Here is a 107,799-nt window from a genome sequence, read left to right as displayed (position 1 = left end):
ACAACTCGGAGATCTCCAGTCACTTAAGCCATATATTGCTTGCTTCTATATTGGGTTAATTTTCATTTCTGTTGGGGTTATAACTTCATAAATTAGAGAGGGAGATAGGATAAGATTTAGGCGTAGTAGGGAACCCAGAGGATTGCCGCATGAAAATCATTTGTTTTTTATGTACAGTAAGTACAGCCCTGTTAAATCAGCCATTTTTTGTGTGCCTTACATACCCAACGAGGAAATTTAAAACGAGTCAATTTCATTCATGTATATATACGATATAGATCTCTTTCTATTATTTTGCCTGTTATTAACAGAAGAGCAATAAAGATATTTTGATTAAAGCTGAAAGATTTTTGCCCCCAAATGACCTAGATTCATCTCCAGTTATTATGATTTTGACTACACAAAGAGTAAACGAGAAGGGTGGAGGTTGTCGATGTCTTGACCAAGCAACCGGTTATTTTGATATACAAATCCAAAAGCCTGACAGCTGTCAGTTAGTGTCCTTGAAAACCTAAGTCAAGCGATTTGGCTTGTTTTGGTCGGGAAATGAGTCACAGGCAACTCAATTAAAGAACATGCGCCTGAGGTTCACATTGCCCGGTAGCCACGAAAGCCAGGTGGATCATTTTGCTGCCAGAAGGGCAAGAGTCGGGAACAGAAGGGGAAGAAAAGCGTGAGCTCTCCTGATATCCAAGCGACTGCAGAGTAAGCAAACGCCGAGCCACTTTCCACTGCTCCGAGCCCCACAAAAAGCAAACCATTCCCTAAAACTCCAATACTGTTGGGAGGAAGAAAGCGCCAAGGCGAAAAGGAAGGACTTGAGGAAAACCAGAAAAGAAGCCAAGAAAAGTCTACACCGGAAGACGATTACGGTCTGGGGAAAGTAAAAAGCACAACCGCGACCACGTGCTTACGTTTTCACCACTCAAGAATCAAAATAAACCGCGTGGCCCCGCCCAGTGCCCGTCACATGACTTTCACGCGCGTGCCGCTTCCGGAAGAGCCCGGTAGCAGCCGCTGCGACTCTTGCGTGTGCTGCGGCTTCGGACCCCGGGTTTTGGCCTCTTTCTGACCCGGCTCCCGCTCCACTTCACTTTTGGTTTCGGGTGGAGCCCGTGTAGTGATCTCCATGGCAGCAGACTCCGGGGCGTTCACTAATGAGGACTCTGAATCTGGAGAGGAAGAAGGTAGGTGCTAGGCAGAACTCAGACCGTGAGTACAACGCTGTGCCAGCTGACTCTTGGCACCTCTCATGTGGCCGTTTGTCCCTTCGGCCCTGCAGTAAGCTATGAGGAAAACTATTTGCTTTCTACTGAAAGTGTCTTTTTTCAAATTGTAGCACCCAGATTTTTGATCATCGTATAGGTCCAGTATCCCCCCATCCTGCCAGTGCTGTTTCACACATGAGGGTGTTGTGACTGTTACAGTAGATTGAACCACCCTTGAGATAAGTGGAGATATCTGGGACTTTTGTGAACAGGAGTATGATTTCAGTGGAATCCTGCTTTAGAGAACGGATGAAGTTTGAAGGCCGGTGAGCCTGAGATCCCTGTTAGCATTTATTGAATGATTGCTCCGTGCCTGGCACTGTTCTGGGTACTGCCATGGGATCCAGAGACTTTTGATTGCATATAACAATGCCTTTTCCCGGTTGAGTAGAGGGGCCTGGAAAGGAAAAAGAATGACTAATGCCTGGTAACGTGAATACTATTAGTGCACACTGAAAAAGTCCTGGGCAAATTGATGACATTATAAAATGAAAATGGTCAACCTCTTGAGTATTCACTCAGTATGGGCCTGAGATCCTTCTGATCCTGTGTTTCTATAGTAACCTTACTTTCTTTCCCCAATGAGAATTCCCCCAACTCTTTATATCCTCTCTTCATCTCTTCCTCACTTCCAGCTGATGACTTTGCACGTCAGGTCAACTCTGCATCTAATCTACTTTTTTCCTCCTTCTCTATCACACCTTTGTCCACATCATCCACATTTCTCACCTAAACCACTACTGTATCTTCGGGCCATGTGTCCCCGTTTCCTTTCTTGTGCCCCTCCAATCCCTTCTCCATTCAGTGGCAAAAAGTGACACTCTCTTACTCAAAATTCTTCAGTGAAATCCATTGCACTAAGAACTTAGGTTAAAATCCAAACTGCTAACCACGGCCTACAAAAATCCTTGGTCTGGGTTCTGCTGATGTCTCCAGGAGCATCTCTTGTCACTCATCACCCCCTCTGCTCTTACCTGCTTTTCATATAACTGACTTCTTAGTCTTCAGATTTTAAGGTATGTCACCACCTGAGACCTTACCATATTAACCTATCTAAAACAGTCATCGTAGTTTTCCCCTGACCCTTACCCTACATGTTTTATAATACGGCATCCTGTTTCCTTCATTTCACTTATCACAATCTGTAATTACTTGTTTATTATCGTTTCTTCCCTTAGACCTTAAGTACCTTGAGGGCAGAACATATATCTGTGTCATTCACAGCGTTTGCCCAAGCAGCAAATACAATGTCAGGCTCCTAGGGGTCACTTAATACATATTTGTTGAGTGAATGAATAAGAGAACCCAGTGCCAAGTCCAGAGGCAGGAGGAGAAAGAGCATGGCATAGTCCAGGAACTGAAAGAAGTTGGTGTAAGGAATGTAAGAGACAGGGATCCTGAAGGGCACTTTATACCAAGTTAAGGAGTCTGACAGTGTGAAGCCTTTGAGGAGCTTTAGGTGGGGGAGTAATGGGGGAGTAACACAATAAGATTTGGTTTTAGGAAGATCACTGCGGCTGAAGGGTGGAGGATAGCTTGGAGGGAGAAAGACTGAAGGACAAGGTACTTAAACCCCCTTAGCCACAGCATCCTCCTCTCTAACGTGCATAACTATTGTGAAAATTAAAGATACTTGTAGATCATCTAGCATAAATGTCTGGCAGGAATTACATATTCAATAATGGTAACTATATTGTTAATAAAAAGTGCTGGCATTGGTGACTGACTGATGTTGAAACTGAGAGAAAAGAAATTGGAAATATCTCTGAAATTTTTCAGCCTGAGAAAACTACATGTAAATTAGGAACCTGAAGAAGAAGGAGGTGGTTGGGAGCACTGTTGAGTTTTAATGTGAATGCATAACATTTAGGTTTGGGAGGATGATGCAAAAGAAGATGTTAAGCATGTAGCCAGGGAAGAGGAGGTTTTTATTCTTTATTCAAATACCATAAATTCACCCTTTTAAAATGTTTTTTAGTATGTTCACAAAGTTGTGCAGCCATCACTACTATAATTCCAGAGCATTTTCATCACACCGAAAAGAAACCTGGTTCCCATTAGCAGTCACTCCCCATTCATCCTCTCTCCATCCCCTGGCAATCACTAATCTACTCTGTCTCTATGAATTTGCCTGTTCTGGGCATTTCATGTGAATGGAATCATACAATATGTGGCTTTTTGTGTCTGGCTTCTTTCACACAGCATCATGTTTTCAAGGTTCATCTATGTTGTAACATGTACCAGTACTTCATTACTTTCTGTGGCTGAATAATATTCTGTAGTATGGATATGCCATATTTTGTGTATCCATTCATCGGTGGGCATTGGGTTTCCACTTTGGGGCTGCTATGAAGAATGCTGTTCTGGACATTTGTTTACAAGTTTCTGTAGGAACATATGTATTCAGCTTCTCTTGGGCATATATCTAAGAGTGGAATTGTTGGGCTATGTGGTAATTCCATGTTTAACTTTTTGAGGAAACTGGTGATCCTTAATCTTGAAGTCCTAAGGAGAACTGATGAAAGTATGGATTTGCTCCCCTGAACAATATAGCATGTGTACACATTTTTGCAGGTGATTTCAAATTTTTGTATTAAAGGATTCTCCAAATCCTATCTGTGAACTTTCAACCCTATTTTAAACTGTGATTGTCCCCAGAAAAACCACTTTGGGGTGACTGCTTATTACCATTACAAAGTAAGTTAAATGGGCAAAATCCTACTGGAAGAGAAGACTGTGCTTTAAATTAGATAAGGCTTATGTGAATAAAGGGTAAGAAAAATACATACATCAAATAAATGCATGTGAAAGTTTCACTATGTTTAGTATAGTAATGAATATTGTGGGGGTCATAGAAAAGTTAATTTTTGAGCAAACTTATTACCACTCCATTATCAAAAAATATTTGAACGTACACTATGAACAGGAGACTCTTTTGTACAGTGAGGTTAAAGACAGTTCTTGCTCTAAAATACCCTATAAATATACTTTGGGGGAAAAGAACACAGATTAAAAGACTTATAGTATAATACATATTTGCACGGCAGGAGGCAGTTAGATGGGTTGTAAATATTACACACATTACATGCTTTGGGTGTGAGAGGAGAAAGAACGAATACAAATTGGATTGGTCTGTGCTTCTGCGAGTAATTTGTAGGTTTGGTGTACAGTCCTCACTCTGCACGCAGCCTCAGGTCCCACAGGCCCACTCTAAAGGACTTGAGCGCTCAAGAGTTATGGTATTCTCAGGGGTCCTAGAACCGATCCCCCTCGGATGCTGAGGGACAACTGTAGTTTGAATATGGAAATGAATGGAAGAAGTTGTTTCTGGCAAGGAGAGGCCAGGAGTGGAAGTGAGTGGAGAAAAGCCCAAGGGACATAGAGGGCAGAGGGTGGGGAAAAAAGCAAGGAGACAGACTGGTGCTACTGGAGTGGAATGTGCAGGGTACACAGCTGAAAGGAGGAAGATTATGTCCTTGGAGACCAGAGAGGAGCAGGGTGAACCAGAACGTTGAAGTGAAGAAGGAAGTCGTGGGTTTCACTTTTCTCAGAAGAACAGGGTAAGGCACCACCCTGAGTGAGGGAGTGGAGAGAGGTATTGGGGATTTGAGAGTGAAGAAGCTTTGTCAAGTTGCTGTTGGGACAGGGATGATTAGGAGTCAATTAGTGGCGAACAGTGTGATCGGGAGCTGGAGAGGGAACCAGTGGAGGTGAGCATGAAATCGTGGAACTGATCCCTTTGTTTTGAGACTGCTGTGAGCATGCTCAATAGTTCATTTTACAAAGGTGGAGAAAACAAATGGTTAATCTTAGTAAAGTTTTATGCATTGTTAAAAATGAGCTGTGAATTCAGAAAACATTTATTTGGTGTTAGTTTATGCCAAGCCCTATGCTAAGCTCTATGGATATCAAAGTAATGGGTTTGCTTCCAAGGATGTGATTTTTTTTTTAACTGAAATATAATTGACATACAGTATATTATTTTCACGTATATTACATAGTGATTTGACATTTGTGTGCATTATGAAATGATCACCACAATAAGACTAGTAAACATCTGCCCCATACAAAGTTATTGCAGTATTATTGACCATGTTCCTTATGCTGTATATTATATCGTTGTCATGGCTTATTTATTTCATAACTGGAGGTTTGTACCTCTTAATCTCTCCTTCACCTTTTTTCCCCCACTCACACCTTCCTCCCCTCTGGCAAAACCACCTGTTTGTGCTGTGTCTATGAGTCTGTTTTTGTTTTGTTTGCTTGTTTGTTTGTTTTGATTCCACATTAAGTAAAATCATATGGTATTTATCTTTCTCTGTCTGACTTGGCATAATACCCAATAGATCCATCCATGTTGTTGCAAATAGCAAAATTTCTCTTTTTTTTTAATGGCTGAATAAAATTCCATTGTATGTATATGTACCACAAGGATGTGTTATTTTTTTTGTCTGAAGTAACAGCTTGGAAATTATTAAAAACAAACATGAGTAAGCAGAGCACAGAGGATTTGGGGGACAGTGAAAGTACTTCGTAGGATATTGTAGTGGTGGATATATGTCATTATACTTTTCACATCCATAGACTGCACAACACCAAGCGTAAACCCTAAGATACTCTGTGAACATTGGGTGATTATGATGTGCCAGTTTAGATTCATCTTTGGTGAAAAATGTGCCATTCTGGTGAGTAATGTTGATAACGCGGAGGCCATGTGTGCTATGTATGAGGGGAGGGGGTATATGGGAACTTTCTGTACTTGCCCCTAATTTTGTTTTAAACCCAAAACTACTCTTAAAAAAATGGACTTAAACAAACATGAAACTACTTACTGTTAAGAATCAACTCGAGGGGCTTCCCTGGTGGCGCAGTGGATGAGAGTCCGCCTGCCGATGCAGGGGACACAGGTTCGTGCCCCGGTCCGCAAAGATCCCACATGCCGCGGAGCAACTGGGCCCGTGAGCCATGGCCGCTGAGCCTGTGCGTCCGGAGCCTGTGCTCCGCAACGGGAGAGACCACAACAGTGAGAGGCCCGCGTACTGCAAAAAAAAAAAAAAAAAAAAAGAATCAACTCGAATTCTGAATGTGAGATGTTACTTCTAGGATCATACATTGGTTGAAGCGTTTCAGTGAAATTAAAAATCAATACTTCGAATCTGTCTTTCAGACTGAGACTGTATTTGTTTCCATTGGGCTCTGATAGTTTAAATTTTTTTTCTGATTAATTTTTTAATTGAAGTATAGTTGATATATAATATTATATTAGTTTCAGGTGTACAACATGATTCAGCATTTTAACAGATTATACTCCATTAAAAGTTATTACAAGATAGAGGTTCCCTGGTGGCGCAGCGGTTAAGAATCCACCTGCCAATGCAGAGGACCAGGGGTTCGGGCCCTGGTCCAGGAAGATCCCACATTCTGCAGAGCAACTAAGCCCGTGTGCCACAACTACCGAGCCTGCATTCTAGAGCCCGCAAGCCAGAACTGCTGAGCCCACGTGCCACAACTACTGAAGCCCACGCCCCTAGAGCCGTGCTCCGCAACAAGAGAAGCCACTGCAGTGAGAAGCCCGTGCACCCCAATGAAGAGTAGTTCCCACTCACCGCAAGTAGAGAAAGCCTGCATGCAGCAATGAAGACACAATGCAGCCAAAAAGTAAATAAAATAAATAAATTTTTTTTAAATAAATAAATTTTTAAGTCAAAAATAAATAAAATAAATAAATTTTTTAAATAAATAAATTTTTAAAAAATTTTTCAGTAATTACTGAACAGAACTGTTCAGTATTTTTTAAATTGTGACCAAAAAAACCATAAAATTTATCATCTAACCATTTTTAAGAGTACTGTTCAGTAGTAAGTATATTCATATTAATGTGAAACAGATCTCCAGATCCTTTTTGTCTTGCACATCTGAAACTCTGTACCTAGGAAATAACTCCCCTTTTCTCTCTCTCCTCAGCCCAAGGTAATTGCCATTCTACTTTCTGTTTGAATTTGACTATTTTATTATCTCATGTAAGTAGAATAATACCATATTTGTCTTTCTGCAGCTGGCTTTTTACACGTAGCAAAATGTTCTCAAGTTTCATCCATGTTGTAGCATGTGACAGTATTTCCATCCATTTAAAGGCTGAATAATATTCCACTGCCTGTATAAACATTGTGTTTATCCCTTCATCTGTCAATGGATGTTTGGGTTGCTTCCACCTTTTAGCTATGATGAGTAGTGCTACTATGAATGTCAGTGTCCACATACCTCTTCAAGACTCTTCTGTTGAATATTTTTGATGAAAAGAGATGAAATACCCAGTTTATTCTGAATTATGGAAAATTTACTTAGTGGAGGCTGAAGAAATGGAAACATTTTGGTAGAAATTTTGAAGGTACTTTGAAGCATTTTAAAGAGCTCCAGTCTTTGAGGCACCAATCTTTCGAGTATTAACTTCACTTAAAATATAGATTTACTTATCTTGCTTTAGGTTTAGGAACTTACAAGCGCTGTGAGTCATTTTCTGGTTCATAAATGGATTAAAGTGAGGAGGAGAAGACAATTTTCTGGGTTAACTGGGCAAGAGTTACAAGTGTAAGAAGATGGGAAGAAGAGGATGGTAAATGTCCAGCATGTAACTGTCTCCGGTCCCCAGCCTGAATCTGGTTGGGTGTTCACTACCACACCGAGCATTGGTATTGGCAAGGTCATGTCAACACAGCCTCAACACTGTGGTTTCTTCGTCAGCACCACCTTCTAGATCTTGAAATTCAAAGGGTTTATGACAGTTCATCAGCAGCAGAATTTTCTTAGTTCATATTGACATTTTAAAATAGTGACTATAAAATTAAAATCATCTTTGGTGTAAGTTTTACCATTCGGTCTTCAGTCTGAACACAGTCATTTTGTTAAGTAGTACTTGCATAATTCCATCAGCGTTTTTCTGACCTGGTCTAAATGTTCATTATTTTTTACGCTGATATCTACCATTCCAGATGGTAGATGACCCTTGTGTGTATATACAGTAGTCATCAGATTGATGAAGGCCATCATAGGCTTACCTGTATATATTTAGAAATAAATTAGCTCCCAATGCTAGGACCCAATTTTTTGTTCATACTGTATCAATGTGGTGAGTCTCTGCATTGTAACTTGACGCTTACTCTGATGTCACCTTTTGAAAATTTTTTAATAAAATATAAAACTATTAAATTTAAAAGTTATTAAAATTATACCTGACATGAGAAGCGAGTTAATTTCAATTTCAGGTTCTTTGTCTTTGTTGTATTCTATCAATATTAGGAGCGTATTCTGGAAACTTGATATTTCTTGTCTTAAATTCTAAATCTCAGATACAAATCCAAGCCAGATGTTAATTGACTGAAGCCAGATTGCTAGCAAATTCAGAGAAATTAGGTTTCAAATTATCTTGTCCTTTGCACTAATTAAAGAAAAAATTAACTGAGAAAAAAGTAAATTGCTTTTTGATGGTGTTTCACCATCTCCAAAGAATTGTTACCAAAGCTGTAATCAATCATCTGAATAACATGCTACATTTAGAGGGAGAAGAGACTATTGTGCGACACCTAGATCACTAATCATTTTTTCCAGCAGTTTCTGTTAGAAATTGCTACTTGCTGCAAGTTTAGACCTAAATACATTTATTCTTTAAAGGTTTTTGAGGTTGCTTCAGAATTTTTATAGCTCTTTGCAAATATCCCTGGCATGGAATGACTGGGTACATCCCTAGGCTATTTAATTAATACAGTGTAGATTGTATTCTTCTTTAAAGAAAATTGTAACACTTAAATTTGTTAATAGCCCAGTTCATTGTTGATTAAACGATCAGAACCCAGATTACTTTTATCTCACAACCAGCTGATTGTTTTATTTCCCTGATAGACCTGAAATTCTTCAAATATGCGAATTTCCTATTATGGTGAGCATCGTACTGATCTACTCTGCATATGCTTTATAGCCCTTTTCATTCATTTAGCAAATGTTTGAGCATTTAATATATTCCAATCACTGGGCCTGGTACTTTCTCAGCAAACTTTAGTTTTTAGGGTCTCCTATTAAATAACCTTTGGGATGTTTGGCATTTTTTGATCAGATCATTAAATACTTTTTTAGAAAATTTAGTGTTATGTTAGAGGAAAAAATATTTATTTACTTCTTTGAAGCTCCTCTGTCAAAACACTACTCGTATTACTAATGCCCGCGTACTTAGGTGTACAGATATGAGAACTGTTTTGAAAACATTGAAAGCCATGTGATCTATTGGCTCTGATTTAAGATAAGCAGCATAAATAAATCGTCACCCCCAAAGGACTGGTGCTTCTGTTTTTCTCTGCCTTTTAAAGTTCTAGAAGCAAAATGTTCAAAGCTTGAACATTTTACAAACGTAGAACTGAAAGAATGTTACAGTGAGTCACGCCAGCCATGATTCATCCAGCCTAAGCCACAGAGCACTCTCTAGGGAGAATATGGTTGTCCTTGAAAACCATAGCCTCAGAAGGCAAGGTGCTATACCAGTTATGAACTAATAACAGAGTCCTGACTATGAGTTAATGTGTTTATATGAAAGCGTTCAGGGGATACAATTTTGCTGGCTTTGGTTCCGGGGCACAAAGATGGACATCTTTGCATTCTTTCAGCCGGTGTTTGCAATTTCCTGGGCCTTTCTTTTATCTGTTGAGATGGTTAAACATGATGTCTGTTTTCCAGGCAGGATATAGGAGAGGAGGATAAAGGGGAAAGGCTGACTCAGCAACTTCCAGATATATATCTGGCCACTCCTATCTGCAAAGGAATCTGGGAAATGTAATTTTTCAGCCGCCCCCATTGCCCAAAGTTCTGTTAGTGAGGAAGAAGGAAGCAGTAGTGGGTAAGGTAGGCAACTAGCAATCTCTACTATAGATATTAACTACTCCCCCCACCACATGTGTGGTGTGCAAACATGTGTGCAAACCAGAACATTCCTCTCTCCCCAACAGCACATGTGGATTTATTATCTATGGATCCATCTAAAGCTTCCCTGCACCAGCTTATCTTTTCGGGTTATACTGTCTCTCTGTTTTTAGTGCTAGTGTAAGTCCTACAGTTTTAATTCTCTGGAAGCAGGATTATGCAGTAGGAAGAGCATTGGACTTGGGATCAGGGAACCTGACCTATAGTCCTATCATCACTGGTGTTTTGACCTTTGACATCTGAACTTCCATTTCTTCATTTGGATAATGGAAATAAAATACCTTCTGTACCTGTGTTTTACAGGCTTCTTAGAGGATCCAATGAGCACTTTTATTTTAATGTATATAAAAGTGTGTGGCAAATAGTAGAGCCTTATACAAGTAAATATATGGTATTGTTATGATGATGATGATCAAAACCAAACTCTCATCTTCCTAACAGAAGGAGATGTCACTCCTAACTTTTCTTTCATGGCAAGTCACAAAGTCTGGAAACCTCAGTCCTCCTTACAGCTGCATCTGCCTCCTACCCCACATCTCTTCAGTCGTAATAGTCTTTGATGTTGTTCTCCTAGTATTTCTCCATCTCTACCATCTCTGCCTTCCTCACTGCCACCCTTTGTTGTTCAGGGCCTTATTACCACTCCTCTCACTTAGCTGTTGCAATAACTCTCTGAGTCAGTTCCAGTCCCTACAGCTCCACACATTGCTACAGAGCCCTCATTTTTATTGTTAATGAATTGAATGTACCAGGGGACTGTACTATGGGAGAAATATTTAGTAAATTATTTTTCTACTTTTGAGACATTTGGTGGTTTGTATTTTCGGGTTTTTTATTATAGTAATAGATATTTTATGCATATGTGTGTACATATATATAGTATAAATGAATATGTATGTGGCTTATGATTATTTTGTTAAAAGCAAATTCCTCTAACATGAGTTATTAGGTTAATGGGTGGCTCTTTGAGACTTTTGCTTCATTTTCCCAGTTGTTTCCCAAAGGTAGTACTAATTTATATGTCACAAGCAACAGGTATTATCATGAATGAATTGTAGCTTTTCATGGTCTAGCAAAACTTTAAAAATATATAATAAAAAATGTGGCTTGTCCATTTTCATACACAGGGAATCCAGGCACTCCAAGTCCAGGAAGACTTGGTACATTGCAATCTAGGTAACCCTGTGCTTACATTTATAGGCTGGCATGGGTTAAGACCTTTTTTAAACAATTCCTGGTTACAGCCTGTTTTCCTTAACAGGGCTCTTCAGTAGGTAAAGGTCACTTAAAGATAAACTTGGGCCTTCTTTTACATAGAGACCTAAGAGTGCCTTCTGTCTTCCCTACTCCACGTAGCCCCACCTCTGGCACCTGCCCATCCCCTGAAGCACCCACACTGATGTCCTCACATGAGAGCCCTGACTACCCAGAAGGGGCCACAGTGTTCTTAGATGTCAGCTCCTGAGGGCTTAGAGCCTGCTCGCTTTCACCACTGGTTTAGGAGAGGTTTCTGGGTTTTGTCCTTGTCTGAGAAAGGAGGGCCAAACTGACCTAAATTTTCATTTTCTTTAAAAACAAGCCTCACATTCAGACAACTACAAATTACTCAGGTTCTTCGATGAGTCCTTCTCCATCCCTCCTCCTTTTGTCAGAAAGTTTAGAAAAAGGTTGGTTGAAGGGGGAATTTGGATTATTCATGAGCTTTTCGCAATTTTTTGAGTAAGTGTAATTACAGATTAGGTAACTGAAATAGAGGGTTTAGCTGATTGTACTAGAGAATCATAAATTCATGTTTTGGGGATCAGAGTATGAAGCATTTTTCAACTTTCCCCCCAAACTTTCATCTTGAGATGTCTTTAAAGAGAAACTTACTTGTTCTTTAATTTTTTTTAAATATATATTTTTATAAATTTATTTATTTATTTTTGGCTGCGTTGGGTCTTCATTGCTGCGCGCAGGCTCTCTCTAGTTGCACCTAGAGGGGGTTACTCATCGTTCTGGTGCACGGGCTTCTCACCACAGTGGCTTCTCTTGTTTCAGAGCTCGGGCTCTAGGCGCGCAGGCTCAGTGGTTGTGGCGCACTACTGTGGGCTTAGTTGCTCCGTGGCATGTGGGATCTTCCCAGGCCAGGGCCCGAACCTGTACCCTCTGCATTGGCAGGCGGATTCTTAACCACTGCGCCACCAGGGAAGTCCCCACTTGTTCTTTTATTTAACAAATATTAATCTTTACCCTCCTATCCCGGATTAACATTCTATGATTGAAATTTATTGAAGTCCTCAGTAAGTCACAGTGTTAGTTTGTGCATATTCCCTTGTACAGTTTATAGATGCAGTCAGAATCAAGGATTAACACTGATATCCACCCTAGCACATATTTTATCTTTTTAAATCTTGCAATAAAATAATCCCCTCTCCCGCTCCCCATCCACTGCTGTGTGAATGCGGTAGTCTTTTTGGCATGAACATGTGCTATATCAAGTAGAATTGTTGCTGAGTCCAGCAACACTAGTTGTTCAAGAGTAGGTTCCATCAGCATTTCTTACATAATTCTCTATTTAGGAAATAATATTGTCAAAAAGTTGCATCTTTTAAATGTACATAAATACTTGGAAAGCCTTTTTTTTTTTTTTTTTTTTTTTGCGGTATGCGGGCCTCTCACTGTTGTGGCCTCTCCCGTTGTGGAGCACAGGCTCCGGACGCACAGGCTCAGCGGCCATGGCTCACGGGCCCAGCCACTCCGCGGCATGTGGGATCCTCCCAGACCGGGGCACGAACCCGCGTCCCCTGCATCGGCAGGCGGACTCTCAACCACTGCGCCACCAGGGAAGCCCCTGGAAAGCCTTTTTAAAAAAAACATTTTTGACATTGAAGATTGTAAATATTTTCCAACATTTACAATTTAATATTTGAGAAAAATCGTTGAAGAATTCTGGCTCTTTGAGGCCAAATATTTATGTGAACAGTAATAAATGAAGAGTAAATGAAGTGCAATTACACAGAAAGATTTGCCATAATAGAAATGATATTAGCTATTTATTCTTCATATTATATGAAATAACTTTTTAGTTATTTATTTCTCTCCCTAGGTAAACATGTCAAACCTTTTACACCAGAGAAAGCGAAAGAAATTATAATGTCTTTACAACAACCTGCAATCTTCTGTAACATGGTTTTTGATTGGCCAGCCCAACACTGGACTGCAAAACATCTTTCTGAGGTCCTTCAGGGCAAGCAGATACGATTCAGGATGGGAACGAAACGCACAGATACAGGTAGGACTACAAGGAATCATCATCATAATGTCTCTTCAGTAGCATTCCCACATTCTCAACCGTGGTTTCTTTATCTCTAGAGAATCCTTTATTTGAATCCTCTTTTGGACCATTTTCAGATAGGAAAACTTCATTAGAAATTTTAAAAGGACAATTTAAGATAATTTTTTTAGACTAAACAACCTATAATTTATAACCCCACATAAAATGTATTTGTTCATGTATCATGGTTCATTGATCATAGTAGACACTTAATAAATATTTGTTAATGTGCTATTATTTATGTGATTGAAAGAGACCAATACTAATCTAACAATCCCTTCTACTTTTGACGCATGTACAATGTTTCCTTTTATCTGTCGCCTCACCATTTATAGTGCTCAGTCTGGGTGTAATTTTACCTCTCTGCTTTATCAGCTGCCTGACCTCTGTTGCATTGCATAAATGTGAAACATACGTGAAGCTGTTTTTTCCATCCTCTTAAGCAGTTTGATTTTGCCAGCTCCCTCTTCTTCCCTGAAGACTTGTAACAGTTTGATTTTTTGCCTTAAGCCAGATAAAGCAATTACTGTTAATCTAAAGACAGTTAGTTTATAGGAAAGAAACAATTTACATTAGAAACTGTTTCTAATCTAAAGAAGTCCATGACCACTGTCTGGCTTCAGAATATGTGTTTAACTTCTATTTAAATATGGGTACATTTGATAGTCTAGAAATTCATAGTGTCTTAAGCATTGCTGTGAAGTGGCTCTAAGAATATCTGTTAATAACTCAGAAGGAACTAGAAAATTACCCAGTTTCTCTTCCAGCTTCTCCAGGCTTTGTTTTCTCATGTTGATCTTCTAGTATATCTCATATAATTATTGGGTTTTTGGTGTCTGGAACCCCTTTGTACTCCAGTGACAGGTAGAGCAGGATTAATAGACCCGAAACTCTTTGGCATCTCATTCTAGTCACAGACCAAAATGTTTATTGTATTTTTTAATTAAATGCTAGACCAGCAGCAGCTATGTAAAAATCAGCTTGTGCTCTTTTCTTCTTGATTTTATTTAGTCAGATAAATTTTCCCCTCATTGAAGTGTCTGTTAAACAATAATTTGAAGAAAAATAGAAATTGTAATTTTTTTCACCTCCTGGTTAGACTCCAAATACAATACTATTACTAAGAGCTATTGAGAACTATTGTGTCAGGCACTGTTCTGAGGGCTTTATACACATTAACTCTCTTAATCTTCTTCAAACCCACTTGGAGTGGTACTATTATTATCCTGTTTTATAGCGGAGATACAGTAATTTGACATTTTAAAGTTAGTACTGCAGCATAGAAGAAAAAGGGAAGTAGAAAGTCTCTGCAATTGAGAGAAACTGCTCTGAGTTTTTACTAAAGATAATTTGTTCTTTTTTAAAATTCAGACGATATTCACATAAAATTCACCATTTGAAAGTATACAATTCAGTGGTTTTAGCATCTCCACAATGTTGTGCAACCACACCACTATCTAATTCCAGAAGATTTTCGTCACACTGAAAAATCTGGTTCCCATTAGCAGTCACTCCCCATTCACCCCCTTCTCCAGCCCCTGGCAATCACTAATCTACTTTCAGTTTTTATAGATTGCCTATTCTGGATATATATAAATGGAATCATACAGTTGTGGCCTTTTGTGTCTAGCTTTTGTCACGTATCATGTTTTCAAGATTTACCCATGTTTTAGCATGTATCTATATTTTCTTTTTATTGCTGAATAATATTCCATCATATGGATAAACAAAATGTTTATCCATTCATCAGTTGATGGACGTTTGGGTTATTTCCACATTTTGGCTATTATGAATAATGCTACTGTGAACATTTAGATACACGTTTTTGTGTGGACATATGGTTTCACTTCTCTTGGGTTAAACCTAGAAGTGTAATTGCCGAGTCATGCAGCAACTATGTTTAACCTTTTGAGGAACTGCCAAACTGTTGCCCAAAACAGCTGAACCATTTCACGTTCCCACCCCAACGTGTGAGGGATCCAGTTTCTCTACATCTTTGCCGATACTTATTCCATTTTTTATTCTAGCCATCCTAGTGGGTGTGAAGTATTATCTCATTATAGTTTTGATGCATTTCCCGAATGACTAATGTTGTCAAGCATCTTTTTATGGACTTATTGACCATTTGTATATCTAATTTGGAGAAATGTCTATTCAAATCCTTTGCTTGTTTTCTAATTGAGATTTTTTTGTTTTTATGTGTGTTTTTTTGTGTGTTTTTTTGCCTTTTTGTTGTTGAGTGGTAAAAGAGATCTTCATATATTCTGGATACTAACTCTTATCAGATATATGATGAGCAAATATTTTCTCCCATTATGTGGGTTGTCTTAATAATTTGTTCTTTTTAAAGTTATTTCTTTGAGTATAAATACAGTACTTCCACAAGCAGTGTAGGGTAGTGATGTAAGAGAGCTGACTCAAGTCAGCTTGCCTGGGTTCAAAGTTTGGCTTACTCTGTGACTTTGAGCAAGTCACTTAACTTTTCTGTATCTTAGAAATGTTTTCAAGATTAGATGGGTTCATATTCATCAAACATTTAGAACAGTGCCTAGCACATAGTAAACGCTCAAAAAATATTATTTAAAAATAGAAATAATTTCAAAAATTAAAATATACCTTCTCATTTTAGAGAACACTGGAAAAATGGGAAGACCCAAAGAAATTTAAAAACACTTAGTCCTATTACCAAGAGGCAATCACTAATTACATTTTGATATATGTCCATGCAGGCCTTTCTGTATTTTAAAAATAAAATTGTGTTAATTTGAACAGCCTGCGTTTTCGCTTTTTTTTACTTAACATATTCTGAGCAGCTTCTCTTGACATTAAATATGACTTTTAAATGGCTACCTAATATTCCATTGTATGGTAGTACCATAATTTATTTTTAAAATTCTCCTATTTTGCTTAGATTGCTTAGCAGTTTTAAATTTATAAATAAGACTGTACTGAACATGTTTGAAAATAAATCTTGTGCAAGTTTCTGATTGTTTCCCTAGGATAGATTCCTAGGAGAATGATTGGGTCAAAGGGTGTGAACATTATCACCAGGAGCAGTACTATCCAAGAAGCTTCTTATGCCAGAAAGGTCTGAGTCATTCAGATGGCCTCTCTAAGTGGCGTCTGGTGACTTGGTGACTTACACCTGAAGTATCCAGCATCCACCTACTTCTCTGTCCGAGGCCATCCTCCAGTTGGGGTTACCCTGCTCTCTCACCTCCGTGGTTGGAGTAGCCTCATCCCTAGTCCCTGTGCACTCCCTGCCCTCCCGCCTCAGCCATTCTTCATACTGAAACCAGAGACAGTTTGTTTTTGTTTTGTTTTTGTGGTACGTGGGCCTCTCACTGTTGTGGCCTCTCCCGCTGCGGAGCGCAGGCTCAGCGGCCATGGCTTACAGGCCCAGCCGCTCCGCGGCATGTGGGAATCTTCCCGGACCAGGGCACGAACCCGTGTCCCCTGCATCGGCAGGCGGACTCTCAACCACTGCGCCACCAGGGAAGCCCTCCCTTACCTCTTTAGAACAGTTCCTCAGAGCATCTGAGAGGCCATCTCCCAGATTATAGTCCTCAGTAAGATACCCAAATAAAACATAACCTGCAACTTTTAGGTCATGTGTTTTTCTTTCTTTCTTTCAGTCAACAGGATTTTAAATGAAAATTCATGAAGTGCTATAAATTATGTAATTTGAAAAGAATCTGCCTTGTGACAATACTGTATCTTACTACATAAGAATGTGTAATCTTCACTTACCTAGTTTGTTTTACCTCAGTAAAAAGATTTGAGGGAAAAAAAAGATTTGGAGTTTTCATATAAGTCTACAAATTTCTTAAAATATTATACAATTTTTATAGCTGTCAGGAAATATTTTTGCCTCTTTTGTTTTTCAAACTGTGATTGATATACAAATAAAAGCCATTTATTTTTTGCATGTTTATTTTTTATCCAGCCAGTTAATAGTGTACCTAGTGTTTTAGTTTATTCTTGTGAGCTTTTTAGTAAGACAGGCATATGATCTTAGAAGCAATGATAACTTTGTTTCCTTTCTATTGAGCATGTTTATTTCTGTTTTAGGTCTTGGTTAGAATTTTTCTAGAATGCTTGAAATAATAGTATTAATAACTAGCATATTTGACTGTAATGTGTCTCTTAGTTTATTTCAGGAAGCAGATAATGACGTCACAGTAGCTCTTTGAAACATTTTGGATCAGATTCATTTGCCAACATATATTCTCAGTGACAACACTATACCTCAGCTGGCAGTGATCTGGCAAGCAGATGTAGAAATAAGCCTAAACATTTGTTGATAGGGAGTGGAGTAACAAGCAAAAGTCATAGTCGGTACCCACATTCCAAGTGTTTCTTGATTGTGAAGTGATGAAGTCTAACAAAATGGAGAAATGTTTGTTTCACTGCTGTGCAAAAAAATATTTTAGGACTCCCTTTTATGAGAGTCAAAAGCAAACTCAATTTATACACTATTTCCAAATCCTAAACTCAGCTGAGCTTCCTCTTACCTAACATTTTGACAGTAAGTAGGATGAAAGTTGCAGCTGCCTAGGCTACTTTAATGTTAAACGAAAGAACAATAATAATCAAGTTAGAAAGGAGTAATTCCATTGCATAGAATAAACTAAGAAAAACAACTGTACTACACAGAAAGAAATTGTCATGTTAACAGAATGAAAACAGTGCCTTTGGTGCCATTATTACCAGAAACGGGTGAAAAGATTCTATTTTGAAATCACTATGTAAATGAAAAAGTCTGTCATTTTCATTCATTCCATTAATTGTAATTTTCCCCTGACAGTAACAGTTCTCACGTGTAGTTTTTTGCATTTTTAGATTTTCATTCTTTTAAGTACAGAACTTGCTGTGATAGAAAATGAAGTCTTCTGATGAGGGTGCAGTACGGATGTGCCTGTGAAAATTGGTCATAACTGAAAAGTCCTCAGTCTACCCTAGGGGCAGGTGGCTCAAGCAATGGCTTTAGTATTCCGTTGGATCAGTTGGATTGAATTCTGTGAAGTGAAAACTTACAGGACAGTAGAATGTGTTCAGGCTCACATTGGAGCTTACTGAAATGATTTAGAAATGATTCCATCACCAAGCAGCTTTCTTGCTACATGGGTTTTTGTTTGTTAAAAAACCGTGTATTCCAATGCTGTTATGGTAAATTCTTGATGATGATGTTGATAATATTAAGAGCTTTTATATATTGATGGGTCAGTGTGTGCCAGCCACTATTCTAAATGCTTCTCAAAATTTTTCAAGTTTAAATAGTTCTTAAACCTGCAGGGTTTTATCTTTTAGATGAATGTAGCCTAGTAAAGTTTTCCTGCTTCTTAAAGTCAGGTGACAAGTTGATGAAATAAATGAAATAAGGGTAACACACACCCTCCCCTCCATTATTTCTCTGCCATTATATGGTTTTAGGATAAAGAAAGGAGGGAGAAACGTGATTGGGATAATCCTAAACAGTTTGAGCAGAAATGGATGGAAAAGATGTTTGAATATCCTTTTCTTCCTTCTACCAATTCAGCTAACTTTTAAAGTGCCCCAAGTAAATATATGAATGAATAATAAAAAGTACTAATAATAGTGTCTAACTTTTACTGAGCATCTGCTATGTGTCTAGCATTGTGCTGACTGATTTACATGTGTTAGATCTACATCTCCTCTTGAAAGGATTTCATGTTTTCCAAAATAGATCATAATCAGGTTTCTTGAATATTAACATCCCAATGTACATTTAAAGTATTCAACTAATTGCAAAAAAAATCTCATTTCATCACTATTTAGGAGAATAATTCTTGTATAAATGTGTTCTACCCATAATAACAAACCACTATGGACAGACAGTAGACTTTTCTTCAAGCTTTCCTGATCAGCCCTCATCTCCGGTGGTCTTTGCCTTTTCCTAGGTGTCTATGGCACAAAATTTGGGATCTAGTTATATGATGCCTCAAATTCCCTATTATTCTGGTTGAAGTTTTCTTTTTATCTAAATATAGTCTAAACTCAAGAGTATTATCTATTTCTTTTATGTTCCTGCAAGCCTGAGCACAATGCTAGTTACAAATTAGGTACTTAATAAATGATTCTGAAATAAATGGGCTAATGAATAATTGAACAGACTTTAAATAGCTGTTATCTACTTAATGATTGAGGAGCTCTGTATGATAAATGTGCAGTATAAAGTTGAAAATTTTCAAAAGACAGTTTTTTGTTGTTGCCTTTTTTTAATTTGAAGAAGTAGTTCTCAAACATTTTGGTCTCAGGATTCCTTTAGACTTAAAAACGATTGAGTACCCCAGTGAGTGAGCTTTTTTGTCAATGTGGGTTATATCTAGTGATACTTAGCATTATTAGAAATTAAAACCAAGACATGTCTACTTAAAGAAAAATGCTCAGTGTAAGAGCTGTGAGTTTAAGTTTTATTCAGGGTCTTAAAGGACTATAGCACAGGAGATAGCCTCTCAGGAGCTCTGAGAAAACTTCTCCGAAGGGTAGGGAAGAAGCCTGTATACATATGATTTTTGGCTAGGGAACGTGTGCAGTCAAGCAGACATCTTGGTAAAAGATTACTGCTAGTCACAAATAACAAATATCTACAGTTAATGATTTTAGTGCTTTTCTTTAGGAAGATGCAAGAATCTGGGGTCATTGAAGTTCTTCCCGAGATACACATCTCACTAAGAGGCTTGCTTGTCCAAAGCACAGAGCACGCTGTTATGGTCTTAATTTCCTCTATCTGAAGCACAGAGTGCTTCATCCTGTTATGTCTTAATTTCCTCTGAGAGTTCACTGGTTGGTCAGTGACTGCAGTGGGTTATGACTTAATCCTTGTAGAACTGTTTGGTGAGCAACGCTCTTTGTTCCTCTTTATTTACAGACATTTAAAACTATAAGAACATAAGCACATAGTCCACTAGCTGTCGGAGCAGTGACATCAACACAATTTGTGTAGCCCATGGAAAACACCATACTTTTGTGAGAGAATAAGTGTGAAAAGGGCAAATACTGTCATAGTATTATTATGAAAATAGTTTAGACCTCACAGACCCCTGAAAAGGTCTTGGAGAAGTGATAAACTAAAGTATTCCACTGGATTACTGCATCAGGCTATAGAAAGGGTAGTCTTTATTCTTAAGGTTAAAATTGTGTTTTTTACTTTTAAATTTAATCAAGAGTATTGTTAAGTGTTGTAAATGGTTCTAATTATTTAGCAAGTACATAATTAATTTCTAATTAATGTTAAATAATAGTTAATACTTCCTGGTTGAAATTATCCTCATTTAAGAAAACAACAATATTTGGAAACTGTGTTCAATGTACATTTAAAGTTGGGTTCTCTTACATTGCAGCTCCTCAGTTTGAAACCACATGTAGTTACGTAGAAGCTACACTTGAAGAGTTTCTGACCTGGAACTGTGACCGATCTAGTATTTCTGGACCATTTAGAGACTATGATCATTCCAAATTCTGGGCTTATGCTGACTATAAATATTTTGTCAGTTTATTTGAAGACAAGACAGATATTTTCCAGGTAAGTCAGTACATTTCTTTTAATCATAGTATAACTTGTTCTTGAGAAAAGATCACAAATTAGAATCTCCTTGGTACTTTTTTCCTCACTGTCTTTTTCTCTCAAAAGTAGTCACCGTGAGTCTTGACTATCCTATTTACTCAAGCCCAGAGATTTGCTCAAAGGAAGTATAATGTTTGGCCTACAAAGATGAGCAGCCTTCTTCTTATTTTCCTAGTCACCAGACTTCCTGCACACTCTCTCCTTTGCCTTTAAACAGCACCTGAGCTGATTTGGAGTATATCAGAAACATAGACTGTGTGTCCAACTTCCTTTCCTCCTGACCTACATCTAAGTCCTTGTTCTGTCAGTGAGGCAGATGGAGATACAAAGCTGATTACATGAAGAAGCATTCAAGCATTCCTAGAATCCTAGAAGCCTTCCGGGCTGCTGCTGCCGTCTCTCTCTGCTCTGGGGTGTTTAGTACAGGTTTATGGCCTGAAGCAGAGAGTGCTGGGCTCCCAGTGTTTGACTGTAGAAGTCCTGCAGAAGGATGGGGGTGCTTGCAGAAGTAAGAACGTGGAAGTTCTTTGCCACGCGTTGACATAACTGACGGCAGTTTGCAGACTCCCATATCCTCTTTTCAAAGTGTTTTCTACCTCAAACTGCCAGTTCAGTTTGTGGGGTGATTTTGGAAACTCCCTGCTCTGGTTTCTGTGTGTCTTAGGCATCGGCCAGCAATGGGAGTAGTCCCAGAAAGCTGTTTGAATGACTCTGCCTTGCCCAGCGTCAGATCAAGGTTCTAGAGTCCTTCATCCTGCCCCTACAGGATATATTTTGCCATCACAGGAGGCTGTTCACCCACCTGCTCTTCTCCTGCCGGTCACCACCACTCTCCCTCTGGACTTTCCTCTCATACAGGCTGATTGTCCTTGGACTCTTGAGTCATTTTCCATTCAGCTTATATTTTTTCTCTTTCACTTTGAGTGAAGGTTTGGATGCTGGTGCTTTCATAGTTATAATATTATCATACAGCTATCAATACTTTGTATCTTTCCTTTATTAAATTTTTTAATGTTTCACTTAAATTTTGGTTTTTGTAAAAAATAAGGAAAAACACATCACTTGCCCCATAATTGTTAGTTGAGGATACTTTTTTTTTCTCACAACAGTAAAAGAAATGCATTGGTTTTGAAAACATTCAGTAGATGTTTTCTGAATCCAAAGTCTATACCAAATCTATTATTTACTCATTTTCAAATGATAACTTTGAGGTAATTTTTTTAATAACCTTAATTGTGATTACTCTATGGATCTTTACTTTTTTTTTTTTTTTTTTTTGCGGTACGCGGGCCTCTCACTGTTGTGGCCTCTCCCGCTGCGGAGCACAGGCTCCGGACGCGCAGGCCCGGCGGCCATGGCCCACGGGCCCAGCCGCTCCGCGGCATGTGGGATTCTCCCCGACCGGGGCACGAACCCGCGTCCCCTGCATCGGCAGGCGGACTCTCAACCACTGCGCCACCAGGGAAGCCCCTACTCTATGGATCTTTAATCCTAGACCTTTTAGATATCATAGTTAACTTTTAGAGTATCTTATTAATATTTCTCATACCCTAACCAACCCTGTATATTAGACTAGTAGTTTATTACTCCATATTTCAGGTAAAACACTGTAATAGTAATATTTATCAAGTACTCATACTTGGTGCTTTTCTAAGTGCTTTACCTTTATAATCCCCACAGTAACCCTATGATTTAATAATTATCCCTATTTTAAGAAAAATGAGGGCTTCCCTGGTGGCACAGTGGTTAAGAATCCGCCTGCCAATGCATGGGACGCGGGTTTGAGCCCTGGTCTGGGAAGATCCCACATGCCACAGAGCAACTAAGCCCGTGCGCCACAACTACTGAGCCTGTGCTCTAGAGCCCTCGAGCCACAACGAGCCACAACTACTGAAGACCGTGTGCCTAGAGCCCGTGCTCCGCAACAAGCGAAGCCACCGCAATGAGAAGCCCATGCACTGCAACAAAGAGTAACCCCTGCTCGCAGCAACTAGAGAAAGCCTGCGGGCAGCAAAAAGACCCAACGCAGCCATAAATAAACAAACAAACAAATAAATAAATTTATAAAAAAAAAGAAAAGTGAGGCACCAAGAGATTAAGTTAAACCTTTTCTGAAATTATACAACTAAGAAAAGAATAAACTAAGCAGTATGCCTCCACAAGCTTTAACTACTGCACTATATGCCTGCAGGGGGTCTGGATACGTTCAGTCCTGTGAGGACTACCCAGCTGGGATGAAGGACTTCTGTCTGTGCTGGATCTAGGCTCACTCTGCCTTGGGTGAATCTCTAATCTGACCCCATCAGTTGTTCTGTTTCAGCCCAGGCATGGTAGCACTGTGCAGAAATGTGTCCCATTTATTAAGTGTGGGTATAAAAGGCAGCCTTTTGGTAATGTGCTGGAATTCTAATTGAGCCCTTATAAAATATGATATTTTTAGTTAATGAGTTTTCTTCAGCTCACATTACGGTGATTAATTCTCTAGATTAGAACAGGCAAATCTGCTGTGAACAATCAAGTCCATTAAGATTATATCCTTTTTTTATCTCAGGGTTTTCTGAGCATGAAGTGATCTTACATCAAAGGTGCCTAAGTTGTTTTACTTTTACCACTATAATTCATTCAGTCACTAAATCTTACTACTTATTGTTTCAAGCCTTCTTCCGTCTGTCATAAAACGGTGGGTAGTTAAACATTAAAACTGATAATTTTTTTAATGTTTATTTAGAATAAACTCATTGTATGTGAATTTAAGTGACATTTTTATGAAAGTAATTATATTCCAAATTTCTTTTTAATGTTATGAGAGTAGTGGCATTGTTTTACATTGTTGGCTCTTTAGTGTCTGGCTTAATAGAAGACAGCTTGTTTCTTCTGTCTGCTTCATTCAGTCTTGCGATTTTTGGTTTGTTTTAAGTATACGAAGAATATCTTGCTTTACACACATGTGCAGCTGAAAAAGAGAGGAGCATTTTGGCAACCTTTTTAGATAATTGTGGATTTTTTTGATACTCCACCAAATTTGGGTTGTTTCTACCACTAATGAGTAGTCTCTTAAACGTTCGTTTGTTGCAATCAAGAATCGGAACCCATGGGCTTCCCTGGTGGTGCAGTGGTTGAGAGTCCGCCTGCCGATGCAGGGGACACGGGTTCGTGCCCTGGTCTGGGAAGATCCCACATGCCGCGGAGCGGCTGGGCCCGTGAGCCATGGCCGCTGAGCCTGCGTGTCCGCAGCCTGTGCTCCGCAACGGGAGAGGCCACAACAGTGAGAGGCCCGCGTACCCCGCCCAAAAAAAAGAAAAAAAAAAGAATCTGAATCCATGATCAATGAACCCTTCCTAGTCTTACAGTAAAATCCATTGGTCTATCTTGCATGGAATGGATCTTTTGTAATACTTTTCTTTGGCCATTTGGAAAATACTGGTTTACTAAGCTATATAGATCTTCGAAATGTTGATGCCTCTTTGTATACTTTATTATACAAAAAGTGACATTTGTTAATAGCATCACCATTCTCATCAGAAAAGTCTTCTAAGTTTTAGGAAGCTTTCTAGCTGATGAGTTTCAAGATACAAGTTTCCAAGATAATTTTTATTCTATTCAAAATATTTTCTTGTGATTTCGCTTGCGATTTTTTCATTGACTTATGGTTTACTTAGAAGTATAATGTTTAGTTTGCACATATTTGGGGATTTTCGAGCTGTCTTTCTGTTATTGATTTCTAATTCTATTGTTTTCAGAGAACATACTTTGTATGATTTCAGTTCTTTTAAATTTATTGTTTTATAGCCCAGAATATAGTCAATCTTGATAGCTTGGGCACTTGAAAATAATGTGTATTCTGCTGTTTTTGTCTTTTATAAATGTCAATTAAGTTGATTGTTCATGTCCCCTGTATCCCTACTGATTTTACATATACTTGTTTTACCCATTATGTAGAGACGGGTATTAAAATTTCTCAACTATAATTGCATATTTATTTCTTTTTCAGTTTAGGTTGGTCAGTTTTTGTTTTGCAGCTAGTAGCAGTTTAGGGTCATACACATTTAGGATTATTATGTCCTCTTAATGGATTGATATTTTATCAAGATGTGATGAACCTCTCTTTCCTGAGTTCTTCCTTGTTCTGATGTCTACTTTGTCCAAAGTCTGCTTTGTTTAGTTTGCCTTTGGTTAGTGTTAGCATGAAGAAGGAGTACTTCCTATATGCTTCCATTTATATAAAATTGTAGAACTTGCAAACAAATGTATAGTGACAGAAAATAGATCAGTGGTTATGTAAGAATGAGGGGGTAGAGAGAGGTTACAAAAGGTTATGGGAAACCTTTTGGACATGATCAAAATGTCATCTTGATTGTAGTGATGGTTTCTCAGGTGTATACGTATGTAAAAAATTCATCAAACTGTACACTTTAAATATACACTGTTTATTGTACATCAGTTACGCCTCATAAGGCTGTTTAAAAAAAAAAAAGAATGCAATGCTATTAGTACACTTTGGTTCCACAGCTTGACAACAGCAGTTTTATTCACCATTGTTTTTGTGCCATCAGTGCAAATGTCAACACAGTGAAATAGGAAAATAACACCTTAGTAGTATTATGAAAATAGTTTCAGCCTCACAGATCCTCTGAAAGGGTCTCAGAGACCCCCCCCCCAAGAGGTCTGTGGACCACTTCGAGAACCTCTGGTCTACATCATCCTTTCTGAAATTACTCTCCTCTAGTCTGACTCCTCCTCTAATTATTTCCAAAACAGTTTCTTATGAAAATATTTAAATATGTTAATTATATTCACAGACATTTCATGCCTTTAAATTGTGTAAGGATAATAGCATTTAAGACTCTCCCCAGTATGACTGACATGACCTGTCTCCTCTGCATGTGTCCCTGAGTAGTCTCCTTGCAGAGTGCTGGACCACCGTGTTCTCTCGTCTTCTGGCCTTTGCTCATGCTCTTCTCAATTTCTGCCTGTTAAAATTCAACTTCTTAGGGCCCGGCTCAGATTGATCCGTGGCTATGAAGCCTTCTCAACCACTTGTACTTACATCCATCCATTCCTTGCCTTCATTCCTGTATGTTTTATTTGGATTGTTATTTAAATGGTGCGTGACATAGAATGCCTATGACTTGTTTCTCTAACAGCATCGTAACCTCTTTGGGAACAGGGACTATGTTGTATAATTTTTTATTCCCCCAAACTGCTAACATAGTGCTGAATCCATAATGGGTATTTCAATGATTACATAAGTGTATTTTTTTTCCCCTAGTCTTACCATTTCTTGTTTTGCTATTTGGTCTTTAGGGGCCCTTCAGAGGGTGTTTTAACTTAAACCCCACCTTCACCCTTGTCCAGTTTTCTGTGGCTTCTAGTTAATCAATTGTAGCATTTTTCAATCTTGACAAGAAATTCTTGGCTCTCTTCAGCCTTCTAACGAGTTTTATAAGTTTTTACTTACAGCTTCTACTTAAATTCATTCAGTGATAAATATGTAATATTTATATATACTGATAAATACACTGGTAAATATAGTGGTATTATTGGAAAATATCCTGTAGCCTTAAAGTTGGCCAAAAATTATGATTTTGACACTTAACTGACTTTCATATATGACAAATGAAATTGGCCTCGTTTAGCTATAGATCATATCATTGACTGATCTAAGTAAAGCATCTATTTGGAACATTTTATTCTCTACTTCGTGAGGAAGGTAGGGAATTTGTGACAGTACCATAAAATTTCTTTATCTCTGACTCGTTAGGTAAGAATGACAGGTGTTACATTTTATAATCATCTATAAGTATCATCGTAATTGAAGCTATTAAGAATCAACATATAGCAAAAGGGATTTGCCCCAAGAACATTTCCCAGGTAGATTCCATTTTATGTTGTGATTCAGATTGACTGCTGAGAGTCAGGGGCCTTGTTAAGTCACCAGGACACAGAATCTCAAAATGCAGCACATGGAAGATTAGTTCTAGCCTGTCCTGGGCTTTATAACATAGTTATGAGAGTATGTTGAAATTGAGCCAGGTGGTTTAGTGATGTTTAAAGGGGTTTGATGGCCCATGATGCTTTCTGACGAGGCAAATTGGAATGTAAGAATTTGGGTATTCATCCAAGCCTATCTGTGGGTAGAGTCAACTACCTCTTTTCTGTTTGTTACCTGAGGTAATTTTTTCAAGGGGAAAAGGGCCTTAAGTACTTGCTAATTTATAATGTTCATTTAAGGGGCTGTTTGAAGTATTTATCCTTTATAAGTTTTACATAGTAATTATAGTTAATTATACTGTTTTAAAGTTCCATTTTTGTTTGGGGTTTTTTTTCTTTTTTTATTCAGATGTAAGTTCATTATAGTATTATGTATATTCAGTTTTCCTATGTGTGTGATCTAGGCATGGAGACTAAATAGAATGAGACAACTTTTAACGTGATAGGTAGACTCCAATTAACCATGACCACAAGTCACCCAAACAGCCCGGTAAAAGAACAAATAGTTTTGAATTGGGGTGTTCTCAGAGCCTAGAGCTTATACTAGCTCACACCAAATCTAGGCTCTGAGAACACTCCAACTCAAAATGTACCATTTTTTAGTGGTAAACAACTTAAGAATGAATTATTTTCTGGTAATGGTAGGCTTAAAAAAAAGCCACTATTCTGTATTATCAGTATCTTACCAGTTTTTCTTAAGTTCTTTGGTTAAAACAGTAAAATTGGGCTTCCCTGGTGGCGCAGTGGTTAAGAATCCACCTGCCAATGCAGGGGACATGGGTTTGAGCCCTGATCTGGGAAGATCCCACATGCCACGGAGCAACTAAGCCCATGCGCCACACCTGCTGAGCCTGTGCTTTAGAGTCTGTGAGCCACAACTACTGAGCCCACGTGCCACAACTACTGAAACACGCGTGCCTAGAATCCGTGCTCTGAAACAAGAGAAGCCTCTGCAATGAGAAGCCCGTGCACCTCAAGGCAGAGCACCCCCACTCGCCCCAACTAGAGAAAGCCTGCGTATAGCAACGAAGATCCAATGCAGCCAAAAATAAATTTTTTTAAAAAACCTGTAAAATTATGGAAGATTTGGTTGCTTGTACAGCATTTTTTAAATGGTGTTTGAGTCTGCAACAATTATTTAACTTGTTAATTGGAACAGGTTTAGGAGTGACTTAGTTTCAGCATAAAATTAGATCTAGTCACCTAGATCAGTAACTCAGCAATTTTTGAACATTCGTTGTGCTGTGTTAGGTACCAGGGATGCCAACTTGAATAAAAGACTTGGCTCCCGTGGGAGTTTAAAGTTGAATGTGGAGCCAAGCCTTAAGACAGAAAAGTGTAAAATGTGCTATTAGACTTTAGTACTTTTTCTGACACTATTTTATCATTTAAATGATTGCAATAGTTTTAGAATATTATATATAATCAAGAAGATTGAAGCATATACGTTTTCTTGAACTTTTAAAATTACAACCAGATTTTTAGATTCTCTTATTTAAAATGTTGGAGACAATTTTATTAAGCAATTTTAAAAACTCATCCTCATTGCTGTTATGTGTACTTAAAGGAATCCAGTTTCAAAATATTGGGATAACAGAAAGTAGATCGGTGGTTGCTTGGGGCTGAGAGTAGAGGCAGGCAGATTGAAAGCACAGGAGTAAGAGGGAACTTTTTGGGGTAGTAGAAGTATTCTATATTTTGATCATGGTGGTGATTATTCCAGTATATACATTTGTCAAAACTTGCTGAACTGTAGTCTAAAATGGGTATGTTTTATTGTATATAAATTTTACCTCAATGAAATTAATTTAAAAAGAAAACTAGGCAGTGGAAAATATACTGTTTCTAAATATTTCCTTATGTTGGTATTTAAGCAGTTTCTCCCCAACTAACTCTTATCTTCACAAGTAGCACAAAAGTGCGTTGTGATCCTTTATGTCCTGGTTTTTTTATTGGGAAATATGATCACTCTATGTACACAAGAAATAAAACCATTATTATTTATAAATTACATATTATGTTCAGGACATCATGACAAGGCAGAACCATCCAGAGGAAAGAGGAGAATAAAGTATCTGTACTACTTTTGTGTTATAAACCAAGTTCATTTTCTTTGGCCAGCCAGTTTTCAACTATGAGTAAATGATGAATTTTGCTTATAACTCTCATTCTGTACAGAAGCTGTGCCATATTTGGTCTTGAAACACTGTAGTGTGTTATTTCCATCCCTCTTAGGTGTCTCTCTTTTTTTTGATAGTTTTTAAAAAATTAATTTGGTTGTGCTGGGTCTTAGTTGCAGCAGGTGAGCTCCTTAGTTGTGGCAGGCTGTCTCCTTAGTTGTGGCTCGCTGGCTCTTAGTTGTAGCATGCAAACTCTTAGTTGTGGCATGCATGTGGGATCTAGTTCCCTGACCAGGGATTGAACCTGGGCCCCCTGCGTTGAGAGCGTGGAGTCTTAATCACTGCGCCACTAAGGAAGTCCCTCTCTTAGGTGTCTTTAAACTGCAGATAAATTTCCCAGAATATGTCTGGGAAGAGGCCAGGAATTGGGGCTGATAGGAAACCATTGTGGTTGGATGTGGGGGAGGATGAAAAAGCAGGACTGAATTCCTGGTTAATTCCTTTAAGTACTGGGGTAACATGTGATATTGTCTTCTAGAATTACCCCTAACCACTAGAGTATCTAATGGACTACTAAATTATAGTACTGCAGCCCTACATTAGCACTTCCATAATAACTGTGGTCTTATTTTTTAATTAAAGAGTTGATTATCAAGACCTTTTGGTTCTTTTTACTCTTTTGCTGTCTTTTGTAATTTTCATTGCTTGTGTTCTACACATTTTATTTGTATATCAATTGTTTGGACTCAGAACTTTTTTTTTTTTTTCCTGGAGGAACAATGCAGATCTTGGCGGTTAGTTCTCCAGGCTAGCCTGGGGAAGCCTACTGTATTTATAATATGCTCAAAGAATAGTATCATGAAACTCTCTTTACTTTCACCCTGAAGTTTCTACAGACGTATTTCTTCAAGGATATCTTTCTCTGATATAGGGTTTAGGACTGGCATAACTGCAAACCCAAGATAAAGGCTCTGACAGAATGAGATTATTGGGGAAAGACAAGGTTCCATGGGTTAACCTCCTGAATCAATTTGGGTTAGGCTTAGTTGCTTGTAACAGAAATCCCAGAATGGAAGTTGCCTAACTAAACGCATAATGGTGAATTTTTTCCTCACCTAAGGAAAGTTTGGAGGTACACTGGCCGGGGCTGGAATGGAGGCTTTGTCATCCCAAAGAACCCAGGTTCTTCCTGTCTTTCTACTCTGTCTTTAGCATGTGGCTTTCATCCTCAAAGCCATCTTGTATTCCAAGAGAGCCATCACACTGTATTTCAGAAAGGAGGAAGGAAGGACAAACGTGTACTCCCGGCTCTCTGCCTCTCTTTTAAGGAACTGTCCCAGAAGTCCCATCCAACAACTTTTGCTTAATGGTTAGAATTTAGTTTCATGGCCCCACTGAACTGCAAGGCAGGCTGGAAAACGGATGTCTCTTAGCTGGGCACGTTATCTGTCTGAATAAAGTTGGGAATGAGATATTAAGAAAAGTAGGCAGTTTATGGCGCACTCTGTTCATGGAAGGACATGAAAAATTGAAGGAAGATTTACAATTTCTACAAAAAGTACAGTTATTCCAGGGCCTCTGCAGGCAGCAAGTATAGGGACCAGAGAGAATTGCAGCATTAAAGGGAGGGTTCCCAGAATGAGTCTGTACAGCCATCCTTAGTGCATAGGTAAGAATGCCCTTGTCAGCTGGGGAGAGAGGATTTTGAAGCCAGAGGGATTTCTTAGGCAGCCACAGGGCTGGCAGTTTCAAGGGGGGGCCCCTGTGGCCAGATCCCTGGGGCAGGATGATTGATGGTCATTTTATTTAGTGGTTAAGTTGATAGGTTAGCAATCTGCTATACGTCTCACTGAAGAGAGGAAGGGAAAAGCACAAAGTTCATCTCTCTCGATTAAGTACTAATGCATTAGTACTTATTGAGGGATCAAGACAGAGAAAGACAAAAGCAAATATCAAGCATTCTTGACCTCTTAATTTATTGTACAGTTGTGTGATCATGATAGAATTGCCTTCTGGCATATTGGGGAGGGAGTAATTGATTTGTTTATGTTGTTATTTCAAGTTGGTGTCTTCAACTAGATTTTAGAGTTCTTGATAATAGAGATGTTTATGCCTTACACTTTTTGAGGCTCCATCCCCTATTAGCATATCACATATATTATCAGTCAGTAGTTTTTGATTCTAATAGTTGTGCTATAGCAGTGATTCTCAACTCTCCCAGATCTTGCACTCCCCTTAAACAGTTTGTAGATAATACGATTACCTACACATGTAATTCTTTTAAATTGTTAAAATACCTTACCCATAATATAAAGGAGAATTTTCGAGGAAGTAATTTATAATAACATATATTTTGATGTGTTAATGCTCAATAACTACACTAGAAGACATAACAACATAGTCAAGTCCAGGTGTGTGATTAAGTGGACCTCCAAAGCCAACATATAATGATTTTGAATGGATAGTCCATTTATTCCAGAAACCAGGCCCAACCTTGATGCACGCTGTGGTCTGGGATGCGCCTCCTCTGATGTTGCAGACCCTGGGGGAGCTTGCTGAGTTCTCTGTGAGGTTGTCGCAGGTGGCTGTTGTCAGCCACTGTGTGTTGGGAGAATTGTTTAGACTTGGGCACGGGCCTGGGATGACCAAGGAGCTCCAGGACCATACCCACCAGACCTGTATTTTCCCAAGAAAAAAATTCCAAAGGCAAAGCAGAGTAATAAGTCTTCCAGCTGATTAAAAAACATGAAGCCAAAGCTGAGAGTAGATGAATGCAGAAACTAGATTCAAGCTCTGTTGTGTGCTGTGGACTCTGCCAGTTGCTGGGGTCTGTGAGGTGAATATGTGTTCAAAAGACAGAAAATAACTGTAAAATGTGCATGATTGTATATTCACTCTACAAACACCTGTTTTTCAACTACTGTGCTAGGGCTAGAGAGTCACAGCCTTGGTCTCCTCTCCTCAGGGAGCTCATATTCTATAGTGAAATCAGACAAGTGAGTCTAACCGATTGTCCTAACTGTTATGAAGTAAACAAAAATGGGCCAAAATCAGTACAGCAGAGGGACTTCTAAAAGGGTAAGTTGGGAAGCCTTCTCTGAGGAGGTGATATTTATGCTGATTCCTAAAAAATGAGAAGCTAGCCAAGTGAATGGAGGGTCAAGAGCTTTCTAAGCAGAGTTCAAAGCCCTTGAATGTGAGAAGACTTTGCTTTTTTGGAAAAAAAGAGAGAAAGCCATTGTGATTGAAGCCTGGCCAGTGAGACTGAGAGGGTTAGAGGTGTCAGAGAGGTGAGAGGGGCCTGGTCATACAGGCCCATGATAGAGGGCATTTGGATCTAATTCTAAGTGCAGAGCAAAGCGGGGACAGGACTTAATATTTTAAGATCACTCTTTGCTGCTTTGAGGAGAATGGGTCAGACAGGCAAAGAATCAAAGTTCTTTGGGAGAGAGAGACCAAAAGAGAGAATGACCAGGTTGCATGCGGCAGGGGAGGAAGGGGTTGCGGTGGGGAGTGTGGAAGGGTTCAAGGACATGAAACTTACATTGGGTCTTGAAAGAGAAATGTGAATTGGGGTGTGGGAAGGGCAGCGAGGAGACCAGCCAGGCAGAGGGAACAGCAGAAGCAAAGGCAGGGAGGTGTGTAGCCCATGCTGGGAGAGCACTAGAGAGGTAATGTAGCAATAGTCTCATACCAGAACCTGCAACCCCTTTACTGTTCTGAAATGCAGTTTGCAGGTGATATAATTACTTCCACAAATAATTTTTAAAAACTATTAAACTACCCCAGCTATAAAATACAGGAGAATTTAAGCAGAAGTATGTGATTTAATGTGTAAATATTCAAGCGTCTCTATACTAGAAGACATAATGAATTAATCAGATGCTTGTACCTACCTACAAGGAAAAGGTTCAGTTTTGAAGAGTTAAGATAAAATTCCATAGAATATTTCCAATATTTTATATTTAACATTTTGAAATGAGGCTAAATGAGTATGTTTGTATCTATACACATAGAGTCACCCTGACGAGACAGTATAAGCACAGACTGATATTGGTGTATACATTGCTAAATCAAATATCATAGGAGTTTCAATGCTGCTGGTGACTTAATTTTTCAAAACGGTGAACAACTTTTGATGAAGCTGCAGGAACACAAAGTACAGTCCTCCCTCGACTTACTTAGTAATTGTGTTTCTAGAAAATTCAGTATGTGTTAAAACCGTGCAAAAGTCCTTTGAGGATATATGAAATTAAGAGTCAGAGCTCTGGGGCTTGCCTGGTGGTGCAGTGGTTGAGAGTCCGCCTGCCGATGCAGGGGACACGGGTTCGTGCCCCAGTCGGGGAAGATCCCATGGCCGCTGAGCCTGCGCATCCGGAGCCTGTGCTCTGCAACGGGAGAGGCCCGCATACCGCAGAAAAAAAAAAAAGAGTCAGAGCTCTAATCTCAGGTAACTAAAATCAGATTTTTCAGTGTTATGAAAATTGTGCAAGATGCAAAACTTCCGTTGTTTTGTTGAGCTGGATCCCTGACCCCCATCCACTGAATACCAGGGCACCCCCCTCCTATTTATTATGACAACCAAAAATGTCTCCATGTTTTTTAACAAAAGGATAGAACTGTCCCTCAGTTTCCACACCTGTACAGTAGCTATAACTACCTTCAATCTCATAAGGATTAAATGAGATGATACAAAGAAAATGTTAGTATCAGGGCCTGTCTCACCATATGGATTCAATAACCTGATAGTTAGCAGCTGAAAATATAGGTTTAGCAGTTGAAAATATAGATTTAGTCGTAAATAGAAGAGAAGTTAGGACTGGAGATGAAGGTTTAGGAGTCATGTATGTAGGTTCATTTAAACATTGCAAAGCACCAGGCAGAAACTTAACATTCAATTTAAGAGGGATTAAATTAGGGTCCCATGGCCTTCTCCTAAACTCTGTAACATCAAGGATGAAGAGATATGGCTAGGCAACAGTTCATAAGAAAAAGGCAGTCAAGCCTAGATTAGCCATGGTATAATTCAGCTGCTTTTTTTTTTTAAAAAAAAAGCACTGTCTGACAGTGTATTAATAGTGTAATGTCCAGATCATGGAATGTTGAGACCCATACGCAAGGAACTACATAGGCTGTGTCTGGGGTTCATTCTGAGAGCCAGGCTTTAAGAGGGCTGTTGACAAAGGTAGTCAAGAGGAGAGAAACTGGAAGGAATATTTAATGCTACTGAGTCTAGATATTTGAAAAAAATGATAAAGGAGAAGACATGACCATTGTTCAGATAATATAAAGACAACAGTTTTTGGCAGAAGAGAACATAAACCTGTTGTTTGTGGAAAACAAATCTAGGACCTTCTTCTGGAAGTTACAAGAAAGCAAATATTGATTTTGTAGTAAGCAATCAGCCAGACGCTTGCTCTTTTCAGGGATGATGTAGAATAGAATTTCATGGATAGAGATGATTTCTAAAGACTTTTTCAACTTTTGAAGTGGATGTGGGAATAGACTCCAGGATGGATCACCCCGCCAGTCACCTGTGTTAGTTTCACCGATGTGGCTGCCTAACAGGGTCACTTGTTTCTAGCAAGACCCAACGCAGATTCCTCCTGGGCCTGCACTCATTTCAGAGATTTGACTACCTGTAAATAGCTGAACTCAGTTGGCAAGAAATCCCAACTCTCAAGAGCCTGTGGGGAAAGAAAGCCAAAATAGGTAACACTTAGTGCTATCTATTTTCTGACAAATTTACTTTGACTTTCTCTCTGCCACTTGCCCCCAAACCCTTCACCCTCTGGTTTTCTCAGCCAGTTTGCAGCTGAAGTTTAGGTCACCCTGATCTAATCATTCCAAAATAATTTTTCCTTTTTTAGTCATTACTGTGTTAGATAAGAGGTCAGGGAAGCCTCACGTCAGTTTTTCATATAGTCACCCCCCGACCTGGTAGAAAAACTTCCCTTCTGTGATTCTTTCTGAAGTAGTGCTCTAGAACAGTTTCTCACCTGGGGTTGGTCCACCGACTCCCTCAAAGTGTATGTGAAATTGTGTGTGTGTGTGTGTGTGTGTGTGTGTGTGTGTGTGTGCACGCGCGCGCGCGCTCACGTGTGCGTGTGCGTTCATTTCTCTGAGGAGAGGGATATCGGCATTCATTAGACTCCCAAAGGGGTGTATCTGTTAGATTAAGAGTCACTTAAACCAGCCTCTTCTTAGGTAAGACAGATCCCCATTTTTTGTTTTTATATTGCGTGTCTTTCATCTACCTTTAGTTAAATTCCAAACTGAGGTGTGGTGAATTGTTCAACAAGGACCAGGTTCATTGGAAGCCTCCCTAGCTCCCCGCTTGGACTGGGAGCCCTTCTTCTGTGATCATAGAGCACTCTCTGCTCACTGCTGTGAGAGCACTTTCTGCATTATATCGGAAGGGTCCATTTATGGGACTATCTTCCATTAGGAGATTTGAAGGGAGGGCCTGTGTTGTATTAATTTTCATATTCCAAACATTCAGCATCATACCAGGTATGTAATAGATGCTCAAAAATGTTCTTGACCTGAACCATTTACCCATAATAAGCCAACAGATTCTTCTTTCCCTCCCAAGCAGCCAAGGTTTTAAGCACTTAACCTGAGCCAGGTATTATATTAGGCACTGGGAAAACAGAGGTGAGCTCCCTTCATGGAGCATATGGGCTATATCCAGAGGGGACGTGATTTTTGCCACGCCCTGGAGCTGCTGCATTTGAGCCATATGCATTTATAATAGTGCTGACCTTGCAAAAACTCCCCTTTTTATAACAGATATTAGTTATATGCACATATTCTCTTTTTACCACTCAAAACAAAAATGAAAAAGCTTTTTCTAGTCTTCCTTAAAACCATCCATTAAAAATGTCTCTCCAAAATCCTCTTTCTCTTTGAGTAGTGTTAATGCTTTGCCTCCAAAAAGAGAAAAGTTTGAAGATACTGAGTAGTGTCAGCATTTAGGACCATGTTCTGCACATAGAGGTGTTTTTTGTTTTGTTTTTTAAAATTCATGATTCAAAACACATAAAATAAAAAATAAAGCAAAACTTTCCTGCCTGGTTCACTAGTGTGTTCTTTTTCTTTTTCAGCTTATACATATCTTAAATTCCATGGATTTGAGTTTATGTCAAACTACGTTCATAGTTTTCTAACTTTTATTTAAAAGCAGGAACACCCTTTCTTCAAACCTAAATAAAATCAAGCAGAGCAGTTTGCTGAAAGAAAGAGCCTTTGCTGCTATCCCCAGTGCCCTAAGGGGATGCCAGGGAGCCTGGTTTGAGAACTACTGGACCAGATGGTATTTAATGGATCAGTAGTTGACTTGGGTAGGATCTGTCCACAGAACTAGACGTAAGGAGTGCCAAGTTGAAAGCACTGTGCTGTCTCTTTTTCAAGTTCTTTACACTTAAAGAGTTAATGACCTTGAGGAGCATAGCAAAAATATTTCAAAAGATATGCTGTGTCTCCCCCACCTGGAGACTCCAGTTTAGTAGGTATGAACTACTTAGATGCTCCAGCATCTATAATTTTAAATAACTCCACTAACTTAGGAGAAGCCTTCTTTCATGTGGTCTTTGAAAGTGCAAAAAGTTAGTACATTACTTAGGCCTCAAAATATCTGCACTGCTTAGAGGGAATGTGCCTTTTTGGATTCCTGAGTTAAGCTTCAGAGATTTAAAAAAATACTATTTCCATTGCAGTCACTGTTCCTGCTGCCTGAGCCACTTCCCCCATATATCTGCATAACTGTGTCTAGTGTTTATTGTCAGTCTCCAACCTCTGAAATGTAAGCTTCATTTGGGTGGGCGTTTTTGTCTATTTTGTGCATTGATTCATCACATGCTCTAGAAGAGTGCCAGGCATGTTATAGGCAGACAGTAAATATTTGTTGAATAACTACTATTAGTGGGGTTATTCAGATATGTTATTGGTTAAAAAGACTTCTTGAATTGCTCTGGAAACCTAACCTCTTCCATCTATAGCAATTTCTGTAAGAGAGTGTTCCAAGTGCCCAAAACCAGATGTGTAAGTGAAAATGTGTAATACTCCTATACAACAGAGTTGGTTGGTTCTTGATGGACTGTGACTTTATTTTCAAAACAGGATGTGATGTGGTCTGACTTTGGGTTTCCTGGAAGAAATGGACAGGAAAGTACATTGTGGATCGGCTCCATGGGGGCCCATACACCCTGTCATCTGGACACCTATGGTTGCAACCTAGTATTCCAGGTACAAGGAAGGTAATGCACATGTGCATGCACATGCATGAGGGAGAGAGAAAGAGAGAGAGAGAGAGAGAGAAAGAGAGAGTGTGTGTCTTTGTGTGTTGCACAGGAAGAGGAATGGGTGTCGGGTAGAGGGCAGGACTCCCTGCTCCATCCTGTCAGCCTGCCTCATGACTGGGGCAGATCTCTTAACCTCTGGTTCAGTCTCCTCCTTTGTGAAGTAAGGGGAACAATATAGACGGTGGTGTCTGTGTGTTGTGTCTCTCAGCCACGGTCAGGATTACTGTCAGCAAGCTGATCCTAGAACTCTAGGAGTACACTCCCAGTTCAGCCAGACAGTTGTCTGCTTAGCTCTATAACGTAAGAGTCTGCGTTAGTAGCCGTAGAGTGTAGGGGGTGGGACTTGCTCTCTTGTTGTGGGAGAGCAGTGGGAAAACGATGACGGCTCGTGCCCGCAGGCTTCAGCGGTGCGGCATGAGATTGCCTCGTCCGTGCACGCGTGCTGGCTTTTCAGGAGCAGGAGAACGCTGTGACTGCTCACGTGCACCAGCCCCAGCCGGGGGCCAGGGCTGTGTTGCAGCCTCCCACACTCACAGACTTCAGCTAGTGAGCAGGAGAATGCCGGGACCGTTTGTGCCCACCTGCCTGCTCCAGGGCTGGGGAAGTGCTCTGGTCACTGGAGCTCTCTGGCTTCAGCGTTGTGGCAGGGTAGAGCCGCAGTTGCTCGCCCCTGCATCCGAGCTTGCCCACCTGTGCCCGCAGGTTAGGTGAGGAGCACAACAATGGCGTCTGCCAGTGCTTCCATCCCGGGGGAGCATTTCCATCATTTCCCACCCCTTCGGTGGATACTGTCAGATTCTAAATGACTTTCCTTCACGTGTAGTCTCAACACTTTTCAAACTGCTGTTATTTTGCTAGGGTTTGGGGCAAGTGAGATATACGTGAACCCTTTACGAGGGGAGTCTCAGTTTCATGTAGCACTTGGGGACACTTGGACACCTGTCCTGTTGGTTTCCTAAGCCAGCTGTTACGGGGGCTCATCTCTGTGGTATAGATCCCAGGGGCCGGGGCTCCTGATGTGGGGTGCCAGCCCCTAACTTCCCGGGAGAAGCCTTGTCTGGTGAGGTCCCTTCCTGTTGTGTGCCACCACGCCGGGGCTGGGGGTTTTGGCGGGAGCATCTCTCTGCATCTCGATGTAGTTAGTCCTTTTTATTCTTTATTGTGGAGCACGTGTTCAGCTAGTTCTCAGGTTCTTTTCAGAGGGAACTGGTCTATATGCACATGTGTATTTTTTGTGTCTGTGGGAGGAGGTAAGTTCAGGGTCTTCCTCTGCTACCATCTTTGAACTGCTCCCCCCACGTGTGAAGTACTTTGAAAACTATAAAACTGTATGAGATAGTTCCTCCTGGATTCCTCAGGTCTTTATTAAGCAGCCTAGAACGTCTGGGTACATTATTAATGCACTATGGTTACAGCAGTGAATCAAGTGTGCCTGGTCCCTGCCCTTATGGAGTTAATAGTCTGAACCTTAAACTTCGTTAGAAAGGGCATCATTTTAAGTAGCTGCTTTCCGTGTGTTCTGAGTGGAGAAATAAGCCAAAGAAATTCAGTTGGGAAAACATTACCAAAAAATACCTGGGTTCTTTCTGTGATATAAAATTAATATAGCTTTACTTTAACTTTGTCGTAGACCATATTTTCTGGCCTCATATAGCTCTGGAGTAATAAAATAACTAACTATTCAGGAAATATTTATTGAGTATCCTGCCGTGCAGATACCATGTGTTACAGTAGGAACAGAGGTGAACAAGTAAGACACCTCTCTGCCCTAAGAGAGTGTATGTACAGTTAGAGTGCAGGGAAGCCCACGGATTGCTGTGATATATCTAGGCAGAATGAACATGCCCTTGAGGAAGGTTTCGTAGAGCCATGCAACTGAAAAGGAGAAGAGAAAATGTTCCTGTTGGAAAGATTAGGGAAGATTTCAGAGGGGAGTTGCCATTTGGGATGGGTTTCAAAGGGTGGGTGAATGTTCAAAAGACACAGGTGGGAGGAGCAAAGGGACCAGCATGAGCAGAGCCCCAGGAAAGCGTGGGGTGTATAGAGGGCCCAGTGAGTTGTCCGTGTAAGTTGTGCGTTAGAGACAGAGGATTAGTAGGAAAGGCAGGGTGGAGCCTGAGGGTCTTAATGCCCAGGCAAATACTGCTTATTCTCTGTTCTTTCAACATCAGAACCAAGAGGTTTTTGAGCCAGGGATGACATGATGATTGACTACCTTTTATGATTAAGAACACAAGGATGCAAATATATTACATTTTAAACTTAGCAAAGCAAATTGTATGGGATGGTTATCATCATGGCTGTTCCTTTGGGAAACACAGCTATAATGCAGGGGTCTGGAGATCTGTGACCTAGTACTGGGTCCACCACTAACACAAGCCCAGTGAATGACACTGAGCAAACCGTGACTCCCTCTTCCACTTCTTTGAATGTAAGATTAGACTGATGATCTCTTAAGGGTCCTTCCAGCTCTAACGTTCTAAACATCCTAAATGCCAAAAATTCTCCCAAACTAGTCCTAGGTCTAGTGGGAGGGAGCAGCTTTATCATCTCTAAGGCAAAATAAGACTTTATATTTCCTAGTTTGAGAAGAGCAGTCAGCTCTTTTGAAAGGACATGTTTTGAAAAGACATGATAGCCCCTCTGTAACTGTCAGGGGTCACTAGAGGGCTTTAGGGCTTGTCTCAGAACTAGGTTCTTTTCCCTCTCTCTTTGCTTCCCCATCTGTGTATTTCTGTCTGTGTCTCTTCCTTTTTCACACTTCTCCCTCCTTTGCTTCAGATGTCCTCGCTCTGTTGGCTCAAAGTATTGGTGTGTCTAGTGTTTTGTGAGTTAAGGTTTATCACTTCCAGTTTTCAAAAAATTTTAAAGTGACTGAAACATTTTACAGTTTTCTTTTTGAAAATTCCTATATTATAGTACTTTTTAGTTGTGTGGCATCATTCGTGCATTTCTCTTCCTTAATGGGTCAACTTAACAAATGTTTAGGTTAAGGAATTTACAACCCCAATAGGGAGAAGTCTGGAAACGATTTGGTGGGTAGTTACTCTGGACGAATGGTTGCTCTGCATAAGAGAGGAATCCAGAGATTTCAAAGGGTAGAGATTATTCTGGGGAGCTCTAGACTCAGGGATGGAAACAGTTTATGAGGAGGCTGACTTTGATTTGAGATAAGAAAGAATGATCTTACAAAGGAGCTCCTGTCCCTGCAAAGAGGCTGCTCAGGGCATCATGAGATACCCACTAGTTGCTGCCCTTCCTTTACCAGGTGTCTGCAGAGGAAATTCCAGCCCTGAGTGAGAGATGGGCCAGGTGACCCCTGCAGTTCCTGTATTCCTTTATGGATTGAATGAAAATGAGTGAAATTGAGCACTTAGCTGCTGCCTTCTTACATGTTTTGTCTCAAGTTTAGAGTACTAACTTGTATCTTATTTTTTTAACTAGGAAAAGATGGCATCTCTTTCCTCCTGAAGATACTCCTTTCCTTTATCCAACTAGAATCCCTTATGAGGAATCTAGCGTGTTCAGTAAAATCAATGTTGTCAATCCTGATTTAAAACGTTTTCCTCAATTTTGGAAGGCTCGAAGACATATGGTTACCCTGAGCCCCGGACAGGTAATGGGAGCTTTAAAACATTGGTGACCTGTCAGTGGACACCCCAGCTATAACTTCTTTCAAGTCTGTATGCCACGTGCCTCCCTAGCAATACAAATGACAATGGTTCCTTCCCTGCTGCTCTGCTATTGGAACGTAGCTTCCCCAGCTATAGGCTTCACACACAATCCCTGCTTCACAGGTCATGGGAGGGAGATGGGAGGAGGGAAGACAGCTCCTCCTGCTGGTGAAGAGGAGAATGGCCTGTGGAGGAAGATCCAAAAACTCAGGTTTTTTTTGTTTTTTGTTTTTTGTTTTTTGTTTTTTGTTTTTTGTGTTTTTTTTGCGGTACGCAGGCCTCTCACTGTTATGGCCTCTCCCGTTGCAGAGCACAGGCTCTGGACGCTCAGGCTCAGCCGCCATGGCTCACGGGCCCAGCCGCTCCGTGGCATGTGGGATCTTCCCGGACCGGGGCACGAACCCGTGTCCCCTGCATCGGCAGGTGGACTCTCAACCACTGTGCCACTAGGGAAACCCAAAACTCAGTTATTTTTATTCAGGTTAAGAGAAGGTGTCAAGGCATGAGTACTTGAACATTTCTGGAACATTTATTCACAATTAATATCTGTTCAACCACGATAAAATCCAGACACACAAACACAGGTTTGAATGCATCCAGTTAGTGGGCCAACAAAAGCAGAATGAACTAAGAACGATTTAGGGTTTTTTGTTTGTTTGTTTTAATTGAAGTATAGTTGATTTACAATATTGTGTTAGTTTTTGGTGTACAGCAAAGTGATTCAATTATATATATTTTTTCAGATTATTTTCCATTATAATTTATTGCAAGATATAGAATATAGTTCCCTGTGCTATATCGTAAATCCTTGTTGCTTATCTATTTTATGTATAGTACTCTGTCTGTTAATCCCCCACTCCTAAGTTACCCCTTTCCGCATAACCAAACATGATAATTGTAAGTTTGTTTTCTATGTCTGTGAGTCTGTTTCTGTTCTGTGTACAGATTCATTTGTATCATGTTTTAGATTCCACATATAAGTGATACCATGTAATATTTGTTGAGAATGATTTGCTTTTAAGCAAGAATGGATGTTACTTTTTTAACTGACTGTCTCTGAAACATTTCCAAAGGTTTAGTACTTAGTGCTGCTAACCAGTGGGGAATAGCACCTTTACAACACTGGCATTTGCTGTCTGATATTTTAGTAACATTTGCAAGGTTTTCTTAGTCTCTTTTTTTTTTGAGGTACGCGGGCCTCTCACCGTTGTGGCCTTTCCCGTTGCGGAGCACAGGCTCCGGACGCGCAGGCTCAGCGGCCATGGCTCACGGGCCCAGCCGCTCCGCGGCGTGTGGAATCCTCCCGAACCGGGGCACGAACCTGTGTCCCCTGCATCGGCAGGCGGACTCTCAACCACTACGCCACCAGGGAGGCCCTCTTAGTCTCTTAAGGAGACTTTATTCCTTTGATTATCCCTCTGACCTGCCTGTGTTCCTTCTTTTGCTCCCTTCTCACTGGCTCTTCCTGCTTCCTTTACACTCGAGTGCTCTAGCTCAAACGATTTCACTAAGTTTCCGCAACCCATCAGCAGTCATTCCCCATTCACCTATCCCCCCCAGCCCTTGACAACCACTTTTCTGTTTTCTTTCTGTATAGATTTACCTATTCTGGACATTTCACATAAGTGCAGTTGTGCAGTCTGTGGACTTCCGTGTCCGGCTTTTTTCACGTCGCATAATTATCCTCAAGGTTCATCCAGGCTGTAGAATGTTATCAGCACTTCATTCTTTTTTATGGCTGAATATATTCCATTATGTGGATATACATTTTATTTATCCATTAAACAGCTGATAGATATTTGGGTTGTTTCCACCTTTTGGTTATTATGAATAATGCTGCTATAAACATTTGAGTACAAGTTTTTGTATGAGCATATATTTTCAGTTCTCTTGGGTATATACGTAAGGGTGGAATTGCTGAGTCATATGATAACTCTGTGTTTTTTAACTTTTGGGGGAATTGCCAAACTGTTTTCCACAGCAGCTGCACCATTTTACATTCCCACCAGCAATCTATGAGGGTTCTATCTTCACATCCTCACCAACACTTGTTATTTTCCTTTATTATTATTACTACAACTATAGCCATTCTAGTGGGTGTGAAGTGGCTGCTAATTCTTTTTTTCTTCTATTTTAATAGCCAAATTTGAATGAGTATTTCTGTCTATTGTATCAGTTTTCCTTACATCATGCTGTTTCCTGAATCCACCATAAACTGGCTCTCTCTCTTACCACTTTACTTGAAAGTATACTCTATGATAGGACATTAATGACCTCCTAATGACTAAACCCAGTGGCTGAAGCGGACGTTTTTAGTCCACTTCACTTCACTTTAGTTCTCTTAAAAGGAGGTCTCTTCCCATCTCCACCTTGTCCATAGCAGGTGCCACCATTTTCCTAAATCCGAAGCCCGGAAACTTCAGATCAGCTCCGTCTGCTGTACTCAGCCTTCCACAGACTCTTGTAATGACTCTGGATAAATACAGTCCTTCTTGATTCTGCCCATTGCTTTTGTTTGCTATATCTTCCTATTTAAATCTTAACATTTAATTTAATAATTGGACCATTGCAAGAATCTCCTGTCCTTCCCAGACTCTCCCACAATGTCACTGTTTTAACCATCCCCCTACTCAGAACTTCTCAGCAACTCAAAATGCCTACAGGATAAATCCAGATTCTTTATTCTGAACTCAGGGCCCTCCACTGGCCCTAACCTGATCCCCCACTTTATTCCCCTTTACTCCTTCTGCAGTAGTAAGACTGGCCTACTTGCTGTCCCTCGACAGTCCCAACTCCCTTGCCCACTTCTCCGTCCTGGCATGTCCTCATTCTCTCTTAGTCCTGGTTCAAATCACACTTCCTCCATCCAGGTTGCCCCAAACCTCCCTAGAAGCATGCCTGCTTCTCCCACCTCTGAAGGTCTCTAGCACCAGTGTCCCCTCCTCTGATTTACCACTTACATAATTTATAAATTATATAAGTGGTAAAAAGTGATTTACCACTTTTCTATATATTATTTTTTCATTGGCTAGATTTTAGACTGTGAGAAGGCTGAAACTATGTCCTATGTGTTTACTTCTGCCCTTTCTCAGAACTCATACAACTATTATGTGATGGAAAGGAGGAAAAGTTGCAATCTCAGAATCCTTTACTAAGATTTGGATGCAGACAGAGAAGGTCCAGGATAAAGGAGAGTAGAGACTGGAGAGGCTAGTAATATCCTTTGTAGAACATGCAACTTGTTAATTTAAGGAAAGGAATAAAAGGATTGTGGGGTTTTTTTTCTTGTTTCCCTTTCCTATTACAATCTTAGTATAAATTCATTTGAATTTGTTTTTTTTCCTTAGCAGCTTCATTTAAGATCTGATTCTGACATGAAAATAAAATGTTCTGTTCTTGTGCTAACCATTTTTTGTTTGGTTTTCAGGTTCTGTTTGTCCCCAGACACTGGTGGCATTATGTGGAATCCATTGATCCTGTCACTGTCAGTATAAACTCATGGATTGAGCTGGTATTTTTTTTTCTAATAAATGTAATCTCCCTGCTTTTAAGATATACAGTGTCTGTCTATAGAACTTGGTGATTAATTTTCACCAACACTCCAGTGTTACTTTGTTTTACTGTTCCATAATTTATGTATTCTGTGCTGTTGATGAATAGTGAGGTTGGAAATAGGATTTTTGTGACACACCATTCTCTTTCTTTTAAGGGCACAAAATGGGCCCTGATGTTGGTGTGCCAGGTCTTCTCCCTTGACCGGTGTTGTTAGGAGGACCATGTTGGGCCTGGCTGGATCTGCCACGTGTGTCCCACGTTGCCAGTCCCATCCCCCACCATCTGGGCTGGAAATACTTGCTTCTTGGTTCAGTGTCCTCATTAATAATTGCAGAATTCTCAGTCCTGACTTACACATTTTCTCAGAGCAGTCTTTCAGTGCTAGGTGTTATCATTTTATTTCTCCCAAAGGCTTTTCCCCTCCAATATGCTGTGCTTAATCCTGGTTGCCTGCTCTACTTGACGATTAGAATGGCTACTCTTATGGCCCAAGTCTGTCTCTTCCACCTGAGGTGTCGTTGCATCTTTGTATGCTTTAACCAGAGGCTTGGACTGCACCTGTGCCCTCGTTAACCTGAGGCCTCGAATGCATCTCTGCTCTCCTGTACCCAAAACCTTGACTGCATCTCTCTCCTCTCTTTGGCTGCTGCACCCTCCCCTCACTCAGACTTTTCTTATCCTTAGATAATGGGAAGGGCTTTGGCACAGGGGGAGCATACGGAACATTGTAACAGGAAGCTCTATTGTGTGGCTTAGAAGAGTCGTAACCCTTGGGTGAGAAGTATAATGGGAGATCAATGGACTTACAGTTAGAAATGCTGCTTAACTGATTGCCTTGCTTGGTATCCCCCTTTCTGCTCCAGTGTTCAGAATGTCCCTCTGAAAAGAAGTTGGTCAATTATAGTACTTAAGTCATTTAGTTTCTTTTTCTCAGAGATCACATTTTTATGTTGCCTGTAGTCCAATGTCTGGAATCCTTTAATAATATGTATTTGTCTAGTTTTCCAGTTGTTTATCGTAGGAAAGTAGTTAAGTTACTGTTACTCTATCACAGCCAGAGGTGGACATCTCAGTTGAATCATTTTTGTGCCCATTATCTGAAATATGTTATTATTGTTTACATTTTTTTTAAGATAAGGTTTCTTTGTCTCTAAGGGTAGTCAACATACTATTCTTTACTGCATGGTCTTATACATATTAAATAAAAAATACTAGGTGCAGCGCAGAAGGAGAGCCACTGCAGGCCAGCTTCTCCAACTCTGAAGGCACTCCAGGGATTGGAAACCATGAAATCCAAACATCAAAGTGAATGGCTTAATTTGCTATACCTCAACTCATCTTCAAGTGTTAATTAAAATTATCCACAGAAAACTGAATCAAAATTAAAATTAAACACATATATAGAGAAGCAAGAAGAGCTACAATCCTGCAGCCTGTGGAATGAAAACCACATTCACAGAAAGACAAAATGAAAAGGCAGAGGGCTATGTACCAGATGAAGGAACAAGATAAAACCCCAGAAAAACAACTAAGTGAAGTGGAGATAGGCAACCTTCCAGAAAAAGAATTCAGAATAATGATAGTGAAGATGATCCAGCACCTTGGAAAAAGAATGGAGGCAAATATCGAGAAGATGCAAGAAATGTTTAACAAAGACCTAGAAGAATTAAAGAACAAACAAACAGAGATGAATAATACAATAACTGAAATGAAAAATACACTGGAAGGAATCAATAGCAGAATAGCTGAGGCAGAAGAACAGATAAGTGACCTGGAAGACAGAATGGTGGAATTCACAGCGGGGAACAGAATAAAGAAAAAAAGAATGAAAGGAAATGAAGACCAGCCTAAGAGACCTCTGGGACAACATTAAATGCAACAACATTTGCATTATAGGGGTCCCAGAAGGCGAAGAGAGAAAGGACCCGAGAAAATATTTGAAGAGATTATAGTCAAAAACTTCCCTAACATGGGAAAGGAAATAGCCACCCAAATCCAGGAAGTGCAGAGAGTCCCAGGCAGGATAAACCAAAGGAGAAACACATAGTAATCAAATTGGCAAAAATTAAAGACAAAGAAAAATTACTGAAAGCAGCAAGGGAAAATTGACAAATAACATACAAGGGAACTCCCATAAGGTTAACAGCTGATTTCTCAGCAGAAACTTTACAAGCCAGAAGGGAGTGGCACAATATATTTAAAGTGATGAAAGGAAAGAAGCTACAACCATACTGTAGATTATTCTACCCAGCAAGGATCTCATTCAGAGATCCTCGGAGAAAGCAAAAGCTTTGCAGACAAGCAAAAGCTAAGAGAATTCAGCACCACAAAACCAGCACTACAACAAATGCTAAAGGAACTTCTCTAAGTGGGAAACACAAGAGAAGAAAAGAACCTATAAAAACAAACCCAAAACAATTAAGAAAATGGTAATAGGAACATACATATTGATAACTACCTTAAACGTGAATGGATTAAATGCTCCAACCAAAAGACACAGGCTGGCTGAATGGATACAAAAGCAAGACCGTGTATATGCTGTCTACAAGAGACCCACTTCAGATCTAGGGACACATACAGACTGAAAGTGAGGGGATGGAAAAAGATATTCCATTCGAATGGAAATCAAAACAAAGCTTGAGTAGCAATATTCATATCAGATAAAATAGACTTTAAAATAAAGAATGTTACAAGAGACAAGGAAGGACACTCCATAATGATCAAGTGGTCAATCCAAGAAGACATAACAATTATATATGCACCCAACGTAGGAGCACCTCAATACATAGGGCAAATGCTAACAGCTATAAAAGAGGAAATCGACAGTAACACAATAATAGTGGAGGACTTTAACACCTCACTTACACCAATGGACAGATCATCCAGACAGAAAATTAATAAGGAAACAAAAGCTTTAAATGACACAATAGACCAGATAGATTTAATTGATATTTATAGGACATTCCATCCGAAAACAGCAGATTACGCTTTCTTCTCAAGTGCACACGGAACATTCTCCAAGATAGATCACATCTTGGGTCACAAATCAAGCCTCAGTAAATTTAAGAAAATTGAAATCATATCAAGCATCTTTTCTGATCACAGTGCTATGAGATTAGAAATAAATTACAGGGAAAAATACGTAAAAAACACAAACACATGGAGGCTAAACAATACATTACTAAATAACCAAGAGATCACTGAAGAAATCAGAAAATACCTAGAGACAAATGACAATGAAAACACGACAGTCCAAAACCTGTGGGATGCAGCAAAAGCAGTTCTAAGAGGGAAGTTTATAGCAATACAATCCTACCTCAAGAAGCAAGAAAAATCTCAAATAAACAATCTAACCTTACACCTTAAAGAACTAGAGAAAGAACTACAAACAAAACCCAAAGTTAGTACAAGGGAAGAAATCGTAAAGATCAGAGCAGAAATAAATGAAATAGAAACAAAGAAAACAATAGCAAAGATCAATAAAACTAAAAGCTGGTACTTTGAGAACAAAAACAAAATTGACAAACCTTTAGCCAGAGTCGTCAAGAAAAAGGAGAGGACTCAAATCAATAAAATTAGAAATGAAAAAGGGGAAGTTACAACGGACACCGCAGAAATACAGAGCATCCTAAGAGACTACTACAAGCAACTCTATGCCAATAAAATGGACAACCTGGAAGAAATGGACAAATTCGTAGAAAGGTGTAACCTTCCAAGAGTGAACCAGGAAGAAATAGAAACTATGAACAGACCAATCACAAGTAATGAAATTGCAACTGTGCTTGAAAATCTTCCAGCAAACAAAAGTCCAGGACCAGATGGCTTCACAGGTGAATTCTATCAAACATTTAGAGAAGAGCTAACACCCATCCTTCTCAAACTCTTCCAAAAAATTGCAGAGGAAGGAACTCTCCCAAACTCATTCTATGAGGCCACCATCACCCTGATACCAAAACCAGACAAAGATACTACAAAAAAAGAAAATTACAGGGCTTCCCTAGTGGCGCAGTGGTTGAGAGTCGGCCTGCCGATGAAGGGGACATGGGTTCGTGCCCTGGTCCAGGAAGATCCCACATGCCGCGGAGCGGCTAGGCCCGTGAGCCATGGCCCCTGAGCCTCCGTGCCTGGAGCCTGTGCTCCGCAACGGGAGAGGCCACAACAGTGAGAGGCCCACGTACCGCAAAAAAAAAAACAGTACTAGCAAACAGAATCCAGCAACACATTAAAAGGATGATATACCATGATCAAGTGGGATTTATCCCAGGGATGCAAGCATTCTTCAGTATACACAAATCAATCAGTGTGATACACCATATTAACAGATTGAAGAATAAAAACCATATGATCATCTCAACAGATGCAGGAAAAGCTTTTGACAAAATGCAACACCCATTTATGATAAAAACTCTCCAGAAAGTGGGCATAGAGGGAACCTACCTCAACATAATAAAGGCCATATATGACAAACCCACAGCAAATATCATTCTCAATGGTGAAAAACTGAAAGCATTTCCTCTAAGATCAGGAACAAGACAAGGATGTCCACTCTCACCACTATTATTCAACATAGTTTTGGAAGTCCTAGCCATGGCAATCAGAGAAGAAAAAGAAATAAAAGGAATACAAATTGGAAAAGAAGAATTCAAGCTGTCACTTTGCAGATGACATGATACTATACATAGAGAATCCTAAAGATGCCACTAGAAAACTACTAGAGCTGATCAATGAATTTGGTAAAATTGCAGGATACAAAATTAATGCACAGAAATCTCTTGCATTCCTATACACTAACAATGAAAGATCAGAAAGAGAAATTAATGAAACAATCCCATTCACCACTGCAACAAAAAGAATAAAATACCTAGGAATAAACCTACCTAGGGAGACAAAAGACCTGTACTCAGAAAACTGTAAGACACTGATGAAAGAAATCAAAGATGACACAAACAGATGGAGAGATACACCATGTTCTTGGATTGGAAGAATCAATATTGTGAAAATGACTATACTACACAAAGCAATCTACAGATTCAGTGCAATCCCTATCAAATTACCAATGGCATTTTTTACAGAACTAGAACAACAAATCTTAAAATTTGTATGGAGGGCTTCCCTGGTGGCGCAGTGGTTGAGAGTCTGCCTGCTGATGCAGGGGACACAGGTTCGTGCCCCAGTCCGGGAAGATACCACATGCTGCGGAGTGGCTGGGCCTGTGTGCCATGGCCACTGAGCCTGCGCGTCCGGAGCCTGTGCTCCGCAACGGGAGAGGCCACAATGGTGAGAGGCCTGCGTACCGCAAAAAAAAAATAAGAAAAAAAAAAAAATTTGTATGGAGACACAAAAGACCCCAAATAGCCAAAGCAGTCTTGAGGGAAAGATACAGAGCTGGAGGAATCAGACTCCCTGACTTCAGACTATACTACAAAGCTATAGTAATCAAGAAAATATGAAAAAAAAAAGAAAGAAAATATGGTACTGGCACAAAAACAGAAATATAGATCAATGGAACAGGATAGAAAGCCCAGAGATAAACCCACTTATCTATGGTCAACTAATCTATGAGAAGGAGGCAAGGATACACAATGAAGAAAAGACAGTCTCTTCAATAAGCGGTGCTGGGAAAACTGGACAGCTACATGTAAAAGAATGAAATTAGAATACTCCCTAACACCATACACAGAAATAAACTCCAAATGGATTAAAGACCTAATTTAAGACCAGATACTATAAAACTCTTAGAGGAGAACATAGGCAGAACACTCTTTGACATAAATTACAGCAAGATCTTTTTTGACCCACCTCCTAGAGTAATGGAAATAAAAACAAAAATAAACAAATAGGAACTAATGAAACTTAAAAGCTTTGCACAGCAAAGGAAACTATAAACAATACAAAAAGACAACCTTTAGAATGGGAGAAAATATTTGCAAACGAATCAACAAAGGATTAATGTCCAAAATATATAACAGCTCATGCAGCTCAATGGTAAATAAACAAACAACCCAGTCAAAAACTGGGCAGAAGACCTAAATAGACTTTTCTCCAAAGAAGACGTACAGATGGCCAAGAGGCACATGAAAAGCTGCTCAACATTACTAATTATTAGAGAAATGCAAATCAAAACTACAGTGAAGTATCACCTCACACCGGTTAGAATGGGCATCATCAGAAAATCTACAAACAACAAATGCTGGAGAGGGTGTGGAGAAAAGCGAACCCTCTTAACACTGTTGGTGGGAATGTAAATTGATACAGCCACTATGGAGAACAGTATAGAGGTTCCTTAAAAATCTAAAAATAGAACTACCATATGACCCAGCAATCCCACTACAGGGCATATACCCAGAGAAAAACATAATTCAAAAAGACATATGCACCCCAATGTTCATTGCAGCACTATTTACAATAGCGAGATCATGGAAGCAACCTAAATGCCCATCAACTGACAAATGGATAAAGATGTGGTACATATATACAATAGAATATTACTCAGCCATAAAACGGAATGAAATTGGGTCACTTGTAGAGACATGGATGGACCTAGAGACTGTCATACAGAGTGAAGTAAGTCAGAAAGAGAAAAACAAATATTGTATATTAATGCATATATGTGAAATCTAGAAACATGGTACAGATGAACCGGTTTGCAAGGCAGAAATAGAGACACAGATATAGAGAACAAACGTATGGACACCAAGGGGGGAAAGCAGGCGGGTGGAGAGTGGGGGGATGAATTGGGAGATTGGGATTGACATATATACACTAATAGTTTCAGATAGATAACTAATAAGAAACTGCTGTATAAAATAAACCTTTAAAAATACTATACATGAAAAAAAAGAAAGAAAGAAACTCTGCTTGCAGCACGCTGTATTGGAATCAGAGCAAATATCAAGGTAGAATGCATGGAGTTCACTTCCACTCCCAGGAGTTCACTTCCACTCCCAGTGCCAAAGTCACGTCTACAATAGCCTTACAGATGCTTTGCCTCCCAAGATAGCTCATTCCATCGTGGAGCTGTCACCTGCCTGCTTGTAACCATACCCATTACTTCTAAAACTATACAGAATTTTTTTTTTTTCTGTTTTAGCTATTTGAAGGGGACACTTTTTATGGCTGGCGTCTTTCATTCAGCATAATGTTTTCAAGAATCATCCATGTAGTAGCATGTATCAGTACTTCATTCCTTTTTTTTATGGCTAAAAAATTTTTTATTGTACAGATATACCACATTTTGTTTATCCACTAATCAAGTGATGGACGTTTGGGTTGTGTCTACTTTTGGTTATTATGAATAATGCTACTGTTAACATTCGTGTACAAGTTTTTGTGTGGATGTATGCTTTCATTTCTCTCGGTATGTACCTAGGAGTGGAGTTGCTGGGTCATATGGTACATCGGCCAAGGCAGGCCAGCAGGCTGGGAATTCAGACAAGAGTTAAAGTTGCAGTCTGTAGTCCAAAATCTGTAGAACAGTCTGGAAACTCACTGGCAGGCTGGAAACTCACTCAGGATTTCTGTTGCAATCTTGAGGCAGAATCTCTTCTCCAGAAAACCTTAAATTTTACTCCTATGGCCTTCAACTGATTGGATGAGGTCCACCCACGTTATTGAGGATAATCTCCTTTTACCTAAAGTCAGCTGATTATAAATGTTAATCGCATCTACGAAACACCTTCACGGCGACATCTAGACTACTGTTTGACTAGGCAGTGGGTCACCATAGCCTAGCCAAGTTGACTTATAAAATTAACCGTCTGGTAACTCTACATTTAACTTTTGGGGAATTGCCAGGCTGTTTTTCAAAGCAGCTGTACTGTTTACATTCCCACCAGCAATTTGTGAAGATTCTGATTTCTTCATATCCTCGCCAACACTTGTCGTTATCTGGCTTATTATAGCCTTGCTAGTGTGAAGTGGTATCTCATCCTGGGGATTTGCCTTTATTTTATTAATTTAATACTATGTTTCTAAGATTCATCTGTGTTGTCACACGTAGCTGGTCATTCATTTTCACCATGATATAATATCCTCTTGTGTTAATATACTACAATTTGATTCATTTTTCTGTTGATGGATAATTGGGTTGTTTCCAATTTCTTTTGCTTTTATAAATAGAATATTCTTGTACACATGTGCAAGAGTTTCTCTAGAGAATATGTATATATGTATATATCTAGGAGTGGAGTTGCTGGTCTATAGGGTACACAATACTCAAGTTTATAAAATAATGCCATCAACAAGATTTCTGTCAAGCACATTTCTCCACCATTTGGAATTATCAGACCCTCTTTTGCCAGTTTCATGGGTTTCTTGATTTGCATTTCCCTGATTATGAATGAAGCTAAGCCTATTTTCTTGTGTTTTTAACCTTATAATTGTTCTTTTTTTGACATGTTTGTCTTCATGTCTTTTGCCCATTTTTAAAAAATTAGGTCATTTGTCTTATTGATGTGTGCAGATTCTTTATATATTCTGCATATTCATCTCCTATCACTTATATATGTTACAGACATCTGGCTTGTCTTTTCCTTTATGGTATCTTTTGATGAACGAAACTATTGATTTTAATGTAATTTATCACTAGGAATTCCCTGGCAGTCCAGTGGTTAGGACTCTTCACTTTCATTGCCGAGGGCCTGGGTTCAATCCCTGGTTGGGGAACCAATATCCCACAAGCCACACAGCGTGGCCAAAAAAAAAGATTGCCAAAAAAAGAAAAATTTTTTTTTTTTTTTTTTTTTGCGGTACGCGGGCCTCTCCCGTTGCAGAGCACAGGCTCCAGACGCACAGGCTCAGCGGCCATGGCTCACAGGCCCAGCGGCTCCGCGGCATGTGGGATCCTCCCGGACCGGGGCACGAACTCGCGTTCCCTGCTTCGGCAGGCAGACGCTCAACCACTGCGCCACCAGGGAAGCCCAAAAATTTTACATATATATACACACATATATATAATGTAATTTATCATTAATACCATAGTTTATACTTATTGTCTCTTTAAAAAGACATATTTAGATATTTAGTCATCTCATTATTGTGGCCAAGAATGTTTATTATAATTATTTCCCGTTCCTCAAGAAATTAGCTTATCAAAATGATCCTCTATAGCAGGGGTCCCCAACCCCCGGGCCGCGGACCGATACTGGTCCACGGCCTATTAGTAACCAGGCCGCACAGCAGAAGGTGGGCAGCGGGCAAGCGAGCAAAACTTCATCTGCCGCTCCCCATTGATCCCCGTTGCTTGCATTACCGCCTGAGCCATTGCTCATGTTACTGCCTGAACCAATCCACCCCCACATCCCGTGGAAAAACTGTCTTCCGTGAAACCGGTCCTTGTGCCGAAAAGGTTGGGGACCACTGTTCTACAGGGATTATTCCTTTGTATGTAATACTCTTTTTTTTTTAACTTTAAACATGTCAGAGAATGGAAAATATTGGGGAAAAAACCACAAGGTGGTTCATACTTAAGGTCTATGTCTTATAGATAGGATACACACTTAAATTTGGTTGGTGAAATATTCTAAAACTCTTCTAGATGGCAGAGGAGAGTGAATACATAAAAATTGTGGTCTGCCAACAACATATTCCTTCAGTAACAAATCTTATGTTAATGAGAGAACAGAACACACAATTAAGAGACTCTACTCTGTTTTAAGCAATGAGACACAGAGACAAATGAAAAAATGTGTCTTTTTTTAACCTTGATTTAGGAAGAGGACCACCAAGCCCGGGTAGAAGAGGCAATCACCCGCATGCTTGTGTGTGCCCTGAAAACTGCAGAGAATCCACATGATACGAGAGCTTGGTTAAACCCAACTGAGGTAGGTCCCTTCTGGTTTTCATCATGGCAGTTAGTATCCTGTGATAAACCAATCCCGGCTGGAACATTTGTTTTCCAATTTATGTAAGTGCCTATAACCATTTTAAAGAGTTTTTCTTTTTCCTTAGGTTGAGGAAACATCCCATGAAGTCAATTGTCGCTACTTAAATGGAGCCGTTTCTGCTTTTTTTGATCATTATGGAACATCTAAGGTAGTAGAAACCCAAGCGCTGAGCACAGACGGAGAGGACGTGATAAAGGAAGAATTAAATGTGCACAACCACGTGGAGGTAGCACAAACTAGTAGCCACAGCTTAACCTTGGGAACAGTAAAACAGGAAGCAGCAAGTCCCTTTGGTCCTGATCTGGTTCCTGTGATACCGGGTTCCCAAGAACCACCCTCAGAAAGAGGAGGCATGTTTGAAAGTGATGGTGAAGACTTTGTTGGCAAAAATGGAAAACGCTTTGGAAAATTGCATTATACCAAGAGACAACGAATGATGAGTGAAAGTGAGAATGCAGTTGTGGAACAAATTGCTTCAAATAGTACTGTGGCCCCTTCCCAAACATTCATTTCTACAGATGACTTGCTGGATTGCTTGGTGAATCCACAGGTAACCAGGATAGTGGCACAACTTTTGATTCAAGGAAAAAGTTTGAGACTCTAATAGAAAATAACTTTTTCAGTAATACTTTAAGACTATTTTTAAAATAATATAGTTTTAAAATAAAAGATGAAATGGCAAAAGGGCAATTTGCATATGCTTATAAATGTCCTGTTCTCACCTAATTAACATTTTAGTCTCTTGCCACCTTCTTGCATACACGTTGCTCTTTGGACAACCTGGCTCTTTGTTATTGGTAGGCCTCTTTCTTCAGTGCCTTTGCCTTTCCTTTCCTATCTCATCAGCCTGTCTCAAATGTAAGCCCCTAGTGTTCTCACCAAGAAATAGGGTTCCATCAGCAGGGGTTACCTGCTGCTTGTTTTTGTAAATAAGGTTGTATTGGAACACAGCCATGCCATTCATTTACATATTGTCTGTGGTGGCTTTAGGGTTACGGTGGCAGAGTTGAGTGGTGACAGAGGCAGTATGGCTCGAAAAGCTGAAAATATTTTAAAAGTTTGCTAACTCCTGATCTAATGCATCCATTGGGTGAATTCTAGCTTTTGGGGAGGTAGGGGTGCAATTGTTAATTTCAGTAGATATCATGGATTCTTTGTCATAAGATGGTGTGGGAAGATTTATGATTGTTTTAAGTTCTTGATCTCTTAATTCAAATGCAGGTTGAAGTCTAGCCTTGATCTGAAGTGATCACATTTCTCAAATCCGTAGAATTCTCACTGGTTAACCCCTGTAATCCAGAGCAGAATACCAATCAGGAGAAAAGTAGGTGGGGGCCCAATAAGAGGCCTCCTTGTGTAAGGAACTGGGACATCTAGGAACACCAGCCCTGGAATAAAAAGGACCAAATGCTACTGACTCCTGAAACTAACTAAAAGCTTGGCTTAGTGAACTTGATCCCACTCTCATTACATTTGCAATATGTGGGGTAATTATTATCATTACCGTCTAAGTAAGAATTTAAAAATTATAAAAACATATTGAACTCAGTAACCATTCAAAACAGAAAAGATACACAAAGTCACCTTTTAAGAAGAATTGACTACTGGCCCCATCCTTCTCAGGTCAAACTGATGGTATCAGTAAATCCCAAGAGAGTACGTACTTTCTGGGAAAAAGGAGGAAGGGAAATGAACATGCCCAGGAAAAGAAGCATCTGAAAAAAGACCCTTCTGTAGCACTTACCACCATCTGACTACTATATATTTGCCTATTTATTTGATTACTATCTCCCCCAATGAGAATGTCACTGCATGAAGGTTTGGACTTTGTTTTGATTATTGTATATTTGCAGAGTCTTGATCAGTGCCCAGCACATGGTAGGTGCTGCTTAAATATTTGAGTGGATTTTTTAAAAAGGAGACCTTGTTGGCCGATACTCCTTCAGAAACACTGGGGCAGAGGATGTTGTGGCTAAAGGTGAGATGTCTGTTACCTGTAGTAGGTATATCCCTATCGCAGAAATAGACATTTGTCTTCAGCTATATATTTTTTTTACACCTGCCCTCACTGAGAGCTCCCCCATACCCTCCTTCACACAGAATTCCCTCCCCCGCTCCCTCCCCCAGGGTTCCCTCACCCGCTCCCTCCCAGATATTTTATTATATTTGCTACTACTTGGACCAGTATTTTTCAAGTTGTAGATTGTGACCCATTAACAAGTCATAAAATCAATTTAGTGGGTGAGACCAGCATTTTTTTTTTAATGGAGCAGGATATGTAATTTCAGTTAATTCAATAGTAAATATATTATTTTGTGAAACTGTCCAGGAAAAATTTCTTTCAGAGTAAATATACTTCATAAATCTTTTCAGTTATATCTGTGTGTGTACTGGGCCTGATATAAAATGTATTTCTTAGTGTCAGAAAGGTTTGAAAGCTGTTCTGAGGGCAAAGTATTGATTTCAGTTAGAGGTAATAGTTTCTGGCATGCAGAGACCTGGGTAGAGAGTTAAGACATTGATATGAATGCATTCAAAATGTAAATGGGTGTTGGGAGATAATTTCCTAATTTTGTAGAGATAGAGATTATGACACGGCAAGAGATCCTGGCTATCTGCAACTGGGGAGTGTGGGAAGGAGAAAAGACAGTCAAAGGGAGAGATGGTCAGCCACCAAGTAGGGTCCCATTTCATCCTGCATTTCTCAGAAGAGGCTGCCCGAATGAGTGAACTCAATTATTAAATAAATATAAATACTTTGACCCTCCAGGGGTTAGAGGGATTGAAGTGTTACACCTAAAGTTACAGTATCCACGTATAAGCAGGGTGATCTATCCGGAAGGCAAAGTAGCTAGGGCCCCTGAGCTTTTAGGGTCTACAGAAATGTTTTAGTTTCTTTAAAAATAAAAAAAAGAATATAACCTAGTTTCGATTACCTTCATGTTTATACCAATGCAGTAGCGAAGTATCATGTTTAATACTTTTCATGGAGTAAGGGGCCTACAAAGGCAAAATTGCCTGGGGCCCATGAAAGTCCTAAGCAGCTCTGGGTATCAGGGATATCAGAATCATTTGAGGGGCTTGCTGAAGATGCAGATGTCTGGGTACCACTCTAGAGCTATAGAATTTGCCTCCTTTGGGATGGGCCAGATTTTGCAGTCTCAGCAAGCACCTGAAGTGCTTCAAATAGCAAAGAAGTTTAAGAATCTCTGGCCCTGGAGTAGACCACCAAGACCTAACACAGGCTCAAAGTGGGCGTGTTTTAGCAGGGGCTACTTCTTGGGGTCAATCCGCCCTTCAGATTTACTGAACTAAAGCTGTACTGTGCCCTTCCTGTAATTTTCAGCTGAATGCTATTGATACTGTGAGGATACCTTGATGCTGTCATGTTTAGTTGTGGTCTTTTATCAGCAGTGGCCTGTGTTTATCATCACGCTCTCCTGTATTTGCCCTAAAGGATAAAGATGTTTAACCACCAAATAACATTCTCCAAGCATTTTATTCAAAAAGGAGGAAATATTTATTTAAAAAAATTTTTATTGAAGTATAGTTGATGTATATTATATGTTGCATGTGTACAGTACAGTGATTCACAATTTTTAAAGGTTGTACTCCATTTACAGTTATTATAAAATATTGGCCATGTTCCCTGTGTTGTATGACATATTTCTTTAGACTGAGGGTAACTGTAACATTACAGACTGAATCATCATACTTGGTGCAATACACCCTGATATTCATCCTTGCCTAAGTTAACCAAACCACTGGAGAACAAGAACAGATTAGAGAGCACGTCTCTCCTTTTTTATTTCTTACATTCATTGTCAAGCCCAAGTTCAGACGCCAGTGGCTGGGAAGCTACTCCTAAGCAATAAGAAGTCTTTGCCAATCCACTTAAAAAACAGCAACAGCAAGAAAAATTTCAAGACATCTGTGTTTAATGAAGCAGCAACTATGGCCCCCTCAACCTCCTTTTCTTGAAGTGCAGGCATTGCTCCCTGGGGCCAAGAAAGGGTGCCTTTATCCTCCCGGTGACCCCTAGCATCCAAGTTCATCATCTGTCCTGGCTCCCCATGGGCATAGCTCTGGCCTCTTGGCCTATAGAGCTTCAAATGAAGAGACTCTACAATGAAAACCAAAGCCAGAAGGGACAAGGCCAAGGAAATATGAGGATAATTCACAGATTGTCTGAGATATTCCTGAATCAGTAACATTAATCTAGAAGCCATGTTCTATAGTGGGAAGAGCATGGGGCTTGATGACACAGAGACCCAGATTCAGTTGCTGGCTCTGAGGCCTGTTACCCAGGCGACTTAAGGCAAGGAAGCTTCTTGTGTTCTGAGCATCAGTTTCCTCAGCTTTAAAACGGGGGTATAATTCTTACCTCACAGGAGTGTTTGGGGGGAGAAAATAAATACTGTTATGTGAAAGCACCTCTTATAGTACCTGGTTAATGGAGGCACTCAATAAACAGTTTTAGAATCTGAAATTTACCTGAGGAAGTTAAAAAAGAAACTTTCCATTACTATCCTATAGCTACTGAGTCAGCAAATTAGTAATATGACTGCTTAATTCCTTTGGTTTATTTATGCACAAGGCTTTAAAATCATCAGAAGCTAGGCTGCCAAGGAAAATGTGCTATTTAATACCCTTAGATTCATTTAATCTTAACATAGTAGAAGGGCTTCATACTGAAAATATAGCAGGCATTATCCCTTTTTTCCACTGGGCAGAACTAAGACCATGAATAAAAGTTATAAAAAGGCAGATTTGGGTTCAACTTTAGAAAGAACCAACTGGAAACAGGGCTGCTGCACTGCACAACTCCATGGGATACAGCTCACCTAGTCCCCAAGCTAGACCACAGCCCCCTGGACTGTGCAGGACGTGGCTGCATTGCAGTCCCAGAGCCCTGACCAGAGCTGTCCCACATGTCCATAGGCTGCTTTGTGAAAAAGCTCCCTGCCATGGAATCTCATCGATTTGAGGCAAAGTGACAATAAGTCAAGGGTGTTGAAGAGATGGTTCCCACTTTGGTTAGGAGTCTGACAGGGCTTCTTCATTCTTAAGTGGTTTATGAAACACTTATGCAGCATCTATTGTACATCAGGCACAGACCTCAGCCCAGGGATAAAGAAAATTAGACGCCATCCCTGCACCCAGGGAAGACAGCAGCCCCACCCACTTAGTAATACTGTGCTCCCCACAGCAGTATGGAGTCCTGACATGATACCAGCTGTCTCTCAGTGGCAGCTGAAGTTATATCACTGTGTCCTCTGCCTTTAAGATTAATGTTATTCTTACATGTGGAATCTAGAAAAATGGTACAGATGAACCTATTTTCAGGGCAGGAATAGAGATGAAGACGTAAAGAACAGATGTGTGGACGTGGAGGGGGAAGTGGGGGTGGGATGAACTGGGAGATTGGGATTGACATGTATACATTACCAGTGTAAAATAGATGGCTAGTGGGTACCTGCTGTATAGCACAGGGAGCTCAGCTCAGTGCTCTGTGGTGACCTAGATGGGTGGGGTGGCGGGGGGAGGGGAGATCCAAGAGGGAGGGGATGTATGTATACACATAGCTGATTCACTTGGTTGTACAGCAGAGACGAACACAACATTGTAAAGCAACTATACCCCAATTAAAAAAAAAAGATTAATGTTATACTTTCCTTCCTGGAAATAAACACCTGTACGTCTACAGATGTGATATCCATGGTTGAGGACACACAGTTGTAACTCTAAGTTATCCAATTAAATTCTCAAATTCTCAAGATAGGTTCATTCCAGTTTTGAAAGAGAGGCTGGAGAATGTCTGATTTCAGTGACAAGGGTCCTCTGATCTTAGAAAAAGCTGTTAAGAGAAAAAAAACCTACAGCTTGCTTTACAGTTAGCTATGTATAGATGAGTATCTTCTGCAAAGGATACCAAAATGTTAATATCTAAAAGTAATGAGGTACTCTGGGTAAGCCTGGTAGTCATAAAATACCACAAATAAATTTGGATTTTGCACACAATCTGTGACAGTGTCATATGAGTCAGTAGGATTTTGGGGGTCCTTTAGAGGAGGCACAATTAATGACTTGTTTCCAACTGTGTAGGATCCAGTGAGTACTCGCACATAATACATACGCTTCTTCCCATTTGCGTCTGGTCTGGAGTATGTATCACTGGCAGAATAATGGGCACTGACAGCGAAATAGGTTCCCTTTCCATATGCCGTAGCTGTGAAGAGAAAAACAAAACATCTTTAAGGATTTCAATTTAGTCTATAATTTGACATGTTGACCCAATATGTCAAATAATGTTAAAATAATGTTCAGTTCTCTCTAAAGCTTCTTTTAAATTTTTTGTGTCTTTTTTTTTTTTTTTTTTTGGTTATGTTGGGTCTTCGTTGCTGCGTGCAGGCTTCCTCTAGTTGAGGCGAGCGGGGGCTACTCTTCGTTGTGGTGCGCGGGCTTCTCATTGCAGTGGCTTCTCTTGTTGCGGAGCATGGGCTCTAGGCACACAGGCTTCAGTAGTTGTGGCACGTGGGCTCTAGAGCGCAGGCTCAGTAGTTGTGGCGCACGGGCTTAGTTGCTCTGTGGCATGTGGGATCTTCCTGGACCAGGGCTCGAACCCGTGTCCCCTGCATTGGCAGGCGGATTCTTAACCACTGTGCCACCAGGGAAGTCCCTGGTTTTTTATTCTTAAAAATCATTCCCCCACCCTGAAGGGCCAGTCAGTCCCTTCGGGATGAAATATAGTGAGTCTAACCTAAAACTTTGGCTGTAACATGGCCCCCAACAATGAGAGAACACAACACCATCCATACTGTCCCCAGCCAGCCTGGGTTCTCATGGCTGACACCTCATTTGAAGCAGCCAGATTACTTGCGTCCTTACCATTCTTTCCAGCATAACTGCGGTTAAAGCCTTTTCCGTTCACAAGTGTCACTGAGTCGGCATCTGTCCCATGGAAGAGCAGCTTCTCATTTATTAATTGGCCATTTTTGGCGTCCATGTTGTTTTTCTTTGTCTGGTAGTGTTTCCAGAGCTCTGGATTCTGGATCCTCTCAATCTGCAAATCAATAAGGAAAAATTTGCTGTCAGTGCCAAGAGCCCTTGGCAAGATACAACAGATGAAACACGACCATTATGTCTCATAAGTATATACAAATTACAAAAAACAGCAAATTCAATGCCAGATGGCAAATTTCTACATTCAGAAGTCTTTTTAGATCCAGAGTTTCACAGAAACAGGCCTTGGTAAGAACGTTAATTTAATTTTAAACATCTTTTATGTACCACATGAGAGCAGACAGTGTTTAGGATCTTAAGTCCTCATTATTTGAACTTGGCTGACCAAAGCCTCTTCAACTCCTAACTGCTCCTGTTGCCATCTACCTCACTATGTCACTTTGTCTCTCTCCTCCAGTGAGAGAGTATTCTAATAGTGGGAGAAGCACTAGTGTCTAGGCAAGAAGGAAATTAATTAGTGAAAATTAATCTCTGGTCCAGTTGGAAGAGTGGGGCATGAATCCTGGTGGGAGGGGATCTGGTTATAGACCAAAGTGGCCATGCTTTGACCATACTCTTTGGCCTCCAGGGCTGTGGTGGAAACTCCTTGGGTCTTGGGTTGCAGATCAGTTTCTACACTCCCCTAATCACCAGGTGGTGGCAGTTTCATAAGGTTGACTTGGGAAAGAGTGAAGGGTGGGTAAGGGAGGCAAGGACCCTCATGGACAGGCACAAGGTGAAGGTTCCATGTGGTCAGAATCTTCCAGTCCAGGGAACTCTCGAGTCTGACACTATTATTACCTGCCTTTATTGGGTTCTTCTTTTTTTTTTTTTTCAGTTTTGGGTTTCCCGTTTTTAATTAAGATACAATTAATACACCTTAATACAATTAAGTTTGCAGGCTTCTCTGGTGGCACAGTGGTTCAGAATCCACCTGCCAATTCAGGGGATGTGGGTTCGAGCCCTGGTCAGGGAAGATCCCACATGCCGCATGCACCACAACTACTGAGCCTGCGCTCTAGAGCCCATGAGCCACAACTACTGAGCCCTTGTGCCACAACTACCGAGCCCTTGTGCCACAACTATTGAAGCCCGGGCACCTAGAGCCCGTGCTCCGCAACAGGAGAAGCCACCACAATGAGAAGCCCATGCACCGCAACAAAGAGTAGCCCCCGCTTGCCACAACTAGAGAAAGCCCACGTGCAGCAACGAAGACCCAGTGCAGCCAAAAATAAATAAAATTAATTAATTAAAAAAAAAGATACAGTTTGCCCTCTAGTTCCAAGTCTCAGCATTATCATGTATTTTGTTGATCCAATTTATAATCTTAAATTTTATTTTTCCTTTTACCTACAACTGAGTTTCTAATCTTCAGACTACTTCCAATTTATTTCTATTTACTTTAAATCTTATTTATTTTACTCATTTTTAAAAGCCTTAAAATTTTATTCACACCAAGTTTTGAAACCATTCTTAATTTCTTAGTCCTTTTATTCTTGTTTCTCACCCTTTTTTAGTGTATATGCTGAAGTGAGCACAAACCCTTTTAAAATTTAATAACCACACAAAGAAAATTATTTCAAGTAATTTTGAACACAGTAATCTGAGTCTGTATTCCTAGTAGGATAAATTCTAAGCTTTACTTAGTAGGCTTATTTTAGCAGCAGGCTCTGGCTATGATAGACTACTTGTATCAGACCAAACTTCTTGCCAACAACTACTAGAAGAGCTAGTGGGAAAAAAAGTCTGTTTGAAGGCAACAAGGATTTGAGCCAAGTTCCTGGAGAGAAGGGAAGTGCAGAGTGAAACAAAGTCAGAAGATAACAGAGTAACTTCTTCAAAGTGCTTAAAGAAAATGACTACCAATTCAGAATTTTGTACCCAGCAAAAATATCCTTCAAAGAATGAGGGTGAAATAAATTTTCAGACAAACTGAGAGAATTCATCACTACCAGACCTGCACTAGAAGAAATACTAAAGCCAGAGGAAAATGACCCCAGATGAGGCACAGAAATACAAGAAGGACTGAAAAGTAGTGGGATGAAAGGGTAAATATGTATATAAAATTATATACATATTATATATACACACACACACATATCTGAGTCACTTTGCTGTATACCAGAAACTAACACAGCATTGTAAATCAACAATAGTTCAATAAAAGTAAATAAATAAAGCTTCTTTGATGCCTCACCTACAAAATATATTCTTGCAAAAAATATTCATCTGAATTTACCCAAGCCTTTCAACCTAACTCCAAGCTTACCATAAATAAAGCGGATAGAGGAATAAATTAAATGACACCATGGGCAATCAGACAAATCTAGAATCTGTAAAACTGCTTGGATTCTTAAAAAATCTAGGTGAGACAGAGCCAGAATGTGGAACATTCTACAATACAACTAGCTTAAACTCTTCTAAAATTTCAGTGTCATGAAATATAATGTTTAAAAATGCAGGAGTACTGTTCTATATCAGAAGAGATGAAGGAGACACAATGACAAAATGCAATGTGTGAGTCCAGATTGGGGGCAGGGATTGGGAGGAAGTTATAAGAAAGCTGTTTAGAGCAACAGGGGTGATTTGAATATTGACCTTCTATTGGATATTATTATAAAGGATAATGATATTTGTGTTATTTAAGAGAATGTTTCTATTCTTAGGATACATAGGCTATAATATTTAGGAGTGTCATGATATCTGCAACTTACTTTCAATTGTTTCAGGAAAAACAGAGTGAGGGGAAAAAAAGCAAATGTTACAAAATTGTTCAATCTAGGTGGAAGTTCATGGGTGTTAAAAAATCGTCGTCACAAGACATGACAGTCATGAAGGATGATAGACCACCCATTTCTCATGTTAGCGCTTTTGCACTACTAGACACCACAGAGGTGCCTTAAGTACAGCCTAGCTCTGCTTTTACTGGTGTCATAGACTGGGATTTCACATAAGATTTTATTTGAAAAAAGGGTTCCACTACAAAAGGGTAGTGAAGTCATTTCTCTGGTGAAGGTCTGCCAACACATGGTAAGACTCCAGGGCCCAGTGCAGACATTTCTGGTCAACTGGGTGGTCCTGCTCAATTTGGACTTGACATCTCATCACAGTGTGCCAGTCAGCCACTCCCAGAGGACTGTAATTGGTATCTTTAATGAAACTTATTGTCTCAGAACCAGACCATGAAAGAGCTGCGTACTTGAATTACATTTTCTTGGTACCACATATAATTGTTTTGCTCAACATACAGGGATCTATCTACTTGGCAAGGTTATTTATTCTTCCAGTTTTATTAAGATATAGTTTACGTTCATATAGCACTGTATAAGTTTAAGATGTACAGCATAGTGGTTTGACTTACATATATCATGAAAAGATCATCGTAAGTCCAGTGAACATCCATCATCTCATATAGATACAAAATTAAAGAAATTTTTTCCTTGTGATGAGAACTCCCAGGATCCACTCTCCCAACAACTTTCAAACATAATATAGTGTATGAAAGCACTGTTGATTATATTTATCATGTTGTACATTACATCCCCAGTACTCATTTATCTTATAACTGCAAGTTTGTACCTTTTGCCTACCTTTCACCCAGTTCCCTCTCCCTATACCCCCTGTCTCTGGTAACCACAAATCTGATCTCTTTTTCTATGAGTTTGTTTATTTTCGAAGTATAACTGACCTACAACACTGCTAGTTCCTGTTACACAGCATAGCGATTCAATACCTCCATATATTTCAAAATGATCACCAAGATAAGCCCAGCCATGATCAGTCACCATACAAAGATATGATACAATTATTGACTATATTACCCATACTGCACATTTCATACCTGTGACTCAACAATCTCTCTAACCTATTCCTCTCCTTCCTACATTGAGGGATTGAAAACAAATGGTACAAAATTTGATACTGCATTTACTGTGAGGATGATTCTGAAGATGTTCTCTAGTACTTATTCACAGGAGAACTCTTTCAGGAGTCAGTCTCAGTATTGTGAAAAACTGTTGAGTCTCCTGATCAAATGCTTTGCTCTTTGATTTATGGACATTATGAATCTTATAGCTGAGTGTTTACTTCTTTACTTTGTCTACTAGGCAGATCAAGGACAAATTTGAGGGCCTCCTCTAGTAACTATCTAGGACGTCATGTTATGTATTTTTGTGAACTAACAATACCTCTGTAATTATCTTAATTTCCCTGCCCTACTTTTCTTTTTGTCCATATTTGTTATCTGAAGGTATATCTTTGTAGTACGCTTCAAATCTTTTTTGAATTATTATGTAATAATAATAATATATGTATTATTAAGTACATGAATAAACAGAGTGGTGGCAGTACAAATAGGGAATAAGAGAAAATTTGCAAAGAAAGACAATGCAGGCCTTACTGGCAGACTTGTTATTACAGATGAAGGGAAGGTACTCAAAGATCTCTAGCTTTACTCAGAAAGTGGTGGCACCAAAGACAGAAAGCAGGAAGGAAGGGGAAATGATGAGATGAGTTAGATTTTAGGGAAATTGATTTAGCAGACAGATATTCAAGTGGAGACTTTTTTAGGCCACTTGGGAACTCAAGTTCTAGAACTTGAGTCAAAGATCCAGGTCGGTGATGTTGATTTGAGAGCTATCAACACTGAAATAATAGCTGCAGCCAAGAAGAGTAAAAACGTTCCCTGGTGAACTGCAGAGACAGAATACCAAAATATAAATCCTGTGGGTTACCTAGGATTAGGGGTTTAGAGGAAGAACAGATGCCAGTGAAAATGAAAGGAACATTAGTTAAAGAAGGAGAAGAAAGCATCAAAATAATACTGTCCTAGAAGTCAAGGGAGAAAAATAATTTCAAAAAGGAAACTTTCTAAATTAATGTTTAAAAGCAGAAGATGCCAAAATAAGGGAAATGAACAGGGAGAGGACCGCTGGATTATCAAGGAAGCAAGGAGCAGAAGCACATAATCCTGATCTGATTTGCTAGTTATCAACTCCAATTTTGCTAGTGATCAACTCCAACTTTGGAGCCATATCTAGAAGTTATTATTAGCTTGCTTCACAAAGTAAACATATATCTTTATTATTCTAATATATTACAATTTAATATATTGTAATAACTGACACAAGAATTTCAATGTCTCAGTAATCATAGTGACATGAGTAGAATCTAGAATTTAAAAACTAATTGCCATAAAATATTTCTAATTCTGGGTAAAAATGTGATAGGAAGTGAATGAAAATGTATTTATCCAGGACGATGATACCTCTATCTCCACCGTGTAGAAACTCCATGTCAGCGGAAGGCTTACCTTCTCTATGATGAGGTGTGCACAGGTCTCATTAAACTTGCTTGCCACAGTTTTGTATTCTGAATTATCAGGCTGTAGCTCAACCACACAGACTTTCTGCTGCTTCATATCACTCCAGTATAAGGGGATCTCAACTGCAAAGTAGACATTTGAAAACTCCCTCGCACCTAGAAAGGCTCATCCGCATAGTCCACATTCCTGGTATGCTTTGAAAAACTGAGTATCATTTGTGCTCTTGTTTTACAATCTCCTAATTCAAGGTGTTCAAGAAGCCCCTTATCTTTCTAGAAGAATGTTTTCAAAATGTGGACCACAGATAACCCGCCTCAGAACCAACTATAACACTTGCTTAAAAAAAAAACTCACAGGGCTTCTCTGGTGGCGCAGTGGTTGAGAGTCCGCCTGCCGACGCAGGGGACGCGGGTTCGTGCCCCGGTCCAGGAAGATCCCACATGCCGCGAAGCGGATGGGCCCATGCGCCTGGCCGCTGAGCCTGCGCGTCCGGAGCCTGTGCCCCGCAACGGGGGAGGCCACAGCAGTGAAAGGCCGGTGTACCGCAAAAAAAAAAAAAAAAAAAAAAAAAAACTTCACAGATCTACCGAATCAAAATCTCTGAGGGTGGAACCTGGGTACCTGCATCTTAACAAGTTTGATCATGCTCAGATTTGAGAACTATCGGTGTAATGTAACTCAGCTGCATATTCTGTTCAGTCTCTAATCTGTCATAATTTAATAATTTTACATATAAATGATTTCCCTACAATGTTTTCAATAAATAGTCATTAATGTTTTGCTTACAAATGCATGGCTTTTTGCCAGAACTCACCACAACCACCAGGCCTTCCACATCTATTCTTTCATTATTCTTCACAGCATCCTTAACAGTTGGGTGGGTGGGAGGTTTTGCTACATGGCAGGTTGTGGTGGCAGCTCTGTCTCCCCGTCTGCTAAACAGAATACTGTATTTGACTTGTCATTTCCCCAGGGTTGCTCAGAGTCTGAGGAATTCGTTCACATTGATCTCTCAATGTACTGAAAGCCAATTCAGTAGTTTTCAGTGGGGGATTTATGTGGTTCAAAGGCAGGAATAGCTGACTACACAAGACAAGTATTCCCTTCTCAGGAATCTTGAAGACTGCTTCCTGATGTGTGTGTCAAAGAATCTTATCCTCGGGGCAGAGGAGCCAGTGACTTCTGGGAGAAGATCCTTCAGGCTCCCCATCCACTCTGGGTCATCAGTCACAGACACAGAGTGCCCACTCTCTGACTAGGCTGTCTTCAGTCTTTTGTTCTAGAAAGGCTTGGGCTTCTTTACAGCCCATGGCTTTCCCTTTCCTGACAGAAGCAGCCATTACCTCCCCAGCAAAACTGGCTCCGGGAAGCTTGTAAACTGTAGAGATGAGAACAAATGCAACATTTGACTATTGTTACCATTAAGATAATAATGATCAGCTGTTGGGTACACCCTGTGCTGTATTTTCGTGGCCAAAGTGTAAGCTCCTTCAGCTGAGACCAAGTTTTCTATTTTCTCCCATAAGGGTACTTGGATTTTATCTACTTGAACAACATTTTGATGTATGTACAACACACATCACAGGCATAAAGTAATGGACAACAAGCATGAAAGTTTGATTCACCTTCAGATTTTGTATGGCGCCGAACAGGTAAACTCTTTCCCTTTGCATCTGTAGCAGTGTATGTTTTCAAGTCCACTGTGTAGCTCTGATGATTAATTTTAACATCAATTGTCTTTCTCTTTTGTTTCTTTGCATCCTCCAGTTGCATATTGGTAATTTTGTCAAAACTATGAAAATTTTTATCGTCCTTATATTGCCATTCCACAAAATCACTGGTACGATCTGCCAGGTATTCCTGTTCTTTGGACAATCTAACTCTCTTGATCATGTCCTCAACTGCATTTCTAGCCTGTACCACATCTTTGGTAATTCCAGAAACCTCAATCAAAGGTCTTTCACGGTCCAAGGAAATGGAAATATTTAACTTCTTCTGAAGCTCATTCAATTCCTGGTATTCCTTTACATCAAAGTTTTTGATACATTCATCTTCACTGGTGTAGGGACACTGTTCCTTTTGAATGAGATCCTGTATCCAGAAGAGGACGTTTTCTACACTTTTTACATTTTCACCACACACCTGAAATATTGCTGATTCTGTTTTCTTTTCTAAAACCAAAGGAGTCTGTTTTGGGGGAGATTTCCTTGAGAAGCCCAAGAATGCTAAAAAAGAAAAGAAAGGAAGATTAGCTCTTTCTTTCTTTCCTTCTTCCTTCCTCCCTCCCTCTTCCCTCCCTCCCTCCTCCCTCCCTCCCTCCTTCCTCTCTTCCTCTCTCTCTTTCTTTGTCACCATGCTGTACATTACAACCCTAGGACTTGTTTGTCTTATAACTGGATGCTTTTACCCTTTTGACCAACTTCACCCATTTCACCCAACTCCCACACCCCCTGCACCCACCGGCAATCACCAATCTGTCCTTTGTATAAGTGCTATCATACAGTATTTGTCTTTCTCTGTCTTATTTCATTGAGCATAATGCCCTCAAGGTCCACACATGTTGTTGCACGTAGCAGGATTTCCTTCTTTTTTATGCCTGAGTAATATTCCATATACACCACATCTTCTTTATAATTCATCTTTCAATGTTTCCATGTTGTGGCTACTGAAAATAATGCTGCAGTGAACATGGATTCCAGAGAGTGATTTCATTTCCTTCAGATAAATACCCAGAAGTGGAATTGCTGGATCCTATGGTAGTTCTATTTCTAGACTTTTGAGGAACCTCCATGCTGTTTTCCACAGTAGCTGCACCAATTTACATTCCCACCAACAGTGCATGAGGGTTCCCTTTTCTCCACATCCTCACCAACACTTGTTATTTCTTGTCTTTTTTTTTTTTTTAAATCATTTATTTTCCCCTATGTTTTCTTCTAGGAGTTTTATGGTCAGGTCTTAACATTTGAGTTTTTAATACTTTTTTTTTTTTTTTTTTTGGCTGTGACATGTGGTATGTGGGATTTTAGTTCCCTGACCAGGGATCAAACCCATGCCCCCTGCAGTGGAAGCATGGAGTCTTAACCACTGGACCACAAGGGAAGTCCCTTGTCTTTTTTTTAAATATTTTATTTATTTATTTATTTATTTGGTTGCACTGGGTCTTAGTTGCAGCAGGCGGGCTCCTTAGTTGCAGCTCACCTGCTCCTTAGTTGTGGCATGTGAGCTCTTAGTTGTGGCGTGCATGTGGGATCTAGTTCCCTGACCAGGGACCGAACCTGGGCCCCCTGCATTGGGAGCACGGAGTCTTAACCACTGTGCCACCAGGGAAGTCCCTCCCTTGTCTTTTTGATAATAGCTGTTCTATCATGTGAGGTGATCACTCATTATGATTTTGATTTCCATTTCCCTGATGATTAATGATGTTGAGCACCTTTTCATGTACCTATTGGCCAGTTGTATATCTTTTTGGAAAAATGTCTATTCAGATACTCTATTTTAAAATCAAATTGTTTGGGGTTTTTTCTATTGTTGTATGAGTTCTTTATATATTTTGGATTTAACCCCTTATCAGATATACGATTTGCAAATATTTTCTCCCATTCAGTGGGTTCTCTTTTCATTTTGTTTATGATGTCCTTTGCTGTGCAGAAGATTTTCAGTTTGATGTAGTCCCACTTATTCATTTTGCTTTTGTAATTTTAGTGTCAAATCTAAAAAATCATTGCTAAGACCAGTGCTGAGGAGCTTACCCATATGTTTTCTTGTAGGAGTTTTATGGTTTCAAGTCTGTTTGTTCTACCTCAGAAGTGCCACTGGAATTTTGATAGGGATAGCATTGAATCTGTAGATTGCTTTAAGTAGTATGGATATTTTAACAATATTAATCCTTCCAATCCATGAGCATGAACTATCTTTCCATTTATTTGTATCTTCTTCAGTTTCTTTCATCAATGTTGTATATTTTCATGATACAGGTCTTTCACCTCCTTGGTTAAATTTATTCCTGGGTATTTTATTCTTTTTGATGCAATTATAAATGGGATTGTTTTCTTAATATCTCTGTGACAGTTCACTAAAGATTAGCTATTTCAAGTCAGACAGAGAAAGACAAATACTGTATGACCTCACTGATATGCAGAATCTGAAAAAAAAAACTCATAGAAAAAGAGATCAGATTTATGGTTACTAGGAGTAACCATAAATTACTCCTAGTAAAGCGGGGTGAGGGTGGGAGGAGATTGGAGAAAGGCGGTCAAAAGATACAAACTTCCAATTACAAGATAAATAAGTACTAGGGATGTAATGTACAGAATGATAATTGTAATATTGTTATTTATAAGAAAAAATAGGGCTTCCTTGGTGGCGCAGTGGTTGAGAGTCCACCTGCTGATGCAGGGGACACGGGTTCGTGCCCCGGTCTGGGAAGATCCCACATGCTGCGGAGCGGCTGGACCAGTGAGGCATGACTGCTGAGCCTGCGCGTCCGGAGCCTATGCTCCGCAACGGGAGAGGCCACAACAGTGAGAGGCCCGCATACTGCAAAAAATATATATATATACGTATATACATATATACGTATATATATATATATGAAAAAATATATTTGGTCAGAATGACCAAATATTTTTCCCATATATACAGTATTTGGCTTGTGCTTGGTATCTGAAGCGGAAGGCAGTCTTGGGCACTGAGCCCTTACCTGTGGAATCTGATTCCATCTCTGGGTAGATGATGTCAGAATTGAGTTGAATCCTCAGACACCCTGCTGGCGTCTGAGAATTGCTTGTAGGCACAGGGAAGCCTCCATACACATTGGAACTGGGTCCAGAAACCTTCTTTAATGACTGTAGTTAACACTACTATATGATGGATATGAAAGTTGTTAAGAGAGTTCTTGTCACAAGAAAAAAATTCTTTTCTTTTTATTGTATCTGTGTGACATGATGGATGCTAACTAAACTTATTGTGGTATTCGTTTCACAATATATGTAAGTCAAACCATTATGCTGTATACCTCAAACTTATACAGTGATGTATGTCAACTCTATCTCCATAAAGCTGGAAAAAAGCTAATAAACTACCAGAAAAAAAAATAGCTATTTCTCATGTGACATCAATATTAGAAACATGTATTTCATAAAAATGAACAACTCACATGTCATTTTAGACATCACAGACTGCTGGGGAGAAGCCTGAGATCCTTCTCTTTTTTTCATGATGGCATAAAACACATCCAGTAATTGAGGCAGAAAGATAACAACTTTAACTTTTTTCATAGACTGGACCAATCCTTTCTGAATAAAGTCTTCAATGGCATCAATTATGGCTGCTGCAACCTTATCTGGGTCTTGGTTGGCACTTCCTAGAAAGGCAAATAATAAAAATGATTGGGGAAAAAAAAGATCCAACTGGATTTGAAAAAGAAGACCCAACTGGAGAAGGCTGAGGAATAAATTAGGGATTCTGATTCTCAGAATAAATTCCCACTCCTCAACTCTTTCATCACCATGGACTTTTCTAAAATGCATCAGCAGACACCCTTGAAGTCCTAGATGTAACGGGGAGTTTTTGTTCCAGGATGTCGGGAACAGCCCAACAATGAACAAAGGGCCCAGAAACATAACTTGGTGTCTGATATCTTATTTGCTCTATTCAGCTGATCCCAGCTCACTATGTTCCTCCGTGTTACAGAGCACAGTTAACCTTTCTTGGCTCACTGGTGTCCTCAAAAGATCCACAAAAAGCAAAAGATGCTAATGTATGTTGAAATGTCATGCTCTTTAAAGAGAACAGGTCTTCCCTGGTGGTACAGTTGGTTAAGAATCCGCCTGCCAATGCAGGGGACACAGGTTCGAGCCCTGGTCCAGGAAGATCCCACATGCTGTGGAGCAACTAAGCCCATGTGCCACAACTACTGAGCCTATGCTCTAGAGCTCGCGTGCCACAACTACTGAAGCCCGTGCCCTAGAGCCCATGCTCCGTAACAAGAGAAGCCACCGCAATGAGAAGCCTATGCACCGCAACAAAGAGTAGCCCCCACTTGCCGCAACTAGAGAAAGCCCATACACGGCAACGACGACCCAACGCAGGCAAAAAGTAAATAAATAAAAGAGAGCTAATTATAAATAAATTAATTAACTTAAAAAATAAAGAGAACAGCATTATTTTTGGTTCAGTCATTTCTTGACTATTACGTATATATCCTTATTCTCTCAGATGTCTTTGGGGACCTGATTTAAACCGAGCTCATTTCGTAAGACACCTAGAGCCATAAGCTATTTGTTATAATCTATAATTCTTTGCATACAAGTTATCCATGAGCCTCCAGAAGTTTTTCGTCCCACGGTCACTGTGATTTTAGCTGACCTGCAGGGTTCAAGGTTGCCACCTGAGCAAGGTCTTTTCCTATTTTAAGCATGCTCCACATCTTGTTTCTCAAGCCTACTGGCTAGGTAAGATCATGAAAAGTTCCTTGAAAAGGCTCACGAAAAGCCATGGAAGCAGTTCCAGGTGAATAGCAGCTGTCACATTGCGGGGTGGGGAGTGGGCAATGTGAAAGTCCTCTGGCCAACTTGGTGTGATAGACGAAGGGCCTACTTGGGTTATCCCTGTTGACCGTGCCCACTATTACTGCAGAAAGGAGAGCAGACCTCTGTGGCTTGGCTATGGGGACAACTGTAGGAATGTAGACAATCCCCATATAAAACTAACCTAGAAGGTTTGTGCAGGTTGTTTTTTTTTAATTAGATGATCAGGGAAAGAGGGAGATTCTCCATTGCAATGTTGTAGTTATTCCATGCTATCTGGAAGAATTTAAATGGGAATGTTCAGATATATTCATTCACTCTCAATAACCTAAGCACTTGGGACACAGAGGATGTGATATGTGGGGATGAACAGGTGTTCAACAGGTGAAGTATGGACACCTGAGGGAAAGGCTACACCAGACAGAACTGTGTAAGAAGTGTGATATGTTGAACCTGGCGTGTTCAGGGGAACAGGTTTGTTTTTGAGAAAGATAAACGGGGGAGGTAGGGGGGTAGGTGGAGGAGGCACTGGAGCAGGGAGCCAGGTCTAAACAGGAGAATTTAAATAAAGGTTTAGGCAAAAGACAAGAGCTGAACAAAGAGACCAGGCCAGAATGAAGAGCTGGCTGTAGGGATTGAGGAGATATTTAGAAAGTAAAGTCAGCAGGACCAAGTGGCCAACTGGCTTTATACTTGCCCCTTTGTTCCCCGTCTTTTGCCACCCACAGCCTTCACGTGTATTTCATAAGTCCTGTTGCACTGCAGTTGTTTATTGACATGTCTGTGTCTCACAGAAGGCCAGGTGCCCCTTGTGGACACCAGGTGCCCCTTATCTTAGTCATCTTTCTATCCCTGCTGCCTCAGCTCAGTGCCCGGCACATAGCAGACACTCAGTAAATATTTAATCAAACTAATTAATAAACTAATGCACATAGGCGTGATGAAGAAGGTAGAGTCAAGGATTCTAGATAGAAAGTGATGTTTTTAACATGCTCAGGGATATAAGAGGAAGGGCAGGTGTGGGGGAGAAGACAATGAACTGGAGTTTGGAGTTTGCTTTGAGCTTGAAGTACTTGCAGGTACCAGTGAGCACCCATTCTCTCCCCTCAAGCCTGTGAGGAACAGTGAGAGGGCTTCCTTTACTGCTAGCAACTGTCTCAATCACAGTCTCAATTCAACTCATAATCACTACTAAGGGAGAAAGGTCCCCATCTGTTAGTCTAAGGGCCTGCTCAGGTGGTGACAGAGACAGGTAAAGAAGATGAGGAAGGAGAATTTGCTAACCTTGATTTACTTGTGCAGACCAGCAATGCAACCAGGTCAGTGGAAAAAACAACAGGTTTGCAGTAAGCCAGAAGTAATTATACAAAACTAAAACTGCCTCATTTCCTTATTTCTTCTTTGACTCCACCCAGGGACTCCCTTGGGAAGGTCTGTGCCACCCTTAGGCTGCCTGCTTTCTTGGCACAAATAAAGTTAAGATGGAAACACAAGACAAGAGCTCAGAGGAAAAAGCAGATGGAGATAGAGACTGGGGAATCATTAGTGGGTGTCCATAGAAAATGATAGATGATAGATAGATAGAGGATACATAGATGATAGACAGACAGATAATACATTGGCTAATCTGCTAGGATTGAATGATACTACAAGGGGAATGAAAGCATAAAGGGAATATAAATTATACTTTCAGAAACAGAGAGCTAAGGAGACATAACATTCTATGTGGGAACATTAAGAGGAATGAAAAATAAGAGAAATCAAAGTATGGGAAAGAGAATTAGAAGAAGGCCCAGAAAGTGACAAAGATGGTTAGGTTTATTAAGGCTAAACTTTTGGAGGGCCTAGAATGCCAGTGTGAGACACTCAAACTTAGGTTCCTGAGCAGTGGAATGGTTAATCCAGTGCTGAGCCTTCTCTTTCTGGGACCAGTCAGCTCCATTCCACTTCAAGCCTGAGAGTATTTGCCTCCCCTGAGCAGCTCTCTTAAAGGAGACCAAGCAGGAATCCCTGATTAATGCACATGACTCAGGTTGCTGGGGAAAGAGCTCAAAGAGCATCACCTTACAAATGATAAGCCCAAAGCACCATCCTTGTAAATGAAGACTCATACAATCATTATGTAGTTTAAGGAAAATAAGAAACTTCCAAGAGGCAGGCAAGCTGAAAGGAGGAAGGTGGAGAGTTTCTGACCCATTAGAACCCACTGGATTCTGGCAACTGAGAGGTCGCAATGCCCCACGGCCAGCCCACTGTCAAGGAGGTAAGAGAAGATAGACAGCCATGCTGTCTGAGAGTCGGCCATGGGGAGGCGGAAGTCCATGCACTGATGTTTCCATGGAGAGGGGATGGAGGGGAAGTCAAAGACTAAATAATGGGGGATGTGTAGAGGATGGAAAAGAGAAAGGAGCTCATGAAAGCAATGAGAGATGGACTTTCTTTCCTTTCCCCTCCCTTCCTCTCCCTTCCCTTCCATATTAGAAAGCAAATGTCTACTATCCCAATACTCTCTTCAGTTTTCTTCAGTTTTCTCTTTTTTACTTAAACTATCCACAGACTTTGCTCCTTCCCTCGGGGGCTGCCCTGGCTTGAGGAAGCTGCCCTGATGTAGACTCAGCAATAAGTACATTAGCCATCAGCACCAATTCCAAGGGAAACTGGTTACCTTGGGATTTAGCCTTGACAGCCAGAGGCTACAAACCTGTCCCGATGGCTGGGAGGCAAACGGATGAGTAATTCCGCTTTTCACACTCTTGCAAAACACAGGAAACCGATCTCTTGACATTATTTCCACCAATGACGTGAATAATATTCTTGCACTTCAATAATCCACCTTTGGTAATTATATAATCTCTGTGGCCCCCTTGAGCTGGGAAACACAAGACAAAAAGATGCAAAATTAGATGCTGAACCCACTCTTTTTAATACATCTTTATTGGACTATAATTGCTTCACAATGCTGTGTTAGTTTCTGTCGTACAACAAAGTGAATCAGCCAAAGACATACATATATCGCCATATCCCCTCCCTCTTGAACCTCCCTCACACACTCCCTATCCCACCCTTCTAGGTGGTCACAAAGTACCAAGCTGATCTCCCTGTGCTATGCTGCTGCTTCCCACTAGCTATCTATTTTACATTTGGTAGTGTATATATGTCCATGCCACTCTCTCACTTGGTCCCAGCTTCCCTCTCCCCCTCCCCGTGTCCTCAAGTCCATTCTCTATGTCTGCATCTTTATTCCTGCTCTGCCACTAGGTTCATCAGTACCTCTTTTTTTCTTTTTAGATTCCATATATATGCATTAGCATATGGTATTTGTTTTTCTCTTTCTGCCTTACTTCACTCTGTATGACAGACTCTAGGTCCATCCACCTCACTACAAATAACTCAATTACATTTCTTTTTATGGCTGAGTAATATTCCATTGTATGTATGTGCCACATCTTCTTTATCCATTCATCTATCAATGGACATTTAGATTGCTTCCACGTCCTGGCTATTGTAAATAGTGCTGCAGTGAACATTGTGGTACATGTCTCTTTTTTAATTATGTTTTCCTCAGGGTCTATGCCCAGTAGTGGGATTGCTGGGTCATATGTAGTTCTATTTTTAGTTTTTTAAGGAACCTCCATACTGTTCCCCATAGTGGCTGTATCAATTTACATTCCCACCAACAGTGCAAGAGGGTTCCCTTTTCTCCACACCCTCTCCAGCATTTATTGTTTGTAGATTTGGGGTTGATGGCCATTCTGACCGGTGTGAGGTGATACCTCATTGTAGTTTTGATTTGCATTTCTCTAATAATTAGTGATGTTGAGCATCTTTTCATGTGCCTCTTGGCCATCTGCATGTCTTCTTTGGTGAAATGTCGATTTAGTCTTTGAACCCACTCTTTGATTGTTTAAAAAACAAAATGTCTGAATTGGCAGATAAAGCATTTTATGTGAATAAGAAACTCCTGAAATACTACCTTTGATGAATCTTTCTCGCCTCTCTTTTTAACTGTGAGATGACTTTTCACTTCTAATTCTCTACAACTGGAATTCTTTAGTAAAAGGTATGATTTTAAGATCAATATGTTGTCTCCCCAATCCCAGGACTTTCCTCATCCTCCATAGCTTCCCCTATTCAGTCTTCACTTAAAACTTAGAACCAAAAAGATAGCATTGTGCCTTACCTTGATCAGAACATTCCATTTCCACACTTTTCCCGGCATGTTCTAAAATTGCTTTCGAGACCCCTGCATGAGAAAAGCAAGATGTTTACACACATGAATAAAAAAAATTACAGGACATCTGGATCAGAATGATTGCCTAATTATCTAAATGCTTTCCCCATCATCAAAGGAACCCTATAACTTGGGTATTTCTGATAACAAAGGAGAAAAACTCATAAAAGAGCTGTTCCCGATTATGAGAAACAATGTCAAAATAATTTTCAAATGATGAATTAATAGCAATAAGCCAAAGTTGTAGAAACCAGTTTGGCTATAGCAACTCCTTCACAGGCTCTACTGTGACTATTACACTAGTCAAAATTCCGTAAGTCAAGTACCTGCTTTGAGATTAAATGTCTTTGATGTTGAATTTACAATCACATCTGCCTCTTCTTTGGTGATATCTCCAGAGGCTACCTGGAAAATGATGGGCCCAATCTTCATTTCATGCACTCCTGAATCAGGGTTAGAAATAGTCCCATATAAACCTGATAAGAAAAAAAAAATAGACTCAGTAACAAGTCGACAACAGCAAGAATGACTTAGGTCTCATGGTTCTCACCTGTGCCCCTCTCATCTCTCCCTCTCTCTCTCCCTCTCTCTCTCTCTCTCTCTCTCTTTCTCTCTCTCTCTCTGTCTCTCTCTCTGTGATCTCTGGCATTTAACCTGGCCCTGGCCTTGAGCCCCTGATGGTCTGTTTCTGGAAAAGGATTATAAAATATAATACATATCAAACATGGCCTTCTGCTGCTGGCTGAGGTGAATTAGCCCACTTGAGCCTTTCTTTCCCACTGACTACAAGTAAAAACATGGGACAAATACAAAAAGCCACTCTGAGAACTGAGACATGCACAACAGCAGGCAGACTGGGGAAAGGAGTCAAAACTTGAAGGAGGGCTTCCCTGGTGGCGCAGTGGTTGAGAGTCCGCCTGCCGATGCAGGGGACACGGGTTTGTGCCCCGGTCTGGGAAGATCCCACATGCCGCGGAGTGGCTGCACCCGTGAGCCATGGCCGCTGAGCCTGCGCGTCCAGAGCCTGTGCTCCGCAACGGGAGAGGCCACAACAGTGAGAGGCCCGCATACCGCAAAAAAAAAAAAAGGAAGGAGCAGCCTGTGCTGCTTCCCATTTTGTTTTGTTTTGAAATTTTTCCTCTTTTCTCTCCCAGCTTTGACCCAAGCATGGCCCTAGTTACAGAACTACACAATGAGAACAGGCAGCAAAACTCTCAGAGAATCTCTGTCTTTGCGGCCAGAGGACTGGGAATATGGGTCCCTGTGAGCTGAAGAGTATGGCAGAGAAGCCTCATTATGTTCCATATTTTTCCTTTTTAAATCCAGGCCCTGTACCAAGGTGCCCCGGTTGCAGAACTCCACAGTGGCACCGCAGGGAGCTAAAACTCTGAAAGACATTCTGTATTTCTGTCCAGAAGAATCAGGAAAAAGGGCCTTGTGGTCTGAAAGGTGTATATGTGGTGTATGGGAAATCCCTGTGTTTTTGTTTATTTGGTCCCCTCCCCTCAACCCTCACCCCCTCTGCTTTGCCCAAGGGCACCCCTGATCACGCAGAATAATGAGGCAACAGAACAGGCAGCTTCAACTCTGAGAGAACCTTGTGCTTCTGGCCAGAAGACCTGGAAAATGGGCTTTTGCAAGTCAGAGAATGTAAGGGGAACGCTGGAGTGGTGACCCCCTGTTCTGTGTAAGACTGGAGTCAACCCTGAGCTCACCCCAGAGCTGTGCACGTGGGGCAGACCCAAGCTGCACAGCAAAGGCCTTGAGAATGGAATTGACCTTGGAACCACTGCCCACACAGAAAGTGAGGCAGAACTTGTAGAATGACATTAACTGATTGGCTACCTGCTCAAACAAACAAACAAAACAAGCACCATTTTCCAGAGGATTTTAACAGGACCCAAGTCTTACAACACGATGTTTAAAATGCCCATTCTATAATCCAAAATTGCTTGTCATACAAAGAACCAGGAAAATGTGACCAATTCTCAAGGATAAAGACACTCAATATAGATGCTAATCCCAAGATGATTCAGATGTTGGAATGATCAGACAAAGACTTCAAAGCATCTACTATAACTACGCTCCCTGAGGTCGAAGTAAACACACTTGAATGCATGGAAATGATTTGGAATGAATGGAAAAATAGGGGTCTCTGCAGAGAAATATAAACTATAAAATAAGAATCAAATGGACATTTCAGAACTTAAAAATACAATATTTGAAATCGAAAATTCACTGGATTAGCTCAATAGTATAGTAGACAGAGAAAAGAATCAGTGAATTTGGAGGTAGATTAATAAATATTATCCAATCTGAAGAACAAAGAGAAAAAAGACTGGGAAAAAAAAAAAAAAAAAAAGAACAGACCCTCAGAGACATTATCAGAAGGCTTACCATTCATGTTATTGGAGCACCAGAAGGAGAGGCGAGAGAGACCAGTACAGAAAAACATATCTGAAGAGATGACTGAAAAATCCCCAGATCTGAAGACATACATACTCAGATTTAACAAGCTTCAGCAAACTCCAAATAGGATAAATTCAAATATAAGTAGCTTTGACAGAGGAGAAGCATTTGGTTGGTATCATCTCTTTAAATGTGTCTATTTCTGAAAACACTTATCACATCATCCTTAGAAAATAGTAGCCTCATCATCACCACTTAAAGACCCATTGTACAGATTATATAATCTGGCCTGCCTACTCTTTCACCCCAGATCACATAAACATGGCCAGTGTCTTGCATGCTCAGGTGTGTAGAGTATAATTTATTATCTTCTTTATCACAAATTGTTTTTTTCATAAAAATTATCCTATCATTTTTCACTTAACACTGAATACTTATTTAGCAACTAAAAATAATTTCTCTATTTAAAAGCTTTATTGAACCTTGTGTATCTTCAGCCTTGGGAACTTGGTCACTGATGAAATTTCCATTAGCCCTTCTGGCAAATTCATCTGAGAATGCCTAGAAATACAAAGACAGTTTTAATCACTACAGTTCTCTGTAGATGAATGAATTTGATTCATCAGACCTTCTGATCCTACATGCACAAATATTTAGGAGAGAACAATTCTCAGAGTATCATGTATTTTCATTATAGATTTTTACGTTATGAAAAATTCATAAATTCTATTTCTGTAAATACAAACTATGAAAACTATCAAAGATGTGAACAAAAATATAACTACAATACTATTTGTAATTGAGAAAAAAATAAACAGTTTAAAAATCCAACAGGGAAATGGTTAAATAAATTTTAGTATGTCCATATGTTGGAGTATTTATCAGCCATTAAAAATTATGTTTTCAAAGAATAGTTAATGGAATAGGGAAATGCTTATTTCATACTATTAAATGAAAAAAGAATGATACTAAATTACATTATATAATACCACGTTTAAAAGTCCACATATATAAAAGAAGACTAAGATGAAATACAACTAAAAGAATTTATGCATTTTTTATTGTTTAAAGTTTCTACAATGAACATGTATTACTTTCATAATCAGTAAAAGTAAATACTTTGTTGTTGTTAAAACTACAGTGTTAAGAGAAAGACAATCACAAGGACCCAAACACTTCAGTTTTTAACTTCTTATTTGTACCAGGAGAGAAACAGCTAGGGGAGTAGTGTTTTTGGAGCAAGAGGCTGGAATTCCATTTCTTTGCCTGGTTAGTGACACCCCAAAATCATCACTTTCTTCCTCCTTGTAAACAAGCAACAGGAAATTTTGTTGGAAAAAAAAACAAGTAACATCTTGGCTAAAAGGCTGATACAATAATGGGAGAAGGACCAGGAGAGACTACAGAGCCAGGGTTCTCCAGGCACCAGGCACGTGATCTACAGGTGTAAAGGTGGACAGGTGTAAAGCTGGACTGGTTTGACTCTGGAGAACTAGAGAGGAGCTGCCATTTGGCCACAGCGAACTGTTCAGGCAGAAATCCATGTCCAAGGTGCCAGAACTTTTGAATTTTTAGGTCCCAGTGGACATCTGGAGTTTTATGTGACAAGTTTGATTCCTAAATGCCAGCAACTGATTCAAATTTTTTAAAAATAGCCCAAATAAAGCACATCTAAAGGCTATGTTCCGACCATAGGCTGCTGGTGCAACCTCTGTTACAGTCTCCACCTATAAATATTTCAATAAGTTTTGCTGATTTTTGTGAAAATATGACCAAAGCTTAACTGTCTTTAAAAGTCTTAAGAGAAAAATTGTCACAGCCACGTATGGAGAATCAGTACTATTTCCGATGGCAATAAAGATGTCTGTATAGACTAATCCCTTTACAAAATACTTGCAGAATTTGAATCTTTAGGAAAGATAACAAAGGCTGACGATGCACAGAAAGAGTGAGATTCGAGGGTTCAGATCCATGTCACAGGACTCACTTCCCTACAATGAACTCAGCCATTCATTCAAAAACTCTCAGCACTTCATGTCTCTAGTTCATTTTATGTGTATAAATCTTAGCTCCCAAAGTAATTATGATTTATAGGAGGGAGAGTACATGCAACATACCCATTCTGTAATCCACATCACTTTGTACAATGCAAGTCATAGGGAGGTTGTTCACACAGCATTTATTGACTAGAAATGACTGTAGTTATGCAGGCCAACTAAATGGACCACATATTTTGCCCAGGTGGTTTAGCTGTCTGATTAGCATTTAGATTTGTTTGCTTCCAAAGTATTTAAAGGTAGTGTCTAGGTCCAGAAAAAAAATTAAGTATGACCTAAAAATTCAGTTAGTCCAATGATCTATGGACATCTCTTGGGTTGCTAGCCTTAATCTGTTTAATTCTTGCATTATCATGGAACTTTTCAAACAATTAATATCATCTACTCTCCTGGACTCTAAGGACTTGCAGGGCAGGAATAATGGCCTCATATTAAATGCCTCTTGTTCCCCCATAATGCTGAGTCCAGAGGCTTACTCACAGCTGGTGTTCAGCAAACGTGAGCTGGTTGATGGACTCTCTGTGACCAAAGATGGTTCTGGTATTTCTGGTCTCAACCGTCTTACTCCTATGGGGATGTGCTGAGCCTTCAGTTGTATCTTATTCTGACATTCTCCTATTTGTAGGACCACAACTGAGCTTTTATATTATGTATTAAAATTTCTATGTTCATATGGAAGGAAATTCTATAGATTAGAAGAGGCTTAAGGGATATGTCAACTCCATTGCAATATTTGGGCCTTATTTGGATTCTGATTGAAACCAACAAGCTATAAAAACAAAATAAAATACTTATGAAACAGTTGGAAATGTGAACACTGACATGATAATTGATGAAATAAAGGAATGACTGCCAATTTCTTTTAGGTGTGAAATAGTATTGTACTTAGATTACTTTTGAAAAAGAATCCTAATGTCTAAAACAAATACTGAATTGTTTATGGGTAAAAGGTATATATGGGATCTGCTTCAAAAACAGTATGGGAGGAAGGGAAATAAATGGAGATAGAGATGAAACACACTGGGCATAGGTTGATAACTATGAAGCTGAACGATGGGTACAAGGGATTTCATTATACTATTTGGTTTACTTTTGCATATGTTTCAAATTTTTCTTAATAAGAAGTCAAATTTTTTTCTATATCCAAAAATGTGCTTGAAATTTGCCGTGCTGCAACTAGTCCACACTACTCTTTTACTTTCCTGTGTGAAAATACATGAAAGAAACAACCTATCAGACCAAGAAGATACTTGAACACGTTAGGGCTCAGTTGCCAAAATAACGAGTAATGAGAAAGACTGTACCTGAATATTTCCATGATCACTTGGGTGCAACAGAAAGCAAACCTCTTGTAAAGTTGTGGGTTGATTCCTGCTACTGAATTTGAACACTTCTGAGGTGATTAATTCAGCAAAAATGTTTTTAGGAAACCCCAGATTTCCTGTTCCTATTGCTGGAAATGCAATTGAGTTTAAGGACAAACTCTCAGTGATTTCCAAACATTCTCTGATTATGTTTTCCATGATCTGAAAAGCACAAAGCACATTCTTATACATTTTGCCTGGAAATCAGAGTTCGAACAAAAAGAACAAGAATTTAGCAACTCTGTGATCTCTCTCTACTCCTTTTTCCTTTCAACAAAAGGCAGGTTAAGGGCAGTCAGAAGGGGAAAGGAAAACAGAGGAGTAAAAAAGGAAAAGTAAAGAAGAATGTGTGAGACCCTCCAAAAAGATTCAAACTCACTCAGCAATGAAGGAAAGAAGCAAAGCAGCTACTGTTCTGTTCCTTCAGTCTCTTCCACTCTTCATGCCCTCACTTTTCCTTCCTCACTAAAGAGTGCTATCTTCAATAATTCTTCCCCGAGTCCCAGCAATGGTTGAGAACTGTAATCAATTTCTATTATTAACTGGTCCTTGGGAGAAGTCAGCTACAGCTGAAAGAAACGGCTATGAGAATGTGCTGTTATTACAGAACAGACACAGCCAGGGTTCAAGCTACATTCTACTGAAAGGAGAGTCCAAAGGGCTACTTAATTTCCTGGAGAATTTAAAACCAGGTCCCACCTTGTGTGAAGATGTGCTGTCATTTGTCCAGTCCGGAGCCACCACGTGAAGCACACGGTGGCAGTGCAGATTGCAACCACTGGTTTGGATAACTGTGCCGACCCCAACAGCCACCCCTTGTCCAGCTGTCTTCAGCTCCTCCTGGAGCTTTTGTCCCGCTTTTTCCAAGAGGGCCTTGGAAAGGGGCCCTCTATTGAGCTCAAGATCCGACGAAATGGAGTTGACAACCACATCGGTCTTAAAGACAAAACCAACAATTTGTTTCAAATTGTAAGAAAAAGCATTCATCAAGGATTACTGTATTTGAGCCCCCGGGCTTGGCACAATGGGGGACAACTAAGATGATTAAGTTTTCAGAGATTGAAATACCACCCCAAAAGAGAGTGTTATTAGATACTTATTTAAATAACACTCTAGGACAAAAGAGAGCTGTCAAAGAGCAATACATAAATGGTATGGGATCACCAAAGGAGTCCAGAGGAAGTGCCTTCAGAGGCTAGTAAAGACACTATGAGCGATGTGGTGTCTGAGAAGTGGGAATAGTTGCAGCAGGCAGAGATGGGGAAGGGGCAACAGCATGGACAGAAGCATGGCAGGTTGTGAGCGGCAAGGAGATCAGTTTGACCTGATAGAGAGCTTCTGCAGCAAAATGGTGCCAGCCAGGCTAGAAATGTTACTCTGAGCACAGACTACAGAAGGCCTCGAGTGCCAAGCCAACTGGACTTCCCAGCAGCAGTGAAGAGCCATGGGAGCTTTTTCAGCAGGACAGTTAATGTGAGCAGATTAATCAGGCTTGACTAAGACACCAAGAGAAGACAGGAGAGGGACTGTGACCAAGTGATTGTCAAAGCTGCCCCACGTGGGTCACTGAGGAGTAATGCAGAGCAGGTCTTGGCTTCAGAGGGCACACACCTATGGGAGTGAAAGGCACGGAAGGAATGTCTTACTACTCAGCGTTCAAGGTGAATGAGGATTGGAACTCAATCCAATTACTGACCCTTGGCCAAAAGAGATTTTTGTTTATTTGCTTGTTCTTTTCAATGAGAAACAAAATTATTTTTAATATTTTGAAATAGAGCAATGCACATTCCAACCCTAGCTCCATCAGTTGTTAAATGTGGGATTTGGGCAAATTATTTAACCCCTCTAAATCTCATTCCTTCATCTGTGAAATGAGAATAATAATAATCCTGGAATCTGCCTCATGGCACTGAATAAGAAGATGCATGTCAAGCACTTAGTAGAGTGCCTGGCTCATAGTAAACAGTGTTAGCTATTATTCTTGTAATTATGATTTAAGCTTACTGTAAGTAGAGATCTAATTTTTTACAATCTCTTTCCATATTTTAAACAAAATGAAAAATATTTTAAACCAAGTAACAACTTGAACAAAACAGGAGGATGACCCACAGGATGGGAGAAAATATTTGCAAATCATATATCTGTTAAAGGACCTGTATCCAGAATATATAAAGAACTCTTAAAATTCAATAATAAAAAGGTAACTCAATTTTAAAGTAAGCAAAGGATGTGAATAGACTTTTCTCCAAATAAATATGCAAATGGCCTTCCCTAAGCATCCCTGCCCCAGGACTGCCCATATTCGCCCAGCTCAGAAAGTTAACACCTGGCACAGCAGGGGGCTTCCAGGACTGTTTGGATTAGTTAGAGCCTGTGTTGAAAAGGTTGCTAAGTACCTTTTTAAAGTATTTTTAAATACTTTAAATGCTAAGTATTTTTAAAAAACATGTCACCCCCTGGCAGAGCTATAAGAATTGTCCCCACATAATACCCAGACCTTCCCCAGGTCACTTTCTACCTTCCTCCCTACATTTTCTTAATGGTGTTGGGAGCTGATGGTCCCTCAAACTCAGAACCCTCTGGTTCAGTTCCGCTGATAAGATTACTGTCTTCCGTCCCCGTGTTATGCTCTAATTTTTCTGCATCTGCTATCAGTGAATGTGACAGGAAATTAACCTTAGATATGCCAAAATATGACAGGTGTAAGAGCACTGAAAAAGCATAGAGGGCCTCGTAAATGTTAGGTATTATTGTGGATTTTCACACTTACTGGAAACTAGTGATCGGAACATGCTATCAGCTCCCCCGGGTAATTGGCCAATCTCAATTAGTGAATGCCTTGGTGAAGTAGCCCAATTTTCTAAGGAAACCTGTTTCAAGGCAGGGATGGAGGGCATGGGATTCTCCCCTTGATCCTAATCTCCCTTTAGCAACAGGCTAACTGGAGTCCCAGCACGCTGGTGGGTGTTCTGAAAACAGGGGCACTCACTGTAGCACTCTGCACATCTCCTTCCACCAACAGGATCCTCAGGCCTTCTGGGGACACCAGACTTGCTCCTTTTCCATGATCTTTTCTCAAGTTGGGCTGGACTGCTGCTGGTAAACTGGGCAGGGAAGCAACATCAGGCAGGGTGTCTTTAAATATAATTTTTGCACTTTCAGCAAAGGCCTCAACAGTCTTCTCAGCTATATCCACAAGGTAAACCTCTTTCAAGCTGCATCCATCCTGTTTACACTGGAACCATTCCTTGATCGCCAAAATAATGGTCTGCACACACTGGGGTAGGGGAAAGCCGAAGGCTCTGGAACTAATAGCAGGGATGGCTATGGATCGGTACTTGTGTTTTACAGCCAAATGGAGACTTTCTTTTACAACAGTCTTTAACTGCCACACACATTTCTGGGCATCATCACTCTTCCACTGGGGCCCTACTGCGTGGATCACGTGGTGGTACGGGAGCTTTCCTGCTTTCGAGATGACGGCACAGGCAGGTAAGATCCTGGCCTGTCTTGTCTTCATTATCCGGTCACAGTCTTCTTGGAGCTCAGGGCCAGCTGCTTTTAAAAGAGCAGCCGCCAAGCCCCCCTTGAGCTTGAGTTCCTCATTGGCCGCATTCACCACCACCTCGACGGGGAACTGGGTCAAGTCTCCTTGCTGCACAATCAGCGAGACTCCAGGGGCTAAATCTGTCTGAAACAAGCACCTCTGCCCACCATCCTTCTGTAGTTCAATAAAACAACCAAATAACCTTCTGACCTCACTTTTATAATACCGTGCTTTATCCTGGAAGAACTGACTGGCTCCTGGCTTATCAATATGGAAGCTTTTAACGCAGACCAAATCCCAGGCTTGCGTGACAATGTTCTTTCCCTCCAGGACTTTGGTCTTTGGGCCAGTTAGTAAAATGCCTTTTCGCTTGTTCTCAGGATTAAAAATTACCTGAACATTCATCTTCTTTATCTTTTGCCACAGTAGCTTTTCTGCCCTTAAGTAATCAATAACTAAGGAAGGCTTTACTTCAATCAATTTCTCTATTTTTGTGTGTTTTTCCAGGAAGTCAAAAAGCAAGTCATAGATTTCATTTACTTCTCTCACACAGCCTGTGATGATGACCTGGGCTGTGGTTGCTGAAGTTACCTCATGGATTATTACAGTCTTTGAGGAGGAATTGTGTTTCTTACGCAAATTGCAAATGAGCCATTTCCATTTCTTACTGTTAAGAACTTCCCTGTCTTCAATGTCAATGCACTTATATTTTAAGGCTCTGACCATTTGCTTTGCAGCTTCTAACAGGACTTCAGAAAAAGCACCAGTTAAGAGAACAGTTGTGCCCTCTAGCTCATAAACTGCAAGAATGTTCTGTGCTATAAAGAGAGACTTAGAGAATTCTGCACAGTCAACCTGTTGCAGAAACTGAAAAACCTCTGGATAAACCTGAATGTTTCTCTGAGCCATGGTGTATACCTTTTCCTGGATTTCACACTTTACTTTATACACATCTGCAGGGAGTCCTTTGAAGTACATGTGTTGAGAGGCTTCATCATAAAAAATCTCCACCTCTGGGCACTCCGTGTGGAGATACTCCAGTACACCGCTGTACAACAGAAGTGAATACCTTCCTGGAGAAATGGCCAGTTTTTGCTTCAGACTTTGCTCTTCTCTTCTCATTTCTAGAATGGTGCTTTCTATTAAGTCCTTGATCTGTGGCTCAATGTTTTGTACATCCTCTGATTTCCCCACTAAGGTTGCAATCCCTGTTAGTGCATCAAACTCAATCAAAATCCTATCATCTTCTAAATTGTCTTTTATGATGTCCCATACTTTTGAATCCACTTTAAATGAGGTCACTGTATACTTAGACCGGATACCAGAGAATACTGCAGAAGCATCTTCCTGCCAGGTCTTGATTCTTGGTCTTCCTTGACTGACTAAGGTAGCTGCAGGTCTGATGATCACTTCACTGCCAAGCTGGCACAATGTTAGCTCACAGTGACAATGTCTCATTTCATCATTTATCTTGTCAATCAGGTGATTCTTCTTCTGCAAGAACTTCCATAAGGAAAGATCCAGTGATTCTCTGAATGGTGCTGGAAGCTTGATCAGAGGCTTCTCCTGTCCATACAGGGCTGTGCCCAAAGAAGTATAGTACGGGAACACAGAGAGCGGCATATTATTGAGGTCAAGTTTCTTGGTCATGATGGTGTCTAACACTTAAAGGAAAGAAATTAAGTAATCTCAGTGTAATATGTTTCAGATGAAAAAACAAGCAAACAAGCTTTCCTATTTTAGAGAAAAAAAAATCCTAATGTTTGTAGAACTTTGATGTTACATGCTATTAACAGCACTACTCCCAGAGTGCTCAAATATAAACTGATAAGTATTAACACTGCACAGGGATTCCTTATTTCATGGAATAATTACTTTCCAGCCAAGAACACTCTATGTTGAAATTCTGTTAAATAAATTCTATTTTTCTGTTTTTCTGATAACACTGATATATCACCACCAGGTTAAGAAAGACAGAAGAGGGACTTCTCTGGTGGCGCAGTGGTTGAGAATCCGCCTGCCAATGCAGGGGACACGGGTTTGAGCCCCGGTCCGGGAAGATCCCACAGGCAGCAGAGCAACTAAGCCCGTGCGCTACAACTACTGAGCCTGCGCTCTAGAGCCCACGAGCCACACTACTGATCCCTTGTGCAACAACTACTGAAGCCCACGCACCTAGAGCCCACGCTCCACGACAAGAGAAGCCACCGCAATGAGAAGACTGTGCACGGCAACGAAGAGTAGCCCCTGCTCGCTGCAACTAGAGAAAGCCCATGTGCAGCAACAAAGACCTGATGCAGCCAAAAATAAATAAATAAATAAATTTATTTAGACATTTCTCCAAAGAAGATATACAAATTGCCAACAAACGCATGAAAGAATGCTCAACATCATTAACCATTAGAGAAATGCAAATCAAAACTACAATGAGGTATCATCTCACACCGGTCAGAATGGCCATCATCAAAAAATCTACAAACAGTAAATGCTGGAGAGGGTGTGGAGAAAAGGGAACACTCTTGCACTGCTGGTGGGAATGTGAATTGGTACAGCCACTATGGAGAACAGTATGGAGGTTCCTTAAGAAACTACAAATAGAACTACCATATGACCCAGCAATCCCACTACTGGGCATATACCCTGAGAAAACCATGATTCAAAAAGAGTCATGTACCAAAATGTTCATTGCAGCTCTATTTACAATAGCCCGGAGATGGAAACAACCTAAGTGCCCATCATCGGATGAATGGATAAAGAAGATGTGGCACATATATACAATGGAATATTACTCAGCCATAAAAAGAAACAAAACTGAGTTATTTGTAGTGAGGTGGATGGACCTAGAGTCTGTCATACAGAGCGAAGTAAGTCAGAAAGAGAAAGACAAATACCGTATGCTAACACATATATATGGAATCTAAGAAAAAAAAATGTCATGAAGAACCTAGGGGTAAGACGAGAATAAAGACACAGACCTACTAGAGAACGGACTTGAGGATATGGGGAGGGGGAAGGGTAAACTGTGACAAAGTGAGAGAGTGGCATGGACATATATACACTACCAAACGTAAAATAGATAGCTAGTGGGAAGCAGCCTCATAGCACAGGGAGATCAGCTCGGTGCTTTGTGACCACCTAGAGGGGTGGGATAGGGAGGGTCGGGGGGAGGGAGACACAAGAGGGAAGAGATATGGGGATATATGTATATGTATAACTGATTCACTTTGTTATAAAGCAGAAACTAACACACCACTGTAAAGCAATTATACTCCAATAAAGATGTTAAAAATAAATAAATAAATAAGTAAAATAAAAAATAAAAAAATAGTGGTGAAATGCAAAAAACAAAAAAAAAAAGAGAGAGAGAGAAGAGTTTGGTCACCAGCAAGGGGATAATGTTTGCTCCAGTGTGAAGAATACTTTCCAGCTCAAAGCAAAGCTAATCTAAGAATCATGTTATTTATTTCTTCTTGTACAGTTGCACAGTTTCAGATTTCACAGATGACTTAGATTCTGTTAATACTTCTGAGAGGAGGAGCATAATAATAATTATAACAGCTTACTACGTGTCAGACAATATTCTAAGTGGTTTACATATATTTAATGCTCACAACAAACCTCTGAGGTAGAGACACGATTATTATCATCCCTTTTTACAATTGATAAAACTGAAGCTAGGAAATGTTAGGTAACTCGAATAGGGTCACACAGACTGTAAAGATCTGAGCTAAGATTCAAGCCAGTGTCTGTCTAACCCCAAAGCCCATGCTCTTGCCCCTGTTCCAAGGGTTCCAAACAAAGAGCATCCTCACAGTCATCAGAGAGCCCAGCCCCAGAGACTCTGATTCGATAAGTCCTGTACATCCCTTGTCCCTGCTCTAATCCCCTTCCTGCCACATTTACTATGACAGTCCCTGTGTGTGTGTAGGGGTACTCTTCTCCCCCAAACCCCTCCTCACTTTGTGTTAGTTATTAGACAGCTACAAGGGGTCTAAGCAGGAAGGGAATTAGAATGAACTCCAGTAACAACTTGGATTAAAACAGCATCTTGTGAAAAGATATTAAAAATAACTTCACCTTGTGCACGATTGGCTCCTAGGCCTGGAGCCAGACCTAATGAAAAAAAAGTGGCCTTCAGAGGCCCAGACTCATGGCTTCAACTTCCCACCATGGCCTGGAACAGATTCTGAGTACCAGTGAGTACCACCATGTGCCAAGCACTCTGCAGGTACAATTTAATTTGATCCTCACAACATTCCTCTGAGGTAAGTAGTAATGTGAGCCCTCTATTACAGATGGAAAATAGAGGCTTTGGTGGGTTAAAGTAACTTCCCCAAGATCACAAAGCTAGTAAGCACCAAAGCCAGGCATTTGGACTCAGGTCTGTCTGACCCAAGAACCATCACAGATATCACCTTAAAGTGGCTTAAGCTCTCCATCCTGTTTTCCTCCTCTGTTAAAAAAAAAAAAACAAAAAACGATATAACTGTGCAGGTTCTTAGGAGGATTCAGTGATGAGATACCATGGCAGAAAACACAGCAAAAGATCTCATGTAGGGACTTCCCTGGTGGTCTAGTGGATAGGACACTGCACTCCCAATGCTCCCTGGTGAGGGAACTAGATCCCACATGCGTGCCACAACTAAGAGTTCGCATGCCGCTACTCAAGATCCCGAATGAAGCAACTAAGACCCAGCACAGCCAAATAAATAAATAAATAAAATATTTTTTTAAAAAAAGATCTCATGTACAACAAGCATTCGATAAGAGTTCCCTTCCTTAAGATTTTGTGAATTGGATTCTGTGAAGTTGAACAAAATAATTTCAGAGTAAACTGCCTAACTTATTCCTCTCAAATGATCTATATAAAGTACAATATTGCTAAATAAATTCTGTTTTTAATTCAGCTTTATCTACAGTTTGCCTCATTATTAACTCATTGTAAGTGGTGAAATATCCTACAAGAAAAATTAATGTTATAGATGTACAGGAGATTGGGGGAAAGTGGAGAAGTTAGGAGCACAGATTATGGGGCCGGACTACCCAGGTTCAAATCCCGGCTCTGTCACTTACTAGCTGTGTAACCTTGGTCAAGTTATTGGCCCTTCCTGTGCCTCAGTTTCTTCATTTGTAAAACAGGGATTACAATAATAGCAACGCCCATAAAGCAGTGTCTGAGAATGCACTTGGTAGCACCCTGCAGAGCTGTGCAAGTGTAAGTCATATTCATAAGAAGACACAGCCAGAGAGAGAAAGGGAAAATCAGACACAGTGTATCTCAGACACAGAGAACAGGGAATGAGTGAGTTTTGAGGAGAAGGTGTGGTCAACATAGTCAGATGGTGCAAAGAGGTCAGGGCAAAGAGCAACTTTTGAGAGTGCCCTACGAGTGTGGCTCTAGCACAAAATAAACCTGAATAAAATAGCTCCTATTATTATTCATACACATGTAACATAGACATTCTGAGGACACACCCAACTGCCCCATGCCCTCAAGATGATCGAAAGCCCCATAGTTGTCAACTCCCATCATAAGCTGGGAGGTTAACTTCTAGAGTAACAGTTCTATGTAGCTCTCCCCCTGGGCCCAAGGTAAATTTCCCTGAGAGAGATTTAAAGAACACGCAACAGAAGCTCATCTTTCATCCCTCTGCCCAAGGAACGCTAGGTCTCTCATTCCATTTTAATCCAAACCATACCTTCACCACAATTTCCCCAACTCATAACAGCTGAAAGGAGGTTCCTCCAAGTACCCCTATGAAACAGTTTACTTTAAGTGAGTGGCATTTCACATGATCCTATCTCATCCTCCCTCAGTTGATCCCAAGCACAACGTTCCTTCTTTCCCTAAGAAGTCCGGCTCCCTAATTCCTACTCCTCAGCCCTGACCTCTGAACATCAGTGGAATCTCCAAGCTGACCTTGCACATGCCTCAGAGAACTGGCAATCTATGTCTACGAATCCCTCAGAAACATTTCCCTAAGGTTCAGCTGGGCAAGGTTTTCACAGGGTCATTGCAAAGAACAATCCAGCAGGCGTCCACGGATCATGTGAAACCACCCCTATTAATTTCTGAATGATGACACTGACAAGTGAAGCAGGAAGTGAAGATACTTTATAGGAACTGTGTGTTTCTGAGTATTTCTTTACCTAATCTTGTTGAAGTTAACTTGAGAATTTCTACCAAATGTATAGCTAAAACAGAGATCACCTCTTTAAATACGGTATCTCAAAGACTCTAAGAATTATATATTTTTCAGTCTGTCATAAGTACAGACCCATGAGAGAATCTCCTCATATCTTTCAAAAACTTGACATTACTTCTCTAAAGTTTTGAATCACTGGATTCACTTAGCATGATATACCAGACGTATGGGATTGCTACTTGGATTTCCAAAAATATATATGGAGGGACTTCCCTGGTGATCCAGTGGTTAAGAATCTGCCTTCCAGTGCAGGGGACATGGGTTCGATCCCTGGTCGGGGAACTAAGATCCCACATACCACAGGGCAACTAAGCGCACGTGCTGCAACTATTGAGCACACGAGCCACAACTAGAGAGCCTGTGTGCCGCAGCTACAGAGCCCACACACTCTGGAGCCCACTCGCCACAACTAGAGAGAAGCCCGCACACCTCAACTACTGAGCCAGCGCACCACAACAAAGGTCCCGTGTGCCGCAACTAAGACCCGACACAGCCCAAAATAAAATAAATAAATGAATAAATAAATTTTAAAAACAAAAAAAACAAAAATATATACAGATAAAAATAAAATACATCAGAATTCAACTGTTAACTGTTAAGATCTATTAAAATGGTTTTAATTATGCTAGGTAAGGTTTACAAAATTAGGCTAATAGGTATTACCTTTTCTGTCGAAAAATTCAATCAGTGCTGAACTCTCGTCAGGAAAACATTCAATGCTGGCCACTCTTCCCCCTCCGTTACGAGGATTTTCAAATAAACATTTCAAATCATGGTCATCAACACCAGGTGGCAGGTTTTCAACTCGCACTGTTTTTGTCACTTCCAGAAGTCTTGCAGAAAGCTGAAGTTCTTTCACTGAATGGTGCTTGACACATTCATCAACAAATTTCAGGGCATCTACAAACCATAATCAATTAATCAATCAATCAAAAGTTATGATTATATCTTTATATTATATAGAAGAAACTGAATATTAATTGAGATAAAGGAGGGAGGCTAAGCACTCAATTTTTAAATGCAAGATTTTAATTCCCACATGAGAATCTACGTGCCTAAAGCTTCCAGTCTCTGAACAGCAATGCACATAGAAATGTGTTACCTGGATTGCTGACACTGAGTCGTGCGCCTGCCTCTAGTCACAGCCCCTTCCACCCCTCCTTGACATCACCACCTGAATGCACGCTCTACAATACAAATCTCCTCATTTCACTCCTTCCTGAGCTCCCCATTACCTGCAGGCATGAGTTCAAGCTCCTTGGCTAGGCTTACAATGCCCTTGGCTATCTGACTTCAAACTAATTTCTAAATGTCACCTCTTGTTATTACCGACCATTCATTTTATTTTCCACACTGCCACAAAACCCAGTGATTATTTTGAAAACTACATTCTCTTTTGCCTCTGTATATACAATTTCCTCTGTCTAAAGCGCCCTTCTCCAATTTTTTTACCCTGGTCCTGTTCCTCCTTCCAGACTCAGCCCAATTATCTCTTTCAAATTAATAAATATTGACGGTGAGCCCATGATGTAACAGGCTCCAGGCTAGGATCTGGGGATAGAGGGGATGGATATAACAGCTCCTTGAAAGTTCACCATCCAGGAGGGAGGAAGTCTTGAAAGCAAACAAATGGCCTATTTGGGGATCAAATGAGGTGGGAAGATTAATACTGGGAATCAGACAAGGATTCCCAGAGTAAGTAGTCACTGATCTGAGTTTTGAAGGATGAAGAAGAGTTTACCGGGTATTTAAGGGGAGGAAACATTTCAGGCAGAGGGACCAGCAGGGGTGTGTAGCAACACAGCATATCTGAGACCTGATAGCCTGGTACTGCTGGAGTATAAACTTCAAAGAAATACCAAGCCACCATTCTTGTGTCCTCTTTCCTCCCATTCCCCACAGCCTGCTGTTCACAGATGAGGGAAGCAGCTTCTCCTCTTGCATCTTCATTGTTCACTTATGAATGGATTTCCTCCCTGCTCCACACAAGTTCCTCAAGAGCAGGAACCAAAAAATTCATCTATGTACCTACAGCAAGACAAGTACCTGGCACGTAGTAGGTATCAAGATTTTTGATCAATGAACAAAAGCAAGTCAACTTAGTTTTACCTTTATAAGAAATAATCATAAATTTGAAGTAATAATAGCTCCCTTTATTGAGTCCTTATCATGTCTCAGGTACTACGTTAAGAGCTTTTCAAACACCATCTTATTTGATCCTCACAGAAACTCTATTAGGTAAGTATTATTGTCCCCATTTTATAGATGAGGAAAGTAAAGCACACAGAGGGTAGTAACGTGGTCAACCTCAGATAATTAGTTAAATGGTGGAACTAGAATTTTGACTTCATGACCTGTGCTGGTTGATTAAGATCAACCATTCCACTGCCATGGCCATGGAATAGTGAGGGCTTGGAATTGGAAAATTTCCTTGACTTCCAGAGATGGCTCTTCCAATCTCAGAAACTGTCCACAGACTCCTCATACAGACCTTAAAGAGCACTCACTTTCTGCGTCACATGCACTTACTCATCCCTGCATATGTGACAACCATGAAAGTATTTCTGTAAAATGTTACAAAAAACCCAAACGAACTTTTTAGCCAACCCCACTAAGGAAATATATGGTAAAGGGGTAAGAGAACAAGCTCTGTAGAGGTAGGCTGCTTCAGTTCAAATCCAGTTCTTCCAGTTATTAGCATCTCTGTCTCCGATTATCATCTCTGTGTCTCTGTCTCCTCAACTGTTAGATGAGGAATAATAATAATCTCAAAAGGTTGTTGAAAGGAACAAATAAATTAATACATGGAACAAACTTAGCATAGTACTTGACTTATAGTAACACTATATGAGTATTTGCTGTTATTATTACTCTCCAATAAGTCCAGTTTAGTAACACAGATCAATATTTACTCGTCCCAATGAGATAACACATGGGAAAACATTGAGTCCTTTGCTTGGAATCTCTTTAATAACCTGACTTTAGATTTCTGTTTCAGTGTGTTCTTTCTGTCTGTCTGTCTGTCTCTCTCTCTCACACACACACAAACTCATACAATAAAGTTTGACTTATTAAACATACCAGAGGGACTTCCCTGGTGGTGCAGTGGTTAAGAGTCTGCCTGCCAATGCAGGGGACACGGGTTCGAGCCCTGGTCTGGGACGATCCCACATGCGGCGGAGCAACTAAGCCCGTACACCACAACTACTGAGCCTGCACTCTAGAGACTGCAAGCCACAACTACCGAGCCCTGTGCCACAACTACTGAAGCCTGCGCGCCTAGAGCCCATGCTCTGCAATGAGAAGCCACCACAATGAGAAGACCGCGCACAGCAACAAAGAGTAGCCCCCGCTCGCTGCAGCTAGAGAAATCCTGCGCACAGCAACAAAGACCCAACGCAGCCAAATATAAATAAATAAAATGAATAAACTTATTAAAAAAAATCAGAATTTGGTTTCAGAATGAATTTGCTTCTCTTTCAAAATAAGAAAGCATCTGTATTAACTTGGAGTCCTCTCTTACTAGCTATTAGAAAGAGTGAAGCTTTCAGAAACGTTCCATAATCTAGGTGTCCCAAATCCCAAAGTGTAGTGCAAAGTAGGCTGACAAATGGAGCATCCTTTGATCTTACCAGTATATTTTTGAAAGGTAACTACAGCAACATTAAAATCTTGTATTAATTCCACTTCAAAGTCATCATTGGTCAGGCCACTTATGTTCTCCACTAAGAAGATTAGCATCGTATCAGTCACATTTGCCTTCAGATTTTCAAATGCAACCAAAGAGGAAATATTTTCACATTCTTTTGGGGCGTCTTCCTTTTTTTCTGATCTTCTGTTGAAAGAGATATTTGCATCTAGTTCTTCTGATGCATCTGATTTTAGGGAGACAAAAAGGGTACAAGATGTTATATTTATCTACCATGTTCTTAGCAAAGTAAATTATCATAAGCTAATTACACTGCCCTGTTCCCTTCCTGGTCTCTTGGCTAACTCAAATAAAACATATCTTAGGGGACTTCCCTGGTGATCCAGTGATTAAGAATCCCCCTTCCAATGCAGGGGACATGGGTTCGATCCCTGGGCAGGGAAATAAGATCCCACATGCCGCAGGGGCCGCAACTAGAGTGAAGACCCAACGCAGCCAAATAAAAAAATATATTTTTTTAAAAAAACAGATCTTAGAGGACTTTTAGCTTAATATAATTAAAATAAAAAATAGTACTTAATTGTCTATTAATATGATGATGATTATGTTCAATTTTATTACACTCTTTTCTGCCTTGTTTCTCTAAGGAACCTGCCTTGTTTTTCATAGCACTTGACATATATTTCTATCACAGCACCAAATTACAGTTATTGAACCAAGCTACTCCAAAGCAAGGGACATATTTATTCATCTTTGTACGGATGGCATATGGTATATAGTTGAGGCTCAATAAATGTTTGAATTGGATAATTACTGCTTAGGTCACTGGAGAAGAGCAAGACTATCCCATGCCCATATTTGGGCATCACCTAACACATTATGCTCTGAAAAGCAATAATTTCCTATCACTGGAGAGAAAAAGGACTTACAGTGAATGACTAAGGAATGCACATGGAAGATAAAATGGCCCAGAGAATTATGGGTATACCTCAAACTTACAGAATAGCAACCACCCAAGCCAGCTTGTTCTGCTTCATCGTTGGCCATAAGTGAGTTACATATACAGTTGACCCTTGAACAACACGGGGAATAGGAGCATCAACCCCCTGCACGGCCAAGTAACTGCGTGTAACTTTGACTTCTCAAAACCTTAACTACTAATAACCCACTGTTGACCGGAAGCCTTACTGGTAACATGAACAGTACAGTCGATTAACACATATTTTGTATGTTATATGTACATCTACATATATTTTATGCATTCATGACATAGCTAATTTTTTCTTAATTTGTTCAATATTTCTATGCTATGCAGTTCATCTGTGAGTTTTTTCAAATTTCCAGAAATTTTTCAAATACATTTATTGAAAAAAATCCACGTATAAGTGGAGCCACGCAGTTCAAACCCGTGTTGTTCAAGGGTTAACTGTATACAGGAGGTCAGTCTCACTCTATGATTGTGCAATGAAGCATAATGAGTATGTTATGATCTTTAGACATTCTGTGAGCAACTATTCAATTAGCACCCTTATGTTCAAGGCACTGGTTGTGTGGAGCTGGGTGCATACAAAAAATGCTAGAAAAGGAAATTACCAGTTTTCTAATGGATGTATACAAAAATAAATAAATAAATAAATAAGAAATGGAACTGACATTTGTAAATGTTTTATCATGGCAGAGTAAAATGCTATGTGCTCACCAAATCCATTTTGTTTTCTTCCTAGGCAACATTTCCCAGACTTCCTACAGTTGAGTTCCTACAGTAAAGCTCATGTGGCTAATGGAATATGGGTAGATCTGGTGAATTCCATTTTCCAGAGCTGGCCAATCAAATCTCCTTTACGTGAATCTCCTTCTCCCTTGCAGTGACCTTGGAGGCCACATATCACAGATAACGGTGTCAAAAAGATGGAAGGAGCCTGGATTCCTGAATAATTGTGTGAAGCAGTCTAGACTCCCCCCACCACCCTAGCTGCCGACTACACTGAACTGTGATCTGGGGGGCTTGTTTGTTACAGCAGTTAGATGACCCTGACAAAAACTCCTGTTACGTGCTGGATGCGACACCACACAAATACACACTCATGCCAAATAAAAAATAGCTTAAGGATTCGATAACAACATAAATTAGCATTCAGTGAGAGAGGCATGACAAACCGGAACGACTACCGGAGTCGGGGTGAGCTATATGAGCTCGACCCTTGACTCTGCCACTCTTTAGCCACGTGACCTTGGGCACATCTCTTAATTACAAAATGAGATGATTGGACTTAAGTGAATGGAAAGAGCCTTTCCACCAATATAGTTTATAACCCCATGACTATGAGAAGCTTCATCACAAGAGTGGCTTGGTTGACTGCCAAATAAAGTCAACTTGATTGTGTCAACAATCAAGCCAAGAGTCCAAACCAGGGAGATGAAGGAACTGGGCTGGCCTGGAGTGGCTTCAGAGAAGAGGAAGAACCTGAGTAGATCCTGAAGACTATCCTAGAATTTAGGTAGAGAAAAGTGGAGTAGAATGTATTGTGAGCAACAGAAGTATAGGCAGAGTGCCGAGACTGCACCAAAACCATTTAGGAAATGGTGGCAATTTGACAAATGAAGCTTAAGGAGCACTTGTGCAGAGGTGTAAGAAACGAGGCCATGTATAAGTGATATCATATGGTATTTGTCTTTCTATGTGGAATCTAAAATACGACACAAATGAATGCATCTACAAAACAGAAACAGACTCACAGACATAGAGAACAGATTGGTGGTTGGCAAGGGGGAGGAGGGGTAAGGGAAGGAAGGATTGGGAGTTTGGGATTAGCAGATGCAAACTATTATATATAGGGTGGATAAACAACAAGGTCCTACTGTATAGCTACTAGGTTGCTGGCTGTTTCCTACAGCAGATGGGACGAGAAGAGCTGCCGCTGGTCTGGAGAGCTACACCACATCCTGCACCCAGCGCTCAGAAAGCAACACTAACTGACTTAGCCACACACAGCACCCACTGTCACATCATGTCCTTGCTTCACAATGGCTGGATGGGCACAGGTAGACTCTGAAGGTCAGTTCATCCACCTCCCGGGTACCTCTTTATCCTCCCATCAATTGCAAGGTGTCTCCCAGCCCCCACAGAGAGAGCTGTTCCCATCCTTCTGACCTGAACCCTTAGGGCTCAAGAGGCAACCCTTGCACAACTGGCTAGGAGGATGGAGATGATGCAGCCCAAAGCATCTCTCAGCTAACAAACCCTGCCTTGTGAAGTCAAGAAGAGAAGGATGACCTCCACAACACATAATGTTTAATATTGAAAGCAAAACTGCCTGGTGGATGAAAAGTTACCTGATTCTTTGACACGTTCTTTGGTCTTGGATTCCTGAAACCCAAACAATAAAGTAGCATTAATAAATTACTAATAATCTCTTTACATTAAGAAAGTGTCCCTAGGACCAGACTGGAGATGTAGGGTCTACAGAAATTATAACTAAAAGCACAGGCAATGATGCTGTTTAATATACAGCACACAAATCACCTGTAAAAACGAGTCACAAATAAAAGAAACCCCAAAGGAGCACCAAGTGTCTGAGGTAAGACCTAAGTCAGAGAACTAATTTAGCTCATGTTCTTTTTCCCATTTAACATCTATTGAGTGTGTACTATTAACAAGCACTAGGCCATGTGCTTTCCTAAGGCTGTCTCATTTAATCCTCACAACAACCCAATAATCCAAAGAGGTCAGTACTATTACTATCCCATTTTACACTTGAGGAAATACTTAGTACATTACAGTATAGATCGCTGGCCCCTCTAAACCATGTGAAAATGAAACCAATATAGCAAGTACCTGGGACAAACAGACCCAAGATTTTACATCTCAAACCACCATTATGGTAACCCCCCAATCTTGAATTTTCAAAAGCGTCAAAAATCAAACAAAAAGTGCTTCTTCTTCCATTATTTCATACCTACCCTATCACCACTCTCACTCCCTCCACATCTGTAAGTTGCTTTCCTCACCCCAGTTTGAGTTGTACTTCTCATTCCACTGTATTTCCTCATCGTGGTTCCCATCCCACACACCTTGGGAGAACACCCTACTTCCCTTGTAATCACCCCTTTCCTTACCATTGTTGGAATTTTCCCCTCCTGGACTTCATCCATGGCTCTGGGCAACTGGACAGTTAACTTGAATGTTCCTTTTCCTGGCCATACTAACTCGTGGTTCTCTCTCGCCAGAACTTGCTGCCGAACTGAAATTTTTTAAAAAAAAGCAACTGTTAAAGCAATCTTTGTTCACAAAATTATTCTGTGATTTCTGTAGGCTTCATCATCATCAGTCAACGGCTTGGTCAGTTTCTCAAGAGAGGCTATGTGTGGTGAAAAGGGGGAAGTTTAGCAAGCAGACACAGATTTGAATTCTATCTTTAAACTTACTTTTTTAACCCTGAGCATGTTCCTTAATAAGCCTTATTTACAAAATCTCAGTCTTCTTGTCTATTAATTAATGAAGACTGTCTTGTGTGGCTGTTACATGGATTAGACTCAAGAAACATTATAAAGAGCTTAGTACAGTATGTGATGCCCAGTAGGCACTCAGAAAGGTAGCATTATTTATTCTACAGTGAAAGGAAATAATTAAAGCATCCCTCACTGTGAGCCAGGGATGCTAGGACATGACATTATGAAAGCCATGTTTTAGGAAAGTGACTCAGGTGAACATAAGCAGAATAGCGAGGAGCCTCATTAAAAAGGTATTTCAATCAATTCTTCAACCTGTGATGATAAGATGGGAGAGATTCTTACCAAAAAAAAAAAAATTAAAACATTTGGCAGCTGGGCTGTAGTGGAAGAAAAAAATGAACAGTGGACATGAGTCCAAAGACCTGGATTCAAATTCCAACTCTGCCACCAACTAGCTGTGTCATTGAGAAAATATCTTAACTTCTTGTGTCTCAGTTTCCATACTTGAAGCAGTGTCTGTGAATGAATTTTGTGACACCCATAAGAGCTGTGTAACTGTAAGTTATTGTACAATTATAAGAAGGAGCAGTCAGAGAGAGAAAAGGAAAATCGGTGTATCTGAGACAGTGGAGAACAGGGAATGAGTGAGTTTACAGGAGGAGGCCTGGCCAACTTAGTCAGGCGGTACAAAGAGGTCAGGGCGAAGGAGAACCCTGGAGAGTGCCCTGCATTCACAGGTGTGGCTCTGCTATGGATGTTGGGCTACTATGTTGTATTCTGATATGGTTGCCTGCTGAGGCTGAAGATACGGGTAGAATCTTTCATCAAAAGGGACTTGAGGCCTTCCCTGGTGGCGCAGTGGTTGGGAGTCCACCTGCTGATGCAGGGGACACGGGTTCGTGCCCCGGTCCGGGAAGATCCCACATGCTGTGGAGCCGCTGGGCCCGTAAGCCATGGCTGAGCCTGCACGTCCGGAGCCTGTGCTCCGCAGTGGGAGAGTCCACAACAGTGAGAGGCCCGCGTACCACAAAAAAAAAAAAAAAAAGAGGGACTTGAATAGCTTTCCCACCTCAACCATCCATGAAGAGGATGAGGGAGGTAATGACTTAATTGGTTGCCACCTCAAAAACAGGCCTCAAAAACAGTATGAGAAGGAATGCCAGACTCTAATTTCATTCTTTGTGAGCAGGGTGGGTGTTTTTGCATGGACTCCTGATAAGCTGTCCTAAACTGGAGTGAGGACTAAGGACTGGATAGGACCCCTGAGCCCAGAGAGCAGGCTAAGTTTTATAAGCCAAGCTATCTAGAGTCATGGACCTCTGTGTTACATTCCTTTTATTATTCCCTATACTTTGGTAGAGTCCTGTCCAGGTATCTACATGTGCCAGCGTGTTCTGAGATTGTGTGTAATATGTATGGGCACAACTATTTTAAGAGAGCAAGTGGTAGCAGTAACAGCAAGTGATCCGCAACAAGGAGAAAGTGAATCTGGGAGGAAGAAGAGCTGAAATGCTGCCATCTAAACACCCTTACCCATGTGGACAGGCTCTCTTCTGCACCAATCTCAGACCATCCATATTTAATTTAAGGAGAAGCTAACAATAATCAGGAGCAAAATTATGACCAGAAAAGATGATAAATGTACACATCTGAAACAGGATTTAAAATCTTTTTTTATATAAATTTTTTTTTATTTTATTTATTTTTGGCTGAGTTGGGTCTTCGTTGCTGCACGCGGGCTTTCTCTAGTTGCAGCAAGCGGGAGCTACTCTTCGTTGAGGTGCGCACGTTTCTCATTGCGGTGGCTTCTCTTGTTGCGGAGCATGGGCTCTAGGCGCGCGGGCTTCAGTAGTTGTGGATCGCAGGCTCCAGAGCTCAGGCTCCGTAGTTGTGGCGCACGGGCTTAGTTGCTCCGCGGCATGTGGGATCTACCCGGACCAGGGCTTGAACCCGTGTCCCCTGCATTGGCAGGCAGATTCTTAACCACTGCGCCACCAGGGAAGCCAGGGATTTAAAATCTGACAAGGCAATTTACACTCGACTTTTCGGAAATTCAGCCAATTATACAGAAGTACACAGCTTCCAAGTAGTTTCTGTTTGCTATCCACTCATTTCTACAGAGGAGTGCTTTGGGGCTCATTCTTATTATGTGAATGATAAGAATCAAGTTGTGTTACACTATAGGCCTGCACCTATTGTGGCCACTTCCTTCCCTGGAGGGCAGAGGGTGTTCCTGTGGAAGAAGACCTTTGCCCGAGGGACAGTGCTGGGGTAGGTAATATGATGTTAGCAAACTCCTGACCACTTGCTTCTGAGAAAGCCATTCCTCTGGGAGGAAACCAAAAATGAACAGGGACTTTCCACGCCTAAGAACTTTGACCATACAAAGAGCTGCACTAAGCTGTGAGTGTGGCTGGGTGGGTACTACTGCAAGAAGGGCATTAGAGCAGTCTAGAGGTGGGTGAAGGGAGAAAGCAGGCTGGGAGATGGGAAGGAAGAAACCTCGCAGGGAGACTGAAATCACTTCTGCTTTGAGGACTAGAACAGAATAATGTTATCACCACACAATTATATTTTTGCTGTTTGTATTTTTACGAGGTTTGTATTTTCTACAATTATTTCCCTTTTTGTTCATTCAGGGTCATCAACAAACAACAGGGATTCTCAGACTTTAGCGAATCAGTGTCACCTGGGGTGCGGTTAAACATGCAGATTCCCACCCACCCCACACTCAGGGTACCTGAGTCTCTAGGACAGAGCTGGGGATGTGCCTGTTTAACCTGTTGTGATTTGGATGCAGGGGGTCTGTTGCCGCAATGTGAGGACTACTCTTGAGGATAATGGGATTTTAAAGAAGAAAGAAGTGTCCCTAAGGGCCAGGTCCATGGTGATGTTGATAATCGGAATCAAAATGGTAAAATCCTTTGAGGAAAAGTGAAGCCCCGGGGAAATGGCTTACATTGCACAGATGCCCTTTTGAGCATTGCTTGGTGAAATTAACCCTTGGAAAACTTTTTGACATTGTTCTAAGGGCTCTGAGCCAGGCAGGTCTCCTGACCCCTGCCCACCTCGCTTCCTTCACACGGGTCTGTGCACCCCTCTCTTCTCTGGGTTTCATTCTTTCCTTTCTGCATCCCTGCCCTAGAGCATTCCAATTGCTCTGATGGCCTCATAAGCCTCCTTGCTTCTCCTCTGACCCAAATGCTTCTCCAAATCCAGCAACAGGAAGGCAGGGTCAGTGGTTGTCCACATCCTTGCCTTTGAGATCCTGATGGAAAAAACTGTGCACTGGGAGAAGAGCAGGTCATGTGCTTCCCAGTGCAGACCTGGTAGGTGTCTCGAGCAAGCAGATAACTGGTGGGTACTTGTCCTCCCGCTTCCCTAATAGCAACAGCATGAGGAGAGGTTAACTCAGCTGCTCAATTGCCTATGGGGAGGGAACTTCCCCCTCAAAGTTCAAAACTCCTAACCCTCAATCAACTCAGAATGCCACCCCTGCTCCCAGCCTGAGGACCACCCTGAAACCAACTGGAGAGGTTCCAGCAGACCCTCGACGAAGATATGGTGCACTGATCAACAGTACCTGCCTTTCCCCTCCAATAAGTCTCTATATTTACATGCAGACAATGAGATTCTAGGCAGTGCTTCTGCCCTTCTCCCAAGTGATCCCAGAATCACTGGGAATCTCCACCATGGGGAAATCCCTGTGACTCCTCACATTGCTTAGCTCCCTCCATCCTTCCCCATCTAAAAAATAAGAGAAAGCACAGGGGCTCTCCCTCTCTCTCTCTCCCAAGCGGAGCATCCTGTAGAATCAGTTACCAAATCCACACGGTACGCAAACATGCATCTTCCATCCCCATGCTGACTTTCCTTGTTCAAGGGCTCACTGGTCCTCACTTGGACATTGCATGACACTCTTCAAAGGTCTGATGTCCATGGTCTCTCCCAACAGAAATCACTGTACTTATCTGCAACCAAACTTATCTCCCAAAAGTATATTTGGACATGGCTCTCCCCTGCCTACCTGTGGGGGAAAGTTCATACTCCTTAGCACGTCATGCAAGGTCCTCTTTTATCTCAACCCAATATTCTATTAGCCTTAATTTCCACCCCACTTCTTTTTAAAAAGGAAGTTTAATAAAAGAAGGCCTAAGATTTTTTAAAATACAAGCACCCCCTTTGTAATCTTATAAAATTTCCCAGATCCCACCTGTTCTTTTTAGAGCCAGTCTCCAGACCTCGCTTGTGCACAGAGATAAGGAAAGGGCTCATTCCTCAAACCAAAGCTGCCCAAGGGCGCCCAGCACTTCCCTGGAGATGCCTTTGCTCTCCCGTCCCCAGCACTGCAGCCAGCTCCCATCTGAAGAGCCCTCCCCAGTATCTCGCCTATCAAGAACAGAATTCACCCTCAGGAGTCAGTTTAGATGTGACTTTCCTGGAAACCTTCTCTTCCCTTCAAATTGTGTTCCCATAAAACCTCTTGAGTTCCAGAACTGCGGCTTTCATAGGAAGAAGACAAAAATTGCAATGGCATTGCAGCTCTGCCCCTAACACACGATGCCACTACACGATGTAGCCTCGTAAAATGAGGTGGGTGCACCAGCTCTCAGGCAGCTCCCTTCAGTCACACGGTGCTAAATGTTTATTTAAACCAACTGGGAGGTCTGCCACCAGCTCCGGGAGCGCCTGGAAGCGCCGCGCACGCAGCGTCCCCGACGTGCCTTGTCTATTCTGCGCGCCCCACGCTCTTTCCTACACCTGCTGCCGGAGCTGGACGAAATCTCCCGCCGCGCGCCCCAGCCCCAGGTTTCCCTGGAAGGAGAGCCCCCGCTGTCCCCTCTCCCCCGCACCCCTTGTCCCCCTCACCGTCGTCGGGGTAGAAGAGCACAAGGAAACGAGGCGGGCTCCCCGGCGCCTGGCGGACCTCACACTCCCCGCCTCCTGATCTCTTCTGGCTCTGGAAGTACATCTGCAATTTGGTGCTCAAGTTCTTCGGCGGGTGGGGACCCCAGGACCCTTCGACCAGCAGCGGGAAGGAGCCGGGCGCAGCCATCCTCCCCTCCGCTGGTCTGGCTCCGACTGCACGCCCCTCCCAGATCCCGGTAGTTAAACATCTTTCGCTTTTGTTTCCCAGAACACTCCTCCCACCCTTAGTTCCTGCTTTTGGAACTTCCCCAGCTGCCCCAAGCTGGGACTAGAAACCGCTGTCCTCTCGGCGCCTCCTCCCCGATTCTTCACCTTCATCTCTGGACCACGGCAGAAGGTGGTATCGCCTTCGTGGCCTCCCTGCATCTGTATAGGCGGGACCCTAAGCTCAGGGCACTCTCTGCCACTCACCCAAGCCACAGGTGAAATCAGCAGCTCTGGTCACTGGACGTTGCGGAAACACGAAGAAAGCTTAATTTTTGCCGCAGGCCGCCATTTTACAAACTCTGATTCTTTAGAATGTCTGGGGCCCATTTTCAGACTTCTTTCGACAGTCACCTAATTATCAGAATTTTACCTTGCTTCCCTCCTGACCTGTTAATATTCTGTGTCTAGAGATGTGGGGGAGACAGTACATTCACAGCTGTCTTTTTATGGAATACTGGCTAGGTGCCACGCACGCTGAATGGATTCAACCAACAGACACCGTCTGTGCCCTCCCTGCGCTCATGAAGCCGTGGGGATGCAGAGCAGTTAGGACACAGTGGAATAAGTGCTTTTGGAAGGAATATGCAGGTGTTCCTGGAACAAATTAGGAGGGGCTCCTAGCCCAGGTGTGGGAGCTCAGGGAGGGTTTATGGGGAGGCAACATGGAACCTGAAGCCAAGGGTGATTGGAGATAACCTTGGCGGGTGGGGAAGAGGGGAGTTCCGTGTGATTTACTTGTATGGGATCCCTTGAGCTGCTGGGCGGTAGCCAGAATAGAGGCAGGAGGCCAGCCAAGTGGCTACTGTAGTGTCGCAGGGGAGAGATGAGGGTGACTGAGACCAGGGTACTGATCTAGGAGGACAGAGAAGGGGTGGGGTTCCGAATTGATATTGGACTTGCGGAAGGATGTGGAAAGCGAGAGCAGACACTCAAGCGTGATTCCATGGTCATCCATGCATGGCCCGAGCAGCTGGCTAGATAAAAGTGGCATCTACCCGATGGGAGCACTAAAGTGGGAGAGACGCTAGGAATGTGTGTATCCTTGACCATAGTAAGGGAATGTTTCAAGTGAGAAGGAGGGATCATCATTCAAATCAAATACAACCAATACATCAGGTGAGAGAAATGTCTCTTGGACTCAGAGGACCTGGCAAGCGCTGTCTTCTGGTGAGGAGGGAGTAGAGGGCGGTGTACAGAGATCTGAAAGGAAGGGAAGGGAGGCAGCAAGCGCTG

General features: G+C 40.7%; 2 protein-coding genes across 5 annotated transcripts; one reads left to right on the top strand and one right to left on the bottom strand.

Annotated features, from left to right (window-relative positions):
• The first annotated feature begins 1,001 nt into the window (after positions 1–1,001).
• HSPBAP1 (HSPB1 associated protein 1) lies at positions 1,002–56,635 on the top strand. 3 transcript variants are annotated; one of them, XM_082839718.1, is made up of 8 exons: positions 1,002–1,187; positions 13,321–13,506; positions 20,913–21,094; positions 37,369–37,505; positions 40,995–41,166; positions 44,652–44,708; positions 54,490–54,600; positions 54,728–56,635. In XM_082839718.1, the coding sequence occupies exons 1-8, from the start codon at positions 1,130–1,132 to the stop codon at positions 55,265–55,267; spliced, it is 1,443 nt and encodes a 480-aa protein (XP_082695844.1). In that variant the 5' UTR covers positions 1,002–1,129; the 3' UTR covers positions 55,268–56,635. The 3 variants fall into 3 exon arrangements, with proteins under 3 accessions (XP_082695844.1, XP_082695843.1, XP_082695845.1); XM_082839717.1 differs by having other exon boundaries at positions 44,652–44,735; XM_082839719.1 differs by lacking the exons at positions 37,369–37,505; positions 40,995–41,166 and having other exon boundaries at positions 44,652–44,735.
• Positions 56,636–57,077: 442 nt separating this feature from the next.
• On the bottom strand, positions 57,078–106,494 carry PARP14 (poly(ADP-ribose) polymerase family member 14). Of its 2 annotated transcripts, XM_082839713.1 has the most exons (17): positions 106,300–106,494; positions 101,095–101,219; positions 100,312–100,345; positions 96,962–97,204; positions 93,993–94,229; positions 86,566–88,787; positions 84,276–84,512; positions 83,517–83,738; positions 80,638–80,716; positions 78,073–78,222; positions 77,696–77,758; positions 76,217–76,384; positions 72,144–72,350; positions 68,614–69,213; positions 66,977–67,110; positions 61,552–61,726; positions 57,078–60,892 (listed from the first exon to the last, which is right to left on the bottom strand). In XM_082839713.1, the coding sequence occupies exons 1-17, from the start codon at positions 106,484–106,486 to the stop codon at positions 60,603–60,605; spliced, it is 5,373 nt and encodes a 1,790-aa protein (XP_082695839.1). In that variant the 5' UTR covers positions 106,487–106,494; the 3' UTR covers positions 57,078–60,602. The 2 variants fall into 2 exon arrangements, with proteins under 2 accessions (XP_082695839.1, XP_082695840.1); XM_082839714.1 differs by lacking the exon at positions 83,517–83,738.
• Between the last annotated feature and the right edge of the window lie 1,305 nt (positions 106,495–107,799).

This window comes from Leucopleurus acutus (assembly GCF_964270905.1).
Source record: "Leucopleurus acutus genome assembly, chromosome: 5".
Lineage (NCBI taxonomy): Eukaryota > Metazoa > Chordata > Mammalia > Artiodactyla > Delphinidae > Leucopleurus > Leucopleurus acutus.
Note: the sequence above shows the minus strand (reverse complement) of the source record. Positions and strands in the feature narration are given on the sequence as shown.

Bases quoted from the DNA above. Each gene is read 5' to 3' on its own strand.
- HSPBAP1 (XM_082839717.1), top strand. From the start codon at position 1,130: ATGGCAGCAGACTCCGGGGCGTTCACTAATGAGGACTCTGAATCTGGA. The intron at 41,167-44,651 runs GTAATGGGAGCT...TTTGGTTTTCAG, and splicing joins TTACCCTGAGCCCCGGACAG to GTTCTGTTTGTCCCCAGACA. The intron at 54,601-54,727 runs GTAGGTCCCTTC...CTTTTTCCTTAG, and splicing joins CTTGGTTAAACCCAACTGAG to GTTGAGGAAACATCCCATGA.
- PARP14 (XM_082839713.1), bottom strand. From the start codon at position 106,486: ATGGCTGCGCCCGGCTCCTTCCCGCTGCTGGTCGAAGGGTCCTGGGGT. The intron at 76,385-77,695 runs GTAAGGCACAAT...TGTGTTTCCCAG, and splicing joins AATGGAATGTTCTGATCAAG to CTCAAGGGGGCCACAGAGAT. The intron at 69,214-72,143 runs GTGAGTTGTTCA...TTTCTTTTTTAG, and splicing joins TGTGATGTCTAAAATGACAT to CATTCTTGGGCTTCTCAAGG.